This window comes from Quercus robur, chromosome 10, assembly GCF_932294415.1.
Source record: "Quercus robur chromosome 10, dhQueRobu3.1, whole genome shotgun sequence".
NCBI lineage: Eukaryota > Viridiplantae > Streptophyta > Magnoliopsida > Fagales > Fagaceae > Quercus > Quercus robur.
Genome location: NC_065543.1, coordinates 45,071,426 through 45,215,604, shown reverse-complemented (window position 1 = coordinate 45,215,604; position 144,179 = coordinate 45,071,426). Strand labels below are relative to the sequence as shown.

At 35.6% G+C, this 144,179-nt stretch overlaps 10 protein-coding genes across 17 annotated transcripts in view; 3 read left to right on the top strand and 7 right to left on the bottom strand.

Annotated features, from left to right (window-relative positions):
• Positions 1–15,464: 15,464 nt before the first annotated feature.
• On the bottom strand, positions 15,465–19,234 carry LOC126702062 (uncharacterized). 2 transcript variants are annotated; one of them, XR_007647644.1, is made up of 5 exons: positions 18,746–19,234; positions 17,881–17,961; positions 16,772–17,126; positions 16,015–16,154; positions 15,465–15,915 (listed from the first exon to the last, which is right to left on the bottom strand). XR_007647644.1 is itself a non-coding variant. In XM_050400673.1 (4 exons), the coding sequence occupies exons 1-4, from the start codon at positions 19,058–19,060 to the stop codon at positions 15,666–15,668; spliced, it is 786 nt and encodes a 261-aa protein (XP_050256630.1). In that variant the 5' UTR covers positions 19,061–19,227; the 3' UTR covers positions 15,465–15,665. The 2 variants fall into 2 exon arrangements, 1 of the variants encoding a protein (XP_050256630.1); XM_050400673.1 differs by lacking the exon at positions 16,772–17,126 and having other exon boundaries at positions 18,746–19,227.
• A 15,864-nt stretch (positions 19,235–35,098) lies between these two features.
• On the top strand, positions 35,099–41,679 carry LOC126701449 (probable alpha,alpha-trehalose-phosphate synthase [UDP-forming] 9). Of its 5 annotated transcripts, XM_050399561.1 has the most exons (6): positions 35,099–35,333; positions 35,527–35,599; positions 38,037–38,098; positions 38,216–40,200; positions 40,398–40,671; positions 40,754–41,679. In XM_050399561.1, exons 4-6 carry the CDS (start codon positions 38,222–38,224, stop codon positions 41,075–41,077), a joined length of 2,577 nt encoding a protein of 858 aa, XP_050255518.1. In that variant the 5' UTR covers positions 35,099–35,333; positions 35,527–35,599; positions 38,037–38,098; positions 38,216–38,221; the 3' UTR covers positions 41,078–41,679. The 5 variants fall into 5 exon arrangements, with proteins under 5 accessions (XP_050255518.1, XP_050255516.1, XP_050255514.1 ...); XM_050399559.1 differs by lacking the exon at positions 38,037–38,098; XM_050399557.1 differs by lacking the exon at positions 38,037–38,098 and having other exon boundaries at positions 35,100–35,333; positions 38,099–40,200.
• A 409-nt stretch (positions 41,680–42,088) lies between these two features.
• LOC126704228 (probable CCR4-associated factor 1 homolog 11) lies at positions 42,089–43,856 on the bottom strand. Its single transcript, XM_050403245.1, has 2 exons — positions 43,650–43,856; positions 42,089–42,925 (listed from the first exon to the last, which is right to left on the bottom strand). Exons 1-2 carry the CDS (start codon positions 43,854–43,856, stop codon positions 42,089–42,091), a joined length of 1,044 nt encoding a protein of 347 aa, XP_050259202.1.
• A 6,071-nt stretch (positions 43,857–49,927) lies between these two features.
• On the top strand, positions 49,928–53,468 carry LOC126701632 (E2F transcription factor-like E2FE). 2 transcript variants are annotated; one of them, XM_050399913.1, is made up of 12 exons: positions 49,928–50,325; positions 50,416–50,483; positions 50,576–50,628; positions 50,746–50,823; positions 50,922–50,975; positions 51,091–51,193; positions 51,403–51,470; positions 51,554–51,626; positions 51,719–51,780; positions 51,942–52,338; positions 52,462–52,519; positions 53,048–53,468. In XM_050399913.1, the coding sequence occupies exons 1-11, from the start codon at positions 50,102–50,104 to the stop codon at positions 52,470–52,472; spliced, it is 1,191 nt and encodes a 396-aa protein (XP_050255870.1). In that variant the 5' UTR covers positions 49,928–50,101; the 3' UTR covers positions 52,473–52,519; positions 53,048–53,468. The 2 variants fall into 2 exon arrangements, with proteins under 2 accessions (XP_050255870.1, XP_050255869.1); XM_050399912.1 differs by lacking the exon at positions 52,462–52,519 and having other exon boundaries at positions 49,933–50,325.
• LOC126701629 (alpha-N-acetylglucosaminidase-like) lies at positions 53,143–119,183 on the bottom strand. 2 transcript variants are annotated; one of them, XM_050399910.1, is made up of 19 exons: positions 118,699–119,183; positions 117,875–117,951; positions 117,350–117,561; positions 117,079–117,200; positions 116,673–116,758; positions 116,152–116,246; positions 115,716–115,797; positions 114,296–114,402; positions 114,147–114,177; positions 113,513–113,630; positions 113,245–113,292; positions 112,701–112,810; positions 111,944–112,046; positions 110,639–110,737; positions 109,922–110,032; positions 109,309–109,541; positions 108,925–109,162; positions 108,798–108,837; positions 53,143–53,240 (listed from the first exon to the last, which is right to left on the bottom strand). In XM_050399910.1, exons 1-19 carry the CDS (start codon positions 118,924–118,926, stop codon positions 53,143–53,145), a joined length of 2,238 nt encoding a protein of 745 aa, XP_050255867.1. In that variant the 5' UTR covers positions 118,927–119,183. The 2 variants fall into 2 exon arrangements, with proteins under 2 accessions (XP_050255867.1, XP_050255866.1); XM_050399909.1 differs by lacking the exon at positions 53,143–53,240 and adding an exon at positions 108,077–108,476 and having other exon boundaries at positions 108,771–108,837.
• LOC126701633 (uncharacterized) lies at positions 53,956–59,909 on the bottom strand. Its single transcript, XM_050399916.1, has 15 exons — positions 59,429–59,909; positions 58,960–59,057; positions 58,750–58,850; positions 58,559–58,637; positions 58,321–58,381; positions 58,035–58,081; positions 57,833–57,925; positions 57,606–57,696; positions 57,308–57,356; positions 55,636–55,752; positions 55,406–55,553; positions 54,976–55,068; positions 54,828–54,896; positions 54,309–54,351; positions 53,956–54,223 (listed from the first exon to the last, which is right to left on the bottom strand). Exons 1-15 carry the CDS (start codon positions 59,484–59,486, stop codon positions 54,123–54,125), a joined length of 1,248 nt encoding a protein of 415 aa, XP_050255873.1. The 5' UTR covers positions 59,487–59,909; the 3' UTR covers positions 53,956–54,122.
• LOC126701631 (aminoaldehyde dehydrogenase 2, peroxisomal) lies at positions 76,349–84,121 on the bottom strand. Its single transcript, XM_050399911.1, has 15 exons — positions 83,929–84,121; positions 82,982–83,124; positions 81,922–82,002; positions 81,697–81,845; positions 80,307–80,399; positions 80,100–80,223; positions 79,902–79,967; positions 79,738–79,804; positions 79,201–79,277; positions 78,709–78,822; positions 77,793–77,870; positions 77,556–77,707; positions 77,282–77,342; positions 77,067–77,173; positions 76,349–76,675 (listed from the first exon to the last, which is right to left on the bottom strand). The coding sequence occupies exons 1-15, from the start codon at positions 84,035–84,037 to the stop codon at positions 76,585–76,587; spliced, it is 1,512 nt and encodes a 503-aa protein (XP_050255868.1). The 5' UTR covers positions 84,038–84,121; the 3' UTR covers positions 76,349–76,584.
• Positions 103,298–103,934, bottom strand: LOC126701634 (uncharacterized). Its single transcript, XM_050399917.1, has one exon. It carries the CDS (start codon positions 103,746–103,748, stop codon positions 103,479–103,481), a length of 270 nt encoding a protein of 89 aa, XP_050255874.1. The 5' UTR covers positions 103,749–103,934; the 3' UTR covers positions 103,298–103,478.
• An 11,111-nt stretch (positions 119,184–130,294) lies between the features above and the next one.
• LOC126703040 (protein JINGUBANG) lies at positions 130,295–132,102 on the top strand. The gene has a single exon (XM_050401941.1). The coding sequence runs from the start codon at positions 130,450–130,452 to the stop codon at positions 131,689–131,691; it is 1,242 nt and encodes a 413-aa protein (XP_050257898.1). The 5' UTR covers positions 130,295–130,449; the 3' UTR covers positions 131,692–132,102.
• Positions 132,103–140,040: 7,938 nt separating this feature from the next.
• LOC126702804 (uncharacterized) overlaps positions 140,041–144,179 on the bottom strand; it is a 7,855-nt gene continuing 3,716 nt past the window's right edge. The window contains exon 7 of the mRNA XM_050401663.1: positions 140,041–140,333. Coding sequence (XP_050257620.1) covers positions 140,221–140,333 — 113 coding nt within the window. The 3' untranslated portion in view covers positions 140,041–140,220. The remainder of the gene's footprint in view (positions 140,334–144,179) is intronic.

Genomic DNA, 144,179 nt, shown 5'->3' with positions numbered 1-144,179 from the left:
AGTTCGCTACTGTCCTTATCCATGCATGAAGGAGAAACCCTGAAAGCATACTCGGATAGGTATTGGGAGGTGTATAACGATTTAGATGACAACCATGATAATGTTGCTATCAACACGTTCAAAAGCGGCCTCCCCACCGGGCATGGCTTAAGGAAATCCCTCACCGGAAAACCAGTTACTGACGTCCAACAGCTAATGGATAGGATCGACAAGTACAAAAGAGTGGAGGAGGATCAGCTACAAGGGAAGGGAAAGGAGAAGGTTATCCCCCTTAAAGCAAATGATTTCAGGACGGAACGTCACAATCCTGGTCAGCCGAGGAGAGATTTTCCGCGACAGGCTGGGCAGAGCAACCCGCAAACAGTGAATGCCGTATTCAGAGAGCCGGTACAACAAGTACTGGAGAAAGTAAGGGATGAACCCTATTTCAGATGGCCGGGAAAGATGGCTGGAGACCCTGCCAAACGTAATCAGAACTTGTATTGCCACTATCATCAGGACCACGGGCATACTACTGAGGACTGCAGGAATCTGTGGAATCACCTAGATCAATTGGTCCGAGAAGGAAAGCTATGTCACCTGCTGCACCCATCGAGCGGCCATCCCGGCCAAGCAACACAAGAACCTCGAAGGGACGTGTCTTTAAAACCCCCCACCGGGACGATACATGTCATCCTCGCTGCACCGGGAAGAACTGGGCCACCCATCCCCAGGGTATTAGCCGTGGATCGCCTTCCCTCCGAGGGCAGGCAAAGGGAGCCCAAAAAATTAAAAAAGGTAAGCTCTTTGATACTGGGATTCTCGGATGAGGATAAGAGAGGAACAATTCAACCTCACGATGATGCCTTGGTGGTCACCTTGCGGATTGGGGGTTTCGATGTGAAGAGGGTGTTAGTAGACTCTGGAAGTGCGGTGGAGATAATGTACCCCGACCTATACAAGGGGCTGAACTTGAAGCCGGAAGATTTGACAGCTTATGACTCCCCCCTTCTCAGCTTCGAAGGGAAGATTGTTACGCCAAAGGGGCAAATCTAACTGCCCGTTCAGACTGGGGCGGAAGTGGTGGAGGTGAATTTTATCGTGGTCGACGCTTATTCACCCTACACCGCGATAGTTGCAAGGCCATGGATCCACAGCCTAGAGGCCGTGACCTCCACACTTCACCAAAAAGTAAAATACCCATCCAGAGGACGAGTGGAAGAGATCCGAGGAGATCAGGCCGTGGCCAGGAAGTGTGTGGTGGCCGCCATTTTACATCGGCCCTTGGTCGAGTCCTCGGTCCCAAAGAGCTTATAGCAACCAGCCTCCTCGGCAAAGCAAGACGAGGGGCTGGCCAAGGAGATAAGGTGTGAAGGTTTAGATAAAGTTGCTGTCAACAATGACCCGGAGAAGTTCTTTCAGGTCGGCTCTGAATTGCCCTCTCAAGAAAAGGAGGACCTGGTCAGATTTCTCAGAGAAAATGTCGACGTATTCGCTTGGGACGCCTACGATGCACCGGGAGTTGATCCTAGCCTCATCTGCCACCACCTGAACGTCAACCCCTCTTCCACTCCGAGGAAGCAGCCACCCCGACGCCCTTCAAAGGAACACGCTAACGCCGTAAGAGATGAGGTGGCCAAGTTGAAAAGAGCAGGGGCTATCAAAGAGGTCTTTTATCCCGAATGGTTGGCGAACACAGTGGTGGTAAGGAAGAAGACGGGGAAGTGGAGGGTCTGCGTGGACTTCACGGACCTGAACAAGGCGTGTCCCAAGGACCCATTCCCTCTACCCAAAATCGATCGATTGGTGGACGCAACCGTGGGGCACCCCCGAATGAGCTTCCTGGACGCCTTCCAGAGCTATCATCAGATACCCCTTGCGCTAGAGGACCAAGAGAAAACGGCTTTCATGACGCCCATCGGAAATTATCATTATAAGGTGATGCCATTCGGGCTAAAGAACGCAGGCTCAACCTACCAAAGGATGATGACTTGGATGTTCGAGCCACAACTGGGCAAGATCATTGAGGTGTATATAGGCGATATGGTTGTGAAGAGTAAAAGGGTGTCCGAGCACGTGAAAGACCTTGGAACAGTCTTCGCTATCTTAAGTGAGCACCGGTTGCGGCTGAATGCCTCCAAATGTTCATTCGGGGTCGGGTCTGGGAAATTCCTAGGGTACATGGTCACCCATAGGGGAATAGAAGTAAGTCCCGACCAAATCAAAGCCATTAACAGTCTACAGACTCCTCGAAACCCGAAGGAGGTGCAGAAGCTCACTGGCATGATTGCGGCATTAAACCGGTTCATATCGCGATCGGCGGATCGATGTCGGCCTTTTTACCTCCTGATAAACAAGTGGAAAGAGTTTAAATGGTCGGAAGATTGCGTTCAGGCTTTCCAACAGCTTAAGGACTACCTGTCCCGACCACCCATCATGTCCAGTCCGGAGGCAGACGAGGTGCTGTTTGCCTACATCGCCGTAGCTCCCCACGCCGTAAGCCTGGTACTGATACGGGATGATAATGGGGTGCAGCGACCGGTGTACTATGTGAGCAAATCACTACATGAGGCCGAGGTGTGATACCTACCCTTAGAAAAGGCAATTCTGGCGATAGTGCATGCAACCCGGAAGCTTCCTCATTACTTTCAGGCGCATACGGTCATCGTTCTGACTCAGCTTCCCCTTCGAGCCGTGCTTCGAAACGCTGACTACATAGGAAGGATCGCCATGTGGAGTGCTCTTTTGGGGGCTTTTGATATTAAATATATGCCCAGACCCTCCGTCAAAGGACAGGTCCTCGCAGACTTGGTAGCGGAGTTTGCTGAGCCTTCTATAGAAACGATGACCGAGAAGAAAGACCTGGGTGGAAAACTGGTTGGCGCAGTTTCAGCCGGGGAGACCATGCATTGGAAGGTCTACGTGGATGGTGCGGCCAACCAGAGAGGATCAGGAGTTGGGATAGTTTTAATATCGCCGGACGGCGCTGTCATTGAAAAATCATTAAAACTCGGATTCTCGGCTACGAACAATGAAGCCGAATACGAAGCCTTACTTCAAGGGATGGCAATGGTTCAAAGGTTGGGTGGAAGAGTAATAGAAGCATTCTCGGACTCCAGATTAGTGGTCGAACAAGTGATGGGAGAGATAGAAGCTCGAGATACTAGGATGCAAGAGTATCTGGGACAAGTCAAACGGCTACAGACGAGTTTTGAATCCTTCAGCCTGACGCACATTTCCAGGAGCATAAACACTCATACAAACTCGTTGGCCACTCTTGCCACGTCCTCGGCACGTAATTTGCCACGAATGATCCTAGTCGAAGATCTAGTCAAGGCCAGTCCCATCAGTGGAAACCCGACCCAAGTCCATCAGATTAGACAGAGCCCTAGTTGGATGGACCCCATAAGGAATTTCCTCCAAGACGAGATCCTACCGGAAGAAAAACTAGAAGCCGAGAAGATACGTAGAAATGCTCCTCATTTTTGGCTATCAGAGGACCGCAAACTCTATCGGCGCTCCTACTCTGGACCGTACTTGCTCTGCGTACATCCAGAAGAGTCCGAGTCTCTTCTTGAGGAGTTGCATGAGGGAGTATGTGGAAGTCACACCGGAGGAAGATCACTGGCGCACAGGGCACTCACCCAAGGATACTGGTGGCGGAACATGCAGAGACAGGCCCAGGAATACGCTAAGAAGTGCGATCAGTGCCAAAGGTTTGCCCCGAATATCCACCAACCCGGAGGGGTTCTCAACCCACTCTCCAGTCCATGGCCATTCGCGCAATGGGGTCTTGATATTGTCGGGCCTTTCCCCAAGGCTGTGGGGAACAAGCGATACATAATAGTCGGAACCGATTACTTCACTAAATGGGTGGAGGCTGAACCTTTGGCCAACATCAGGGTCGTGGACGCCCAGAAATTCATCTGGAAGAACATTATCACCTGCTTCGGAACTCCGAGAACACTCATTTCCGACAATGGTCTTCAGTTTGACAGCAAGAATTTTAGGGAGTATTGCCGTGAATTTGGGATCATTAATCGATATTCCACCCCCGCATACCCCCAAGGAAATGGGCAAGTCGAGGCCGTAAACAAGGTCATAGTGAACGGATTGAAGAAAAGACTAGATGAGTCAAAGGGGAGATGGGTAGAAGAACTACCGCACGTCTTGTGGACCTATCGGACAACGCCGCGGCGTTCAACCGGTGAAACCTCTTTCTCAATGACTTATTGGGCTGAGGCCGTGCTTCCGATCGAGAACAATTTCCCCACGTTGAGGTCTAGCTCGTTTACCCCAAGCGATAACGATGAGTTGCTAGGAAGAAGTCTGGACCTAGCCGAGGAAAGAAGGGAAAAGGCCACGATTCACATGGCCTATTATCACCAGAAGCTAAGACAAGGGTATGATGCTAACGTCAAATTGCGGCCTCTGGGTCTAGGTGATCTCGTGATGAGGAAGATTCTTGGCAGCGTAAAGAACCCCTCTTGGGGCAAGTTGGGGCCCAATTGGGAGGGACCATACCGTGTCACATCCGTGGCCGGAATAGGCGCCTACTACCTAGAAGATTTGGATGAAAAAGCTGTACCTCGACCATGGAATGTAAATAACCTCAGGAGGTATTATTATTAATTAGAATGGCTTAGCATACGTTTTCTTTTATGACTATTCGCCGCTTGCCAGTCTACATTACAACTATTTATAAGTTTTAAACAGAACCTAAGTCCTGCATGGCTCCTCGGACCACAGACTTAGGGGAAATTAATACTTAAGCCAACTATTTATAAGTTTTAAACAAAACCTAAGTCTTGCATGGCTCCTCGGACCACAGACTTTTGGGGAAATTATTACTCATGATAGTTCATAGTTTTAAACAGAACCTAAGTCCTGCATGGCTCCTCGGACCGCAGACTTTGGGGAAATTATTACTCATGACAATTCATAGTTTTAAGCAGAACCTAAGTCCTGCATGGCTCTTCGGACCACAGACTTTTGGGAAATTATTACTTGTGATAGATTGGGAGATTATTACTTAAAGAAAATCATTTTAATGCATGCGCGCAGTTTAGCACCATCGCAATCGTCAAATACGCAGCGCCAAAAACCCATTTTTGTTTTGGCCGATGACCTGTGTCTACATTGTTACAAATGTTTAAAATAAAGAAGAGCGCTATGACACACATCCGTAGTAAGCAAAACGAATATTTTATATTAATATTCCGAGTACATTAGAAAGAGAGGTCCTTACAAAAAAGGGAAAAGTAGGATAACTCTCATTTAAAAAAATAAAATAAAATAAATAAAATAAAATAAAAAATAAAAACTATTCACAGAGATTGAAAGCCTAAAAGGCTAAGCTTGAGCAGGAGAATCTTTTTTCTGCTCGGGCTGAGGAGGAGGAACCTCGATGGTAGAGTCTGCGGCGGGATCCTCCGCCATATCAGGCACAAGGACGGCATCAGGCACCGCCAGGTCCTGCTCCGAAGCCACTTGGGCATCTTCAGGACTCGCACGGATCTCCCTAGGATAAAAGATGCTCTCGGACAGTCTTAGTGCCGAATCCGCAGGAACTCCTGCAGCGTCGAGAGCATGAGCCCATGAAATGCCGCAGTACTCCCTGCATACCTCGGGAATCTCCTCAGACAGCCTGGCCTCCGTCTCTTCAGCCCCGAGCTGGCGAGCAGCATTCTTCTCGGCCTCTGTAGCCTCTCGGATCAGCTGGGCCTCCTCCTTTACCCGCCTCAGCTCATCCTCTACTTTTTGCAGGGCAATCTTGAGATCCTGCGCTGCCTGCCTCTCGGTGATGAGGTTAAGCTGCGTCGTGTACAGCTCTTTGCACTGGTCCTCCGCCTGGGTCTCAGCACTCTTTAAACCAGCCTCTGCACTTTTGCGCCGGTTCTCCGACACCTTGAACTCGTCCGTGAGTTTAAGGTGCTCGTGCTTGAGGGACCCCAAGGCTTTCTCCATCTCCGCCCGAGCCTGGGTCTCAGCCTCAACCCGACTACGGCTATCGCGGCAAAACTCATCAGCCACGAACAGCTGCTGAGTAATCTGCGAACGAAATAAAAGTGTTTAAAGAAATCTAACAGGGATAAGTAAATTAATAAAACAGTAAAATGATTAATTACCAACGCGAGATCCCTTTTTAGGGATAGGAAGAGCTCGTGCTGAGAGAACCGCCTATAGGCCTCCATGTCCCGAGGAAGGTGTAGGGGTTGCTCTAAGGCATCAGCCACGTACCCTGCCCGGCCTCGGTTATACTCTCGAACCGAAGCATTGGAAAGGATGGCCACCCCATCCAGTTCCAACTTGGGGTTCCATGCACGAGGGGCAGCGCGCACTTCAGCAACGTTCTCCTCATCCCGGCTCTCCGAGGAGTTACCCCTTCTGCTCCTTGGCGCCCGTGTGGTCTTTTGCTGCTTGGGCGGCTGGGCAGTCACCTCACCTTCCTCAGGAGTGTCAACCGGCCTCTTCTTCTTCAGGTCCGGATTAACCTTAAGACCAGGATCCGAAAAGCCCTGAGGGACCACAGGGGAAAGGGTTTTGACCTGTGGTGGAGTTGGTCCCTTTGATGACTGACTCTTCGATGACTGACCTTTCCCTCGGGAGGACATCAGCTCCTTTAGAGTCTTTCCCTTTCCTGCCATGGGCTCTACCTCTTTGTCAGAAGTATCGTCCGAGCAGATAACGATTGAGGGAATACCAACTGCGGAATGTTGGTCCTGCTCTGCTTCGGGATTAGAAAGCTCCACCAAGGGATTTTGCTGAATTTCCTCCTCGAAGTAAAACTTGTCTATCTCTTCCTCAAGGGAAAGACGAGATGATTCAGCCTCTTCTTCAACCAAAACAGCAGGGCCAGACTCGTTTACCGGAGGTAGCTGCTCTGCTAAGTAGGGATTTCTGACACCAGGCAACACAACTGGTGGCAGATCGTGTGAAGCTAGGAACCCGTCCTAGGACACGTCAATCCTAGCCAGCCTCGGACTGCCAGCCCTTATAGCGTGACCGATTGCCTGGAAAGCGCTGCTCAGAGGTTGATAGCCCAAAACCAGATGAGCCGCACGCAACTGTCCGTCCTCGGTAGCGTAAATCTCCGACCTGAGAAGATAGTTCAGCGCTGGCACATTCACAAGGCTTATCCGAGGAGCGACGTGAACTTTGTCTGCAAACAACCAAGAAAAGTGGGGTTAGTCCATGAAATTTTCCAATTACACACAAAACAAAAAAAAATAATAACCCCTTAATACTAAATCCTTTCCCAAAAAGGACCGATCCTAAAAACGCCGCACCTGGGTTCCCTGCCCGAGTTGGACAATGAATACCGTCGAACCACTCCCCAGAGGCAATGAGGAAGTCATTCTTCACAGTCTTATTGGATACTGGGAGACAAGAGATCAACCTAACGTCCTTGTTCCGGGATTTAAGATAATACCCATCATCCCCGAGGCGGTGACATTCGTACAGATAAGCCACATCGTGCCAGGTGAGGCCTAGATTCATCCGCTCGTCTAAGACGTCTACACAGCCTAGTATCTTGAACATATTCGGGGCACACTGATACGGCGTCAACCTATGGTTGAACAGGTATTCCCTTGTAATCCTACGCATGGGAAGTGTCATCCCTCCCTCTATGAAAGCAATCATGGGGATAACGACTTCTCCCTCAGCTCTATCTGTCAATATCCCTTCAAGAGGACAGTGCCGCAGCCCAACCCCCAGGGGAATGTGGTATTTCGCCCTAAAAGCTTCCATAGCGGCTGGAGTTTTTACTAATTTTTCGAATCTACCCATCTGAACTGAACTGGGGAAATGAAAGTAAAGACTGAAAAGAAAAGTAGAGTCCGAGGAGGGAATTGAAACGGAGAGAAAAGCGAAATGTATTGGTACCTTCACAAAACGCTCAAGGGGACGCCTGGAAATCTCTCTTGGACGAAACGCTTCACAAAAACGGCTACGGCGGCGTAACGGACGCAAGTGTTCGTATATCTCTGGGATTCGATGGAGTTCTCTGGAGTCTTTTGAGGTTTGTGAAATGCAGATGAAGGAAGGAACTGAACCCCTCTGACGTCTTATATAGCCGGGAGGAGAGAGAAAAGATCATCCCTGCCTAAAAATACGGGAAAAAAACGATGGCCGTTCGATCCACGCCAAGCCGTTGGATGAAGGGAACATAACGCCTCCAGAAGTTAATGGCCACGCCTCGTAAATTGTAGCGCGTCAAAAGTAACGGTCCGCACGCGCGCCCCACGATCTCCTTATTTCCATCCACTCACAAACATCAAAACCCCGCTTTTCCCCTCGGAGGGAGGTAAAAACCGGAGTTTTGAGGGGCTATTGTGGGGCCCGGCCCAAAAATGATGGGCTATTCCAAACTCAGGCCCGTCCGAGGAGCGTCCTGTCCAAAGAGAAGCCTCATATGAAGCGTTACTCAATCCCAATAGCGCCAAGAAAACCTGTCCGAGGAGTAATTCCTCCTCGGACATCACGAAGCCCAGACGAGGAACTTTCCCCAGCCATTTCAGCTCATCTTCCCAACATATAAAATGAATTAAATCCAAAATATCTCTTGGAAGGCTACCACCACATTAATTGCGCCCCAACCACCCTCTTGACTGCATTAATGAGGAAAAGACTCCTGAACAGTACCGCCTTGGCCTCTGCAACTCACAAAGGGACTGATGAGGGCGTCTGATGGGACAGGTGCTCAAGTGGATGCTTGGATGATTAACAGGTGTAAGGTTGAGATGAAAAGAAGAGAAATATATAATGTAGTGGAGTCCCTCAAAGAAGGGGACGCGAGAACTGTATCAGGAACAAAGAGAAATAAAATCATACTTGAGAAATATCCATTCTTGTGTTTTTATTTTCTTTCTGCAAACAATACTGTCCATGCATTAGACCGAACAAGTTCACTGAGGTTAAGTTCTTTGACCCATCCTCTACAAATATTTATTGTGGGTTGCGCTTTGGGCCAAGGCCTAATCAACATAAGTTGGGCCAGGAAAATCGTGCAACTACAAAAACTTTATTAGATTTTTTTTTTTAATCAAACTACGGAATTTACTATATAATTTTTATATACACCCCCATTTTTATGAAAATTAATAAATTATTACATAAAAAAATTTAAATCTTAACCTTTTTAAAATTTTGATTCTTTTATTTGATTTTTCTAATCCATATTTTTTTTTAAATAGTATTTTAACATTAAAAAAAATTCATAAATAGGAAAGTTTTTTCCTATATATATTCCTAGACATGTGAAAACTATATATAAAAGGAAGTAGTGCCTCAATTATTGGCCAAATCATTTCACTCTATGTCCATCAGACACCCCAAAAACCCCATAATCGATAGTGTACATAGCAGATTAAATTTGAGACTTTCCAATCTATGTCACACCTCATATCAATTAGTCCACCACATAAATACCTCCAATGATCACTTTATGTAAAAGAAACGATGTACAAGGATAATATTTGAGCTATTAGCATATATAATTTTTTTTCTTTTTCTTTTTCAAGTCTTTTACAACAAGCCATCGCCGTATAGAAATCTTTTATAACCCAAGGTTTAATGGTATTATGAAAGATTATATTAAGTCAAAAGCTTGACCTGGAACTTGGAAATTAAAGGCAAATTGGGTTAATATATCCTAATATAGTTTGAGTAATACCAATGGCGGCTCCAGGATTTTTTTCTTGGGGGGTCAATAAAAAGATGTAATTTGGATAAGAGATGAATCTTATACTTTATGAAGATTTTTTATTACAAATCTGTTATGTACTAGCAAAAGAATAAAAGATAAACTATAAGTTCATTTGACATAATTTTTTTTTTAATACAATGAACATATTAATAATTTTCATTAAGTGAACTCTAATTATCACTACTTAAAATACTTTTATCTATGTGGGTTCCAGTTAACTCAACTACTAAAGTATCTAATGGTTGAATAAGAAATTTGGGGTTCAATTCCTGGCTACACCAAAAACCAGTTGGTGTCTTAGTTTGATGATAAAGAACTATCATTAAGAGTGAACGCCATAAGTTGAATCTATCTATAAGAAATAAATAAATAAAAATTATCTATTAGTTTAGGACAATTATATGTTTACATTGTACTATCAATGTAAGATTTATATTGTAAACTAAACAAATGTTTACTTAAGATCTAAATAGGCTTTTTTTGAGGATTAACATGAACAAATTTTTACTTTTATTGTTGGGCTTTTTTTGTGTGTTTAAAAAGATCAAGATATTGCTAAAAAGATCATATTTAACCTTATTTCAACAGAACTTAAAAAGTTCCGCGTGTTCAAATTTTCATTTTAGGAAGACAAATCAAAAATAAAATATAAAAAAATATTATATATTCTAAAAATACATTCCAGCTCAGGGGGTTCATTTGAACCCCCTGAACTCTACCTAACGCCGCCCATGAGTAATACTATAGCCAGCCAACTTCTTATTGGTTTTCATCTAAACCCACTATTAACATCACTTTTTTTATTTACCAATAACTACTTACCACGTCAGTAATTTGTAAAAAAAAATTTATTAAAATTTTATATTATTCAAGTATTTTTAAAAACAACAATGATTTCAAGTTAAATTTATTTTTTATACTAAATAAATTTCAAGATTTATAAGTCAAAACCTACAAGATCTGACCCACCCCCACAGTTGTGTACATCAAAGGTTAAACCTTTGTGTCTACTGTTTATCCCCAAAAAAGGTTAAAACTCTGTACAACTAAATTTTGAATTATTTAGTGGATTATAAATATTTAAGATAGTAATTAGTATTTAGAGTGTAAATTGTGGAGTGATTTATCTTTTTCTTTTTCCTTTTTCTTTTTCTTTTTGTATGGTACTTTACTTCGAAGAAATCAAGTACTGCATTAAAAAAAAAATTCACATTTATGTGGTGGACTAAATGTATGGTACTTTACTTTGAAGAAATCAAGTACTAGGTAAAAAAAATTTCACTTTTTTTCTTCTTTTGTAAATTTTATATTATTAAGTAGATTATAAATATTTAAGATAGTAATTAGTATTTAGAATGTGGATTGTGGAGTGATTTATCTTTTTCTTTTCTTTTCTTTTTTCGTTTTTTTTGTATGGTACTTTACTTTCAAGAAATCAAGTATTGGGTAAATTTTTTATTCACTTTTTTTTTCTTTTGTAAATTTTATATTATTAAGTGGATTATAAATATCTAAGATAGTAATTAGTATTTAGAGTGTGGTCTGTGGAGTGATTTTTCTTTAATCTTTTCTTTTTCTTTTTCTTTTTATATGGTACTTTACTTTCAAGAAATAAAGTACTGGGAAATTTTTTTTTTCTTTTGTAAATTTTATATTATTTAGTGAATTATAAATATTTAAGATAGTTATTAGTATTTAGAGAGTGGACTGTGGAATGATTTATCTTTACCTTTTTTTATCTTTTTCTTTTTATATGGTATTTTACTTTCAAGAAATCAAATACTAAGTAAATTTTTTTTTCACTTTTTTTTCTTTTGTAAATTTTATATTATTAAATAGAGTGTGGGCCGTGGAGTGATTTACCTTTATCTTTTTGTTTTCTTTTTCTTTTTGTATGGTACTTTATTTTCAAGAAAGCAATATTGGGTATAAAAAAAATCACTTTTTTTTCTTTTAAAAATTTTATATTATTAAGTGAATTATAAATATTTAAGATAGTAATTAGTTTTTAGAGTGTGGACCCTGGAGTGATTTATCTTTTTTCTTTCTTTTTCTTTTTGTATGGTACTTTACTATAAAGAAATAAAGTACCGGTAAACTTCTTTTTCACTTTTTTTTTCTTTTATAAATTTTATATCATTAAGTGGATTATAAATATTTAATATAGTAATTAGTATTTGGAGTGTGGACCGTAGAGTGTTTTATCTTTTTCTTTTTCTTTTTGTATGGTACTTTACTTTCAAGAAATCAAGTACAGGGCAAATTATTTTTTTTTCACTTTTTTTTTTCTTTTGTAAATTTTATATTATTAAGTGGGTCATAAATAATTAAGATAGTAATTAGTATTTAGAGTGTAGACTGTGGAGTGATTTTTTATTTTTCTTTTTCTTTTTGTGCGGTACTTTACTTTCAAGAAATAAAGTACTAGGTAAAAAAAAAAATTCTTTTGTAAATTTTATATTATTAAGTGGATAATAAATATTTAAAATAGTTATTAGTATTTAGAGTTTGGACTGTAGAGTGCTTTATCTTTATCTTTTATTTTTCTTTTTCTTTTTGTATGGTACTTTACATTCAAGAAATCAAGTACTGGATTTTTTTTTTTTTTCACTTTTTTTTCTTTAGTAAATTTTATATTATTAAGTGAATTATAAATATTTAAGATATTAATTAGTATTTAGAATGTGAATAGTGAAATGATTTATCTTTATCTTTTCTTTTTATTTTTCTTTTTGTATGGTACTTTCCTTTTAATAAATCAAGTACTGGGTAAAAAAAAAAATTACTTTTTTTTCTTTTGTAAATTTATATTATTAAGTGAATTATAAATATTTAAGATAACAATTATTATTTAGAGTGTGGACCTGTGGAGTGATTTATCTTTATCTTTTTTTTTTCTTTTTATATTGTACTTTACTTTTAAGAATTCAAGTACTGGGTAAATCCTATCAAAAAAAAGTACTGAGTAATTTTTTTTTTTCACAATAAAGGGGTATTAGCATCAAGTCATAACAAATATGTTGCTGTCAAGAAGCTAGACAATATGTGAGGGAAGTTGATAAAGAATTTAAAACCAAAGTGATTGTGATTGGCCAAAAAACTGGTCAATCTCAAAAATAACAAAAAAGGGTAAGAAATAACAAAAACTGGCTTTGAAAAAAAAAAATTAAGGTGTTGAAAAAAAAAAAACTCTTTAGTGTTTGAACGAAAGTAGCAACACCAATACCACAAAGGCAAGGACATCATTTTCTATATCCTCCTCGAGTGTTCTGAGCAGGGACTGGAGAGAGAGGCTGGCCATGAAGGATAGGCCGTGGAGCACAAAGAATAATGCTTTGGCTGAGGACCTCACTGGGGGAGAAGGTGAGGGTTGGGAAAGGAAACAAGAAAGGAGAGAAGAAAAAAAATGAAAGAGAGACAAGAGGAAGTTGAGGAAGAATGGTGAGTACCGGTGCATTTCTAAAGTGACAATGTGATCTATTTATAGAAGAGAATGAGCAAGTAAAATAAATGAAAATTTTGGGCTGAACCTCACAAATGTTTTTTATAAGTTATTGTTATGACCAAATTTTTATTGGTTTTTATGGCCAACCACTAGCATTTTTCTAAATAAGTTAAATGATTAACATATATTAAGCATGAGTAATGCTATGAACACAAAAATTTTAACAATATTTTTACACAATGTTGATGTGACAAATTTTTATTGTTTCTCATTTGAGCTCATTACTTATATCATTTTTTTTTACTTACTAATAATCACTCACAATATCAACTATTTGTTAAAAAAAATAATAATAAAATAAAATTGTTTATAACTCTAGCATTTTCGATTAAACATTGATGCCAATTGCCTCAACAAATCTATCGAATTCATCAAAGCCTTGAGTAGCGAGGATGAATCTTTAGCCTTCTAAACATTTGCTCACTTTTGCAATATCCTTTACAGATACTTTTAGCGATGTTATTTTGTCACATTTTAACGATTGTAAAATTCTGTAACTTATAATATAACTAAACATGCGAGACATATTAATGATTTAATGATGTAGATAGAAGATCTTCCTCCACATGTTTATGATGTTAAACCTAACTAAACATACATTACTTTTTTCCTTACCAATATTTTTATACACTATTAGTATGACAACTTTTTTTTTTAATTACAAATATACTTTAATCCACTTTCAACAAAATTTCAAATAAACTGTTCACAATCGAAATCTTCCGCTCATTGAGGTTTCTTCTTCACAGTATTTTCAGTGTGGTAGCTTTGTTTTGTACAAAGACTGTCTATATATTTCGGGTATTATTTCATTGAAACCTACTGCATCTACTTCATCCCTTTCACGTTTTTGCAAAGCATCTTGAACTCTTGAATTACTTTCTTTTCAATCTCAGCTCTTCTCAATCTGCACAACTTGCAAAGTCTTCTTCGTTATAATTCCTTGGCTGTAACACAACTGCTCTCATCTTACCTACAAAAAATTTATGTACTCTGCCAATCTGTCAAGCCGAAGTTAATGTTTTCCGCCTGATATTTATGAATACAACCTTTTGACTTTTGTTCCTTCACTTTGAGTACAAATAGTAATTATAGTTTCTATTGCTACTGCCATGTAATTGAATGCCACTATGGCAGCAGCAACATATTGACGATGGAGAGTGTGGCAGTAGAGATAAGGTAAAAACGAGAAAACAAAAGCACAACTCAACAGAACTATTCTTCTTCTTCTCTATTGTTGTCATTATTATTATTTAGAATACCACTATGGCATTATAAATACACAGAACAAGCCTCAGGTTTGCTCTCTCTTTTTTTTTCTTTTTCTTTTTTTAGAGTATCATTTTAACTACATGAACATCAATTGTCTACTATTATCAATAAATTGACATTTTAGTTAGAAATTAGCATATTAAATGAGATATGAACTTCTTCTCAAAAAAAAAAAAAACTTATAATTTTAAATGTTTTTAAGAAATGATATAAATTTTGACTAATGAATATACAAAGCTGCTCTCACAACTGCTCTCATTTTACCTAAAAAAAATTTATGCACTCAACTAAATTTTGACTAATAAATTATATAAACATGAAATAGTACATCTCAGTATCAACCGATATCAAAATATTTCGTCTTACTAATCAAACTGAAACAGCCTTCAGTATAGTGTTGACTCCATTTACATTATCTCTGATGATTCTCAAAATCGTCAGTAGGTCTATCATCCAAACTCGCAGTCTTCCATGAAGGGTGAGGATTAGTGAACATGCAAAAAATATAGACACCTTCAAAGAACACCGGAGTGGTGCCGGCCTAAAACCCTCCAAAAGTAAAGTCAAAAACTGATAATGAACTTTTTGAAGAGGAATTTCTAAAAAGTATCTGTTGCGTACCTTGGGATTGGAGTGTCTTAGTGTTTATATAGGAGCTTTTGGATAATCACATTAGCTGAATTGTAGGGATATGGGGTTATCCCATAGCTAACATGTAGGAGTTAGGGACTATCCCATAGATGATCTACAAAGAGTGAGGAGTTATCCTCAACTGGTTTGTAGGAGATAAAGCTTGTCCTGTTACCGGCAGCCGTGTGTACGTGTGTGGGAGAGTCTTAAGTAATGTAGGCATTGAAACATGAGTTCAGTGTGCCTGGTCGTACTCATCAGCTTTTGGTCACGACTTGTAATTAATAAAGGTGTTCCCACAAATAGGGAAATAATCAAGCTTTATAAGAATGGCTTACAAGTTATAATCCAAGTATATACTGCTTTGAATTTACAAAAATTTCATGATCTTTCAAGAAAAACAATAACTTGATACACAGTGAAGAGTACAAATTAATGAATAGAAATTCTGAAAACTGAAGGATTCATGACAAATTGCAGAACATGAATCTTTGCTCGACGCATTTGTTCAACTACATAAGGTTGGCAGAAGTGTGCTGTTCATTTATCATGTTTATAATGGAACTATTATTAAAGGGGAATCTGCTCAGAATTAAGATCTTTTGGGTACATGGACATGATACACAAACAGTGAGGGAGAAAAAAATACATGGCTAAAAATACAATAACTCCAAGGTCAGCCTCTTCACCAACAGCCGGCCGACGAGGATTTGCCCAGTATATTAGGCTTGCGCACCATAAACAATACAGGCTTGCTATGATCAGTATAAGTTTCATTGATTGATATGATTTATTTCTAGTGGATTTTACGGACTTCACTCTGCATGCCAGAAAGAATCAGCAATATGATTATGCCAAGAACCATTCCCGTAACTTCAATAATTTTTTAAATCCATACAAAAGACAACAATAAAATCACCTGTTGATGTAAATAAAGCCACCAATTAAGCAAATGCATAAGAAGCCAACTACAACAACAGCATCTGGGTTGACAGGTGCTCGGGTCTCCCACCAACCAGTGCTCAATATCCAAGTATACATTTTTGAATGTCCATTTTCCTGAACATTTACAACATAATATATGGTCCATCAATTTGAACTACAACGATTTTGAACTACGAATAAAATTGTGCCATCCAAATAACAAAAAAGAAAACAAACATGGTTCTTCCTTTTCAAAATAATTAAAGGAAGAAGAAATTCTTTTAGGAAAAAAACCATGAATTTGCCTTTCTGTGGCTGTAATTGTTAGTGCGGTGCTTGTCATGCTTGGATAGCCCTAACTGCTTTACTAGCCATCATATCACCAATGAGGGTAATTAAAATGTAGAAGTTTCTCTTTTGATATGAGACTTCTATAAAGATTTTGCTTGTGTTATACAGGTCATTATGAAATTGCATGGATTGGGACCTTTAAGAATGAAACGAAATTTGTTGATCTACCATTTTGTTGAGTTTTAAGGCTCAAGGAAACAAACCATCTGCTAAATTTTGTATTAAATATTTAGTATGCATCATCCCCCTCGAAATAACTTCAGCAAATCCAACTCAAGCAAGCACAACATACTAGCCGATCACCCCAACAAATCGAATTCAGTTTGCATAATTATATTTCACCATGACTCTATGTTGAGGAATTTTTTTCTAAATCATAAATCATCAGACTTTCCACTTACCTCAGCCTACGTAGCCCTGCATGTCCCCTTTCCCTAGCAGCAGCTCAACTTGAACCTAAGCAGAATGAACTCAACCAATTTATTGAATTTCCAACCATATCATTCCCTGCTAATGCTGATTCTGACTTCTCAGGGGTGCAACTAATAACAATCTTATCCAATTCCATCATGCCATTCCTCCAATGAACATCCTTACACTTGTTTCCCAAATATGATGGTGAATTGCTTTCCTATTCGTGCCATCAAGCATGGCTGATCCTCATGGCCACATATGACAACCCAAAAGGTAAAAACATCTCTCTACCCTGCTTTAACATTGTAGAACTGCTACTTCAATCTCTATATCTACAAGAAACTGAGACAAGAAAAGCAAAGCTTACTATTATCTAGCCACCATTAAACTACAATCACAATTTTACTATCCAATTTACCATATTTACTGTCCACGTGAGAAGTCTTAAAAGTATCTCACCATATTTTTTATATGATGCTCACTCCATCATCCCTAGATATGGCCCCTTCATATCAGAATTAAAATGATACCAATAGCATATACCATTAAATTTAATTTGCATATGCTAATTAAATAAGTTATGTCATCATGCATTTTTTAAAAGGCAAATTACTTTCTCTATTATGCAAATGATCTCGTCCAAACTGAAGTTCCATCTAAAAATAAAATAACCTTGAATATGCCAACAAACTAACTGTAACTTAGAACACTGCCATGTTACTTATCAAAAAAACACTGTCATATTATCTCTTCAGGAACCATACCATTTTTTCACTACATATTGATATACCGCATGGACTGCCCTTACCTTCTCTCTAAAAAACCATAAATAGCCTATTTGGGAATAAAGGTTGAATGATCAATATTTAACATGAAAACAAGTGATTATCCAATACTTTCTTTTTCTTGATTTGAATTTTTCTTAATTAACTTCTTCTAACTTGCACCCATCATACAAAACTTGATAGTTGACCCAAAACAAGTCATCATATTCGCTTTCACTAAAGTAAGAAAAATGGAAAGAAAAAAAAAAAAAAAAAAAAAAAAAAAAAACAATAATTACAGACAGCAACATAGCATATTAGCTCCTACATACCTCAAACAAGTGATCAAGGAAAAAGTGTGTTAAAGAACCAGCAGCGATCAACAATAAGCATTGCTTCCTAGTAAGTGGTACCTGCAGTATAAAACCAAACAAGACTATATTACTACATTTAGCAGCAGCATGACTTACAAAACTAATTACTCGACACTTTTATTACCTAGAACTAGGAGGCAAATTACTTGGTGCAGTGCAACTATTTCAAATTAATGCAGCTAAGTGCATGTATGAAACCCACATTATATATGAAAAAAATGCAATTGCTTAACAACAATTTACTGAGAAGCATGCAAAATTGAATTAGACCAATACAATAATCTGATTTCTTATATTATCATAAGCAATAGTCCATATAAAACACGTTAGCTTCAAAAAACTAACTCTTATTTGTTTGCCTGCATTGTACTATCATCCACATTGATAGTCTAGCTTTGCAATCCCCACGTGATTCTCTAAAAAATCAATCAACTTGAACCATTAAAACCCAAATTTCACAACTTAGAATTAGAAACCACCATAACACATCCCCTTTATTCAATTCAAAGTCCAACTCAGATTTTCCACACACCCATTCAACCAAATGATATAGACATATAGTTATGTAATCATTGATAACTTATCATATGAATAGCAAAACGACCCAAATCATAACATTTTCACCAAAACCAATAATTTGGCCACTGATTTATAAACAAAAAATGAAAGAACTTTACTCACCCTTGTACTGTTATGGCTTTCAATAAGTGAACAAAGAAAAAACCCAGAATTCAAAACTCAATTTCCTTCCTTTTCCCACACTTTCCCAGCAACCAAACAAGGAAAAAAAAAAACTTTGAAGCTCAGAAACTCAGTAACTCACCCCGGAGACAGAATCAAGAACACCCTTTTGGATCAAAACCCCGGAGACCCAAGAGTAGAGAAAGCAGAGAGGGAGGCCAAGAATGAGGATATAGTAAAAGGGGTGGTGGATAGCATCGGCTAGCGCTGAGGCAAAGGTGTGCCCGAAGCCAATGGTGGAGCTGAGCCACTCGGAGAAGGAACCGATGTCAGGGCCAAAGAAAGCGTTGACTGTGTAGGTGAGAGTGTGGTGCGGGCTGAAGCGGCCATTGGTGAGAGATGACATGGCCAGGCCCGAACCCATGGCGTACATCATGTGCGGACCTGGGCCTGGCATGGCTCGGCTCGTCAGCCACTGCCGAATCTGAACTGTGTTGAAAGTTTGGAACTTCAGAGAGAAAGAGAGAGAGAGTTCTAGCTGGAAACTCAGGCTAGTTTAAAGTCAGCTTTTTTTTTTTGTTTGGTTTTTTGAGAAACAGTCTTTTCAGCTCAAAGAGGCTTGAAGAAGTTCCAAAGTTGGTATATTTTATTTTGGGTTTGGGCCTGATTAGATTGCTTAACCAATGGAAAAGGAGTTGTCCATCTCCTGATCTGCTTACTTGGGTTTGGACCTTAGGATTATTTTTGTCTCTCGATCATTTTTTTTCTTTTTTAAATTCAGCAAAGTAAGAAAGTGCTTTTTAACGGATAAGATAGAATTTTAGAATATGGGGTCATTCTATTCTTTTATCATTAGATCAAGTCACGATTAAAGTTTTTACTGATTAAGCTAATTATAACTTAAGATGGAAGAGTTATATCATACACCACAATAACATCCCTACATGGATAAATGACCTGCATGTATAAATTTTTTTTTTTTTTTTAAGAGAGTGAGAGTTTCAACCTATGGCGTCTACTCCTAATAATAGTTTTTTATTATCAGTCTAAGACATCAATCAGTTTTTAATATATCAAGTCACGATTAAAGATTAAATATATTAAGTCACGATTAAAGATTTTACTGATTAAGCTAATTATAACTTAAGATGGAAGAGTTATATCATACACCACAATAACATCCCTACATGGATAAATGACCTGCATGTATAAATTTTTTTTTTTTAAGAGAGTGAGAGTTTTAACCTATGGCGTCTGCTCTTAATAATAGCTTTTTATCATCAGATAAAAAAAAATAAATCAAAATAAATCATTTTTGCAAAAAAAAAAAAAAAAAAAAAAATTAACAAATTTTATTCTACATTAATTATAACATGACAACTTAACAATTATGGACTTTTTTAATCATTAAACTTATTAATAAATATGACACGTATGACTCACTGGAGTTCCTAATTTTGTATTGTTCTATTCTTTAGGTGTAAACCATTAAGTTCTTCAATTAAATTCAACTGCATAATTGCATTGCCTAATAAAACACAGGCAATATTATCTTTTTCAAACAATTAAATTCAATAAAGTTATATCTTTTAATTTAATCAGGGTCTTGTTAATGGGTTATGCAAATAAGTGCTCTTAGAGAATTTTTTTTTTTTTTTTACACACACGGGGAGAGGGGAGAAGGTGCTCTTAGAGTAATTATTAATAAACCATAATTGCAAATTTTTGACATCACCTTTTATGGAAAATATAAAACATTATCAACAAATTAATTTGTTTATCATTTTCTCATAAAATATTTCTAAAAATAGTTCATAAACCAATACCCTTAAAGCATTCTTTAACATTCCTCATTTAATTAAAGTAATCCTAAGTAGTCCTAACTAAATTTTACTATATCCAACAATCATCAATAGTTTTAGAATAATTATAGCACCATATAAAATGTCACAATTTTTACACAACTATCATACATGTTAGATTGTAACTGACTGTCTATCATTTTCACATGAACCCACCACTTTTTCTCTACCAATCACAATCTGTTACGTAAACAACTGTGATACAAATTATAGCATTTTATGTGTCCTTAAAATTTTTGATAGTTTTATGTCAACTTGGACTTTGGCACACCGGCCCAACTCAAAGCTAGTCGAAGTTTCATACACCCTACTTTGGGGGTATGTTTCCTCCTACTACAATTAGTGAAACTCACTCAAGTTGTGAATGGAAAGAAACATATATCCAAAAATAGGATATACTTTCTCAAATATGGCCCCGGGCCAATGACCCCTAATTCCCTAGTCCCTACCTACCCAAGCAACCCACTGTTGTAGGATTAGTATTAGCAAGTAATGACTAAAGTCATTATTACGTCACCAAAGTGAGAATAGTATGCATAAGCAAGCAACGTCAATGGGTTTTTAGGATAAGAGCGGTGGAACATTCCATCAATTTATGGGACCCACTTTACTCACCCAAACTTTTTTCTTAGCTATAGTATTAATAAACAGTGTAATATTTGTCTTCTCCTTTTTGGTGGATAAGGACCGAAGACCCACGCTCCCTCTCCACACGCAAGCAGGAGCCCCCTACGACACCCTGGCGTGAAACACGGACACCGGATAACGCGGGTCCCATGTAGTTTGCATGTAATAAGATAGAAAGAAATAAAACTAGAGGAATAATAAATATTCCTTTGTATTGTGCTTGTGCCATCCCAATCTCTCTACGTGGTTCCCACCTAACCAATGCTTTTTAATACAGTGTGTTCCGTGACCTGGACTTCCTTGTCCACAGGACTCATTTCGTGGATGTTTTACATTACTTTGTTTATTATTTAAGTCAAGCTAAAACCAAAAATAAATCTAGGCTCTATCTTGTTCAAAATTTAAAAAAATAAATAAATCTTGACTCTATCGTTAAACGGATTGAGTTGTGGGAATATTTAGCTTAATTAATAAAATTATTTATTGTAAAATAAAAGATCTGATTTTCAATCTTGATATGTCATAAACCAATTGATATTTTACTCAGATAATAAATAATAATAATTATGAAGTGACGAACCTCATAAATCGAATGCTTATTGTATCTATCAAGATAATGTTTTGAGCTCAAATTTAACTGTAGGGAAGTGGCACATAAAATTCAAGTAAGCAGGGGCGGAGCTAGGAATTTTTGTTTAGGGGGCCTAGTTGCAACACTAATATATTTATCAAGACAACCTTATACACACACATAAATACATATGCTTTTTTTATTATATAAACACACTTTTTTATTTGATAAGTTATATATATACACACACCCAACAAAAAAAGAGCTTAATATTTTCAATCAAAATTATGTTTGATGGCTATCTTTCATAAAATTAATAAAAAACATTTTCACAATTTTCATAGTGAAATTCTTAAAAAGTTTCATTTTCTATAAAATTATCAAATTTTATACTAATGTAAGTAAAATTATTCAAGTGAACTAATGTAATTTTCAAAAACAAGAATGATCCAAAATTTGGAGGAACAAACTAGGCTCAAAAACATATTTGAAACTATTTTGCTTTGACCCATTATGTGACAACTAAAGAGACATTTCATGTGTAGTTTTAGTAACAATAATTTTTTAATGAGTTAATAACTTGTTAATCGTCACATAACAGGTTGAAAAATATAAATTCAAACATGTTTGGTGCCAACTTTTTTAAATATTTAACAGATATAAAAGTATATTTTACAATAAAATATAGAATTGTGAAAAATAAAGTTGTCTCCATAACTATTAGACCAATTTTTTTTTAAAGCATCATTGGACTAATACAAATACTTAGGGGGGGCCAGCTCTTATTTTTGTAGACTAAATTTGGAAAGCATTAAAATAATTATATATATATATATATACAAAAATTTCACAATTTTGGGGGGGCCATGGCCCCCCCCACCCTTCAACATGGCTCCGCCGATGCAAGTAAGCATTAGGCCTTATAACAGGTTCATAACTTATCGTTTCAAAATATGGGGCCCCAGTGACAGAATTAGGATTCGCAGTTTTTTTTGGGGGGGGGGGGAAGCTTACTATAAGTTCATTGAATTTCATATCGTCTATCAACATCTTAAACACATATTTGTGGACAAAAATATATAATCATATTGCAATGAACTAATACTTATTTCATCAATAGTGATTCTTCAAAATGTTGTTCGGTGATTTTCAGAAAATAGTATATCAATAATGACTTTGAATTTATTTGTATTTTCTTTCAAAAAATTAAACATTATAGTTGATTTTTCCATTATCTAGAAATCATATAAATTATAAGGATTTATTCTACATCTACTTAACATTCAAACAATTTCTTGACTTGTAAAGTCATGAGATTTAATCCAATATAAAAATCAATGTTTATTTGGTTTTTGTATAGAACTAATTTTCAGAACAATGGATTTATAAGATAGGGAAATAATAAAGTATCTCAAAATTAAGTAAATAAATAGTAGATGAGTACTATTTACATGTTATTTTGACATACCTTACAATTCTTCTTCTTCTTTTTTTTTTTTTTTTTTTTTGGATGAGTTCAACTTTTATCATTAGTTACTTCTTTTGAACCAAAATTTGGCACATATATTACTCCATCTAGCACTATAGCAAACACATGCCACGACCCCCTCTAGCCATTTGGCATTCACAAGTTCACCATTTACACAACACAACACAATTATTTTATTTTATTTTTCTCAATGAAAACGATAGCCACAAGTTCACACACTAATACACTGTCAGTTACTAGCATTTATCATATAAAAATTGGTAGAAGATCTGCCTCACAGACTCACACAACATATCTTCGAAGAGCATAGAGAGGATTGTGGAGAGATTTAAGAGAAGAGAGAGGTCAAATTAGAGAAGGAAGAGTCTAATTTGCTATATTGCCTTAAGGGTATTCTTTTTTCTTTTTTTTCTTTTTAAGATTTGTGATTTGTTTGATTGGTTCTTTTGGTTTGTCTGAATTTTGTTTTTTTGTTTTTTTTGGTTATTTTGGGACAACTAAGCAAAAGGGTAGGTCAAATATTTTTTTCTATTTGGGTTAATTTGTAAATTTTTTTTGTAGAGGGGGGGCCAAGTATATAAATTTTGGGATCATATTATAAATTTTTTATTTATATGCATACTGTGGGGCCAGAAAATTCATGGCCCAGGCCCGCTCTATATCAGGGCCCAGGGCCTGATCTGAGGAAACCTACTGTCAAGGATGAGTTTAATGCAGGGATGAGATAAGTGAAAAGACTGTCAATACTGTAGTAGAGAACTCTGTGCCTGACAGACCCCTATTCTTGACCATACTTTTCAACCTTTACGTCTACTCCACTTGAGGTATGGGCTGATAGGACAAGTCCTCTTCCCAGAAGGTAAAGCTTACACGTGGACCCTAAAAGGAGGGAGGAATACGGGTATAAAAGGAAACGAAAGCCAAGAGAAGGAAGGGGGAGAAGAATGGGAAGAACTTGATGCTCCTCGGACTAAGTCCGAGGAGTCCAACCCTTCAGGCTACATCGTTGTAGGACTTGGATGTTCAAGCCGAACCACCTTCTACATGAGCCCCCCTAAAATCAGGACCGAATCGTTGCCCAGCGATCAAAGGCAAGCCTTTTAAACCCATTCTCTACAAATCATATTGTGAGAGATTTTTTATGTACGAGCCCAACGCCATTCTTGGGCCGTTAAATAATCGTGTCCTTACACATACAAAAGTAAACTTTTTTACAAAGTTAGGGGGGGGGGGGCATGGCCTCCCTCAGTCTAAACATAGTTCCATCCCTGTGGGGCCCCACTACGGAGGCACATACCTCAGAGCATGAATTAAATGTAAAACAAAAGGTTGTAATAAACACCCTCAAGATCTCGAGAAATTATAAGGTCCTCATGGTGTATAAGTGACGTGGTTCACCAGAAGACTATATAATTTCTCAAAGATCTTGAATTTTTGAATTTGACCTAACAGGACCCGTCACCCGTGGTCCGAGCATAAGTAAACCACTAGTCATCCGAGATGAAGGCCTATTGATTACACTACCCGTGCCAATCCGTGTTCCGAGCTACCAAAGGAACGGTCCTAAGATTTCAAGCTATAGGGGGTCAGAGTATAAGAAAAAAAAATCAGATAGACATCCATATAGTATTAACAAATTATAAATACATAAAATCATTATTTTTTAATACGATAAAAAGCAATCATTTACCAATAAAAAAAAACAAAATAATGTTTTCAAAAAAAAATAATAGGCTAGCCAGGATTTTTATTTTTTATTTTAAGTTAAAGCATTCACACTGGTGGTGCTAAAAAATTTAGCTTTTAGCACCTCAAAAAGCTAATTTATTTATTTTACCACCTCACTTTACAATACACCCAACATCATATGTTATATTTTTTTACCACTTCATTTTAAATAATATAAACAACTCATTAAAATAATAAAGGAAGAGAGAGAATTTAAGTTTTTTTAATTGAAGGTAGAGAGATAATCTTAATAAAATATTGTATTTTATTTTTAACAACTTGCTACAAACAACTGGAATTTATACCAATTTCTTGTAGTTACAAAAAATTTAGCTTTAGTTTCTCCAATGACATGCGGTTTTTTGGTGATAAAATAGTTTTTTTGCTAACATACAATCAACATTGTGAATGTTTTTATTGTTTTTATTAAGTTTTTGGGTTGGATAGTTGCTAGTTGGAAGGGGATCTAAGGTTTTGGAATGGAGGCAAATACAAAACTAATGTATATAATTTGTAAAAATAAAAAATAAAACTAGACCCGGGGTGGCCCGAGCCCCCACCTAGGTCCGTCCCTGTACCAAAGACATCCTGTCGAGGCATGCACAAAATATCCGAGGATGTCCTCTAGATCTTCCTGATGAATCCACAGCAACCAACCTGACACAATTGCATTTAATGCAACAGATAACTTATAAGAAAAAAAAAAAAAGGGCCCCAAAAGTCTTTGTTCATCATAACCTCAATAAAATTGTATGAATAAAGTTCTAGACACAAATTTATAAAGTAGAGAGTTATCTAGTTCTTATTCAAATTTCCCATTGTGGAATGTATTAAGCCCGTAATATAAATTAATTATGATCATAAGTAAGTAGTTAAGCCCGAACTAATTTCTTGCTTCCACAATAACAATTAGTTATTATTTAACTACCAATCATGAGTCTTGATTTGAATATATATGTGTGCGTGTGTGTATATATATATATATAACACTATACACGTGAAATATGTAATTTGAATAAGTAATCAAGTTTAGTGATGCTCTTGTTTATATTAAAATTAAATGAACTAATTATAAACTTCCAAGCGTTAATACATTTGATATATGCTGTGAATCTAAATGGAAAGTTGCGTCCTTTCACATGCCCTACTAACTCATAATTTATAACGTGTTAAAAGTAAAATTCCCATTATAATAGCTATATGAGTTATTAATAAATTAATCTCAAGCAAGTATCTTTTTTAAAATAAATATCAAGATCTTCTGGAATGATAGGATAACTCCAACATAGAAGTCTTATAATCCTACCCATTCATTTCACGATGGATTATATTTTGAGTAATGCTACAGACACAAATTATCTTACAATATTTTTATAGATTGTTGATGCTGCAAATTCTTATTGGTTCTCATATAGACCCACTCCTAACATCACATTTTTACTTACCAAAACCACCATCACATTAGCAATTTGTAAAAAAAAAAAAAAATCATAAAATAGTTTGTGACTATTTTCCTTATATTTTACCATGTCATCAACATAGACATATTAAAAAAAAATTGACTACCACTATTTTGGTAGCTATTTGAAACTTTGATAATTTAATAAAATCCAACCTTCTTGTTTTGAAATTGATGGATAATATTTTATGAACTTCATAGTGGAGTTAGCTTAATAAATCTAGAGGATCCTCATCCATTTTTTCTAATTATTTTCATTATGTTTAAATAAATCTATCAATAAGTCTAAGGCCAAAAAAAATTTCACTTTTTTTCACAATTGCAAAGTGTTTTGTTGTGATTTGCCTAAATAAAATTGTGTTAATAGTGAATACAAGTGTAGCGAGTGTTATTCTAATCATAACAAACCATATCAATAATTATAGAAAAAATTAAAAATAATGTATCCGTGTCATGGACTTGAATTGGATCTAGTGTCTAGTGCTCAACCCTTACCCTATCTCATTATTCAAAGATATTAGAAATTTGTGAGTGCTATTTAATATCTTCATTTTTGTCCATGATATTTCTAAATTTTAAGAATATCCTAATTACTTAGTATTATCTAACAAAATCCCACATTTCAAGGAGAATGTCATAAAAATACTAAGATATATACTATGTTTTTAGGATGATAGCAATACAATTGCTATGAACCGTTGAACCACTTTAGTCTTTATGGCATCTACAATTTTTATTATTTATTTTTTTGGTGAAGGCATCATTTACAATTCCACGTTTCAACTTTCAATGAAAGTCATAACAAAAGACATAACAATCTATAATGTCCACTATAGATTATGATTAATTTTCTCCACTATTGATTTATGATTATTTTTTAGTTTACAAACAAAAAGATCTTTTTTTTTTAATTATAAATAAGATAAAATTTCAATTTATAATGTCCACCATATGATAATTGTAGTATTTATTATTAGGCGAAAACATCAGTTGATTTTTTTTTTTTTTTTTGTATAAATGAGATCTAAATTTCAAATACTTTGCTCAACCAGAAAATATTTTAACAATTGAGATAACTTAAACCCACAATAAAAGATAAAAATAAATGGAGAAATTAACTAAGGCCCTAAAGATATTAGTTTAGGAAATATTGTTCTAAGCTTTTGATTGAAAAAAATATATTTAATTTTTTTACATCTTTTTATATTTATCATGAAAGTAGTGTCAAAATTTTTCTAACATGATTTATTAACAAGAGTCTTATTACCGGATGTCCTTAAGGCATTTGGTAGTGGACAACTTTATGAAATTTTTGCTATCACTTTTATGAAAAATCTACAAATGTGTCAAAAAAATCAATTATTTTTTTTTTTTAGTAAAAAATTTCTAAAAATATTTTATAAATTAATATCTCTAAGACATTCGTTAACTTTTCCCAATTAACAATTATTGTAGGTATAAATTATGGGTCTGATTAATATATGTCTTACATTTATAACCATCCATTCTAAAAATGTTTTCATTTTTCCATAAAAAAAATTATTAAAATAGTTTATTAACGTATACCTTAAGAATATATATTATATTAGTAAAACCCATAAATTAGGGCTAATGTGAAGCTGATATTAATTTTCTCGACACTTGCCGTATACTCTAAAGGCGTATCTCAGTAGAATCCATAAGATAGGAGTATTATTGAAGCTGATATTATTTTTTCTCGACACGTACGTTGGCGTGCCATGTACCACGGGATGAGTGGCCTCGTAAAATTCCTAGTCAGAAACGAAAAATCAATAACACAACACAAGTCTCTCTTCAAAGCATGCTATTCTTTATTGTTGACAATGGATTTTTATGGATTAGTCGATGATGTGAATGTTTGAAAGACGCCGACACTGTACCAATAAACATCACGAGATTGGTTTTTATTAAATAAAAAAGGGAATTTAAATTTATCATGACAAGGGTCTTTCCTTTATCTTGGTGGAAAATGTTGTTCAAAAACCATTATTGTGTGTGAAAGTTTGACTTATTTCATCCATTTAATTGCGGCCATGATAATAAGTTTTTGAAAGCTTTCAACTATCCAAAAAAGAAAAAAAAAAAGTATTGAAACCTTTTTGTTATTTAGTTCTCTCATAAAAACATTAATAAATTGCATAATTCCAAATAATTTTATAAAATAATTTTTTTTTAACAGAGATATCTAAAATTTAAATTACTCATTCCCCTACAATCAAATTATAAAAATATAAAAAGATAATTAAAATAGACCTAATGTTTTACTATTTAACTTTTCAAGATTTAGAATAAAATAGTTAAATAATATACTTTCATAAAAAGTTAAATATTATATCAATGATTTGATTAATAGATGCTCTTCAAACATTTGTTAATGGATAATTTAAAAAAAAAAATTGATATTACTTTTTATAAAAAATATAAAAAACAGTCAAAATGTCAATTTTTTTTTTCCTTTTCCAATAACTTAAAAAAAAAAAAAATTACTAAACAAATATTTTTAAAACATTAATTAACAAAATCTATAAATACGAATATCATAGAATGAGATTGAGTAAATGGAATGACATTGATACTTATTAATTTCTTCGCTACATGTCATGGATTTGACACATGTCATGGATTTGACATGTCTTTCCTTTCTTCTTGAAATAAGAATACATATAATGAAGGAAGAAGTACTAATGGTAGTTTTTTTTAACTTGTACTTAAAGAATTAGTGTATATATATATATATATATAATAAGTAGGTTTATTATCACAATAATTTTCACAACTTTTACTATAATTTACCTACATGAAGATTTGTAAATGGTAGAAATAAAATAGTGGGTATATGTGAGTTCATGATTCTACCACTCAAGAGTTGTTGCATGGTAAAATTGTGGTAAAATTGTAAAACTAATTGTGGTACTAGACTTACTCATAAAATATTAGTTAAAATATCTGAATGACATGCTGACGTGGTGTGCAATATCCAACAAAAATGAAACAAGTGCGTTATGAGTTGTCAAAGTTAAAGGGGAATTGGTCTCAAGTGTGAAAAACTGAAAAGGCCGTACGAGATTGTGGAAGCAAAAGGAAAAGGAAAAGTAAAAGGGATAATGTTGGAATTAAAATTTAAGGATGAGGAAAATGGAAGGAGCTATGAGGGTAAAGGAAGGAAAAGGCATTTAAAGATCCTTGTCTCCTTGATTTTATCCACATCGAATTGCACAATTCCATTAGGGACCTCCTTTTCATCATTATTACATTTTTGCCATGGTCTTCCTATCAATTTTTTTTTTCCCTACCTAAGACTTTTTTTTAGGTGGATTTTGAGGGTGAAAGATATTTTTAATTTAAAATTTGTATAATTAATTTAATTGTGTTCCGTTTTATGTCATATATTTTGAAAAGTATGTGAGTTTTAGTTGATTCTATTGGTAAAATTTTTTATTGTTAAATGAGTTTAATCCATCGCTTACATTAAAATCAATCAGTGTCTTGATTGAATGATAAGAAACATTTATCAAAAGTGGATCCCATAAATTGAATCTTTCTTAAAAAAATAGTTTGATAAATATTATTATTACAAGTAATAAAATGTAGGTACAGTTTTTAAGGCATTGTGTCTTAAGTTTCCAAATTAAATTCATTAACGTTGTCCTATTAGGCAATAAATGAAGGAAAATGTTAACCAATGCCCTTAGTCATTGGTTTAGGAACTATATTTAGAAATATTTTATTGAAAGAATAATAAAACAATAAATATTGTTGACATTTTTTTATATTTTTCATAAAAATAGTGTCAAAACTTTCCTATTATGTTTTATTAACAATTACCTTAAAAGCATCCCTGAACATGACCCATTAATTTAAATTTAATTATCATTGAGAAAAGATAAAATTATTACATTGACCAATGGCACTACATGATTGACCTTAATTAAGGTGTCCAACTATCTAAATTTTGCCTATTGCCAAATTTGTATAGGTTATAATAGTAAGTTACCAATTACAAGGAACGGCATATTTTTCTAGATATTTCAAAATTATCTTACTTTTTTTTTCATAAATATTAATAGTTTTTAATGTCTCAAATTGGAAGAGAATTTCGCAAAGAAAAAAAAAAAACCTTATTAATAATTTTAATTCCATAATATTAACTTGCATGAGTTTTTTTTTTTTTTTTAGTAAACAGTAATACTTTTTTTTTTTTTTTTTAGAAACTAGTAAACGTAATACTTGTTAGAACACACACGAAAATAGTAATATTAGTATTTTAAATCGGGTATATAATACATCACATAACCAAAGTACAATTATAAAAGGGCCTAATTTTTGTAGTTGTAGACTGGAGTTATAAACAGCAAACACTAGATACATACAACCAATGTGAGATAAACATCTTTACTTTTTTTTTTTAAATAAACAGTAATACTTATTAGAATGCACACGAAAATAGTAATATTAGTATTTTAAATCGGGTTTATAATACATTATATAACTAGAGTACAACTACAAAAAGTCCTAACCTTTGTAGTTGTAGATCGGGGTTATAAATAGCGGACACTAGACACACACAATCAATGTGGGATAAACATCCCTATTTTTTTTTGTTTTTTGAGTAAACAATTACAAATCATTGGGTAGGTTTTATGAATTAAAATTAAAATTAAATTATTAATAAGGTTTATAGTATTAACTTGCATAAGTCGGATTACAAATCATGAGGTAGGTTTTATGCATTATAAAATTACTTTCACATGTATACTCTACATTTTGACCCTTGCATTGCTAATGTATGTATGTAACGTAAAAGGATTTTTTTTTTTTTTTTTTAAAGAAGAAACGTAAAAGAACTCTAAGTAGTACTATTATTTATCTATTAAGATGGAGAAAGAATAAGAGAATGGCCAAAAAACAATGAATTAATAACTTCTACGTCTCATTATGTCACTGGCAAACAGTTAAAAGTTTCAAATTATAACAATTTAATAAGGTAAGAGATGTCAACACTATTGTTTATACTTATCCAAAACGAATAAAAGAAAGAGACAAACCTTTTTTTTTTTAATTATTTATTTTTACTTTTTTTTTTAATCTTACCATCTTAATCATGGGTTGCAAACTTACACAGGTTTGCTTGGTCGGCACAAAAAGATTAGATTAAAAATAAATGCTACATTTATAATATTTTCATATTAAATTTTAAGTGACAAAATGTTACATGTTTTTAATTCGAATTAACTATTAAAATAATATTTTATCCATTAGTAACAGTAAATAACAATTAATCATCAATTTATTTTGGTAAAAATAATATGAACGTAACATTTTTTTGTTAAATTATAATCACAATTTTGGTTGATAAGGTAAAAAGGAAGTAAGTAAATGCGTAAGGATTATCCAAAATGGATGACAGATTATGAAATAACGTGGTCGAGCAGCCGCGTGCACTTTTTCTATCCTACCAAAATAAATGTGGTTTCCACTAACTTTTTATTATCTCTCTCTCTCCTTGCATTATAGGCGTTTTAGTCAAACTACTAATTTGTTGCATTTCACCAAGCTGGTCATGATTGGGTTACAGCTCATATTGACCCTTTATTGCCCTTATTATTCTCTACGTAACCCACACTCTCTTATATTTTGCCGTATCCATATGGGTTCTCAATAGCCAAAAACTCAATTATTAAGTGTACGTTCATAGGATTATTATCCAAATTTATTATCAATTCATTCTAAGATGGGTCCAATCAACAAGTGTCCTAAAAACATATATTAAAGAATAATAAATACTTGACTAGAGTATGAGCTATAACACACATATAAATTATTATTTTATTTTTTAGTATGGAACGGGTAAAATCGACAGAATTGAGAGAATTTATCTTATGTATTGGGCGTATTTAGACCTCTCACAACCTGTGGGTTCCATAGCATATGAGCACGTTATAGCAAATAGAGCTAATTGTGTGCCGAGAGGAAAGCTTTTAATCACCAAATAGATATTAATTTTTGTGTTCATAAGGTGCCGTTGGTTGGACTATAATACAAGTAAAGATAGCAAATCAAGTAGCCCACTTATTTATACGTTATCAATTATCGGTTACTATACTTGGTACATTTTATTACACGAGAGCGAGGCTTATTATTCTAGTGGGGGTCTGATACATGTTTTATTGTAAAGGCTAACATCAATTATTGCCTTCTATGGATTAGGGTTTCGTGAATAAAAATCATATGTTCCATTTTTAATGTTTCAATTATATTCGACCAACTAAAGCATGTCATGTGTTTTATTTTTATTTTTCCATTTTAAACTTAGATCACTATAAAAAGGGGGAAAATGAATGTGTAACGTACTGTGAATAGTGGAGTATAAAATGGAATAATGAGTTGGTTATTGCTCTCATTCTAATCCACTGCAGTTGCAGCTAAAAATGTTGAGAGTAAAGGGTAGAAGGCTATTACCCATGTTGCAGAAGTTTTTGTTCAACCATACAATGACACATATATAATTATAATTAGTGTGATTTGTATAGTTTTTATTTTATTTTTAATTGACAGTTGAGAAGGGAGAGTTTTAGTCCTAATTCCTAAATGTTTCAATTAAAAACACTATGAAATATCAATTGAGTTACAATTTACAACGCTCTTTGGAGTTTTGTATAGTTGTTTTGATATTAAAAATTTACACTCACGTTTTTATTTATATTTAACAAGCAAAATTCGAAGCAACAAAAAAAAAAAAAAATGGTAGTAACTAAAGGAACTCAGCCTTTTAATATCAATCTACTACCAGAAAATCAAAGCTAATTCAATTTACTCGTATCAATTGATATTTTACAAACTCATGAATTTTATTAGTCTCAAAAGTCTTTCCCTCCAAGGAAAAGCTATTGATTATTATTTTATTATACTCATATTTGTTTTGATAGTTTAAAGAATTGAAAAATTGAGAAATTCGAAAAACATAAAAAAACAGGGGAGATTCACAATGATAGTTGTGGGCACACAATTTATGTTTATGTTTATCCGTAGGCAGACATGCAGAGTACACCGGGGATTTTCAACTTTCATTCATTACCTATTTTTTTAAGAAACCAAGAGACAGTCAATAAATATTATTTCTACCTACAAAGTAATAATAGCACATAAAAGATTGGTAGGGCAAGAACAGGATTGAAGGATAATATTCTTTATGGTAATAATGAAGTCTTTCTTTGTTGCCTAAAGAATTAGGTTTTAGGTACAAAACAATCTATTGGAGGATTGAGGTTAACCTAATTTTTTTAGTCATGGGTTGACTATTAATCATATTGAATTACATATTTAACCCCTTCTTCTTAGCCAATGACATGTTGCCAAATTTTCCATTCAAGTATTCTTCATTTGTCTTTCTCAAAAAAAAAAGTATTCTTCATTTGTGTGTGTGTGTTTTTTAAATAACCTATGATATTTTTTTGGGGTGTTAGAAAACTAACCTATGAATGATCTTCTTTACTCCTACTCTTTATCTTTATTTCCTATTTAACCGATTTCTTAAATTAGAAATGGGACATCACACCCTTTGCATTGCAAGGATGACATGTGTCCTGATTTCCAAATGAAGCCATCAAAAGTAACACTTAAATAAAAGATAAACTGCTTTTAAAAAAAAATTGCATTTAGAAAGACATAGTATTGAAGAAAAAATTATCACCTCTTGTTATAATTTCCAAATGTTATAGTTTTTTTTTTTTTTTTTTTTTTTTTTTTTTTTTTTTAATTTCATTAAAATGTTAAAGGTGATAGCACATCTTTCACAATTTGTTAGAGTGAGTTATAATTGATTAAATATCATTTTTAAACAGGTCCTACTAATAGCACTTTTATTTTTATCATAGGAAAACATTGAAATTACTACAATTTTTAGCACAAAACACTTACAAATTGATTGATAATGAATGTGAATGGTGCTAATTCAACATGATAAATAATTTTTTTTGTAAATGACGACATTGGGATCACAAGTTCACAACATATCAATTCAGCAACTTAAAAAAAAAAGTATCACCTCAAAGTTGTCAAATTTTGCTTTCTTAACAAGACTTATTGATTTATATGAGGTCATAAAGGATAAAGCAGTATAAATAACACATTTTTATTATTTTAAACGTGGTATCCAAGATTTTTTTAGTCAAACTATTTATCTCCCTAACTATGAGATACCCCTTTTGTTGTTTTTGGAGGAAAGTTTATAAAATATCTTGAAAATCCTATGAACTAATAATTGAAGGATGAAACATATAAAATTTTTGGATTTACAATATGTCTTTTACATTAGAAAAATGTCTAATGCATATCATTTAATGCACATAGTATACACACATTTCAGAAAAAAAGTTCCAACTTGGACTTTTTTTTTGAAAACCGTGTGTATCATATGCATAAATATGTGTGTAAAAAATACTAGCCTACAAATTATTGAGCCCATCACCCAAGTTTTCCCAAAATATGATATAAAAAAAACACATGTATCAAAAGTTAGGAAACGAATAAGGGTACACACCTAATAAAGTTGAAAGTGAGGGGTATTTGTGGGTGACCAAATCCACAAGACTATAACGTAAGACCAACCATGGTTGCAATCCAACTGTAACACTCGCACTCGCTCTCTCTCTCTCTCATTCATATATATCTTTCTTTTTTTGACTTTCTACGATTTTATCTAATCTAAGAGCTTCCTTTGTTGAACGAACAATTTATCAAATTAACAAATGTACAAACAAACACCATTCCAAACGGAACCTACAAAATATATAAATAGTATTATTTTTTTCACACTTTTTATTTTTTTTTTCAAGTCAGTTTCGAACCCATAAAAGCTCCTCACAAATCTCACCAGTTTCGAACCTAACATCATACACTAAACGTTCTTTCTCTCTTCTTTTCTTTTTTTTCTCTGATGGAGTATTTCGTTTCTGTACTTTTTTTTTTCTGTTGGTAAGTTTGTTCACATTGGTTTCTTTGCTTTTTGGCTCTTGGAAATGTAAAAGATGAGAACTTGGGTTTTCTTCTGTCTGTGAGATTGCAGAGTTTTCTTTTTTTATCTTTTCTTGGGTTTCTTGCCAACCAAACATAACTTGCATTGCTTATCTGGATTTTTTCTTTTGTTGGGTATGGTTTTTCTTTGCAGAAAAATAGATCTTTACTGTTACACACCGCTTAACTAGAAGCTCTATTGTTGGATCAGCTTGGTTTCTATTCTGGTAATCTCTCTCTCTCTCTCTCTCCACGTGGGATTGTTGCCTTGTTGGCATTTCAATTTTTTGCTGAAACTTCTCATGGTTCTATGGTTTCATAATGCCAATTCTGCTAGCTTTTGTTTGGTTACATGATTCTCTCTCTTTCTTTTTGTTCTTTTGGTTCCATGGATGTTATTTCTGTATGTTTATGTATGTATGTATGTATGTATGGATGGATGGATGGATATGTCTTTAAAGAAAGGTCAAGGGGCATGAGAGTTATTCTTTAGCACAGTGGATAAGGATGAAGGGTCAAGAAAAATGGAGTCTTGAAGAAAAATAATATCGGGATAATTTTATCAATGAAATATTTTTCTGCTCAAATATACAAATTGCATGTGAATATTTTGGAATACTAAATCTGGTTAGAGCAATGGTTTTTGAGTTTTATTATACTATTTCTAGTAAAAAATTTCCATTACTGTTGAAGATAAGGATGAACCAATGTATGGCCAAGAAGCTATTATTTATTACATTAATTGAAGATTATTCCGCTTTGTCCATTATTAGTAACCAGATAAGCTGATTTAGTGATGAATCAATAATAATTTCAAGGAGCTAAAGACAAATGGTGACCTCCTAAAATCTGTTAAAATAAACCTATCCATAGGAAAAATGTCTTATATATATGAATGTAAGTAAGAACTTCATCATTATCCAAATCTAATTTATTAACCACTTATGTCAAATCTGATTTGTTAAATTGAGCATATCCCTATTCCATTATTAGAAGATCAGATAAGGTGATTTAATAACGGTCTTGGTGGAAGCAAAGGGATGTGTATCTATTAAGTAGTATATTGATACAATATACTTTAATTTTTTATTTTATATTAAAAAAATCAATTCAAGAATATTCTTTTCCATTCTACAAGCTTCATAAATTTTGTTTCATAGAATATTCCTTTCCATTCCGCTGGCTTCATAAAACTTGTCCTGAACTTCTAGTAATTGTATTCATACGTTTTAACAAGTAGGTCAGAATTATTATAAAGGACTTTTTGGTAAGTATATACAATGACTATATTCATATTTTTTTTTTGTTGATAAGTATATACAATGACTATATTCATTTTTTTTTTTTTTTGTTGATAAGTATATACAATGACTATATTCATATAAACCAATGAAACATAGTCCTTCCCTTGTTACCTGTATAATTGTATATACATGTTTTTGTCTGTTTCTCTATCTACATTTTCTTCCCTTTGTTGTTAGTTAAACCTTGCATGATATAAATTGAGTTCACATGAATAGTCACCTCTTGGATGGGTCTCTGCAAAGAAGTCACCTCTAGATGGTCTTTGAGCATTCAGATATTTGAAATTATGTCAGAACATTTAGCTCTTTGTTGTTTTCTGCTAATTGTGGATACATGAATGCAGCTCTTTTCTCTATAGGATATGATGGAAATTAAGATATGACTTGAAAATTTTAATCATTGTAAATTTCAATATTATTTAAGCTGTGGCTGTAGTATCCCTCTTGACATTTTTTTATCTGCTTATTCATGTTCATTCTGTAACTACACATTTTGTCTTTTATTTTTCCTGTCTTTACTCCTATTTTAACATGTGCACCTCATGTATGCAATGGTTATCTTAAGAAACAAGGTAGGCTGTATAACTGTGTCATTTCAGCATATGAAAGCATAAGATCATATAGCTCTTTTTGACAACCTTGATCTGCAATTAAGCATCGAAGGATATTTCATGTATAATTGAAAATGGTGTTAGATTTGTATGGAATAGAAATTGTTTATAAAAAATAATTTGATATCTGAGGGTATTGTAGGCAAGATCAATTGTGCCTTTCTATGGTGTCTATACTTTAGAAAGAATTCAAGGCTCTGCCTTTGGGTTTCTTTTATTTATCCTGATTGTCTTTTCTCTTTTCTGCTTAGTTTGATGCAGGTTTGTTTGCTTGTAAATAGCAGCTAGGCATGTCTTTCTTCTATCCTCACTATGGTTTGGGACCTTTTTTTTTCAATTGCTTCATAGTTTGAAGCAGGCATAAGCTCCCTGTCTAAGAGGCACCTGCATTTTTAATAACTACATATATAGCTGATAAAATACATTCTAAGTGCACTTACATTTGATGTTCCTAGTTGGGGATGTGCCAGACTTAGAGCTCTAATCATTTGCGGTAGGGAACATATTTGAAAATTGTTATTCATCCTATAGTAGAATCATGTGAAATTTTCTTCTTTAGTGAGTTTGACTGTTTGAATGACTTTTGCTGGTGGAGAAACATTCACAGAAAGCAGTATATAGCATTTCTAATAGGAAAAAAAATCCTGATACATAGATTTCAACCAGTAGTTGATAAGAAATGAAAGATTTATTGCTCCATTGTAATTATTGAATGGTGGATTTTTACGGAAGCTTATTTTATTGCATAGTTCCATGCTGGGCATTGTCCTTTATAGGGTGGTTATAACGGTCTTTTGCTGCCTTCCTGCAGGTATTTGGTTTTCTTTAATTTGGATTAATCCATTGCGATATTTTTGGCGGGAAGGGCATCTTCCCTTCATTGTTCTGCATTTGAAAATTTAAATAACAGATATATGAACACCTACAGGCAATCATGGTGTCAAGGTCTTCTCGCATAAGTTTGCTGGAATTGTCATCTGCGGATATGTTGAGTTTCCCTCAAACTCCTAGACCACTTCCACGGGTGTTGACTGCTCCTGGAATGATTCCAGATGTAGATAGTAGTGGAGATTTAGATGTTCTTTCCCCTAAAACCCGTCAAAAAATAATAATAGTGGCAAATTTTCTCCCTCTTCATGCTCAAAAGGATCCAGAATCTGGCAGATGGTGCTTTAGTTTTGATGAGGATGCACTTTATTTACAGCTTAAGGATGGTTTCTCATCTAACAGTGATGTTGTATATGTGGGATCTTTGAAGGTTGATGTAGATGCAAGTGAGCAAGAAGAAGTTTCCCAGAAACTGCTGGAGGATTTTAATTGTGTGCCCACATTCCTTCCTCCTGACCTTCAAAAGAAATTCTATCATGGATTCTGTAAACAATATTTGTGGACCCTTTTTCACTACATGCTGCCTATTTGCCCAGACCATGGCAATGGCTTTGACCGGATGCTTTGGCAGGCATATGTTTCTGCTAATAAAATATTTGCAGACAAGGTTCTGGAGGTGATCAATCCGGAATATGATTTTGTATGGGTTCATGACTATCACCTCATGGTTCTCCCTACATTTTTGAGAAAGGCTTTCAATCGAGTCAAGCTTGGCTTCTTCCTCCATAGCCCATTTCCCTCATCAGAAATCTACAGGACTCTGCCAGTCAGGGAAGAAATCATGAAAGCATTGCTTAATGCTGATTTGATTGGTTTTCATACATACGATTATGCTCGCCACTTTCTATCTTGTTGCAGTAGACTGATGGGCTTGGTGTTTGAATCTAAGCGGGGCCACATTGGAATTGAATATTTTGGACGCACTGTCTATATCAAAATTTTGGCTGTGGGGATTCATATGGGTCAACTTGAATCTGCATTGAATCACCCATCTTCTTCCATGAAGGCCAAAGAGATCCAGAAACAATTCAAGGGGAAAAAAATAATTCTTGGTGCCGATGACATGGACATATTCAAAGGCATCAGTCTAAAATTATTAGCCATGGAACAGCTTTTGCAGCAGCATGAAGAGTTACGGGGCAAACTTGTCCTGGTGCAAATTATAAATCCTGCAAGGAGCACAGGGAAAGATGTCCAAGAAGCAAAAAGGGAGACATATATGACTACCAGAAGGATAAATGAGGATTTTGGTTTTCCAGGCTATGAACCGGTTATTCTAATTGACCGTAAGGTCCCTACCTATGAGAAGACTGCCTATTATGCTTTGGCAGAATGTTGCATTGTAAATGCTGTGAGGGATGGTATGAATCTAGTCCCATACAAGTATACTGTTTGTAGGCAAGGGACTCCAAAAATGGATGAAGCTCTGGGAACTGCCTCTGCTTCTTGTCGTGCTAGTATGCTTGTTGTTTCAGAGTTCATAGGATGCTCACCATCGCTAAGTGGGGCAATTAAGGTGAACCCATGGGATACTGGTGCTGTAGCCAATGCACTGTATTCGGCAATCATGATGCCTGATTTAGAGAAGCAGTTGCGGCACGAGAAACACTTTCGCTATATTAGCACTCATGATGTGGCTTATTGGTCCCGTGCTTTTGTGCAAGATTTGGATCGAGCATGCAAAGATCACTACAGAAAACGTTGTTGGGGCCTTGGATTTGGTCTGGGTTTTAGAGTTTTATCCCTCTCCCCAAGTTTCCGGAAGCTTTCTATTGATCACATTGTCTCTGCATATAGGAGGACGAATAGAAGAGCAATATTTTTGGATTATGATGGTACAGTAGTGCCCCAAGCTTCAATTGTTAAAACCCCATCCCCTGAAGTTATTTCTGTTCTGAACAACCTGTGTGATGACCCTAAGAACACAGTGTTCATAGTTAGTGGTAGAGGGAAAGACTCACTTAATGAATGGTTTGCTCAATGTGCGAATCTTGGTCTTGCGGCTGAGCATGGATACTTCATAAGGTATGTTATATTTTCATAATTATGGGTGCTAATTTGTAGTTTTCGTTTCTAATACATTTTCCTACATGAAATAGGAGTTCCATTTAATAAAGGGGATTTTCAAGTGCATTGAATGTGCTGTCCCTTTATCAAAATGATGTTTTTCAGATAATTAGCAACAAGTATTAATTTCATATTTACTATGATTCAAATTCTAGGTGGAGTAGGACATCAAATTGGGAAACAAATCCCATAGGCACAGATTTTGATTGGAAAAGGATTGCAGAACCTGTAATGAGATCGTACACGGAGACAACTGATGGCTCCAATATAGAGGCCAAGGAGAGTGCCTTGGTGTGGCACCATCAAGATGCTGATCCTGACTTTGGGACTTGCCAGGCCAAGGAGCTTTTGGACCATCTTGAAAATGTACTAGCAAATGAGCCTGTAGTTGTTAAGAGGGGCCAACATATTGTTGAAGTAAAGCCACAGGTATGCATGTTTTCTCTCTCTCTTCTGTGTCCCTGTTCCTGGTTGGTTTTTGGAGTGTCTAACATTGGCATCCACATTGCAGGGAGTTACTAAAGGGCTAGTTGCAGAGAAAGTTCTCTCTGCCATGATTAGTAGTGGGAAACAACCTGATTTTGTGATGTGCATTGGGGATGATAGATCTGATGAGGACATGTTTGAAAGCATATCAAGCATAGCTAATGAATCATGTCTCCCTGCAGCACCAGAGATCTTTGCATGTACGGTTGGCCAAAAACCAAGCAAAGCTAGGTACTATCTTGATGATACTGTGGATGTTGTGAAATTGCTTCAGGGCTTGGCCACTGCATCAGTTATCAAGCCAAGGTGTGGTTCCGAAATTCAAGTTTCTTTCCAAGACACCGCTTGAAATACATGCACTGTTGTAGGGTTGAGAAGAAAAGGTGTGGATAGGGCTGTGTTGGAATAGGATGCTTTCTTGGATCGTCTTTTCCTTTTCGTGATAGAGTGAACATACTTCAGCAATCAGATTGCTCTTTGGTTTTGATGTTAACTCATTTGTTGCAAGAGGGGGCTGGATGATGCACAGCTTTGGCTCCTTTAGGGAGGAAAATGAGCATCATGGATTATGGTGGTCTCAAATCGTTGCTGACTGACATAGTAATTTTTTGTTCATTTGAAAGTTGGGGCCGTCTGTGAATCTGCTGGCACCTAGTAGAACCATTTATCAAAGGGAATTCCTTTTTTAGCCCAAAGGTTCAGGTGTTAGCTATAGGTATAGTTACTAATACCAAAGCATTTGAACTGGTTTTGATCATACATGAAAGTCATTCTCTATGGAAGTGTTTTTAGGTCCATGCTTCTGCCTTGCGATACAATTGAGGATAGTGTCTTTTTTTCTTTTTCTTTTTTTGGTTTCTTTTAAAAATTGAAACAAGTTCTAGATGAACACCTTGTATATAGAATTTCATACGCTGCAGAATGTGGAATCATTTCATTTTTTCTTGTAAATATCCGTATATTGATTCTCTCCTCTTTTCACTTTACTTAATACATACTATGTGCAGTGACCATTTGGTTCACAATCAAAACATTGTTTAGGTGTAGGGAAAGTGGATGCGACTTCCTATAGCTACTCCAATGTCTTAAAGAGGTGTAACAATTTGCAAATTGTTCCCATTTGATTACCGTCTGCTGAGTAATTCTTTCGTACCCAGGCAAGAATAATTCATAGCGATGTTATTTTGATAGTCATGTGTTATAATAGATATTGACCCAGGTTTGCACCCATATTAAAATCAAGAACCAGAAAAACAAAATAAAATTAAACAAATTGAAACGAAAAAAGATTTAACCCTGTATTGACATTATAAACCAAAAACACAGAAAAGAATAATCAAAAAAACTTTTTGAATGAAAATCAATTACATATTGCAGATGTTTGTCTGCACAAATTCAGATTAATCACATGAAAGCCATGACTAAACGGATTAATCATCTTCAAGCCGGCACTATTCAATTGACGCGGAGTAATCATCTTCAATCCAGCACTATTCAGATTTAACCTACGAAAGCCATGGCTAAACGGATTAATTATCTTCAAGCCGGCATTATTCGATTGATGAAAGCCATTATTCAACTCCAAGCCGTGAAGAACACACTGCATCCTTGTCAACAGATGCCCATTATGTCTGACTCCGAGTCCACCATTGTTCTGTTCTTTAAAGTACACGTCCAAGAACTTCTTGAAAGTCTGCAGAGTTAACAAGGTATCCGAACCAGCCTGGTGACTCCTCCCAGCCAAACGTTGCACACCCAATGCGTTAGCCACTTTCTCTAAACCCCCATAAAGGCCATCACAAAACTTCATCATATGCTTCAAGTCGAAAAGCCTTTTCCCAAATATGCTCTGCACCATGATCATAAACCCCGTCAGATCATACGGTAGTGGTCGCCGAATCAAGATTTTCATCAAGTGGGCAATGTCATAGGCACCATGAAAGGTGACCCAAGTGAAAGCAGAGTGATTGCCCAACAGCCCAGATTTCAACATCAACGCAGCAAAGTCGGCAGAGTCGATACCCTCCTTCAAGTTCTTATCAAAATCGATTCCTTGGCGCTCAAGCAACTCGATCGATTCAGGGTTCTGGAGATCATTGTAGACGTCGAAATCTTTGAAGTTGAACTCCCACACGTACTGACTCTTGGTACCGAAATCAGGAAGACAACCTTTGTCGTCGCAAAGAGCAAGACCCAACTGGATAATGTTGGTGGAGTTCACGTTGTCTCTGAGTTATGAAGCACGGACGCGGCACCTGAGGTGCCGCACCGGCGTCGGACGCGGCCGGACGCGGCGACGCGCGAGGGACGCCGTTGCCCGCGCGTCCGGCCGCGTCCGACCGAGTCATGCCACGTGGCAGTCTCGATTTTCGCGCCGACTCGCGCCGATGCGGCTCCGATTCGGGCCGATTCGGGCTGAATCGGGCCGACTCGGAGCCGTATCGGCAGATATCGGCCCGTATCGGCAGATATCGGCCGTATCGGCCGATATTTAAAAAAAAAAAAAAAAAAAAACACACACACACACAGAACGCACCGTTTCTCACCTCTCTGCCTCACTCTCATTAGTTCTCTCATCACTACCTCTCTCTCATTCCGTTTCACTCTCTCTTGCTCTGATCTCTTGCAAGTTGTATTCTAATTTCCGAACATCATAAATGTTTTAGTTTCAATCTTGTGGGTTGTGTTTAATTTATGAACATCATATTTTAGTTATTATCTACTATTGTCTATTGCTCTTAAATTTGGTATATATTTGTATAATGTAAAAAAGTATGCTTAGCAATATATTAAAAATATAAATAAAAATATTTTTAATAATTTTTTAATCGCCGAGTCCCGCCGCACCCGCACCCACATTTTTCAAAAATTGCCGAGTCCCGCACCCGCACCCGCACCCGCACCCGAGTCCCGAAACGCACCCGTGCTACATAGCTGATAACCTGGTAGTTCCAGTTCGGAGGGAGTTTTCCGAGGTCGTGCCCGTCGACGTTAGCAGGTCGGTACACAACACCAGGAAACTCTGTGTCGATTGACACCATGCGGTGGCTCCTCAATGCTACCTTGAGGAGTTCGAACTCCTTCACAAGATTTTCTTTCCATACTTTCCTCACTACTACACTATCCATCTTTGTATTTTCTTGCTATCTAAATCTTAACACACTGATCTAAAGATTATTTACTCGTTGCTTATTTATAGAAAAATTATACAAGGTCGGTGCACAAACCTTCTCCCACTCGGAAAAGGAAATTATAGAAGTACAGGAAACAATGACTCATAAAACTTTCCTCACTCATATTAGCCTTTGCTAGTGTGCGGGCACTTGTTTTTCTTTTCTTTTCTTCTTCTTCTTCTTTTTTTTATTTTTTTATTTTTTTTTTAAGATTAATAGTTTTAAAGTTACTACATTTTTCGATCACAAAAAATCTTTGAGTAAACGCTCTTAAAACGGTAATTGCTCAAAAACAAAAAAAAAAACAAAACAAAAGAATTTAGGTAAATGGCAAACTATACTCCTAAAGTTTGGGGGTATTTGGATTTTACACCTTGAAGTTTTAGAATTTAGATTTTACTCCCTGAAATTTGAGGTATTTGAATTTTACATCCTGATATTTCAGAATTTGGATTTTGCCCCCTAAAGTTTGGAGGTGTTTGGATTTTACCCACCTAAATTCTGAAACTTTACTATTTTAGGGTATAAAGTCCAAACACTTTTAAATTTTAGGGAGTAAAATTCAAATACCCTTAAAATTTAGGGGATAAAATCCAAATTTTAAAATATTAAGGTTTAAAATCCAAATTCTGAAATTTCAGGGTGTAAAATCCAAACATCTTAAACTTTTGTTGGGTCCCAAATAATATTATCAACAATATTAGCAATCCAGAATAACAATCACACATAAGAATACAAAATTTATGTGGAAAACCCTTTCTTCTTTAAGGAAAAAAAAATCATGGGACAAATTCCGAATAATTTCACTATTATCAAATCAATTACAATAATTCTTGTGTATGTCTCACAGTTAAAGAAAAATCTCTCTTATTTTTTTTTGCTCTCACACACACACTAATTATCTCTTTCAAATGTGGCAACAGTTTGCTCTCTCCTTTTTATTTTCTTTTCCACGCACAGCTCTCTCTCTTGGCTATGTTCTTTTTCTCTAAGCAGCTCCCTCTTGGGGATTCTCTCAATTCTCTTGTGTGACAATCCTTGTTGCTGCTCTCTCTCTCTCTCTCTCTCTTTTTTTTCTTGTGCGACTTCTTCTTTCTTTGCTCTTGCACACACTCTCTTTGTGTCTTCCCGAAGGCGGCAACACCTTACTCTCTCCTTCCTCTTGTGTTCCTCCCAAACGAAAATCCATTTTCTCTCTCTTGGTTTCACACTCTATTTTCCCTCTCCCCATAGGGAGGACCCTTAGGCCAAAGCCAAAACCATCAAATTCTTTGTAGCATTGTCTATTTATAAGATTCTTTTGCTATTCCCTATTGGACTAGGAATATATTACCTCTTTAATAAGGAATAGACTTCCTTCCACACCAACGAATAGTCTTTCCTTCTACAACAAGGAAACCCAAATTAATTTTTCATTCTTCAACTAAGAAACCTAATTGACTTTCTAAGTTACAATTGGAATTTGAGGCAATTTCCTAACAACTTTAGGGGGTGTAATTTGCAATTTAACCAAATAAATTTTAGTAAAAGTCTATGGAGCTATACGGCACGCCAATAAAAGTGAAAAAAAAAAAATTAATTGGAGATCAGATCTAGGCAAAACCTGGAAATTTAAGAGTGAAAAAGTTACCAATATTTATCATATTTGGTGGGACAGTTGGATAAAAATTTTCATCCTCAACACAGTGAGCAAGTGTAATATCACACTAACATTTGTAAATTTAAGGTCCATAAATAGTGTGCTTAATAACAAAAATGAAGAAACAGAACAAATTAAAAGACAACGTACCCAGATCTGTAGATTCATTGATAAGAACTCCGATAAAATTTTCAATGCCATTATGTTGTATTCTCGTGACCATTCCTTCTAGATTTGATAGGATGACTTGTACACTTGAACCATGCCATAACCATCTGCAAAATAAAACATCATATTAAAATCCCAATCGAGAATTTACCTGTTGAAATAAAGTATGATTTAATCTTTATAACGTATATATTTAATCTCAATCGAGAATTTAGCTATTGAAATAAAGTATGATTTAATCTTTAAAACTTATATATTTAATCTTTATCACTTATATGAATAAGTTTTGAAAATCCGAAAAGTGTGTTTATTGTTTTTATTTCTTTTTCACGGGGAGAAGAAGTTTTGGAGAATGAAGTTTGCGAGTTACTTAAGTTGCAAAATTGACAGTAGTGGCGTTTCTAAATAACCAATAAAGTAGTGGCTAATAGTGGGAGAGCGGTCTTAGTTTGTAAGCAATGTTTTAGAGATGTATTTTTATGGGGTTATCCTTCAATTTTGCGTTTGCCTAAACTTACGGTGTAGAAGTATTTTTGAATCACAAAAATAAAGATCTCAAACCAAGGAAGCCCTTTAAAAAGTAGTATTGTAGTACACTATAACCACCTACAAAAAAAAAATTCAGATTAAAATCTCAATCGACAAATTACCTATTGAAATAAAGTATGATTTAATCTTATATGAATAAGTTTTGAAAAGCTGAAGAGTGTGTTTACTGTTTTTATTTCTTTCTAACAGGGAGAGAAGAAGTTTTAGAGAATGAGGTTTGCTTGTTACTTAAGTTGCAAAATTTATAATAGCGGGCTTTTTGAATAACCGTTAGGTAGCGGCTAATAGTAGGAGAGTGGTCCTAGGTTGTAAGCAATGTTTTAGAGATGTATTTTTACAGGGTTGTCCTTCAATTTTGTGTTTGCTTAAACTTAGGGTGTAGGGGTATTTTTGAATCACGAAAATAAGGATCCTAAACAAAGAAAGCCCCTTAAATAGTAGTATTGTAGTATGCCATAACCACTTGCAAAAACAATATCAGATTAAAATTCCAATCGACAATTTATCTGTTGAAATAAAGTACGATTTAATCTTATATGAATAAGTTTTGAAAAGCTGAAGAGTGTGTTTACTGTTTTTATTTCTTTCTCACAAGGGAGAAGAAGTTTTGGAGAATGAAGTTTGCCAGTGACTTAAGTTGCAAAATTGATAGTAATGGGCTTTTTGAATAACCGATAAAGTAGTGGCTAATAGTGGGAGAGTGGTCCTAGTTTGTAAGCAATGTGTTTAGAGATGTGCTTTTACGGGGTTGTCCTTCAATTTTGTGTTTGCTTAAACTTAGGATATAGGGTTATAATCTATTATTTTATATATGATATATAAAATAATAGAAAATAACGTCTAACCACATTAAGCACAAATTCATATAAGATAAAAAATAATAATAATAAAAATAGAGTACAAATACATAACTGTAAGATTGTAGGTAGAAGAAGAGAAAATAGAGGAAAAAATGTATGATAAGTATTTATTATGAAGTATACACACACACACTTCACATTGAAGAAGTTGATATGAACAAAAAATCTAATGTCAATTTAATTTGTGGAGGTGTGAAACTGAAATCTAAATCCAAAAAATAAGTGGCATGTGAAGAGGAAATCTAAAGAAAAAAAAAGTGACGGTGTGTGAAGAAGAAATCCAGAGAAAAATAAAAAGTGAATGTAATGTATGTTTTATTAAAATATTAAAAGTAGTTGATAAATTTGGCGCAACCAAAACACTAAAAGTAATTGATAAGAACCAAAAATAAAAATAAAAACAATAATATGTAAAACTTAATAAATTATAGGGGAAAAAGATAAGAACAAAATATTATATCTATTTTTTCTTAAGTCTAAAAAATAGATTAGATGAAAAATCTAGATTGCAATTGTAGTTGCACGATTTTCCTGGTCCAAATCCTACTGATCAGGCCTTGGTCCAAGGCGCAGCACACAATAAATCTTTGTAGAAGATGGGTCAAAGAACTTAGCCTCAGTGAACTTGGTCGGTCTGATGCATGGACAATGTTATTGCAGAAACAAAAACACAAGAATGGATATCCAACAGAAGATTCTATTTCCTGGGTACAGATAATACATTTTTCGTCCCTCTCTTTGAGGGACTCCACTACATTATATAGGTCTCTCATTCTTATCTGAGCCTTACACTTGTTGATCATCTAAGCCCCCACTTGAACACCTGTCCTATCAGACACCCTTATCACTCCCTTGTGAGTTGCAGTGGCCAAGGTAGCACTGTTCAGGAGTCTTTTCCTCTTTAATGCGGCCAAGAGAGTGGTTGTGACACATTTAATGTGGTGGTGGCAACTTTCCATAAGATATTTTGGGTTTTATTCTTTTTTATATGCTTGGAGGATGAACTGCAATGGTTGGGGCGAGCTCTTGATCCGGACTTCGTAATGTCCGAGGAGGAGTTACTCCTCGGACAGGTTTCTTTTACCGCAATTGGGTTTAAATAATGTTTGGGCTATGACTTCTCCTCGGACAGGATTCTTCTCGGACGGGCCCGTAGTTTAATTAGCCCATTATTTTGGGCTGGGCCCCACAGCAATCAAATTAAAATTTGTAGCAACTTAGAAATTATAGATAAATTAATAATAAAATGATTAGATGAAGTATTTGGATTGTAATCAAATTAAGATTTTTATTAACTTAGAAATTATAGGATAATAATACAAGAATAAGATTAAAATATATATTTATATATATATATATGTATATAAAATCTATTGGAATATTTAAATTGAATAAACTTGAAAGTTAGAAGACTTAATTGATTTTTTTAAGATCTTCCAGAACCACAAGTGGCAGATTGCAATTATTATAAGAGAATCTAGCTTTAAGAACAATAGAAAATTTAGATGCATAATGAGGTTAAATAAAAAACATGACTAATGACATTAGAAATAAACCAATTAGATGGTTCCTCCTCTTTAACTAGGGCATCAAAACAAACTTTTGCAGAATACTTAATTAATTACTTATGTGGAGCTCACAAGAATGCTCCATGAGAACAAGATGGCCTCATTGTAAGAAGGGAATGGCTTGTGGCCGACACATTAGGATACGGGCACGTGTCCAAGAGTAGACACGTGTCCACATCGCAACGTGTCCAGTGACACTGGCCGCTGGACACATTAGGATACGAGCACATGTCCAAGAGTGGACATGTGTCCACATCGCAACGTGTCTAGTGGCATTGGCCGCTGGACACAAGCTCCCCCCTTGTAAGAAAGTACTAATTTTTCATAGAATTTTTCCTTTTTCGCTATATGATAACAGTCATATAAGTGCTTATAAATAGAAAAAATAGTGAAATTTACACAATTTTGCCCCAAAACTACCCACGTCAGTGAGTGTATAAATGTGTAAATATAAACATTTTCTATATTAACCGTGTATATATACATGGTTATTGTAGTTGTATATAACATTAGTTTATTATTATTATTATGATTTTTGGTCTCACCACTGCTCTTATTAGAGACTCTCCTTTCCCCAACGTCTGTAACAACCCAGAAGAAGAAGAAAACCACTCAAACCACCAACCCAACACCATCCAACCACTACAACCAATTTTATAGCAATCCACTAGAAGAAGAAGAAGAAAAGTACCACCAAATTTTTTTCTTAAAAATAATTATAACATGCTGCTAATACCGCAGTTTGAATCATTTCTCCTTTAGACCCCCAAACACTTTATATATGAGAATGTACTAATTCAGTTATAAGGCCATTGGCAAGAATGTATAATAAATAAATTGATATTGGAGTTTTTAAAAAGCGATTTTGTAAAATTTTAAACCAATTGATGCAAATGGTAATGGGGTTGTTTTGTAGTGTAACTAGAACAACGATTTTCAATATTTAAACAACATTACAAGTATTTCTACACACTTTTTCACTTACACATATTTTCAAAAAATACAAACAACATTAGCAATAGTATTACCAAACGATTAAGGGCTTTAACAAAGCCCCACTACTTAAGAAATTCAAAAAAACCCATTAGGGGGCAAATCCGGTATTTCACATAAGCAGATTCGTAGGCGCCTGTCTCCGAATTCAAATTCCCGCTTATTCCAACATTCGAAAAAACGAAAAAAAAAAAAAAAAGAGAGAAAGAAAGGAAACAATGATACGGAAGCTAGCGAAAATAAAAACCCTATTGGATCCAAAACCAAACCAAAACGCTCGCAAATTTTTTCAAAATTAGAACCCCGCCATTCGTCAAACCCTTCTCTTCCCCCCCTTTTCTTAACGGTCCTTCCTCTCTCTCTCTTAAAAGCCTGAACTTGCTTCTCTCTCTCTCTCACATACACACAAACGCTTAGATCCAAATGGCATCGTCTTTGCCTTCATCTACGTCAGTGTCACCGCCGGATTCTCCGCCGTTGCAACAGCTACACAGATCTGAACAACCACCACCACCACCACCGCCACAACAACCACAACCGCCACCCATGGCGGTGCCCTTGCCTTCTTCTTCTACTGATCCCGACACCTCTTCTCGCCACCACACGTACAGCCGAAAGCAAAAGTCCCTCGGCCTCTTGTGCTCCAAGTAACTCTCTCTCTCTCTCTCTCTCTCTCTATTTTCTTCTGTCTTTAAAGAGTTTGTTTCTTTGATTTCTCATTCTTCTTCCTCTTGCAGTTTCTTGAGCTTGTACGATCGCAACGACGTCCGCTTGATCGGCCTCGACGATGCCGCCTCTCGATTAGGTTCACAAAATCTTTAACAAAGGTTTCTTACGTACATACGTGTGTGTATATGATTTGGAGTCTGGATCTGATGGATTTTTGGGGTTTTGCAGGGGTTGAGAGGCGAAGAATATACGATATTGTGAACGTGTTGGAGAGTGTGGGGGTGAGAGATTCATTCAATTTTTTCACCTTCTAATTCAAAAAAAAAATCATCTTTATTTTGTAGTTATTGAATTTTGCCATACTAAAGCTTTTGTGTTTCTATGGTTCAATTTTTTAGGTTCTTGCAAGAAGGGCCAAGAATCAATATACCTGGAAAGGGTTTGGTGCAATCCCGATTGCCTTAAAGGAACTCAAGGTTTTTTATTTTATTTAAAATTGTTTTGATCTAAGATATAGTTGGAAGCTTAAATATTTGGAAAAGAATTCTGATTTGTGTGTTTGGTACTGTTTCAGGAAGAGGGTATGAGAGAAAATACCAGTGGCTTTGATGGCAATGACTTTGCCAAAGTATGTGAATTTATAGGGTTTTAAGTGCTTTTCCTTCTCTATAATTATTTGGGTTTTGAAAATTGTTTTGGGCAATTTTAATTTTAATTTTAATTGTTGTTTGTATTTTGGGTAGGTTTCAGATGACGAGGATGATGATGAAAGACTTTCCAATCCCAGTACTGGAAGTCAGAATGACAAGTCAAACCCTAATAGTTCTGTCAAATGCTTGCTAAAAGGTATTTCTTTTTGGAACCCTCTTGTTTGTAGTTTGCTTATGTTCTGTTTACTTAAGATTGCAATGTTTGTAAGTGTTTTTGAGTCAGAGATTATCCTAGCATAAGTTTTGGTGTAAACAAATTTTCGTTAATTAACACAAAATTTTAATGATTTTTAATGATTATCCTAGAAATTTGACTGCAACTCTGCTTTTAATGATTTTTCACAGATAATCGGAGGGAAAAGTCTCTGGCACTTCTTACACAAAATTTTGTCAAGCTCTTTGTCTGCTCTAATGTGAGGATCCTTCTATTTTTTATGTTTCTGTCATTTATTTGCCTTGTAATAAATTATGACTTTGTTTCCAAATGATTCTATAGGCGAAATTGATCTCCCTTGATGAAGCTGCAAAGTTATTGCTAGGGGATGCCCACAATTCTTCAATAATGAGAAGTAATAAATTCTGTCTTTTGCTTCCTGAATTCTTCCCACTGACTGAAATGGAGCTGAAACTCTTTAACTAACATGGTGTTTGATCTTTGCAGCAAAAGTAAGGCGTCTATATGATATTGCAAATGTGTTATCTTCAATGAAACTGATTGAGAAGGTAAAACATCATTGTAAATCTTTGCTGAGCAAGATGTGAAAGTGAAACCTGTTTACATTTGAGCTTTTCAGTTATGTACAATTTAACTGAAGTAGTAAATTGAATTTGGCACTATCACCATCATTTGCTTATCGGTCAAATGTTTCTTGAATGATATGCAGACCCATACAACAGACACCAGGAAACCTGCATTCAGGTGGTTAGGGTGCAGAGGGAAAGCTGAGAATGAGCAAGCTCCGGTTGATTCTAGGAAAAGAATGTTTGGAAGTGATATCACAAACATTGGTTTTAAGAGGAGCAAAGTAGAGTCGTTATTTGATACGAATTTAAACCAGGATCTGAAAGTACAAAAACAAGGGAAATTTGACAGTTTGGTACATGATCTTGATAGAGGCAATTCAGAACATGACTCAAAACAGACTTCAAAGAGCTACCAATTTGGTCCTTTCGCTCCTGCCAGTGTATCCAAAGTTGGTGCCCCCGAGAATAACAGTGTAAAGCGAGTTCATGACTGGGAAAGTCTTGCTTCTACCCATCGTCCTCAATATCAAAACCAAGGTATTATTTCTGCTCTTTTACAGTTCAGTGAAATGCGTCTTCTAGGCCCCGAGTCATTGCAATTTGAAAATTATTCTTTCGAGTAGAGATCCCACTAGTTTAAGTATGTTGTCTATGATCTAGATTCACATTAGCAAACCGAGTGAAAAGGAGGTCAAGAAGTCATCTTTCATCCATGAAGGTGACTTACATACTCCCACTAAATTTGTTCTGCATCTTTTTGATCTCCATTTTTGTGCTTAGAGGTCCTGATTAATTTGGAATACATCTTTTTTTTAAAACATGCTAAACTATTGTGGTAATTCACCAAAGAGTTTTAAGAGGCTCCTGTTACATCTTTATATGGGAAAGCATTTTGAAACTTTTAGGAGTAAACTTTAACATACCATTTAATACTTCAAAGCACTATTTATTATAAGTCGCAAAATTTTGAAAATGCTCAAGGGTTTTTCAGTTAAAACTCTGTATTTCAAAAGCTCTGAGGTTATAGGATTTATGGCTGAAATTCTACTTAAAGTTACACTAAATGTGCACTTGGGTTGATGATAAGAGCAATTGTTATGGAATGGATACCATAGTTTCTAAGAGTATTACCCCTGCTAGTTTGAATTGGATTTTCTGAGGTGTTCTTTGCCAATTCAATTGTCTAATATGTATTTATTTCTACTTATTGTGCATATACTGATGGATAGTTGTAATAATGTTGTAGCTTTGAAAGACCTCTTCTCCCATTACGTGGAAGCATGGAAATCATGGTACTCAGAAGTTGCTGGAAAGAAGCCAATACAGATTTCTTGATACTTCCTACCAATGAGCTCCCAATGAACAAGTACAGCAACAAAATACCATTTTTTTTTTCTTTGTACTGATTAGTGATTTGACAAAGAGTGGCTCCGTGTTGTATGCATGTTCTTTATGCAACAACTTAGAATGGCCACCCACGGGATCTTCATTTCTTCCTTGTCTTTACAGTCTCACACATTTTTTTTCCCCGGTTCCTGTATGCATTGATTCCAAATGCATTTTCTTCGTTTCTTAATCTCATGTATTTCAATAGATGATTAATGTTGTCCTGTATGCATTAGATACAGTTCTCCTATTTAGAAACTTTCTTTCTGGAGTTCTTTTTAGCTGTTATGATTCCTATAAAATCCATAGTCTTATAACAAGCAATTAGATCATCCTGAGGGAGGGTTAGTTTCTCTAGAACAAAATTTGTGTACTTTGCACCACCTTGAACATTTCGCTTTGAATAGCATACCCACCCTCCAATAATGAGCCGAATCACATTTTGACATTTCTTTTAAACCATTGAACAATTGAGCCTAAGCCCAATAGGCCTTACAAATGATACATATGATGTTCCTTGCCACTGTTCTCACCAATGATCCTGTTAAAACAGGATTATCAATTTTGCAAGCTTAACCTATTTTAGGAAGATGACTCTTGCTGTCTTGCTTGACTGTGTCTGAGGACTCTACAATTTTGGCCGTTGGTAGAACAACTATAAAATGAAAACCCCTCATTTCTGTTAAAGATCATCTTTTATCTCCATTCTGATTATTCATTCTTTATGCATTATTGGACTGATATGCTCCAATATTAACAGCACTAAAATAAAAAAGCAGCCAATCTAAAATTCTTATTCTTATTGAAGCAATGTCAATATACATAAGGGCAAAAAGCAACTTAATGTATTTGACTTATATCATTAATGAGTAAAGAATAAGACCAATTTGTGACAGAATGAGTCTGGTGATAGGTATGAAACTGGTCTTGTTTTATCACAGAATTATCTCGTCTTGAACACTGACATTGAGAGTCTTGTTTGGTAGGACAATGCTGCTAGTCACCACTACTTCATCTTCAACAGTTACAGCTTCACCTGCATTGCAACAGTGATCAGTGCACTGTAAATTTAAGTTCCTTATTTAGGAATGGAGGGAGTGCATAAAAAATTATAAAAGTACCGAGTATTGTAACCCCAAGTTTTGCATTATAATCTCCACTAGCCTGAAATCACTTGATCAAAATTAGAATGTCAATTGCAACAATTTCCAAATCAAACAAAAGAAGCAAGAGACGGACTTTCTGCAGAATTGAGTTAAACAGTAAAAGCTTTGATAGATTTTTTTTTCTTAACCTCTTTTAAATGAAAAATATTAGAAAAAATAGCTGAAAAATCAAACTTCATGTGTAAGAAGAAAGATCTATAACTTCTTGGATATATTCATTTTGATAAGATAGAGCCAAATCACTTTATCGTGTACGTATAATTTTAAACTATGATGCTGAAAGTGTTTGTTACATGTGTGGCATGGGAGTTGGACATGAGTCCATCCATGCAACAGGCTGCCAAATGTTCCACTTGCATTATAGCAGTGATATTATTGGAGCTCAGAACTGGATGATAAAAAGGCACATTTTCTTAACCAACAAAAATATCATATTACTTTAAAATCAAAACAAAATAAAGTTTCTGAACTTGCCTGGACCCTGGACCATCTCCCAACAGAAGACTTCCACCCAACAATTGCATGAATAACGACGGCATTTTCCTGAAAACCAGTAAGTAAAAATGTCAAGCTTAAGGTAAACTTAAGCATGCATGTCATGCCCTTTGATTTGGTTATATACCTTAATTTCAACATCATCAAGGATGATACAACTGATGAGCCTTACGCCAGCTCCTATACGAGCATTTGCAGATATCGAGACATTGGGACCGATCTGTTTCACCGCAGCAGAAAGGTCTATAGTTATAAATATAAAATTATTTCCAATCCAACTAGATAGAAGCAAAAATTACTTCTCTACCTATTGATTTTAAGTATACCCACCTGCTATCTCCTCCCTCCCCACCCCCCCAACACACACAAAATGAAACATAAAAAAACTGCAAAAGATCACAGGAAAAATTGCCTATTCTACTAGTAATATAATTGTACAACAGTGACATGGGTATGTGATTTCCAAAACATCAGAAACCATCGTAATGAGGAGCTTGCATAGACCAGTAAAACTAGTCAGAGGCATTATTAAGTCAGACTAAGAAGGGAGAGATCACCTTAGCACTCGGATGTACTTTTGCTGATGGATGAACATAAACATCACCAGTAATGGAAGCACTCTTTGTACCATCCCCATGTGCCAAAAGATGGGGGGAGGTGAACCGGAATTGTGCAAGATATAAACCAGAACATTTCAAGGACATCCTGCAAGCATCAAATCTCATATAATGACCCTGATTGGAGGGGCTTAGATTATAACAATACAACACCTTGTTGTCAGGCTTACCCAGGAGTTTTGATCTGTTCCCAAAAGTCCAAAGTCTCATATGTATATAGCTGCTTCTTCCCTGCAAGGGGTGACAGAATATCTTGATCCAATCTTACAAAATCTGTGGAAAGGCTCCTGTTGAAAGCAACACTTATATCAGGACAGGAAATTGAGAGAAATCACTATTAAATCCAAACTCCAGAAACAGTGACAGTTTTACTAGTTAAGTTTAAACTGTATAATAACAGATGGTATTACAGAAATATATCTGGTAGATTCTGTAGTAAAAATCCCCATAGGTTGTCACAATCTGACCCCAATAACCCAACTTGGGTTTTCAAAGCACGCATCAAACACATCCCTAACTCCATGAATATATGTATATAACAACAGTCCCCACTAATGCAGGTTCTGTGTAACAAGGAGACATTTGTGAACCCAGAGCAAAGGCAGAAAATTAACACTAATGCAGAGGAAGAATATTACATGGACATACAGCAAGACTGCAAGAGTTACTGGGTAAAGTATATATTGATTTTTAATACCCAAAAAAAGAAGAAAAACAGTCAAGCAGCTATGGATCCTCAAGAGGCTAATCGGGGTTTATCGCATGTATTCTTCTTTGCCAGGTAATTCTATCCAAAGTTATACTCTCTATTACCTCCTTAATTAACATGTCATTTTTAACTACTACTGCTACTACTACACTATTATTATAATTTTAAGTCTTCCTCTCCCTTCATTCCCTTGACTTGGATCAAATTACTCTTACTCACCAATACATTAATTGCCCTCCTTTATATATAACCAAACCATTACAGGAAACTCTCTTTCATCTTTTCTTAAATAGGAGCAGCCTCTATGTTTAAATGGGTTTCTTCATTTTGAATCTTAGTTTTCTTTGTATTTCCATTTATCCATCTTTGCATTCTCATTTTAGCTAATACGCATTTGATAAACATGTTACTTTTTAATAACCCAACATCCAGTACCATATAGGGTGACTAGTGTTATAGCAGTCTTGTAAAACTTTTCCTTTAGCTTAATTGGTATTCCACAATGGCACAATACTCCTTATGTGCACTTCTCTTCATTCACGTTGCTTTTATGTTATAATTCACATAATTTTCAATGTCTCCATCATTATGAATTATTGATCCAAGATATCGAAATCATTCATTCTTTGGTATCTCTTGATTGTCAATTTTTAGAACTCCATTTTTATTTCTCCTTTTACTAAACTTACACTCCATGTACTTTGTTTTAGACCTACTTAACCTTAAGCATTTACATTCTAAATCACCCCTCCAAATTCAGAATTGAGAAAATGACATTTGTTTAAAGAAATAAAGACCTTAGGCCACTTGCCAGAGAGTTTTCCTTTTTGATTACACAGGGCCAATAATCACATTTTCCAGTTAACTAATTTGCACACTTTTTTACAATTTAACTGACCCAGGATATATTGAAATCCATAATGGAGCATTTATGCTGTGCTTTATTAGCATAAATTTGCAAATCAACCACAACTTTTAGGATAGATTTACCGCAGACATTATGCTGAGCTTAAATAGAGCAATAGGTTATTTATGTAGTATAGCACTGCTAAACTGTATATCTGCTATCACTGCTACATTAGTTGAGTATAAAAACACCAATGGAACATTCAGAGCTAGTAAAAAGGTCAAACCTTGTTGCTGACTGGAGGGCTTCAAAGCTGGATACACGTCTCAGATTAGCTGCAAATAACAAAATGAGAATTCAGATTTCAGCATGATAAATACTGATGCATAGTTTCATTAAACACCAGGCTAAATGTATTGCATTCCCCCCAAAAATAAAAAATAAAAAGAGAGTCAATGGCACAAATTCAAAATAAGTATCAAATTGGAGTTCTAGACCCTAATAGTTATACAGCATATCCTTGTGAGTTTGGAGAATCTGTAAACTAAATATGAATCATTTTCTTAGAGACCTATATCACTAACCTCTGTCTTTCCTCTGAGTGGAAACCTCCTGGATGGCGGTAAAAATATCTGGGGTAAATATGTAAACCCCACAATTTATTCGGTCACTTACCTGCATTACATCAAAATATAAGACCACCCAAAGAGAAAACAGGGAAGAAAAGAACTTCAAAAGTCAATTCACCAGATAAGGAAACAACAATGCTTAAGAATATGCTAAGAGTTGAATGTCTGCATGTTTTACATACAAAAGTTTCAGGTTTTTCTGTGTAATGCAACAGTTCATTGGTGACTGGATCAGCTACCAATTCTCCAAACTCATTTGCTGTCTCAGCAGAAACCTGCACATGGAAAGAAGATTGAAGCCCAAACACGGAAAAGACCACACAAATAATAACATCAAATAATGATGTTCTCACAGAATTTTGCTTCTGCATGTGTTAAACCTACTTTGATCACTAAGATTGTTCCCATCCCACCATATCTTCTGTGAGCCTCTGCAAACAGGTAAAGAAAGTGAAATTTTTTTTTGGCAAGCCTAGTATAAATCAACTACTAAGCACTTACCAAAAAAAAAAAAAAAAAAATCAACTACTAAGCACTTGAAGTTACTGCTTCACAAAAAATTGTACATGCAAGACATTAAGAAAGAACATAAGAACAGGCAAATTATAGATTTTCACTAGAAGCCCAACAAAAAATAAAGATCCCATCTTTTCAAGAAGGAAGCAATTACCAAGCATTTCTGGCAGTGGAAAACTACAGCAAACATCGCAATTGAGCAAGAAAATATGTGACTGCCACACAAAATTTCAGAATCAGTATAAGATTTTTAACACATTTCATTTCAAAGTAAACCAAGAAAAGTAGAGCAGAGAGAGAATTTAAAGAGATATTAAATAATAGAAATAATATTAAAGAGTAAAAGTTTGTAATTATGAATCAGAGACAAAGCAAAAGTCAAAGGCAGATACCGGGCTATCTTCCATGATCAGATCTCTGAAGTTATAAAGCCCACCAGCTGAACCATGTGGCTTGTCTTCCTTCAAGTATCTGAAACCCCCATCAACAACAAGAATAAACAGCTATTCAAAAATCAATATCCATATGATAATTTTGAGAAATAAGCTAATAAATTTATCAGGAAAGCTAGACAAAATGTTACCTAACAGGGACTTTTAGCTCATTAGAGATGGAGGATACGTATAATGCAAATTCACGTTCCTCATAAAAACCAACGAGATAGATCTGAGCTAAGTTGGGAATCTGTATGGAAAAGGAGTAATTATGTACTACTTAGCAAACTCAAAAGCAAGAAACTAACATATACATTACAGAATCACATTATAGTTCCATTCAAGAATCAAGAATATACCCTTTTACAAGCAGAAATTGGATGATGAACCATTGGCTGTCCAGCTAAAGGAAAAAGGGGCTTTGGAATATTCAGTGAAAGTGGTCGGAATCTAGTACCTGTAAAATCCAAAAAATTTGCATGTTAAGAAATCTATCTCATTTTAAACATCAAAGTCAAAATTCACATTAATAATCAAACTAGATTTGAAAAGTAACCAATTATGTTCAACAGATACGAGAACAATGTCAGAGTTTCTCATCAGAAACATTGTTTCCAAAAAATTACAAAGAATATACGAATTGGGTTTCATCATTCGAATCAAAATTCATTCTTTTCCATTGGAATCAAACCAGTTTTCAACGTTTTCAGTAAAACTTATCAAAAATAAGCAAAAGGTGTCATCAATTCATTACCAAGATCACAAAATTTCCAATTCTCAACCTGCATTAAGAATTCCAATTACACTACATACGAAACAAGCTCATACCTTTGGTGGGTCCACCAACCATGATCACAGCAACAACTCTCTCCTCTGAGCTTCCCATCGTTAAACAACTCAAACCCAGATCCCCAAAGACAGAAAACCGTCCACAACAACTCCTATATATTTTACAAAGTTCAAAGTCTTGTGAAGCAAAAACGGGTTCACACTTTCACACACGCAGCCCACCAAATGTAAGAATTTATGTAACTTGTGACTTGTCCATTTCTAAAGGGACCATATATATATCGATATCCAAAACACTAAAAACCAAACAAACTCAACAGTATTGACTGCCCCAAACCAATCAAAACGTTGTAAATTGTAATATAGCTGAGAGAGAGAGAGAGAGAGAGAGAGAGAGAAAGAGAGCAATATTAGTGAATGAAAATGTAATCTAGGGAAGGATATTCGAGAGGAAGAGGCAATTAGTGTCGGTATGATGAGTGTAAAGTAGAAAGGTACTAATAAAAGCCACTCGCTTCCTCTCAATAAAACAAAAAAGCCACTCGCTTGTGAATAAGTAGGTGCACGGAATATAAAACCAAAACTGGGAAACTTCCACCTCTTTTTCCTACATGGGTCTCTCTCGCTCACGTGCAATATTGTTTCACTCTCTCTTTCTTATCTTCTTTTTTTAGGCATGTAGATCTGATATATACAGCAAATTTTTCACGGTTGTGGGATCTTTGTGTCACGATAAACATACTATATATGCAGGATGCAGGATAACTAGTTAACTACATACTATTTTATTTCTTGAATATGTGAGTAATTTTTTTGGGTAATGAATATGTGAGTATTTAACTGCAAGCATAGTTATAAAATTTGGACCAGATGTTAAAAAAAAAACTAAACAAATACAAATACAAAATTTAAAAATTATAAAATAAGCATGATTCATTGGGTTACTAGTCTCAGTCTGATTGACTTGGCCAGTCTGGATTTAATAACCATGCTTACAAGTCTACAACAATATGATAAACGCAACAAATTTTATAAAATTCACACCATGTTGAGATGGTGTAGGTTGTAATAATTTATTGTGTAGTTTTAGGATCACAAATTATTTTACAACTTTTTTGTCATAATTCTGACATTTTTTCTTTACTAATCACACTCTGTCACGTCACAATTGTGGCAAGAAGTTGTGAAAAATTTTATGGTCCGAGATTTTTTCTTAATTATAAGTGCAACTCACTTTTACATGGTACCACCATTGACATTACTGATATTGTCTACCAATCACAAAGAACTTTTGTTGTGAAAATATTACAAAAAATTTTGTTGGATCTTTAGACTTATTGATTTGTGTGTGCCGAAAGGAATTCTTCCACATTTTTTGTTTGTTGTCCACAAGTTCACATTTAATCTCCTCTCTTTTCTATTATCTTTAACATTCGATCTCTTTTTGCTCCTTTTGTGAGGCTTTATACTGATCATCTTTGGTAGCAAACAATGTCTGAAGAACCAATGCTCTTAGCAAAACACAAATGATACTTGGTGGATCTGTCTTCCGACAAGACTATAATGGGATTATAAAATCAAAGCTCAGTTAGACGGGTCCATTGAACGATACAAGTCATGTCTTATGGAAATATGTTTTGCACATGATTATAGTCTCGACTTTGAGAAGTCCTTTGCTCTTGTAACCTCACTAAGTACTGTTAGCTAGCTCATTGGTGTTACTGTTGTTAAGAATGCGTTCCTTAACGAGGATCTTGCTTAGGAGGTTGACTTGAGCCTCCTCTCAGCTATACACATCCTCTATGGACTTGTCGTGCACTCCATGGACTCAACCATGCCCCTCAAGCTTGGTTTGCTAAGTTTAGTAGAACCATTGCCCACCTGGGATTCACCTCCAAATCATATAACTCTGTCTTATTCATCCATCACAATGAGATTAATATTTTTCTTCTTTTATTCTATGTGAATGACATAATTATTACTAATAATGTTAAGCATGGTATTCATTTGCTTCGGACCCTCCTTAATTAGTAGTTTGAAATGAAGGACCGAGACATCCTTGGAAATTTCCTTGGCCTTTTGGACTCACATAGTCCAAAAGGTTCTTTCCTCTCTAAAGCCAAGTACGGCTCTAATCTTATCTTGCAATTGCCTTAACTTATTAGTATTGCGAGCTTGCTAACATAAGCTTCTCTAGTTAAATTGGTTATTGCAAGACTTTGATGCACCTTAACATTCTACATTGTCTATCTATTGTGACAACTAAAGTGTCATTCAAATTGTCTACAATAATGCGTTTTACGAGCACACCAAATATATAGAGATCAATTGTAATTTTGTGGGTAATTGTTTACAACAAGACAAGCTTCATTTGTCATATTTCTCCCACTGAGTTGTTGGCTATTGTATTTACTAAGCCTTATCTTCGAGACTGTTTTCATACTCGTCACAAAACTCAAGCTGGTCTCTAGAATACCATCTTGAGTTTGAGGAAGCATGTTATATAATTGATTACTTTGTAGCTTAGTTAGTTGTATACTCAAAGATTTACACTCATTATCATTACTTGTGCAACAATCATATTTCCTCCTCCAAAAAAAAAACAATCATATTTCCGGTACACACTATTCACTCATAGATCGGTGTGCCTATAGATATAGTACAGTTAACACATATACACACAAAAGCAAAAATTTTTAATGCTCTTTTTGTCAACCAAATTTTCATTTGGAAAGAGAGAGAGAGAGATTTTAGGGAAAAAAAATAGTCAAGAATGTTATTATTATTATTAGGTAAATTACCATAAAGTTAAAAGTTGAGGAATATTCACTCAGAGTATTATCAAATTTTGGAAAAAATATAATTTTTATACTTAAAAATTAGTGTCTTCATGTGAAAAGAATTCCTATTAAATGAAAATAAGGGTTTTAGTGTTTGCTTTGCTCTGTAATTTTTCTATTGCTTGTGAAATAAAGTTTAAATTGTGTTTATTTATTTATTTATTTATTTATATTTTATTCATTGTTGGCTTCTTTTTACTTTCTTATTGACATCAAGTAAAATAGAAAGCGAATGGCTTAAATAAATCCCAAGATATGACTTAGTTGATTTTCACTTCCCAAGTTTCACATGATCTATGAAAATGGAGAAGATCTTATTCTGGGATTCATTCCAATAGTTATTCAACGTGTGTGAAATATGGGAACTACACATCTATGCGATTAGTAAGGCGTTTTAAACCTCTAAAAACCATAGACAACCACATTTGGAAGATTGGAAAAAAAAAATTGAATGGCTTAATTTCAAAGTCATTTGTACTAAAAAGAAACTAAAAGCTATATTTGTAAATTTGTAACAACATATAAAGAAATTTTTTAATTTTTATATTTTGCCAAGTTACAAAGAATATTCCCATAAAAAAAGTTACAAAGAATATTGATGACGTTGAAAATTGTCACCAATGGGTCACACCGTACTCGCGACTCGAAGCGAACCTGCACGGCAAAAACAATCGACGGATGTCCTTCAGAGAGCACCGGTGTGGTGCCGGCCAAAGGTTCTCCGACGGTCAAGTTAGAATTCTTCTGTTTTACTTAGAGCGTTAGAGAGGGTCAATTAAAGCGTACCTCGATCCCTGGGGGTGGCAGGCCTTTTATAGTGATAAAGGGTTGACTTTTCTTCTTGGTTTCCAAACCTTTTCAATGTGGGACTCTCATACAAATTCCCTTGAGCGTAGTGAGTCAAGATTTCCATTTTCGGATCATAGGGCTTTTCTAGGAGATGGAGATTTTGGATCATGGGCCCTTACTGTGCCTGTCAGCGATGGGCCTTCAAAGCGCGTGAGATAGTCCTTGCACAGGCCCAACAGTCCCAACCTGTCAGGCACGTTCGGGTAGGCCCGTCATGCCCGTCAAGCAGGGCCGTCAGGCCCGTTCAGGTGGGCCCATCAGTCCCATCAGGTGGGCCCGTCAGGTATGCCTTATTTCTTACCGTCTTCAGTTGCCCCCTTCACCCCAATGGTCCGTCAGCCTTTAGGATGAAGGATCAATGGGGTGACGATCCAAATGTGAGGGTATGACGGGTATTTTTATGACGGAAGGAGGCTCATGAGACGGGGAGTTTAAAGTTGTCATAACGGGTTGACGGGTCAACGCAAGATAGGATGACGGTTCAAATGAGGAGTCCGTCGACCACACCAACTACAGACAGGCTGTACGAAGGTAATTAATGCCGATGACACGTGTTACAAGCTGATTGGACCTTGTCTCGGATCGAAGCGACGCTTCGACTTCCGTGCATTTCTCTTATAAATAATGGAGTGATTCCTCTCATTTCTTCAGTTTCAGTAGAAATCAAGCTGTCAGAGCTCACCCGTCATCCTTGTCAGAACGCACCCGTCATAATCTGCTGATCCGTTCATTTACCTTAGTCGTCAACGCCGTCCTTCATCACTTCGTTGACAAAACTGGTAAGTGCTCTTCTCAAAACTTATACTTGTTTTAATTTTCCTTACAATCCACATCCGTTATAGACACATAGACCGTCAGAGTCTTAGGCTCTTGTCGTTTCATGTAGGAATAGGAAATGTCTAGTGCGTCGAGTAATCAGTCAGTTATTCGTGACGGGGTGGATTACGAGGAAGTATATCCGTCCGGTCAACGAGAACAAGGTAGTCCAGATGATAGTAGTCCGTCCACATCCTCCTCGTCCTCAACATATGAGGATCTGGAGGTGGTTGATCCAGACGAGGGACCTGATGTTGGTGAGGATCAAGTTGTCAGATCCGTCATTGGTGCTGATGGGCTTAGGAAGTTCGTCATGCTACCAGAGTGGACGGTGAATTTCTTCACGTCCGTTATCAAGGAAAAGCACTTTAAGACATTTAGGGATAATTATCAAATTCCAGAAAATGTTACGATCCGTCTACCCTACAAATCAGAGAGGTGTTACTATGACGGGGTAGAGGGAGTCGGGGTGTATGAGCAAATGTTGAAGGCCGGACTTAGATTCCCATTGAGTTCGCTTCACCGTTTGCTCCTCCGTCAGCTGGGGTTATCTGTGAACCAGATTTCCCCTAATGCTTGGAGAGTTTTTATAGCGATGGAGGTACTGTACGGTGCTATGTCCAACGGAGAAAGGAGGCTGACGGTTAGGGAGTTTTTTCACTACTACCGTCCGGACGAAATTGACAAATCTAGGGGAATTTATAGCTTCGTCCCCAGGAGTCCGTTGCTGAAAGTCATTTATGACACGCCGGACTCAAATAGGGATTGGAAGAGTCGGTTCTTCTTCCTAGAAGGCGACGGTTGGATGGGTCTTCCTGGGGAGACAGATTTCATGCCCGTCGACACTACTTGGGGCATATTGGATCCGTCTAGTATGGACTATCCTCCAAACTTTAACATTACTAAGTTTTTTTTTTTTTTTTTTTTTTTTTTTTTTGAATATAATCTAACCGTCCTCTTTATTCTTTTGCAGTTAGACGACGGCCCCAAATTGACCTTGAGGAGTTTGCTTTCATTGAGAAAATCCTCTCAAAGACCAAGCCGGAGGAAAGGACTTGGGCGAAGCTGGTAACACTAAATACCATTCACTGGTATTGCGACGGACCGGAACCTACAGCGGCTGCCGTCAAGTACGAAACACAGATAAGAAGACGTAAGTTCGTCACCCTTTACTTGAAAAAATTGTGCATCTTATTTTTTGTTAATTAACTCCCCCGTCCACGTTTCAGAGATGGACGATGCTAAGAGAAGAGCCTTGATTCGGTCAAAGGCTGCAAAGAAGACTGCTGACGACACTCCCCCTGCGACGGGCCCAAGCAATCCGTCTGCTAAGCGGAAGACCCAGCCCAAAGCGGACCGTCAGGCCAAGAAGGCCAAAGTGTCTTTAGATCCCGTCGTGGGACTCATGGCGGAGCCTCCGAAGACGGTCACTCCAACCAAGCACGGGGTTGGCAAGGGTTTGATGAAAGGCCCGTCGAAGGTTGACGAGAAGCCGCTCGTCCTTCTTCGAGAGGATTCTAAGCATGCCTTAGAACAGATTTCCTCCATCATCTCGGCGGAGGATTATGAAGACTTAGGCAACCACTCGACGGAGGCCATGGGGGAGACGGGCCTGTTTGCAATTACACAGGTAAGATAGTCTGTCTACTACTCAAATACAACTTAAATCATCTGTCGAAAGTTTGTTTTATAACAGTGTTGTTATTTTTCAGGCAATGGTCATGATGAAGGGGCTGATGGGACGGTGCCTCAGCCAAGAGACGGCCTTGGATCGTGTACGGGCCAAGGCGGAGAAGACGGAGGAAGAACTCCTCCAACTGCGAAACTGGAGACCCAAAATAGAGAAAAAGCTTGAGCTGTCGGAGAAGGCAAGGAAGAGCCTTGAACAGACGACGGAGGAGGCAAAGAAGGCTCTAGAGAGCAAGGACAAAGAGATAGCCGAGCTGAAAAATGAAGTCCGTCAGGCTAAGGACGTGGCGGTTCGTGAATACCGTGACTCCGACGCCCTAATCACTGAGTTGGGCGATTCTTTCCATCAGGGCTTCATGGATGCCCTCCGTCAAGTCAAGCAAGCTTATCCAGACGTGGACCCTTCCAAGTTCAAAGTTGAAGACCCGGTCCAGTCATCTGTCGTGCCTGTTGCCTCCGAGGATACAGACGACCTCTTTGATGTCGACGACGCCGTTGTTGACGGGGCGTCTGCACCAGCAAAAGTTGACCAAGCTGAGCCTGACACGGAGACGGTTCCACAGCCCGTCGATAATGCGGACAAGGCTCAGTAGAAGGATTTTTTTTTTTTTTCTTCCTTTTTTTTTTTTTTGGGAACAATTCTCATCCGTTGTTGATGATGTGTAAACATTGCCGTTTGATGGCCTATTTTGTTAAATGAATCCATGCACTCCATTTTATGTGTTTTGAATTTTATCGTTGCTTGACCTGTTTACATCCGTTCGTGTATAAGTATGTTTTTGGTCTTAAAAACTTATTCTTTGCAAAACCTGTGGAATGCTCCGTCCACCTTGTTGATACTACTTTGTTGTCTAAAATGATTAGTCCGTCTTGTTTGCTTCATCTTATTTCCGTCCACGTCGTGGACGATCCGTCCAACCTGTGATCTTTAAGTGGTCATTTTGTGGACTAAGTTATTCCCCATTTAGTATAGCCGTCCACCTTGTGGTGATCGTCCATGTAGGATGATCCGTCCATCTTGTGGACTTAAGGTTATCGTCCCTGTAGGATGATCCGTCCATCTAGTGGACTTAAGGTTATCATCCCTGTAGGATGATCCGTCCACCTTGTGGACTTAGGGTGATCGTCCCTGTAGGACGATTCGTCCATCTTGTGGACTTCGTATTGTATCCGTCCATCTTGTGGACTTAAGGTTATCATCCCTGTAGGATGATCCGTCCACCTTGTGGACTTAGGGTGATCGTCCCTGTAGGACGATCCGTCCATCTTGTGGACTTCGTATTGTATCCGTCCATCTTGTGGACTTGAGGTTATCATCCCTGTAGGATAATCCGTCCACCTTGTGGACTTAGGGTGATCGTCCCTATAGGACGATCCGTCCATCTTGTGGACATCGTATTGTATCCGTCCATCTTGTGGACTTGAGGTTATCATCCCTGTAGGATGATCCGTCCACCTTGTGGACTTATGGTGATCGTCCCTGTAGGACGATCCGTCCATCTTGTGGACTTCATATTGTATCCGTCCATCTTGTGGACTTTATTTTCGGTCCGTCCACCTTGTGGACTTAAGGTTATCCGTGTAGGATGATCCGTCCACCTTGTGGACTTAGGGTGATCGCCCCTGTAGGACGATCCGTCCATCTTGTGGACTTCGTTTTGTTTCCGTTAACTTTGTGGACGATTGCAATGACATACATTCAAGTAGAAGATCAAAATTGCATCTGATTATAGAAATGCGTAAAGGAAAAGTGCCTGCCCCCTTGGGCTTAAAAAAGGCACGACAATATTGTAGCAAAAATAGTTAAACAGTTAAAAGAAAAGTTAATAATGCCAAAAAGTCTTAAAAGAAGAACTGGTTGTCGTGTCACTATTACTGGTAGTATTTCCTCAAGTGCTCGGCATTCCACGGATGCGGTAGCTTTTCTCCGTCTATTGTCTCCAGGTCGTATGTTCCTTTCCTTTTCCACGACGTAACTCTGTAAGGTCCTTCCCAGTTGGGGCCGAGTTTTCCCTGTGTAGGGTCTCTAGTTGCACCCATGACCCTCCTGAGTACGAGGTCTCCTACTTGGAAGCTTCTCTGTCGGACCCGGGAGTTGAAATGTCTGGACATGCGATCCTGGTATCTAGCGATCCTCTGCTCTGCTGCCGACCTGACCTCATCTATAAGGTCCAGCTGTAGCCTCATGGATTCGTCATTCCTGCCCTCGTCGTGGTTGTGAACCCTGTAGCTTGTGAGCCCAACTTCTGCTGGTATGACTGCCTCGCTCCCGTATGTCAGTCGAAATGGTGTCTCTCCTGTCGGAGTCCTCGCCGTTGTCTTGTATGCCCACAGTATGCTCGGCAATTCTTCGGGCCATATGCCCTTTGCCCCCTCGAGCCGAGTCTTGATAATCTTTAACAGGGATCGGTTCGTGACTTCAACCTGGCCGTTAGCCTGAGGATGGGCGGGTGATGAGTAGTGGTTTTTTATTCCTAGCTATGTGCAGAAATCACGGAAGGGGCCGTTATCGAACTGCCTCCCGTTATCTGAGACAAGGACTCTAGGAATGCCAAACCTACATACTATGCTCCACCAGACAAAACTTCTAATGTTCTTTTCTGTAATGGTGGCCAAGGCTTCCGCTTCTATCCATTTCGTGAAGTAGTCAATACCCACTACCAAGAACTTTAGCTGCCTTATCGCCGTTGGGAAAGGTCCCATGATGTCCAGTCCCTACTGAGCGAACGGCCATGGAGCCGTTATAGGGGTTAGCTCTTCAGCTGGTTGTCCGATAAAATTGCTGAACCTCTGGCATTTGTCGCATCTTTTAACGTAGGACTCAGCATCCTTTTGCATGGTCGGCCAGTAATACCCAGCTCGTAACAGTTTGTGCACTAACGACCGCGATCCAGAATGGTTCCCGCATATTCCTTCGTGTACTTCCCTCATCACGTAGTCTGCCTCTTCAACCCCGAGACATCTTAGGTAAGGACGGGAGAAACCTCTCTTGTAAAGAATGTCTTTTATCAAGACGAACCTTGCCGCTCGGACTTTTAGCTTTCTCGCTGCCTCCTTCTCTTCAAGCAATGTCCCGTCCTTTAAGTATGAAGCTATCGGCGTAGTCCAGTTTCTTTCGGAGCGTATCTCCTGCATGTTGTCGGGTTCTATTAGCGGAAAGATTTGAACAAAGGGAAGTACATTACCCGGTGTCATCATATGTTCTGCTGAGGCGGCTTTGGCTAGCCGATCGGCGAGCTCATTGTCTCCCCTGGGGATCTGGACGAACATTGCTTTTAGCCCGCCGACTCTCGCCCTTACTTGATCAAGATATCTCTTCAACCTTTCCCCTTTGCATTCATAATCTCCGTTTACTTGATTGGTCACGACTTGAGAGTCGCAATGCACGACCACGCTTTCAGCTCCGGCGGCTTTGGCTAGGTCGAGTCCTGCTGCCACAGCTTCGTATTCTGCTTCGTTGGTAATGGGGAAGTCGAGACGGATCATACATTCAATCTTGTCTCCTTCAGCTGACAGCAATACTATGCCGGCTCCTCCAACTCGCTTATTGGATGATCCGTCGGTGTAGATGTTCCACTGGGGGGGATCTTCTGCCCCCTTGTCCTCGTCATGCGTAAACTCTGCTATGAAGTCGGCTACAGCTTGTCCTTTAATGGCCACACGTGGACGGTACTTGATGTCAAACTCACTCAATTCTATTGCCCACAGCGTCAGTCGACCCGCGGCTTCAGGATTACTCAGTGCCCTTCGCAAGGGCTTGTCTGTCATTACGTTCACGGTATGGGCTTGAAAGTAGGGCTTGAGCTTGCGAGCCGCCGTGACCAACGCAAAAGCGAGTTTCTCCATAGGTTGGTATCTTTTCTCGGCACCGCGGAGCGCCCGACTGGCGTAGTACACGGGCTTCTGTGCCCTGTCCTCCTCTCTGATTAAGGCCGCGCTGACGGCCACCGTGGAGACAGCCAAATAGAGGAAGAGTTCTTCACCTGGTTGTGAGGGGCTCAGTAGAGGTGGTGAAGATAGATAGGTTTTTAACTCCTCGAAGGCTCGCTGACACTCATCCGTCCACTCGAATGACTTTTTCAATGTTCGAAAGAAGGGTAAACACTTGTCCGTCGCTCTCGACACGAATCTATTCAATGCCGCTACCTTGCCGTTAAGGCTCTGTACTTCCTTCACGTTTCTCGGGGGGGCCATCTCCATTATGGCTCGGATTTTGTCCGGGTTAGCTTCAATCCCCCTTTGAGATACCATGAATCCTAGGAATTTGCCCGCCGTTACACCGAATGCGCACTTTCCCGGATTGAGTTTCATGTTGTAGGATCGAAGTGTGCCGAATGTTTCCTTGAGATCTTCCAAGTGGTCTTCCTCCTTCCGGCTCTTCACCAGCATGTCGTCGACATAGACTTGGACATTCCTCCCGATTTGCTGTGCGAACATCTTGTTCATTAGTCTCTGGTATGTTGCCCCTGCATTCTTCAGGCCGAATGGCATTACTTTGTAACAGAAGAGTCCTTGACTGGTTACAAACGAAGTCTTCTCCTGATCGTCCTCGTGCATGCGGATCTGGTTATAACCCGAGAAAGCATCCATGAAGCTTAGCAATTGGTGTTGAGCCGTCGAGTCTACTAGGATGTCGACCCTTGGAAGGGGATAGCTATCCTTGGGGCATGCTTTGTTAAGATCTGTGAAGTCCACGCACATCCGCCATTTGCCGCTCGTTTTCTTCACCATTACCACATTCGCCAGCCAATCGGGGTAGTAGACCTCCCTAATAAAGCTTGCCTCTTGGAGTTTGCGGACCTCTTCCGCGATTGCTTGGTCTCGTTCCGGGGCAAATACTCTCTTCTTTTGTCGGACGGGTGGAAACGAGGGCAACACATTCAACTTATGTACCATGACCAAGGGATCGATTCCTGGCATATCGTCATGGCTCCAGGCGAACACATCCTTATTGCTTCTCAAGAAAGCTACAAGCTCTTGACGGATTGCGGGTTTGGCAAGCGTTCCGATCCTGGTGGTTCGGTCTGGATTGGAACTGTCGAGAGTTATCTCCTCTAGCTTCTCTGTAAGTTCTGCCGTCGTTCGGTGTTCTTCTATGTTCAAGGCCTGGATCTGGTCTTCCACCTCCATCATAGCTACGTAGCATTCTCGTGCGGCAATTTGACTTCCGCGTAGCTCTCCTACCCCATACTCCGTTGGGAACTTGATCATCAGGTGGTAAGTTGATGTTGCCGCCTTCCACGAGTTGAGCGTGGGTCGTCCAATAATAGCATTGTAGGCTGACGAGCAATCGACCACTAAGAATGTTACGTCCTTGGTGATTTGTTGCGGGTAATCTCCTACTGTCACCGATAACGTGACTGCGCCCAAAGGGAATATCCTACTCCCTCCAAAACCAACGAGCGGGGCGTTTGTCGGTATTAGTTGTTCCCTGTCAATCCTCATTTGTTGGAACGCCGGATAATACAAGATGTCGGCCGAACTGCCGTTGTCGACCAGCACTCGGTGGATATTGTCGTCGCCTGCCCGCAAGGTGACGACGAGTGCATCGTCGTGTGGGTGGTGTAGGCGTCTTGCATCCTCTTCCGAGAACCCGATAATGGGGCCTTCCCTTCTTGCCATCTTTGGCACTGTACCCGCCAACTGGACATTCTGTACCATCCGAAGGTATGTTTTGCGAGCCTTTTTTGACGATCCGGCCGCACTTGTTCCTCCAATTATCATCCTTATGTCCCCCAATGGGGGCCTTGGTCGCTCGTTTTCTCGACGGGGATGTTGTTCTTGCGGGGGTTGATCCGTTCTCTCCTTACTGACGAACTTCTTCAATTTCCCTTGTCGGATAAGGGTTTCGATTTGTTGCTTCAAATCATAGCAGTCGGCCGTGTCATGACCATGGTCACGGTGGAAGCGGCAATATTTGTCTCTGGACCTTTTGTTGGGATCACTCTTCAGCTTTCCCGGAAACGTCAGGGATCCTTCGTCCTTAATCTGCATTAGGACTTGGTCTATCGGGGCGGTCAACGGAGTGAAACTTGTGAACCTTCCGCCCATTGGTTTTGGACGTCTCTCCTCCCTCCGATCTCCCATCCGTCCTCTCTTCCGCCCCTGGTCCTGTCGGGGGTCCTCCTGTCTGTCTCTTTTCTTGGGTCTGTCTTCTCGGGCTAACAGTGCGTCTTCAGCGTTCATATACTTGGTGGCCCTGTAAAGCACCTCTGACATGGTCTTTGGGTCGTTTTTGTATAGGGAGAACAAAAACTTACCCCCCTTCAGCCCGTTCGTGAACGCTGCCACCAATATCTTGTCATCGGCTTCGTCGATCGAGAGCGCTTCTTTATTGAAGCGTGATATGTAGGCCCGTAACGTCTCCTCCTCTCTCTGCTTGATATTCATTAAACAAGCTGTTGATTTCTTATACCGATGTCCTCCGATGAAGTGCGTAGTGAACTGAGCGCTTAGCTCCTTGAAGGTGCCGATGGAGTTTGGTGTTAGCCGGCTGAACCAAATCCTTGCTGCGCCCTTCAGGGTTGTAGGGAATGCCCTACACATAATCGCGTCTGCCACTCCCTGAAGGTGCATCAGGGTCTTGAAGGTCTCTAGGTGATCGAGAGGGTCCTTGATTCCGTCATAACTGTCCATACTCGGCATGCGGAACTTACTCGGCAGGGGGAAGGAATTGACGGACGCCGTAAATGGCGAGTCAGTCCGGTTGACAAGGTCGTCAAGATCGCTGGACACTCGCCCCTTGAGAGCGTTCATCAGTACTTCCATCTGTTCCTTCATCGCCTGTATCTCCGCGATGATGGGTTGTGGAGCTGTATCCGTCACTGAAGGGATGCTAGCGTCCCGTCGCACTTGTTTGCTCGGGGCGTTACTCTCCTGTGGTCCGTCATTATTTCTCCTTTCCTCACTGTTCCCTTCTTGATCTTCTCCTTCGCTATTCACCGCCGCACTCTTTTGGTTCAGCTGCTCTATCAGGTCGTGGTTTTGTTTGGTGAGGCGCTCCACGGCTGCGGCGAGTGTCTTGACCTGTCTCTCAAGGGCAGTCGTAGGGGCTTCTTCTTGGACGTCATTTATGGTTGCCATCGAGCGTGTGAGTACCATGTAACTCTTTTATCTAGGAAATGTTACCGTACCCGGTCGTTCCCACAGACGGCGCCAACTGATGACGTTGAAAATTGTCACCAATGGGTCACACCGTACTCGCGACTCGAAGCGAACCTGCACGGCAAAAACAATCGACGGATGTCCTTCAGAGAGCACCGGTGTGGTGCTGGCCAAAGGTTCTCCGACGGTCAAGTTAGAATTCTTCTGTTTTACTTAGAGCGTTTGAGAGGGTCAATTAAAGCGTACCTCGATCCCTGGGGGTGGCAGGCCTTTTATAGTGATAAAGGGTTGACTTTTCTTCTTGGTTTCCAAACCTTTTCAATGTGGGACTCTCATACAAATTCCCTTGATTTCCGTTTTCGGATCATAGGGCTTTTCTAGGAGATGGAGATTTTGGATCATGGGCCCTTACTGTGCCTGTCAGCGATGGGCCTTCAAAGCGCGTGAGATAGTCCTTGCACAGGCCCAACAGTCCCAACCTGTCAGGCACGTTCGGGTAGGCCCGTCATGCCCGTCAAGCAGGGCCGTCAGGCCCGTTCAGGTGGGCCCGTCAGTCCCATCAGGTGGGCCCGTCAGGTATGCCTTATTTCTTACCGTCTTCAAATATGTTTGATCCTTTTGCAGCTATATATTTGTTATAAACATATCAAGAATATTGTTGATTCTTTTGCCTTCGAAAGTTTCCTACATCTACATTTTACCCAATAATCAAAGTAAAATGGCTCAGTCATATGGAGGTTGGAATAGGACGAGGGTAGATGACAATGATTAAAAAATAACTGTTTAATTGATATGTTTAATTTAAAAAGTGTGTTTACTTTATGCCAAAAAAAAAAAGTGTTCACTTTTATAGTTTTATTGTGTAAGCAATTATGTAGTGAAAAATGATTACTGGTGGAATAAATTGAAGGAAGATACTTCATAATAAAGTATCTATTTTTCAAAACCTTTCCTATCCTATCCATGGAGTTTTCAATTGTGCAACAATATAGAATTTAGATAATCAGAAAATATCACACCACTCATAGTTTTTGGTGCATATATTGACTTCATTGATTAATAGAGTATTTTTCAGTCCCTATCAATAATTTATGAATAATAGGTTACATTCACTTGCTTGACATATATGGCTATATATATAAACAGCACAGAATGTTAGATATAAATTCATGTTATTTTCATTATCATTGTATGTGTATTAATGAAGATATATTAAGGAAGAAGAATGTAGTTGGAAATCAATGTCAAATAATTCAATGTTCACATGGCATAGAGGTGCTTAACAAGTTAAAAAAGAGTTTGACCATCAAGAATTCAAGCCAAGCCACTCGTATGACAGTGTTCAGACAAAAAAAAGGTATGCCAGTTGTTTGAGCAACTCTATGCTTATTTTTGTTTGTAATACACTTTTCCTTCGAATTTTGTAGGAATTCATCCAAAAAGTACAGAGTAGTTTTTAAACTTGCTTCAAATCTAAGAATTCAAAAAAAGGAAAGGTGGTTCAGGTTCAAAATTCGGGAACGATTGAGATTGTTCCCTCACCATATGATGTTATTCCCCTACCTTGTCAGTCAATTACTTTTGGAACAAGCCATGGCTGCATTTAGCTATGATAAGAGCTAATCTATCTTATTTCAGATACAACTCAACAACACTAATTCAAAAAGTTAAAAGGTGCAAAATGTTTACGACAAATCTCACAACATTCTTTGTTCAACTCATCAACACTAATTCAAAAAGTTAAAAGGTGAAAAATGTTTTCGAGAAATCTCACAACATTCTTTGTTCAAGATGACATTTTTACGAGTTGTTATAATTGGGCTAAAATCCATATTACACTTGTTAAGTCATTTACATTGTAATTTTCTCATTTCTATCATGCTAGTCATTTTGTTTATTATCGTCTATAAAACTACAACAATCATAATACTAGATTTGACGAAGTTTTATAGATGATTTAAGAAGAATGACATTTTTTTTTCCTGGAATGTTCCTCGAACACATTACATAACTCAAAAGATTATTCACCTGTAATTTTAGTCACATGACTTACTTAATAGTCATATGAAATGATTAAATAATATAATGAATCATTTAAGTAACTCAAAAGATTATTCACTTGTAATTTTAGTCACATAACTTACTTCATAGTCATATAAAATGATTAAATGATTTTTAATGCATCATGTGATTTATGCACATGATTGATTTTTTGAACTGTCACATAATAGACTGTAGGGGATTCATTCAACTCGGTTTGGAAGAAAACTTTTATCTATATACAAAATGCCCAATTATTTGACAAAAATGTGAAAAAATTTCATGGATTAAAATGACAAAAGTTATACTATAAGGACAAAAATGACGTTACACCCAAACTGAAAAGGGTGTAATTTGAATTTTTGCCCTAATATATGATTTCTTTGCCATATTCTCCAGATGCAAGTGGGGTTAGACAGAGATAGAGTAAGCTTTTCTGAGAGATCTTGGTGGGGATTTCGGTCACATGACGCCAGTTGGTGCTAGTGCACCCCAATTGAGTATAGTATTATTCTATCAAATGTGCCATGTGAGTCCTCTGCAAAAGTTATCGTTATCATACAGCCTCTCTAGAGCCCTCTGTATAATCACGTTGGCAAATTGGAATCCATTTCAGGCTCAATTGTCAATTCCATGTCCACCAATTCCAGTTGTAGGATTTATTATTTTGGGTAAACATTGCATGCTTAGGGTTTATTATTTTGTGTAAATATAGCATGCAACATCCTCTTGAACGAGAGTAAGTGTAAAATCTACCATTATATTACTCTCATGTGAGAGGGTCAAGGGCCAGCCCAAGCGTCTGAGGCTTAAAGGCGAAATTTTCAAATGGAACCTTTATGTTATCACTTAAATAATATTTAACTAGCATTTTATATAATAATTTTTTAAAAATCCATTCTTTTTACTCTTTAATATGAATTTTTTTATTTATTTAGAAAATGCTAAAGTTATAACAAATTTTACTACAAACTAGTACTTTAATAAATGTGATCAATGACACGAGGCTTACAAAAATACTAGAAATATTATAAAATTTACAATATGAGAATTACAAAGATATATCATCAATCACAAATATTCATTCAAAAATGCATTCAATAGTTTGTTGAAATCTACCTATCATATTCATTATCACATTAAATTATAAAAGTTATGGAGATCACCACGCATTCTTGGTGCAGTGATCACTCCACAAGTATAAGTTCTTATGGGGTGTGGGGGGCAATGGCCGAGATTTAAGTCTCAAGAAGAGAGTTTCGCACACATATACACTTAGATTATATTAGGTTAGAGTATAATTTTTATATTGCATAAAAATAATTAAATAAATAAAAGTTATGTAGTAAAATTTATAGTATTTTTAACATTTTTCTATTTGAATTACTTGTGATTAATAACACTCCTATTTGTAGGACTTATTTATTTAAACTAAAATGTTTTAATATCTCCCAAAAATATTTATATATAAAAAATAAAAAAATTGCCCCCAAATTTGGGGCCTTCTCTGGTAAGAGTGCCCTAGACAATAGCCTAATCCTAGGGCCGGCCCTGAGAGGGTGTTGCATGCAACATGTTACGGTTGAAATCCCATGTTAACATGCATATATACTAGAGCCCATTATGCAAGACTGCTGATTCATGCTCGCTGCAATGTGTCAGCTTCAAATTGGTTACAACTTTATCAGCCCAAAACAATTCTCATTCAGACCAAACTAAATAGTTTACTGCTCGTGATATTTTATAATATTTGTTCAGTCATTTGCATATCAAATTCAATACATGATACCCCTCTCATCTTATTTCCTTGTAATTTAGTACGTCAGTTATTTTCCATTTTGATTTTCATGGACACTCTCACAGCTTTGAAGGAGACTGGTACCACCCCCAAGGCTCATCAGAAATGTACTGAGTAACCTGCTTCACGTTCAGGTAGTTTTCAATTCCCCTGTGCAAAGGAAAATAAAGTGTCATCATGAGGTGTCCATTGATTAATCAGGATTAAGCAATGCTTAACAAACTGGTTCTAAGATCTTTCATACATCAAATTCAAGAAGCATGTGATTCGAGAGTTTTCCTCTCTGATTTCAATTTTAGTTCTTCTGGGATGACATACTTTGTTACAATTTGATGATATGGTCAACTGTGATTGGTGAACCATTGCTTTCACATGAACCCACTACTCACAATCAACAACATCAAAGTTGTCTCCATGGACTCTCTCTTTCCATTTACATAATTCCTAGCAATTTCTCCATTTTTTTTTATCAGGCTCTTGGGTTAAGAACATCTTATTAAACAATATTTTGCATTTCTAACTTGACAAGTCAAGGCCATACCATTCCCCTAATTCACGTCCAAAACCACTACGTTTGTTGCCTCCCCACGGAGCTTGAGTAAAGCAAGGCTGTGAGCAGTTGATCCAAACTATTCCTGCCTGAAGAGCCTGCAGAACAGCATCAAAGAAATAATAATCTCAATGAACTGATGGCTTCCATGAGTATTTGGGGTTTAAATGGTTTCTTAGTTCCTTCAAGAACAAATCAAGTCTCACCTTGCTTACGCGATCACATCTTTCTAGATCATTTGATATTACAGCAGCACCTAAGCCATATCTGTGAAAGATCAAAATAAGATGTCAAAAGACTCAAAACAAAAATATCCCAAATCAAAACAAGCTGGCCAAAACTATATAAAAAATAATACCCTCCCCCTCCCTCACCCCCCCCCCCCCCCCCCCAAAAAAAAGTATGCCCAAAGGAAAAGGCACCCAAGAAGAATTTCAGGTGATCTTTATAGTCATAAATGAAACAAAATAATCAACTCACCGGGTGTCATTTGCTAATTCAATGGCTTCATCTTCGGTACTAAATGTTTTAGCACACAGAACAGGTCCAAAAACTTCTTCTCTCCATATTTGCATAGAGGTAGTTACATCAGATATGATTGTTGGTTGGATGAAGAACCCTTTCTTTAGATGCTGCCATTAATATGTAAATTAACTCAAACATCCTGACAAAATTGGAGTTGTGAAGATGATGATAAGTACAAGCAAAGAATTATACCTCAGGACGAGCCCCACCACATAAAATGCTTGCACCTTCACTCTTGGCTGTATCAATGAACTTCAGTACCTTCTCATACTGAAAAGGATAAGCTAAATATTAGACTATACATCACACCTTAATTCCAGTGGAACAGATAAAAAGTTGTATCAGTAGACTACATCTACAAGACATATTCTGATATACATCACCAGAATTGAATCCAAAACCGTGCAACATTAGTAAGAAAGATTGTTCAAAAGTTTCAAAATTATCAAACAGAAGCCGTGATGCCATATACAGGTAAAAATGTCTTGCGATACTTCACACTTCAAAAAAAATATGGCAAAATAACAAAAGGCATACAAGGAGGAATTTTTTCCTCAAAATGTCCCACAAAAGATGTTTTCCTTGAATGTTGTTAGCCAAAAGCTCCCAAATTTTTTATTAAAAAAAAGAAAAAAAAAATTCCATAGAAAAGAATCCATTACTGGAACTACACACTAAACCGGTTTACTGGTTTTTTTTTTTTTTTAAATGAATAAAACTGGTTTACTGATTCAATGCCAGCCAAGTAGAATCAGGAACTGCCTTTTTGCTTTTATTCGAGGGAGGGGGGCACCTTTTCAGTTGAAAATCTTTCTAAGCATGTTTTCTGCTTAATTATAAGGTATAATCATATATTGAACAAAACCTAAAAGTTGAAAATTAAATAACTACTGAACTGGAATGATAAACTGGCTTACAGTCACTGACTTAGACACCCGCCCTGTTTATGAAAGATAGAACCTTCATTAAAAAGCATCCAAAAGCCAAAATTACCTTATATTCTTTTAACCAAAACCTTTCAGCAGAATGCATTCAGAGTCTAAATTTGTCAGCCACCAAACATGTTAACCCCCCCCAAAAATGCAGAAATTCAAAATGGCAACCTTACCTGGCCACCACTAACAACAGGACCAAGCCTGCAACCCTCTTCCAGGGGATCTGAAATCTTGATGTTTTTGGTCCATTTTACAAGCCTATCCAAAAATTCTGCAGCAATGCTTTCCTGAAAGATACCACATCATAACTTATGGGAGGGAAATATGACAGAAAGGCATTATAGAGTAAGCTTAAAAGAAGGTCTGAGAAGCATGCTTGGGGCAAGTGCCTTTCCCCCGAACACAAGCTCACACAACCACAGTGATAATTTAACATCCCAAAAGCACATACAAAATTAATAGGTGTCATATTCTATGGTTATTCAAACTCACAATAAATGTGTGCTAGATTCTGATACTGTACTCTTTTTCTTGCCCCCCATAGAAGAAATACAATAGAAAAGAGGAGCTAGAAAGTGAGTGTGTGTGTGTGTGTGAAATAGAGAGACCTTGGATGGAAAGTCTAATATGTGTATAAAAAGGTAATAACTGTCGATCATGCTTACATGCACAATGAGGCGGGATGTTGCACTGCAAATCTGACCATTTGTCCAAAAGCAACCAAAGGCAGTCCATTCAGCAGCTGTTTGAATCACAGACAAGGATTAGATAACTAACAATATAACAAAACCATCGGTAGTATGTGTTTTTCTAATTCAATAGGGTTAAATTCCAAACTTTCCTCTCCCTCTCTCTCTCTCTCTCTCTCTCTCTCTCTCTCTATATATATATATATATATATATATTCTCTTTTTATAAGTGTATTTTGCCTCCAAGGGGAGGGGGAAGGAGAGATTCAAATTAATGACCTCTGTTTCATAAGAGGTGGTCTCCAATTTTTAGTGCTACCCCCCTGGGATGAAAACTTCCCTCTATATTCAATATACTTGTAATAAAGATGATTTAAATATATAGGGCATGTTTTCCATTTAGCTTATTTGGCTTATGTACAACTTTTTAAAGATCTACTTTTTTTTAGTAAGGCTGTACTTTTACCTAACTTATTTTTAAGCCAAATAAACCAATAAAAATAAGGTTCTAACCCTTATCAAGGTCAACATCCTCAAAAATTACAATTGGACTTTTCCCACCAAGCTCCAGCGTAACAGGCTGCCAAGAGAAAATGCATAAGATGACATAAGAGATCACATCAAGTGCATAAATGTCACAGAAATAAAAGACCAATACCTATAAAATTTATATTTACCTTGACCACTTGAGCTGCAGTTGCCATAATCTTACTCCCAGTAATGGTACTTCCAGTAAATGCAATCTGTTGACAAACATATATTTTAGCCATCACAGCCAGGTAGCTGAAACAATATTTCACAGATACCAAATTTGTGGAATATGAGGATGATTCTACTTCATCCAATTTCCAATGGAAAAAATAACTAAATGGAACCTTGTCAACATGGGGATGAGATGCCAGAGGAGCACCAGCCTCATGGCCTAGTCCAGTCAGAATGTTAAGGACACCAGGAGGTAGACCGACCTCTCTGCAAACTTGAGCCAGCTCCAAACAAGTCCTGAAATTCAAAAAATAATGACATATAACATGACAAACCAAAATCAAAACTGAACAAGTTCATATAAGTTAATGAGGACATACACAGACGCCAATTCAGACGGCTTCAGTATTGCAGCACACCCCGCAGCCAATGCAGGAGCCACTTTCCATGTAGCCATCAACATAGGGTAGTTCCTTTAACATAAAAGACAAGCAATTTTATATTAATTGAGAGGACTAATCACCACAAAATCATCAGAACCACCACTCTATGAATTCTAAGAGGACTAAGGATCACCAACCCAATCTTTAGAACAATTAAGATTCGCCATTCCACTTAGCTTGGAAAAGAAAAACTAGGGCAAAATTAGAGCACACACTAGCAGAGCACAGATGCAAGTAACTCAAGCGAGAAAAGCAAGGATGATTTGAAAAAGGAATACATTCCTGAGAAGTACAGGTAGCACTAATTAAGGACAATATGAAAGATATCAGCTAAGCCTTTTTTTTTTTTGGAGGGGGGGGGTGGTTAATTATACTTCTTGGTGGGTCTTGAGCCCCAAGACCTTACCCCCCACCTTGCTCTTACAAGGAGCTAGAGCTCATTGTTGCTAAGATAGTGCATCTTCTACAATGAAAACCAATGATTGCATTAGTGGGTGAAGTGATTTAAGTTGACAGCAGTGGTGCACCATGGTGGGAAAGAATTGCATGAAAAATATAAATATTTCAGAAGAAGCTTTATTAAGTTGGAGTTAAGTTTACCACCAAAATACAAATTGAACAAGTATTCTGCAAAGTTGAAGCACTACTAGTATGTAGAGTTCCACAAACCAGTATCGGCAGAGATATACAAAACACCACATAGTTTACGATAGAAGTGAGTAAACAGCAGAATTTGAACCCATAGAGGAACTTATTAAAATGATTTGTCAATTACGTAATCTAAGGAGTTGAACTGCCAAAAGAATAACAGTCACATGCTAAGTCATAACACACACACACAAGCTTGTTGCTTTTTTTCTTTCTTAAAAATGTGTGACATCACTGATTGATTTTTAGTTGTATATGAAACTAGTGTACTGGCCCGTTAAGGCTAACAAATTGTGAAGCAATCAGGAAAAGACATCTTGTGAAGTTGCGTCACAAACTACATAAAAGGTCACATTAAGAACATGATGGAGCTGACAGTTCATAATGCATTTTTTTACACTTTCAAAATCATGCAAGAATGTTGAATAAATTTTTGAAAAGCAAGAAACCAAACATGTGAATAAATTGTTGAAAAGAAAGAAACCAAACATGCAAATACCAACACAAGCCTGTTGTAAATTGATATTGAAGAGACAAGGAGGAAAGAACAAAGAACAGGGATAATCATTTAGTTCATAAATATCCTCATCCATTCACCAAGCAAGAAAATCTAAATTTTTAAACAGTAAGCAAATAAAAAAGAAAAGCATAAACAATCAACTATGGAAATGAGAAATACCATGGAGTAATCAACCCAACAACCCCAATTGGCTCCTTAAGAACATGACTCTTAAAAGTCTCCATAGGAAGAGAAACAGGAGCCTTTTGCTTTGCATCCAGACCTTCAGCAAGGTCTGCATAGTACTCAAAGCACCCAGCAACATCATCCTGGATCACATTAAAAAGCATGTAAGGCAATTTGCTAGATAGTGAACTATAAAACTCCAGAGTATCACAAGCATACAATGTCCCATGCTGCTTCATCCAATGGTTTTCCACAATCAAGTGCTTCAAATTTTGCTATTTCAGATTTTTTCTCTGTTATCTGCATGAAAACAAGGGCAGGAAGAGCTCAAGGCATGTAAACAGCACCAATCAACTTCAAAGTACAAATTATGAAATGAACATATCAATAGCACTCTACCCGCGAGCACACGCGCCGGGGGAGGGGGGGGGAACTAGAACAAAGTTGAGTAAAGTACAGTTTTTTTTTTTTTTTTTTTTTTTTTTTTTTTTTTTTTAAAAAAGCATTAAGTCTCATATGCAACTCCTTTTTTGCTTTTGGGAAAATTATATTTTAGACCCTATAATTTAGAGGGTAAAACATTTTTTTTTTGGATAAGTAATTTAGAGGCAGGGTATAACAAATTAAACCTTGAAGTTTCAAGTAGTGATAAATTAAACTCAATAGTTTCAAAAGTAACAAATTAAACTCGAGGTTTCAAAAAGCAACAAACTAGACCTCAAATTATTTAAGTGGTTTGTGATTGGGGTTTAACTTGATACTTTTTAAGACCTCAGGGTTTAATCTGTTACTTTTAAAATTATTGGGTTTTAAATGAAGTTCTTCCTTTTTTCTTTTTCTTTTGATAAGTTTCTGCGATACCCAATATTTCAACATTATTTACCCAAAAGCATAGCCTGACAGTGACATCCAGTCACCCCATTCTCTGTGATCTTCAAATCATTAGGTAATGACAGAGTTGAAATAAAAAACCTCAGTATCATCTCCACGAACTATGAACTAGATGGTCCACACATGTCTTGAATACAGATTTAGCTAGTGGTGTGCATATTAGACATGATACTGAAGAGATTAATGATCAATAAGCACTACTTAAAAAAAAACTCAATAGAGATTTACATTGGCAACCAGGTTCCAATGCTTCTCAGTTCTCACAGAACTTCAAATTTAGACTATAAACAAACCAAGCAGAATGTTTTCATGTTCTTTAAATCCAATTTCACAAATTACTTTAAGCAATCCACAACAATAAGCATAACTGATAGCAAAAATTCAATACCTTAGCTGCAATAGCACGCAAGTACTTAGCACGAACTGCCCCAGAAGCATTGGCCCAATCTCTGCCTTTGTTCCTTGCAAGGGCTTTCCTTGCAGCATCCACTGCAAGCTCCACATCCTCTGCAGTAGCAGCTGGTATATCCCCTAAAACCACATTCCCACAAAAACCCAATTTTTTTCAGAGTTCAAAAACCCCCCAACATTTCAATTTTCAACGTTCACCCAATTTTTCTTTCAAATAGTCAGAAACCATAATGAAGATATGCATGTATAAAGATAAAATATAGCTTTTTTTTTATCCGTTTTGGGTGAGGATCAAAACCCAGAAACAGAATTGCATAACATGCACATCATCATCAATTTTGACCTGATAAAAATACACACATTCACACAATTTTTCTTTCAAATAGTCAGAAACCAGGATGAAAATGAAAATTAAGATATGCAAGTATAAAGCTTAAAACATAGCCTTTTCTTTATCAGATTTGAGTGAGAATCAGAACCCAGAAACAGGATGGCATAACATGCACATCATCATCAATTTTGATCTCATAAAAATACACACATTCACCCATTTTTTCTTTCTAATAGTCAGAAACCAGAATGAAAATGAAAATGAAGATATGCATGTAAAGATTAAAGATAGATTTTTTCTTTATCAGATTCGGGTGAGAATCAAAACCCAGAAACATAATTGCATAACATGCTCATCATCAGCAATTTTGATCTGATAAAAACACACACATTCAACCAATTTTTCTTTCAAATAGTCAGAAACCAGAATGAAAATGAAGATATGGTATAAAGATTAAAGATAGCTTTTTTCTTTATCAGATTCGGGTGAGAATCAAAACCCAGAAACAAAATTGCATAACATGCACATCATCATCAATTTTGATCTGAGAAAAACACACACAAACAGTAACAGATAGAAACAGAGAAAGAGACCGATGATTTGCTCGGTGGTGGGGTTGATAATGGGGATGCGTTTTTTCAGGACTGGTTCTCTCCATTCACCGTCTATGAATAGCTGCCGAGTTGGTATTGGGATCGCCATGGTTTTTGGGGTTTTGATAGCTTTGAGAGTTTTGACTGTTTTGAGTATCAGACTGTCAGGCAGGGCTTTCGTATTTGAGCAGGCCCCCTTTTCTTAGTAGAAGTGGGAAGTCAAACTGTGAGGTGAGAAGGATTTTTTAAAAAACTAACTATAAAACCCAAACAATATCATTAGTTAGCAAACTTTTCAAACTAATTTCGTTTATAACAATTCGAGTTCAGCGGACTCGATTTAGGAAAAACTATGTGGAGAAAACATGGAAATCGAGTTCAACAAACTCGGTTTCCATGTACAGAAATCGAGTTCATTGAACTCAGTTTCCATGTACAGAAACCGAGTTCAATGAACTCGATTTCCATGTATGGAAAACGAGTTCATTGAACTCGTTTTCATTGGACTCGGGAGATCGGAAGATGGAAGTCTGCCAGAGATGGTTTCCATGGTTTGGCTGTGTCTGCAGAAGATGGACCTCGTGCTCAGAGAGCTTGTTGTTGGGTTTGCTTGATCAGATAACGAAGTCTAGTGCCATCTAATGTTTGGCTGCGTCTGCAGAAGATGGATCGTCTTCTTATCAGAGATCGTCTTCTTGGCAAATCAAATGTTTGGCTGCGTCTGCAGAAGATGGATCGTCTTCTTATCAGAGATCGTCTTCTTGGCAAATCAATTTCTTGTGGGTACATGATCGTTTTTCATGGAAATCGAGTTCATTGAACTCGGTTTCTGTACATGGAAACCGAGTTCATTGAACTCGATTTCTGTACATGGAAACCGAGTTCGTTGAACTCGATTTCCATGTTTTCTCCACCTCTCACAAATCGAGTCCACTGAGCTCGAATTGTTATAAACGAAATTAGTTTGAAACGTTTGCTAACTAATGATATTGTTTGGGTTTTGTAGTTAGTTTTTTAAAAAATCCAGGTGAGAACTGAGAACTGAGAAGTGTGATATTATTTGATGAAAAATAGTTGGTTTTTATTGTTATTGTTTTAGGTACTTTTATAACCAGTGTCGGATTTTGACCATCCCTTCTTTCTTTTTGCCGACCAAAGTTAATAACTGGGACTTTTTTATTGTAATTTTTTTTTCTTTTTTTTTTTTAAATCACTATTTTAGTCCTTATATTTCTGCATCATAGTCAATTTGGTCCCTACATTTTGGTAGCAGTCAATTTGATCCCTATTATTTTCAACTTACATTTAATTTGGTCCCTACCGTTAACTTACTAACGGAAAATGCTTACGTGACAGACGGTTTACACAGTTGACATGCTTAATATTAAAATATTAAATAAAATGTTGATATGTCTAAATTTTAGTGGCTAATGTTGCCACATCAGTGCTTAAATGGCCAAAAAATAGTCACATCAACTTTTAAAAATATATTTTCTTTTTCACCGATTTTATTTTAATTTAAACTTTGAACTTTGAAGTCTCTCTCTGTCTCCAAATTCAATGGCTACAGCGGTAGCACCTCCACTCCATGCCTCTTCTTCTTCGTTCTCCACCAACTCCATCTCTCCTAATAAACACTTTTTAATGGCAAAAACACCATTTTAGTCCCTACGTTTTAGTGTCGTAGTTAATTTAGTCTCTACAATTTGGTAGCAATCAATTTGTTCCCTGTTATTTTCAACTTGCATTTAATTTGGTCTCTATCGTTAACTCACTAACGGAAAATACTTACATGGCAGGCGGTTTACACAGTTAACATGCTTAACATCAAAATATTAAATAAAATGCTGATGTGTCTAAATTTTAGTGGCTAATGTTGCTACATCAGTGCTTAAATGGCCAAAAAATACTCACATCAGTTTTTAAAAATATATTTTCTTTTTTACTGCTTTATTTTTTCTTTCCTTTTCTCTAGTTTTTCATTTTTATCTTTTTCTTTTGGAAATCCATAGTATCACAAGAACGCATCTGAATCCATTTTTCTTATTTTTCCTTCAGCTCGTCTCTAAACCTTCATTTCTCTCGCTCTCTCTCATCTTTTGTTATCTCTTATTCATGGCCAAAGAACCCAAATCCCATATTTAAACTAAACCCCAAACCTTACCCAGATCTACCAAACCACTCATCTTCATCTCCACCTCTCTTTTAATTTCCGGATCACACGGTTGAGTTGTGGCCATGAATCGTACTCCATGGTGGATGTGTTGGACGGTTGGGTTGTGGAGAATCTGGGTTTGGTGAATCCCATTGGAGTGAGCCTCCGAAACGACAAGGTTTTGGAGGGAGTGGAGGATTGTGGGGCATGGCTAAGTTCACAATAGAGGTTGCGGCGGCCAACACAGAAAGAAGATAGTGGTGGTCAGAGAAAGAAGATACTATTAAAGAGTGTTTATTAGGAGAGATGGAGTTGGTGGAGAATGAAGAAGAATAGGCAAAGAGTGGAGGTGCTGCCGCCGTAGCCATTGAATTTGGAGACAGAGAGAGACTTCAAAGTTCAAAGTTTAAATAAATAAAAAAAATCAGTAAAAAATAAAATATATTTTTAAAAGCTGATGTGGCTATTTTTTGGCCATTTAAGCACTGATGTGGCAACATTAGCCACTAAAATTTAGACACATCAGCATTTTATTTAATATTTTAATAGGCGTAAATGCACTTTTAGTCTCTAGGTTTTTCACGTTTTTCTATTTTGGTCCCTAAGTTTTTTTTTTTTTACCACTTTTAGTCCCAAAAACAATTAACGCCCCTCATTTTAGTCCTTACCATCAGCCAACTAACGGGAGATGCTGATGTGGCTGACGGAGAGAACTGTAAATCATTTTAAAATATTAAAAAGTACAGTCCGTTTTAGCACGTGGCCTTCCCGCGCAACTTACTCACACACGCCCACTGTTCATGTCTACTTTATCACTGTAAATCCCCAAATGATCTTTAATCCCTAGACTTTATCTCAGAGTTCCTCTGTTTATCACCGAAAATCCAAGCTTTTGTTCATCACCGAAAATCTAAAATCCCAGCTTTTGTTCATCATCGAAAATCCCCAAATATCGTCTTTGATCTTTAATCCCTAGACTCAGAGTTCCTCATCACCGAAAATCCCAGCTTGTTCATCACTGAAAATGCCCAAATCAGTTACTATCGTCTTTGATCTTTAATCCGTAGACTTTACCTCAGAGTTCCTCATCACCGAAAATCCTAGCTTGATCTTCTTAGACTTTTGCTTGGCTGTCACTTGAAGCCACAATCAAAACCCATCTCTACCACTTGAAGGTAGTATTTTTTTTTTCTCTCTCTCTGTATGTGAAAAGGTATTTGCTCTCTCTGTCTATGTCCATATTTATAAGTTGACAATATGCTTGTTGGTTGGTTCTGGTAGTAGGGCCATAATGTTTTTGTTTGCTTTTTGTATGCTTTTGTATTTTACTTTTGATTGTGGTCCATATGTTCCCTATGTTCTCTGTGTTCCCTATGTGCCCCTGTTGAAAAGAGTTAAGTAAGGCTAACAGTATTGTATGAGGGTTTTTTGTGTAGTTTGATAACTTTGCATGTCTATTTTATTACGACAAAACCATTGAAGTCGTGCTGTGTTGTGAAAAATTATTTGATTAGTGTTGTGTTGGTAATACTTTATTAAGTGTTGTGTTGTGTGCATGCAGAATGAAATATTTTATTAGGTGCTGTGTTGGTAAATGAGTGTTGTATTGTTCTTGCATTGTTTAATTGAAGTTGTTTTGGCATGCAGAATGGATGACCTATTCAGTATATCCGTGCATCATGGTGGCTATTTTACTGAGAACCCTAAAACATATGTGAGAGGTAAAGTAGATATAGTTGATAATTGTGACCCTGATAAGTGGTCCAAGGTTGAGATATAGGGTATATGTAGAGACTTTGGGTACACATCTGTTAGCAGGATATGGTATACAATGCCTGGTATGGACCAAGAAATGGCAAACTTCCATTGGTTGTTGATGATCATGATGCCATGTACATGACAGAATTAGTGAAGGGTCATGAAGAGATTCATGTGTATGTGGAGCACCCAATAGATGATCCTACACTAGTTGATAAAGGAGAGGATGTTAATGAGGGTGTGCAGCCATTGGCAGTGGAGCAAGGCCCTATGGGTTATTATAGTGATGGTAGTGATGATAATGACCATGATGGGAGTGATTTTTTCAGTTTTTATGATAGTGATGATCAAACTTTTAACAATGAGGATGAGCCAACTGAGGTGGATGCTAATGATTAAACTTTTAATGTTGATGTTGCTGCTTCCCAGGTGGGTTCAAGGAGAGTAGGTAAAGAACCTATTACTGAGCACCCACCTCAGGTCTTTATTATAAGTGATGGCAGTGATAGTGGAGGTGGGGGAAGTGGGCTAGATGATGAGGTAGAGTTGAACCATGGTATTAGGGACTTTGTTGAAGATAGTAGTAATAGTTGGGATGGCAAGGATGATGATGATGATGTTGAACCAGGCCAAATGGGTGCTGGTGTAATGAACTATAATTATGAGAGTGAGGAATTGCACAGTCTGGTGGAATCATCATCTGATGATGAGCTTGGGTATGACAGTGATGATGATGCTGAGGATGATAGAAGTACACATGTGGGAAATAGGAGGAGACAGAGACAGAAAAATGAGGAAGTGAAGAAGTTCCCTATGTTTAAGCCAGTGGCTAAGGCAGAGCATATTTCTTTTGAAAAAGATATGCTGTTTACAACACCCAAGCAATTCAAGGAAGCTATAACAGAATATGCAGTTCATGGTGGATGGGGGATCAAATTTATAAAAAATGACTTGCAAAGGGTAAGAGCTGTCTGTCAGGAAAATTGCAAGTTTGTTGCCCATCTAGCAAAGGTGCCAAGGGAGAGGAGCTACCAACTAAGGACATTGAATTTGGAACATACATGCTCTAGAAATTTTAAGAACCGGAGGTGTACTTCATCATACATTGGGAAAAAGTTGATGAAGAAGGTGAAAAGACAGCCCAACATGAAGCTGAGAGACATCCAAGAAGCTGTCCATGAGAAGTATACCATAAATATAAGTGTTGGAAAAGCAAGTAGGGCTAGGGATAAGGCTAGAGACTATGTGGATGGGGCTTATACGCAACAGTACAACCAGTTGTGGGAGTATTGTGATGAATTAAGGAGGTCTAGTCCTGCCAGTACAATACTTATGAAGGTACATACCTTCAATGAGGGTGATTTAGCAACTGAGTCTGATTTGGTGTGTGGAGTGCCTTATTTTGAGAGGCTATATATATGTTTGGAGGGATGTAAGAAGGAGTTTCTAGCTGGATGCAGGCTATTCATTGGTTTGGATGCCTGTCATTTGAAAAACAAGTTAGGGGGCCAATTGATTACTGCAGTATGCAGAGATCCTAATGAAGAGTATTTTCCACTAGCATATACAGTGGTAGAGGCTGAAACGAAGGACTCTTGGACCTGGTTTATCAATCTATTACTTGCAGACATAGGCCAGAATAAGAGATGGGTGTTTATGTCAGACCAGCAAAAGGTGTGTTGTTAATTCTCCATTGGTTGTTTTAATCTGTATTTAGTAATTGTACTTTGGTCCACTAACTTCACATACTTGCCTGTGATACTGTTTGTGACAGGGGTTGGTGCAAACATTTATTGACAACTGGCCACAATATGAACACAGGATTTGCTGCAGGCACCTCTAGAACAATTTCAGGAATGACCATCCTGGTGTTTTGATCAGAGATATGTTTTGGAGGGCAGCCAAGGCAACTTACAAACAAGAGTTTGATAGGGTGATGGATGAGTTGAAGGAGATTGATGCTGATGCACACAGGTGGTTGGATTCTCACTCAACAACAAAATGGGCCAAACACATGTTTAGTGAGGATGGCTTGACTAACACCATACTCAACAATATGTGTGAGAGCTTTAACAGCAGGACTCTTAAATTTAGATCTAAGTCCATAATTAGCATGGTATGAGTATTTATGATCACTTACAGTTAATTATAGTGACTGTTTGGTATTGTTTATGGCAGTTGTTGCAATTAATATCTATCTAATGTTTCATTGTACTTATATGTGATTGTAGCTTGAGTGCATCAGGCTATATCTAATGACTAGGTTCCAAGAGAACAGAGAGAAGGGTGTGAGGCTAGAGTCACATATTTGTGCCAAGGTGATGAAGAGGTTGCACAAGGAAAAGCTGGCAGCCAATAGGTGGTTAGCTTGCTGGGCAGGGTAGACACAGTTTGAAGAGAAAAATAATTTGCAGAGTTTCACTGTTGACTTGGCCACAACATACTGTAGTTGTAGGAAGTGGAACATAACTGGCATACCATATGCTCATGCAATCTCCTGCATATTTTTCAATAGACAAGATGATGAGCAGTATGTTCACCCCTGTTACCATGTATCTACATACAGAGCATGCTACGAGCCAATCATAGCACCAATAAATGGGCAGAATATGTGGAGACCAAGTGATGTGACCCCAGTTCAACCGCCTATCAAAAGAAGACCACCTGGCAGGCCTAAGAAGAAGATGGCAAGGGAACCTTATGAGCCAACAAGTGGTAAGAGAGCTAGCATCTCTAAGCAGTGTAACACTTGTGGTAAGTTAGGGCACAATAAGAGAACTTGCAAGGGTGAGATTGGAGGGAACTCTTTACTGCCAGGCACCACAAAAAAAAAAAAAAAAAAATCAAGACATATAATAAGGTAATTAAGTGACATTAGGGTGAAATAGTTGCTATTCAATACTCACTACTAACCTTATTTGTGAATTTCTTGTTTGTAGACCAGCAAAACCACAAGTGCTCCATCACAGGCCAAGACAGCCTCATCCACACCATTTGCACCACCCCAAGCTACCATGCATAGCCCATACCAGTTTAGACCAGCCACTCAGTTTACACCATATCCCAGTACACAGCAACATAACTCCACCCCAAATGCATCACACCAATCAAGTGCACATCACAGCTCCAATAGCAGCAACCCAACCTCAAGGCAAAAAAAGAAAAGGGTGATCACATCAGAGACTCTGAAGGCTTCTAAGAATGCATCCAGATACATGGAAGCAATCAAACATGCTGGAAGTCAATCATCTGTGCAAGGTCCAAGGAAATGAAGAGAGCAAGAAGTAGATTTTTCCTTTTGTTGATGAGGGTTACTTGTTTTGTGTAGTTATGTCTACTGTTTTGAGAAGTTTATGGTGATCTGCCTCACTATGGAACAATGCCATATTTTGGCTTAATTATGTAATTATGTAATTATGGAACAATGCCATATTTTGGCTTAACTATGTAATTATGGAACAATGCCATATTTTGTCTTAACCATGTAATTATGTAATTATGGAACAATGCCATATTTTGGCTTAACTATGTAATTATGGAACAATGCCATATTTTGTCTTAACTATGTAATTATGTAATTATGGAACAATGTCATATTTTGTGCAATTTTGGTGATGATAGTGTTGAACTATGTAATTATGGTGACTGTGGTTGTTAGCAATCAATGATAACAATAGTAGCTGTATGTCTATTCAATTTGTGTTTTTAGTTTAATATTGAATCTTGTGTCCTTTACTTTTGGTACTCACATCAATGAGAGGTAGTTAATGTATTTGCATTGAGAACAGTACAACTAGTTGGTTAATACATTTACAGGTGGATACATTTTCTGCAAAACAGAATTTTCTAGAAAACAGGTACATTTACAGGTACAAAACAGCAATATTACACACTAGTGTATTCATTTTCTGCAAAACAGCAAGTGTATACATTTTCTGCAACTGGTGTATTCATTTTCTGCAACAGCAATAGTATGGTAAATACATTTTTTGCAACTGGTGTATGCATTCAAATCAAAATTTACATTTATATCTTGAACAAAAACTGTATTCATTTCATAGGGAAGTGGGTTACATTGCTAACAACTGGCATGAGCACAAAATTACCATGAGGGAATATATGGCTAAAACTGCCAGCCCAACATAAACTAAAACTGCCATAATAATTCCCATAACAATCACTACCCTACATACATCTAAACTGCCAGCCCTGTTAACAAATATTGATAACAGCACACAACATCAACAGCAGCAGCACATAGCATCAGTAGCACTCAACAGCACACAGCATCAGCAGCACAAAATTGCAGCAGCAACACACAGCAGCAGCAGCAGCAGCACATAGCAGCAACAGCACACAGTAACAAACACAAAACTACATACATTACCTAACACTACATACATTACCTACATTACCTAACCAAACACAAAATTACACACATCACCACTAACAATACCACAGCCACAACTAAAAACTTCTCCCTCTTCTTGCAGCTTGCAACCTCAGCCTCAAGTGTGATGATCCTCTGCCTTTGCTGTGGGATAAGCACCTTACCATGAGCACATATCTCATCATCACGCCATTGGAAGAACCTACACTTACGCCCCACCTGAAATACAAATAATGCTCAGAAAATTAAAACTTTTTTATTTTTAATTTGTATTAAAAATAACTAACAATTTTTAGAACCATCACATTTTGAAACAACAATTTTAACTAAAAATAAGTAACAATTTACCCAGTAGTTTGGACAGCCGTAGAATCTTCTGCCAGGGTTATCTGATGTCCATGACACAACTATAACATATTTTTTTATTACAATAGCACCTCATTGGTGCTCTCCTCCTCATGCTAGAACATGTTGAACAGCTTGCTTCCATTCTGGAACCTGTTGAACAACCACCTAGCTTGGACAAACAAAATACTTCTGAGAACTCAGTAACCATTGTAAATGGACAATGGAGAAAGATATCAAAGTCATCTCAGTCAATAAATCACACATAGCTCACAAAGTCATTTCATCAAACACTTAATTTGCATTTTCAATTAATCCAACATTGAACTCTAAAAACATAAAAAATCCAACAATTCCTTAACACAAACAAACCAACCCAATTCTCTAAATCTCACATATAACTCCCAAAAAAAAAAAAAAAAAAGATTCAACAACATTGCAATTCCCAAGTCCCAGCTTTACCAATAAATAGAGGCCCAGATAGACAGATCCAAACTAAACCCGCACAACCCAAATATAAACATAAAAACAAAAAAAACAAAACAAAATGGAGACAGCCACAAACAATAACTCATAGAAATACAGAAATCCACAGACAAACCCATAAAACCCCAATAAGCACAACTTGGATTAGTAACGATGAATAAAAATTAAACAACTTGCATATATATATATATATATATATATATCTCGTGCGTTGATAGTTAAACGGCTGAAATAGAGGAACCCAGCTTCTTTGGTGGGTTAGCCATCTGGCTTCGAGGCTGTGTGGCTGGAGAGGTGAGGAAGTTCTGGTACTGTCTAGGGATTAAAGATCAAAGATGATAAAGTAGCTGATTTGGTCATTTTCGGTGATGAACAAGCTGGGATTTTCGGTGATGAGGAACTCTGAGGTAAAGGTAAAGTCTAGGGATTAAAGATCAAAGACGACATTTGGGGATTTTCGGTGATAAACAAGCTAGGAGGAACTCTAAGGTAAAGTCTAGGGATTTAGGGGATTTGGGGATTTTACCGTGATAAAGTAGCGGGAAGTCCACGTGCTAAAAACGGACTGTACTTTTTAATATTTTAAAATGATTTACGGTTCTCTCCGTCAGCCACATCAGCATCTCCCGTTAGTTGGCTGACGGTAAGGACTAAAATGAGGGGCGTTAATTGTTTTTGGGACTAAAAGTGGTAAAAAAAAAACTTAGGGACCAAAATAGAAAAACGTGAAAAACCTAGGGACTAAAAGTTCATTTATGCCATTTTAGTATTAAGCATGTCAACTGTGTAAACCGTCTACCACGTAAGTATTTTCCGTTAGTGAGTTAACGGTAGGGACCAAATTAAATGCAAGTTGAAAATAACAGGGACCAAATTGATTGCTACCAAAATATAGGGACCAAATTGACTGTGACACAAAAATGTAAGAATTAAAATGGTGTTTTCGGTTTTTTTTTTGGAGAAACAAACACACACAAGAGAGAGGGAAATGGGTTCTAACACAAAGGCACATCACAACTCTACTCAAAAGCCATGGTAACTTTTAAGGGAGAATGAGGCAACTTTTGAATTTTGATTGTTTATCAAAACTTAGGATAAACATTGCAATAAATGTAATAATATATAGTTTATACAAAAATGGAAAGGCATATGACTTACAATTAAGAAAAAAAAAATTTAGAAATATTTTTATAATAAATTATAAGTAGTAAGTTGTTATTAGTTTTAATTTGAACCTATTACTTAAATTACTTTTTTACCCGTCAATAACCGCTAGGAACAACTTACCATTTAAGATTTATTGTGAAAGTATTATAAAAATATTGTGAACATAGCATTTTTCATACCACATTTTTTTTTTGAATAAAATTTCATACCGCATTTTATACTTAATTTCTTGAACTACAAGAATGCACAATCGACCCTTTAAACTAAAAACTATTTAACACTTTACCTCCTCCCATCACTTTCTTAGTTAAGTCTAATGGAATGTAGCATTAAAAAACTAAGTTACTTTTTATCGTTTAATACTAAATTTCGTTAGACTTTACCCCAAAATAGATGACAGGAGGTTGTGTTACAAAGTTATAATTAATGAGGTCAATCATGCATTTCGATAGTTCATAGGGGGAAAGTGTAAAATATGATATAGTTTAGGATGAAAAATGTGATTTTCCCGTAATTTGATTGTGTTGTAGGTGCACTGGTTATTATTATTACTAGCTTGTAACTCCATGCATAAGCATGGATACAATTAAAGATATACATTAAAATGTATAATATAATTCTTACATATATAATTTAATATTATTGATAGTCATTCTTATATTTTATTAACTCTTTAAAAAGTCTTGTAAAAATATTATTAGGTAGAAAATGTAAATTGTCCATTTTTAAAAAACTTTTTTATGTTAATTAATTCTAGACTCATTGATTTTTGTTCGTAATAACTCACTTGGATGGATATTTATGATGTGGTCCTACATTTGAATTCAAAATTAAGAAATAAAACTATCTCTAAAAATAAATAATATAGGACACATGGTGCAAAATTAGAATTCAATTTTAGAATCTAATTGAATTTTCTCTAAACTTTACCTATTAATATATATATATATATATATAGAGAGAGAGAGAGAGAGAGAGAGAGAGAGAGAGAGATTATTTTTCAAGCCTATCTTTGTTTAGGATATGTCAAGTTGTTAATTATAGATTTTCTTTTACTAAATGTCAAGTTGTCAATTATAGATTTTCTTTTACCAAATGTCAAGTTGTCAATTATAGTTTCTTTTACTAAATCTCTTATCTACATCTTGAACTATAAATAACAATCATCATAGATGTCATAAGTTTCAACTCCTATAGTATTTAGTAAAACTCAAAAGAACAAAAGAAAAAAAAAATCCTATGTATTTATTAAAAAGACAATAAACATTTAAAATTTCTATCAATATATAAATGAGTAGATTAAATTTTGTCACTTCATTAATATTTAAACAAATATTAATTATTATTTTTTATATTTATTTAAATTATCAAAACATAATATTTTTTTTTGGTAGAGAAAATAACAAAATAATGTTCAATACACTAATTTGGAAATAGATGAATAAGATTTCCGGTTAATTCGAGTGACTGGACTCTAGAAAGATAAATAATTAATAGAAATATTATAAATGTGAATTTAAAAATATCAAAGACTTATTACTTATTAGTGCACATTGTAAAATTATTTCACTATATATATTGTAAGGCTACAATTTGGTTTCTAAGCCCAAAAGGTAAAAGTATCTAGGCTTAAAGAGCCTAATACAATGAATTTGTAGAGAGTGGGTTAGAAAACTAGGCCCTAATGAGTTGGGTAACAATTATAATGGATCCAGATGACAAGAAAGTAAAGATAGACTGGTTTTATCTAAAGAAAATCGTCCTCAGCATAATACAAGGAGTTTAGTTCTTGTATATATCTCTTTTGAATTTGGTTACAAGTCTAGTTCTTGTTCCTACAGTGTTTTTCTCTTAATTTCAGATATTTTTCCCTCAAGGTCTTCTTTCTATTTTATACTATCTTCTTTCTTTCATCTTCACTATCCACGTATAGATTAGATCACTGGTGTTGATCCTTGTCCCATCAGTACATTCCTGAAATCTTTGGGAGTAGCTGTAAGGTTGAAAATTACTGTTCAGATATTACTTCCTCATTAATGCGGTCAGAGAGTTAGCTACAGAGTATTCAATGTGATAGTAGCAGTTTTCTCTTAGATATTTCATGGCTTCCCTCTGTTCTGTGCTTTCATGATATGTATCCTTAAGACTCTCCCAGAATGTTGCCCTAGATGTCCAACCACACCTTCGGACCTCTGCTTTACTAAACTGATGAGGCATTACTCCTCGAACCACCTTCTTGGACTCTTATGACCAAACCCCACCTCTTCATTCACTAACGTAGACTCCCATGACAGCGTTTACCCGTCCTCGGATTACTGGCTATCCTCGAACTGGGCCTCCGGCCCAACATATAGATAGATGTATACTACTGGACCTATTACACCTGCATATAAATAAATAAATAAATATATATATATATATATATGTATGTATATATGTATGTATGTGCATATATTGTTTGTCAATATTCTTGTTTACAAAATCATAAGAATAAATTATTATTTGGGCATATATTCCAACATTAGTTTATACTCTTCTTGCTAATGTTGGAATATATAGGCTAAGGGTACGTCTTACTACATTCAATTTTCATGTTTTAATAAAATTTGAAATTTTAGCATAATCCACCAAAGGTTTTCACCTATCTTATGGTAAGTTGGTAACACCAATACTTATGAATACAAATTTTCTATGCTATTTTTGTGTTCCATTTTATATTCCACTAATCACAGTTTGTCATATATTTTGTTTATTTATTTATTTTCATTTTAAACTTTAATTGTTCTATAAGAAAAGTAAAATAAATACATGACAAGTTGTGATTGGTGGAACACAAAAAATAGTACATAAAATTTGTATTTGTACAAGACTTTACTCCTTAAAGGCATGAAAACGTGCAATTATCTCCCATTTGTAATAGACTTTGTAAATTTCACTCTATAACTTGATTGATATTTAATATTATATTTTTATGATCATGAAAACTTACAAGTGGATTATTATTAATTTTTTTTTGGATCAACTTGCAAGTGGATTATTAATTCTAATAGACAATAATAATAAAAATAATTAGGCAATGAAAGATCAAGTTTCTTCATTATGCTTTTTCTAAAATTAAAAAAAAAAAGAAAAAAAAAAAGGAGTTTCTTCATAATGCTCATGAAATGTAAAAATAGTACATAAAATTTGTATTTGTACAAGACTTTACTCCTTAAAGGCATGAAAACGTGCAATTATCTCCCATTTGTAATAGACTTTGTAAATTTCACTCTATAACTTGATTGATATTTAATATTATATTTTTATGATCATGAAAACTTACAAGTGGATTATTATTAATTTTTTTTGGATCAACTTGCAAGTGGATTATTAATTCTAATAGACAATAATAATAAAAATAATTAGGCAATGAAAGATCAAGTTTCTTCATTATGCTTTTTCTAAAATTAAAAAAAAAAAGAAAAAAAAAGGAGTTTCTTCATTATGCTCATGAAATGTAAGAAATACGTGGGTTATAAGAATTAAGAAATAACACCAAAAGAGGGTTGTTCAACTTAACACAACACGTGGGCAAAGAATAAAGAATGACCCATCAATTAATAACTCATTTTTTTTTTCTTAAGGCCAACAACTTTATTATACATACATGACTTTTTTTTTTTTTTTTTTTTTTTATTTTGTGGCTTGACTTTTTGTTTCATTGATCTTGGTTCAAGATCAAGATTCCAAACTCAGAGATTATTTAACACAAAAGTAGTATCATAAATCAGGATATGTTTATATTTTTATGATATAAACAAGTGGGGGATTAGTCAGCATTACCTCCACTAATCAATATAATTAAACATCTTTTTCCACACTCTACCTAGCACAAATGTGTTTTAAGTGTTTGTTCATGTTTTTCTTTTACTTCTCAAAAAAAAAAAAAAAAAAAAAATTAAGCACCTTTCTATTTTTGGTAAGTTCCTATACTAAGTGCCAACATCACCATATAGTCCATATCTTCATTATGAAGTAATGGCTAGAGCATGTCAATTGATAAGATAACGTACGATCCGGATCTGATCTTCAAAATCAGTCTAGACTCAAAGAGTCCAAACTCTTGAGGGGACCATCAGCCCCATGTAGAGATTTGATTTAATATTTATTGGGAAATGTGTGTTTGTTAAAGTTTTTTCGCTTAAAAAAATAAAAAAATGTAAAAGTATTCTTGCAGTTTATTTTAATATATTTTTTATCTTTGAGAAACTAGCTTTACAGGTTATAAAGCTAAAAAAAAATAATATAAATTTGCAAAAAGACAAAAAACTACCGAATAAAAGTTGTTATGGTGCCTGTTAACCTAACCTTCTTCTTTTTTAAGTATTTGCGCTGTATTGTGCATAGTATAGACTATAGACTTATAAAATAGGTGATTGGTACTATAGATGTGAATGGTAAAGCATGGAAGTAACATTTTTTTATATATTACAAGTTTTTTAACGTACATTATCAGCAATTTTTCATCATAGATTTTTTTAGTAGAAGAATAATACCATCTTTGATCCAATTCTATAATCCAAACTACGACGCCTTCTTTACTGATCCAAATTTTAACAGTCTTATATGTGAATAGTAAAAAATATAGTTAGTATCAAGCCACAATATAATTTAGGCCCCCAGTACCAATGGCCCAAACCATGATGGGCTCACGGACTTAATATGTGATTAGTTTTACAGTTTGGAAAACCGAAGAGGAAGGTGTCATTGTCAATGTGTCATAGTTCACCTACTTCATCTCAGGCATCCTGAGAGAAATTGGATGACATATCTGACCTCGATTTCAAAGGAGTGTGAAATCTCAAAATTTCCCTATGTAAGCTCTAGAAAATATAAATACTCAAGTGTGTTCCCTAAAGATGTGCAAAATATGTCTTACCTTGCCTTTATAGTTTATTCTTTTTTTTGGAGAAGCACACAATATGCTAAAATTGAGCATTAGTAGAGATGGTGGCTTTAAGCCATGTCCCAAAATATTTAACAACCTCGCCAAGTGAATTCAATTTATAAAATGAAATTATATACTATATAATTAAAGGACAAAGTTTAGCTAAAAAATTGGTTATAGTCTAAGACTACAATTTTATTAAATATATTTTTATTGAATGTGAATCTTGACAAATCCACCATTGGATCACATCTTCTTCATATATTCTCCATTCTTGCAAATTTTTTAGAAAATTAAAGATCAATAACTATGTCATCAATAAATTGTTTAAATTGCAAGTTTTTATGGTTTAAAATTATGCATAAAATATGAGCTTATAAATCATATAGTAAATAATATTCAATTGAAACAAAATTTAACATGTGTATTAAGAGTGTAAAGAACATGCAATTCAACGGCTAGATTTTCAAAATATGTAATAATGTTAATTTTATTGAGTAAGGTTGCAACTTTAGACTACAATCAATTTTGTAGCTAAATTTTGTCCATAATAAAATCATCATTGCTATTTTATTGATGAATAATAAGAAAAATCATCATTGCTATTTTATTGAGCTAATTTTATCATAAGTGAAAGTTTATATTCCAAGTTTCAAAAGTGTTAAAATACTATTTTGATTAGATTTTTATTACTAAAATTTTTATTAAAAAAAAAAAGAATAGTTATTATTCATTTTAAATTATTTTATTATTTACAAAAAAAAAAAAAAAAAAACTTTGGTTTTACACGTTAGGCAACCGGTAATTTTTTATTGACTATTTTATTATTTAATTTTGATGAAGTATTTTTTTTAACATTCCTACTTCTACTAACTATATAAAATGTTTGAAAGGCTCTTTCTACAGTACATTGGTTTAGTCAAATTTTTCCCTTTTAAAAGTGAGCCAAAACGGTGCGTTTTGTTGTGAAAAAGCAAAAGTCATTGTTTCATGCAGGCGTTTTAGTGAGAGACCAAAACAGAGATGTCTACTGTGCTTGGTTTGGTCAATTTGGTGAGCAAAAGCTCACTGTTTCATGCGTGCTAGCCGCCATTCTGATACTAGTTTGCTTTGAGATTTCAGTTTTTATTTTTTAAAGTATGATTTGGTCTAGGAGTTGTTATACCGAAACAACAAATTCGCATGATATTTTCATAATTGTTAAGGTGTCAGTTACTTATAAGTTAAAATAAAGTGTACTAAAATAATAAACTATTAGACCAAGACCAACCACAATTCTTGTGAAATGTTACGACATTTTGATGTTGTCACAATATTTTACAATTGTTAAAGTGTCAGTTTTGTATATAGATCAAAATAAAATAATAAAATATCATATAAGAGTGTACCACAACTTAAAATTAAGTTATTGTGGAAATGTCACATTTTGTTATTGTCATAAGATTTTTACAATTGATGAGGCATAAATTTCTTAGAGCATTCACATCAATTTATGTAAAATGACATAAGAGCCAAAATTCGCCCAACCAACCCCAAAACTCACCCACATCAACCTATCTATTATGTAAAATGCATTTTAACTATAGTACTTGTGCAAATATACACAAGCACTATTGTTGTGCATTTAGTTTTTATTATCTTTTTGCATTTCTCGAGGTTGAAGGAAGAGAATAAATGGTGGTTTCGTTGTTGTCACCGTATTTTCACAATTGTTGAGGTATTAGTAGCTTATAGATCAAAATAAAATAAAATAATAAAATATCATTCCCAAGCACACCACAATTTAAAATAAAAGTATTGTGAAAATGTGACATTTTGTTTTTGTCACAATATTTTCATAATTGCTGAAGTATAAATTCTTTATAGGTCAAAATAAAATAAAATAAAATAAAAAATTATTAGACCAGGACCCACCACAACTGAACATAAATTTATTGTGAAAATATTGTGACATTTTATTGTTGTCACAATATTTTCACAACTACTAAAGTGCAAGTTTCTTATAGTTCAAAATAAAATAATAAACTATCAAACTGAGATTGAGCACAATTAAAAAAAAAAGTTATTGTAAAAATATTGTGATGTTTTATTACATCCCTAAACATTTTTTATTTATTCAATTTTGGTGAGCTTGTTTCGCACACAGTTTTTTTTTTTTTTTTTTTTTTTTTTTTTTTTTTTTTTTGAGAGAAAAAAAAACCACACAGTTTTCTTACGTTGGTCTTTTGTTTTTGTTTTTTTTTATGCACTGACATAGTTTTACTGCTATTAAAAAAAAAAAAAAAAACCACTTTTTCCATTTATGTTTGAGTTAGTTCTCAATTTTTCTCCTAAACTTTAAAACTGAGCAATTTCTCCTTTTATATTTTGGAAACAAGTGAACACCCCCTATTGTGTAATATCTAATCTACTCCCACTAAATTTTAATATCCCAAAACTTTCCTTTATCTTTTTTGAGTTTTACGTCGTAGTCATGCTTGGAAATTTGGAATGATAAGGTGTTCTATTTAGTACTTAGAGAACACTGATTTGGTAGGTTTTAATCTTCTAAACTTATAATATTGTATAATTTGATGACACATATGCCTTTTGTTATCTTATTCTTGTTTTCTTTTCTTCTTTTAAATTTATTTTATTGCTTAAAAGGGTGTTTATTAAAAACTACATAGGCTAAATACCATAGCTAGATGCATAAAATATAAGATAATAAATAAGTGTAGATAAAAATCTTTATATTAGATGGTTGTAGGTATTTGATGAAGAGTTTTAATTGCATTTGATATATTTTATTGTGAAAATTCAAATATTGTGCAGGTATTTGATAAAGAGCTTCAATTGCATATGATATAATTTATTGTGAAAATCCAAATATTGTGACAAAATATTAGCAAAATTCAATTGCTTATTATTGGAAGATAATATTTATTACTGTGCAGCAACTGAAACTCTAACATCAATTATTGTGATTTAAGGCTAGCGGAAGTGTATTCAGACGAACAATAAAAATAAAACATTCACAAGAACCAACAAATATTTAACATAGTTTGGCCAACTCCATGCCTACTTCCACAATCAACGTCAACAAAAATATCCACTATCAACAATATGGATTACAACAACATTAAATAACACTCACAACTCACACAAACAACTCTCACAAACCTCACTAACATAAAATACACCCAATAATTCTTATACTCACAAAACAAACAACTCTTAACGCATAATCATGGGTAATCTTTTAACTCCAAATAATCTACTAACTACTCTTTAAAAAAACCTACCATGTTCTTCTAGGATTTTTTTCACCTCTCCCAACGTGGGAGGAATCTTGGGCAAAAGCCACCAAACTGCTCTTCAAAGAAACCCACTCATATTCTTCTAAGAGCCTTTCACCTCTTCCCACTTGGGAGTTCCGCAAAAGCCATTAAACCCTTCACAGCAATGCTTCAACCATATTCTTTGTTAGATAAAGAATACTCGTTACTTTTTCAATATGGAATACTATTCTTTCTATGATATGGAAAATCATTGTCTTTTAACACCATGGAAAAACCTTATCTTCTATACCAAGAAAACCTAAACCAAAACTAATTATGAATTTGAGGCAATATTCAACTGTTATAATTTTCAGAAGTTTGCATATAATTAAAACTGTACCTTGCACGTGCCACTTGTTAAAGTTGATTTTATTTTATTTGTATATATTAAAGTTCCGGTGGGTGTGGGTGGCGAGAGTTGGAAATTACAATCCTCTGGGTCTGGGGTTCAGACCTGATAAGAAACAAGCAGCTTTCTTATCAAAACTAAACAATTACATTTTGCATACGCAGATCCTCTGGCGTTCAACCTGATAATAAAAATAAATAAACAATTTTCCTATCAAACCTAAAATTTGACCAATTTTACTTGAATGCGTCTTCCCTTTTATTTTATTTTTTTTGCTATACACATAAAAATAAACCGTCAAACGTCACTACATGCGTATCTACATATAACTTTCTTCCTAATAGAAAAATCTGTTTTCATCCACTGAAAAAAAAAAGCAAAGATTGATCAAATCAAGATCATTAAAAACCCAAAAAAAAAGAGGGAAAAAAAAAAAAAGAAGAAAGAAAAAGTTACCAGATTCATAATCAAATAAAGATGAAAAATATCCATAACAATCAAATTAACCACGTATGAAAATCTCAAAAGTGTATGTATATAGTACACATGAATAAACGAATCCAGAAAAGAGTCATGAACAACATGAAACTGAAACTGAGGAAAGGAAGAAAGAAAAGAAGAGACATCTCCAATCTCCAATCTAAACTATAGGACTAATAATTAGAGGACTGTTTATTCTTCTGGGTAGTCTTCTGATACTTGTCCTTGATCCAGTGAAAGCCCAAGGTAGTCCCTTCCTTCACCTTCTTCATGCCAGTTGAAGCCACAGCTTTGGTCTTTCCAAGCCCTTCACCAACCTTTTGCTTGTATTTTGCAGAAGTACCTCCATTTTTCTTTGTGTCTGCAGCGTTAGGAATAGGGTCTGGGTTGCTGTAGTCCCACTGATCAGCCCATGATGCACCGTAAGTGTTGTTTCCTTCCATTGTTTGCAGAAATTGGAATTCCTTTTTCACAAGGAAAAGATGTATGATTTATGATAAGAGGAGGGAGAGGCGTGAGAGTCTTGGGAATTGGTATTGGAAGATTAATGGAACTGTATTTTGTCAATGTAAACCTTTTATAGACTGGGTGGCTGAACTTTGAGGAAACTTATACGGCTGTAGAGATTGGACCATTCTGGAATTTGACATGTGAGGATCGGCGATATATAAGTCAACAATCTCAGCCTTCTTTTTTTTTTTTTTTCTTTCTGGACAAGAAAGTCCTTCTCTTTTTTTCTTTCTTTTTACACATTTTTTTGGGCTTAAAACGGGAGATTATATAATTATATTAAACAAAAAGGGGAGCTGATTTTTCTTTTCCTTGCTCTGTTTGTTTAGAAATTTTTTTTTTTCTAAAAATGAGTAATTTTCTAAAAAGTATTTTTCTGTAAAACTGTATCATTTATTTATTTATGTTTGGTAACCACTTTAATTGAGTTGAAAAATAATCTTCTAACTTTCCTTATTTAACTTGCTATGAGACCGATTTTTTTTCTAAAAAAAATTAATGGAAAACAATTTCTAAAAATAAACCATATTTTTTTTCTGTTACTGGAAAATACCAAAAACTATTTTTATAGAAAATTTTCTACTAAAACAAACAGAGAAGTCTGTATAGAGTCTGTCCACCAAAATTTTATACTTTTTGTCGTTGTTGCTTATTTTCCAACTTAATTTAATAGTACCAAGGTTGATTCTGAACAAAAAAAAATTATAGTATATGGGACTAAATTTTAGGCATGTTTGTGAACACGGGCAATTTAAGATTCGATAATATAGGTCAGAAAAAAATTATTTGTAAAACTTTAAATTTTACCATATAAATTTTATAAATCGATTATGATGAGTATAGTTCGTCTAACATTTATTATAAATATCCTTCAGCTTGTGCCATCCAAATAAAGTTGTCCAACCCCTTGGATGATAGGTGAATGAAGAAGGTGCCTCTCAAGGAGATCCCCGTCCATCAACCCATGCTCTTCAGTTTTGGGTACAAACCTTGAGAATCTCACCACAATTATTCTACGCCTTCCATCACACTTCATTTGTGAAAAAATGGAGGAAATCATGGAAAGACAGCTAGTTCAAACTCCTATATAAATACTAGATTATCTCCATTTAAGGTATTAGTAAAAAGCTCTATAATTATTGCGTTTCAACTTACTTCGGTTTCTATGAGTTCCCAACTTAAGTATTAAAAAAACTTGGGCTGGTACTGCTTCAATGCCCTCTAATAGATATAGTGTGATTTTGTCTTGCAAGTCTTCTAACACTCTTCGTCAAACAATTAGCCAACTAATTGTGGGTGCATCATCAAATATGTCATTAATTATAAAAAATTATTCACATTTAAATTCATTATCATACCGTTTTGTAACTCTATAAAATTAGTACTAACTTTTTAAACATTTTTTTGTCATTATTAATTCATTATTGTAGGAAACAAGGGTCGTATTGTAAAATCCATATAAGCGTGTACTCTTGGGAGCTTCTGAGGTAATATTATAATAGGGTAAGCAAGGATCTGGAACTATCCAGAAGACTCTTTTGACAAATCGGCCTCATACACCGTCACACGTGACCCACCTGCATTTGCTGGATATAGGAGATTGGTCCATCTTCCTAGAAGCTGTACATGGCTCCTGTCCCAGAAGTCCAGCTTCAACTTTCATATTTTTCTCACACGCGTTGTCAAAGTACAGCGGCTTTAACTGAAAAACATTAATAGTAAACAAAGAAAGGTATATGTCTATAGGGCTTCTAGATAGTATATCATGGAACTAATTCTCAATGTTGTATTATTATGGTCAACTAATCTACCAAGGTCCATAATTGTAGCTAATGACGCCCGCTCTTAGGTTAGGTCATAGGTTGTTCATGCATGGTTGGAATCCTCTTTGATTAACTTAATATCATTAAATAATGGTAAATTATATATATGTTAATCCTTCAAATTTAATGATTAAATAAGATATCTAGAGTTTAATTCCCACTTACACTGAAAACTAATTGGTGTTTTGATTTGATAATAAATAACTATCATCAAGAGCGGACACTATAGGTTGAAATTTTCTCTAAAAAAAAAAAAAAAGGGTCATTCTAACGAGTATCCTTAGAGTATTGGTTAACAATTCTTTTTAGGAAACTTTTGATATCACTTTTATGGAAAATTGAAAAAACTATCAATGGATTATTAACTAATGCTTTAAGGGCATCTGTTAGTATTTCCTAAAAAATAATATGAAAGTAAGTTTGGGTAAATTGCAAATTACACTTCTAAAGTTTGGAGGTGCTTGAATTTTACATTCTGAAGTTTTAGAATTTGAATTTTATCTTCCTAAAGTTTTGGGATGATTGGATTTTACACCCTGACGTTTTAAAATTTGGATTTTACTCTAAATTTTAGGGGTGTTTGGATTTATTTCTTAGAGTTTAAGGGTGTTTGAATTTTACATCTTAAAATTTTAGAATTTTGAGGTGTAAAATCTAAACATCCATAAATTTAGAGGGTAAAATTTAAATTTTAAAATGTCAGGGTATAAAATCTAAATTCTGAAACTTCATAGTAAAATCTAAACACATCCATCCAAATTTAGGGGTGTAATTTACAACCTACAAATTTTAAATTAAATTCTATACTTTCGGATTCTCAAAAAAAAAAAAAAAAAAAAAATTCTATACTTTTGGAAATGTTTTAATTTATTTATAATACCCAATCTTCATTATTCAACAAAGAAGAGTAACATTTTCCCTCAATTGCTCAGCAACAGCAAGAGGAAGAGAGTTCTTGTATAATATATTAATATCTAAAAAACCAAATTTAGCAAGGGCATGTGCAATACAATTAGCATTTTTTTTAGAGCATCCACTTTTGTGATGCTAAATAGCTGTATTGCTATTTTTAATACCATCAAATACCAAAATATGCCCTATAATGATGGAGCCAAATCTGTAATTTTTTGCTCCACAGCTACAGTGCACAACTATTTTTGGTTGTGCATTGTAGCTGAAAGGTAAAAAATTAATATTTTTTATTTGTGTTTACATTGCTTTTGATTATTTTATTCATTTTTATTCTTTCTTTTATGATGGGAATATGTATGAAATTCCCAGACCCGTGAGATGCAAAAATAGATAAAAAAATATACGCAAAAAAAAAAAAAAAAATCACATACAAGAAAGTATTTATGTGGTTCGGCAATTTGCTTCAAAAAATCTCGCACTAAAAACTGTAACAACATTATTTCGGGTCAGGTCATAGTCCAAATTAAAACACAACTACGCTCTACAAAACCTAACATTTTATTCTTATTTCTCTTCTTTTGCGTTCACATTACTATTGGTTGTGCCTTCACACTTCTTTTACTCATTTTTTTTCTTTTTTTATATAGCGTTCATGCTGCTATATATTGTTTGTACATTCACTATTGGTTGTGCCTTCACACTTCTTTTACTCATTTTTTTTCTTTTTTTATATAGCGTCACGCTGCTATATATTGTTTGTACATTCACACTACTATTGTTCTTTTATTCTTATATTTTTTCTTTTCTTATATATTGTTTTTTATTTGTGTTTATACTGCTGTTGTAATAGATATATTATTTTGTAGTGATGTTTATATTATTTTATTGTATTGAAAGCTAAAATAGATTCACTGATGTTGGATATTTTGTAAAGTGACAAGCTAAAATAGATAAAATACATTTTTGTAGTGCCAAATAACTAAAAAAAATAGCTCCATCAATTTGATGCTCTAACTCAGTTATAAATTAAACACACTGGACAAAACCTCTGCTAAGACCATTTCAATTACAGTAACATTATTTCTGAAAGGTTCGTCTGTGTGGTTATTATAACAGATATTTATTATAAATGAATATGATGTCAGTTTTGTTTAAGTAAAAAGAAAAGAAAAGAAAAGAAAAGAAAAGAAAAGAAAGAGCTAGTCAGCATGACATGGTTTCGTGTCTAAATTGATATCTTAGACATTGCAGGCAGCTACTTACAATAAAATTAATTTCCATTTTCCTCCCCTACCATCACTCATTATTAACTCAGCCCATAGCTTTAACATTACCTCTGTCTCATCTGCATTCCCTCGTCCTTAAATCTGTAGATTGAAAAAAAAAAAAAAAAAAGCATTGCCAAGTCAGTAATGAACTTAATTTTAATCTCCAATGTGGGAAATGGTGTTCGGATAATTGCACTATTATGATGCTCTGTGAGAGAGAGAGAGAGAGAGAGATTACTAGACTAGTAAAGCATGGAATGGAGAGAACAATATTACTGGATTAATAAAGCATGGAAAGAACAGGTAGATATACTACAAAAGGCATTGTTGCGCCTAAGCACCAGTTTACAGATTATTCATTTTCAACTAAGTACAGCGATCCATGTAATGGTGGCTTCATTGGGTAATTTTTAAGTGTCTGAACTTCGCAAATACTTGTTATAAAGCCACCGGGATATGTTCAAAGCATTTCCGGTGCTTTCCACTGGGAATGCCTTCCTACTCCTTTGCCAATCATTTGTAAGCTTTATCCATTCCCTTCTCCAATCCTTCAACTGAAAATCATGGCCCTTCTCTAAACTTTCTAATAAGAATTTGAAATATATGGCTGCTCGAGGGCCATAGTAGTCTCGTAAAAGCCCACTCCAGTACTTGTTTCCTAAAAAATATGGAAAAGATAACAATTAAATTAATGTATAGCTATAATCAAGCGAAAAATTTCATCTCTCTACAATGTACAATTGTAGGATGTAGAGAACAAACATGAAGGTTGCAAAGAGGTAGCTGTCAGATGAATCAAAGAAAGTGCAGCTGAGGTTACTGTTATAATCAATTATCAACTTAGAAAAAGACTAATGACCCTGATGGGACAATTGTTCGGAGCCAAATGGGAATCCCTAAAAGTCCAACTGTAGAGAGAATATAAACATCAAGGCAGAAAATGTTATCATACCATAATCATGAAGCAGACTAGCTTCTTCAAACCACATGGTTATTTGAGTTCTTGCATTCCATTCAAACTGTAATTTTGAATCACATCAATTAAAATGAACTGATTTTTGATGTTATTCGAAAAGAAATATGTAACAAGTCAAAAGGATCCACACCTGTTTCTTCTGTTCTTCATCTTGAGCAAGCTTTTGTGCACTTTCTAACCAAGGCCCCAAAAGAAAACCCTCATGGCAAGCTAAGAGTGTGTCCATATCTTCCACTAGGTCCAAAAACTTCTGGGTATGACAGGCCACTCCATGGATATCATTCAACTGATAGGCTTCTATAACCTTTAAGAATAGCTGGTTTGCATATTTTGCTACAGCTTGTCTAGTTAGGTCGACAAGGTCATACCTAAGCACAGAGGACACATGTAAGCGAATATGGAAAAAACATGATACAATAGGAAATACATAGAAAAGTGTGTGCCACTTGTAGTAGTTCAAGAATAACTAGAAAAGAAAGACATTACTACCTATTATATACTGAAAAATGCTAACCTGAAAGTGTTACTTTCTGATAGTTCATCTCCACTTGCGATAAAAAGTTCTAATGCATGTATTACTTCAGAAGTTGAATACCATAGATGGGGTTTATCAAATGAATCAGTTATTTGCTCTATGGCTGCTCTTCTTGATAGTGATTTTCTCTGGTGATTATACCTTTCATGCAGTACCGAAATAAAGGAAGGATCAACATCAGGGAATGCCACAATTACATCCCTGTTTTTGTCCTGTTCTCATATCATAAGGATTTAGTTTCAAACAAACATTAATGTGCTAGGCATATCTGTACAGGTAATAGCAACTCAAATATAATTAACCAATGTTGCGACAATAATACAGGTAGTTTTTTTATTTTTTTTATTTTTTTATATCAGTCTTAGTAAACCTCTATACAACCAGGCAGAAGCAATATGAGACTGTTAAATCAAAATTGGAAATGAAAAGAATTACAAGTACTATAACACATGAACTGTTTGGGTAAAAGGTCAAACTGATGCATATTTGTGAAAATTGAAGATAACAGAATCCTTTAACTGCAGGAATTATTGACACAAAGGCTATATTACTTTACAGTCAAACATACATGAAGCAAGTTAGGGGAACTTACATATGCACCATCTGTGCAGTTGTAGACAGTGTGATATAATATATTCCAGGCATCTTGTATTAAGGGAACTGATTGGCCATAGCGTCTTTTTGAATATAAATGAATCCATAACTGAAATAAGGATGATCAGGAGATATTAATTCCAAATCACAATTTTTCCTATAAATCCATATCCCCTCCAAACAAACACCAAAACTGAGATGGAAAGGCAAAAGGTAAGAAATTCAGATTTGATTAAAGTTTTTAAACCAAAAACATTGTTTTAAAGGGGCTTATGAATCAAGTTTACAGAAGATTTAAAATCAAATACTTAAATACACTGTAAGTGGGAGGTGAATTTACAAAATCTCAAGAACATCGAGAAACAATGAAAGATGTACGTGATATCATGGGTTCAAGTCTGAAAATGAAATTCTCAAAGTATTCCAAGAAAGAACGTCCACAATTTCTGGGTGATATTTAAACATAAAAGACATCAAATGCTGCTCAAGGCAATTCAGGCAGAAGGTACAAGTTCCAAGGAACACATCTTGCAATCCATGGTATGAAATCCATAACCTACTTAATGACACAAGGACAAAATTTGTCCCATTTGGGAGGCTTGGGTAACTAATTAACCATATCCTGCTTGTGAATTAACTTGAAAATTGTAAAATGAAACTATAAATGGATAAAATAAGCAACATTCTTTAAATTGAGATAAAACTTTAACATTACCTTGACATCAACTTTGTTGTGTTGAAATGCCATTTCAGACATGAGGTCATAAACCACAGGATTCTGTTCTATACCTTCCATTGACATTCCAACACCAACCTTTAGGTAAGTAAATGGGTAAAGTAAGATACATGATCTAAATAAAATAGTAAAGAACTTGTGCAAAAGGACTATCAGTGTTTGCATGTGCTTCTGTAATGTATGAAGAGAGAGAGAGAGAGAGAGAGAGAGAGAGAGAAGATCAGGGGGGGGGGGGGGGGGAGGGTTATGCTGCATTGCAATAATCATAGTTATGATTGTCGGAGTGCTTTGACCAAAAAGTGGCTCCAAATAAAACAATGCAATGGAGAGAGAGAGAGAGAGAGAGAAGGGGGGGGGGGTTATGCTGCATTGCAATAATCATAGTTATGATTGTCGGAGTGCTTTGACCAAGGAAAGTGGCTCCAAATAAAACAATGCAAGGTGTGAATATTATATCTCATAAATAAAGCATGCCTGTGTCAATATATATTAACATTCACTTTTCTATTTATCCTTATTGTTTCAAAGTAAAGAGACGATTCTAAAAATGATGAAATTTTTAGTATATAAAACTGCATGAAAAAATTTGGACTTTGCTTTATCAGTTAGACAACAATTAAGTCTGTCAGACTCAATAAAAATTTCTGAGGTCTCACCTTTCATCCTGAGAATTTTGGAAAATTTAATTTACCACTCTAATTTCAAGCCTTCAGTAATTAAACAATCAATATCTTGGTCCATTTGTCGATGTTGCATGACGTATAATTACTTCCAACCATCATAAAAGTATCTGATCTATGCAATTTAATGCATAAATATTTTCTTAAGAAAATTCAAAAGCATAAAAGCAGCTTTATCCATTAATAGTATGAAGGATATAAAAGATCAATATGTTGCAATTCTATCCTCAAAAGGGTGCCACTTTCTGTTTACTTGTCAGAACTCTGCAAGTTAAAGGGATGTGAATTGGCTTAGAGGGTTGCCTTAAATGTTTGTGTTGTGGTTTAGGGTTCCTGTTGGCCCTGTGCTGGGTTGTGTGTCTGTTCACCCTCAGTCTGTGAGTGTTGATTGCCTACTTGGCTTTTCTTTCACTAGTATAGCTGAAATATTACCAAAAAAAAAAAAAAAAAAAAAAACCTAACATGTCGCAGCAGATATCAAATGCAGCCACAACTACAATGACATAAGATAATTGACATGATGGGGCTGCAAGACGCTATGACATTAACAAGCAAATTGATAATATCTTGAAGGAACAAACAAAATCACAATGGACAAACTTGCCATTGTTGAGTTTTCACTTTTACGAGCATCAACTGGTCCAGATGCTACTGAATCTAAAATTCCATACATCTCACTGTTCCCTGCAAAATTGTGCAACATACACCTGTAGAGTAGTAAACCAACAAATTAACTAAGAAACCAAAAGAAAAATGGAACATAGAAAGGTGACAGAACGAAAAAAAAAAAAAACCCTCTTATAAGCACATGATGAACTTTCTAACAGCTTACTGTATAGACCCAACACAAGTTTCACATTTCGACAAGGATGTAGGGTGTTGGCCCAGGAAACCAACCATAAGGTAGATACCTAGTAGGACATTGCCATATGTGTGTGCATCCATGTCAATCCATACAACATCTTTGAAAATCTTGCTAAGCAGCTCAACTTTAGAGCTTTGCTTCATTGCTGGGCCAATTTCAATTGCCAATGTAACAATTTTCAGTATTACCATATACATTCTTAATGTATATGGGAAAAATGGAATCATTCTACACTTCAAGGACAAGCTCAGGAAAATGCCAGCTATGCATTTTGATTCTTATTCACCAAAAGGGAGAAAAGGAAAAAAAATGAAAAAGTACAAATTGGAATACTAATTATATAGAAGCTTTCAAAACACTACAGTCCATTTAAACATATTCTATGAGTGGTCATGACTTGCTGAGTGTCCACATTTAACAAGTATCCAACACAGTAATTCTCAATTAGATATTTGTCTGGATAGCTTTGATAACTAGGAATGGGGAAATGACTTACCATATGTAAGGAACACCATAAAACTGCTCTGAAGTAATCCATATGGGTTTCACTTCAGCAAACAGATCAAGGACGACCAGCCTCCCCAGAGGAACAGACTGTAAAAGTGCCTGAAAACAAGCATAGGTTACTGTCAACCAAAAGCAACATAAAAGTGAACTAGACCAGAATCATGATCAACCTTTATAGCATAATTTACTCTAAAATATATGGCAAGAGATCACGATTGATTTTTCTAACATTGCAGGTTTTTTGCCCTAAATTTATCTCTTTAATTTCCCTAAATTGTTTTCTTCTTTCCCCATCACTCAAAAACTTTAGAAACAAAAAGGCCACTTCAAAGTTGATAGTTCCAATCAAATGCTTCAATGTTAAGTTAACAAACGTCTTATCTTTATTGAGTTTGGTTTGAGCTGCAGATGATTTAACACCAATTCTTACATGAAATAAGTAATGTCTTAGATTGAAATGCTTTAAAATGAACATGCATAAATAACTAGAAAAGCATCACAAAAAGAGCATTTTATAGATATTACTATATTGCCTTTGTTTGCAGAGGTCTCCAAAATGGATCATATGAAAACAGCCACCCCTGCCAAAAAAAAGGTAGGGAGGAGAATGTTAGATCCAAAACCGAAGCTTAACAACATATAAGAAAGTCAAGGCCACAGTGGATCTGTATGCTAATATCAATTGAAAAACACACACACACAGAGATATATGTAAAATTGTGCGAAAACTGCATTGGATCATAAGGTCAAGGAAAATGGCTGCATCCTAGGAAAACCTAAAATTAAAAGTAATAGTTTCACCTGCATTAGCCAGACAGCATCATCATCACCAGTTTGCATTCCCCTGAAGATTGCAGCCCCTAATGAAGAGATATACTCTGGGTCATCTACAGGTGGGGTGTTCTCGTCAAAAGTGTCACTGGAGTAGGTTCAGAAATCATTACATGATATAACATAATCTTAAGGAAAAATATTTCCAATTTGAAGAAAGAACATAAAAATTTGAAGAGAGCAGTAGGAATATAGAAGCATGCACTGTTTAATGCATGCAATGGATAAAATTTTAATTTTGTACAGAACTTTTTCACTTCAAAAGAATGCACCTTTCAACATTTCCAACATCTTGATGAAACATTTTTGATTTAAGCCTCTTAAAATTACTTCTGAAAAGTAAGAGCAATCAGGTGCATTTAGTCATCCACAAAGTAATGATTGCTTTTAGATGAATTGTAACTCAGGCCTTTAGTTCCATATTATGGTTGATTTCAAGACCAAAAAAGAAGAGAACTTTGAAGATCACACTCATTTCTTGGGCACCCCCCTCTGACATTTGTGCTTGTATAGGTTCATGATATATACGTTAAATATTTATTTCATATTCCCTCAAATGAGCAAGGGTTGAAATGAAAGATTAGGAACTGAGAGAATATCTTACCAGTTGTATATGTGACCAGTCCTTCCATATTCTGACCAAAAAGGCAATTACAAGCACATCAAAAAATAAAAACACTAATCTTTATTAGGCATACATGTAAGATCCTACTGATTTCATATGCACAGGCATGGGTATATAGATAAGTGCACCTTTCAATTGTTCATTGATGAACGCTTTCCCAATTTCAACAAACAAGGGATCAGTTGCATCAAGAAGATATGTGCAACACACCTTAGGGTCACTCTTAACTGAGAACCTGAAGCAGGATCAAGAAAAGGAAGATGAGATCTTCATCTTTTACTGAAAAAGATAAAAGGTTCTCATATATAAATTATAAATTGAGATGGATTGGGCATCTGCAAGTTTGTTAATGAAACTAAAATAAAATAGTACAACAGTTAAATCCTAGCTCTTCAAGCTCTATGTTGGGCTTTGAGGCCTTCAGGACTTCCATGGTTCTCCAAGGTATCAATTTTAGAAACATTATAAAATTCTTTTCATCAAGCATGTCTAACCTAGAAAGGTTTTAGATCTTTAAGTTTTGTACATGATTACATTTTTCTTTATTCCAACTTCATTTCTTATTTGTTTTCATTTTTACTTGGAAAGGCTCTCTCCACTCTTCCAACAATGTATTTTCTTCACAAAGAAGGCAACCCAAGAGTCATTGCAACTGCTCTTTTAAGTTTTATTTTGTTTAGGAATTGGTCCATCTTCTATAAGATGTGGAATGCATAGGTGTGTGATGTATATGACAAATGACACTTGGAATATATATGCATGCAATTATATCTTTGGAAGTCCTGACCCAATTCAAATTTCTGGCATTTTCTGTTCATAAGGACAAAAAAAGTAAATCTACCAAGTTTTTTAGTTTTTTGGTATTTGTTTGAAATGTTTTCATAACAATCCTGAGGAAAATACTAGCCTTATCTGTACTATACTCAAAAAGACTAGTCATAATTGAGCTCCCAACAATTGCTTATATAGCCTATATTGGACTAGTTTCACAATTGATGTGCGACTAAATATACACCATCTTTAACATTCTCATCAGGCCTTGTCAAGACCTACGTTATGTTGTATTGCCTCCAAGCCACACAACATTAATAAGTTCAATCTAATACAACTTGTCTCAACATGAGGAATAACTAAATTTGTGCTATACCCCAAAAAGACTAGTTAGAATTGAAGCTCCAAGCAATTGCTTAATAATCCAGATTGACCTAGTACATTCTTGACGTGGAACATAGTACACGCCAGTGCAACACCTTCATGGTCCAAATTTACACAGCCAGGGATATTATAGATTATGCCTTCAAATAGATCCTTTTGATCATATTCCACTCCATTTGAAATACTAGTACTAACCCCGATTGGCAAGAGTCACTAGAAACACGTGATCATCCCCTATATTAGTAAGTTTAAGAAAGTAAGCAATTCTTGTATTGTGTTTGTGGCATTATGTAGCCATCAGCCAAAGGCATCAGGTGTTAGTTCACATGTTTTTTTTTTTTTTGATAGGTAAGTGTTGGTTTGCATGTTAAGTTGGCACATTGCAGTACTTACCAATTTCCCAAACGTGTTATCTTTGCTGATGGAAATATATATGCCAATGCTGCAGGAACATTTCCAGAAAAGGCAGGAAGAACTGTAAAGTAAACTTTGCATGCATTAGGAGCATTATCCACACAATGGGGAAAATGGAAGTAATCCATAAATCAAATTTTTTAAAAAAATAAAAAAATAATTTTGTTAACAATGAAGATTGACCTAAATCAAAATGAGAGGTTCAGCCTGAGATAACAACCACCTTTTATCAGATAAAATGACATGTTAAGTTCCAAATAAAATGAAATGTCAACGTAAAGATAAAAGAAATGCTTGATTTCCTTAAAAACTTTCACTGGTTCTACTACCATCATAAAATTTTCCATTGCAACCATACATAGAAATTCCAAAATCAGTAAGGAAATCAAGACAAATGTTATAGAGATGTTGATACCTGGAGTCATCCCAAGTTCATACATTCTGGCAAGAATTTTCTTCTGTAGAATCAGCTGTTGATCCAACCAACTTTGTGCTAGTGGTCCACCCCATCTGTTGATAAAAACATTATAAGTTAGAAGAAAAAGTATTAAAAAAAAAAAAAAAAAAAACTAAAACTAAAATAGTTACAACTAATAGCCATCGTTTTCATGGATTGTTGCACTAGTTTTCATCAGAAAAGAGATTTTGATAACAGCAGATACCAAACTGGCATGTCAAAGTGAAAGGCTTCAAATAATGAGGTGCATGGATATAATTAGCATTTCAACAGGATGAAAAGTATTAGCCTACAAAATCAAAAGGCCTCCAGCAAGAAATTTGTTACAATCAAGAATTTAACATAAAAATTTAGGGGGGAAAAGGCATGTCAAGTTGTTAAACACACACTAGAAGGTCATTAAGAAAAAGTTTCACAAGTCAGAAAAATAATATAGCCCTGCAAACATAAAACCAACTAGTCAAAATTTACAAACTTACCCATGCAAATTTCCCATACGTGACCATGCAAGAAACGCAGGGCCTCCGAAGAAATTGTCCAAATCCGTTTTGCTTACATTAAATTTCTGCTAGAGGATTAATAATACATCTTTAAAAGACAAAAATCAATAGGTGCTAAATTATTTTTTACTCTATCTATGACTCATGAGTAACTGGAACTAGCATTGTCATTTGAATATAGTGAACTGACTAAACAATTTACCTTTAAAAAAACATATAGCTTTTTAATGAAATCAAAATCGTAAAAATATTGTAGTATCCATGTTACTGTTAACCAATTTTTTCCAACAAGAAAACACAATGAAACAAAACTATACCGAGAGACTAAAAAATTGAATCTTTCAAACTCATGGAAAATTGCATAAAGCCAACCACAGGAAATTACCTGGAAAACCTTTTGCCAAATAGCCTCTTGCCCTGTAAATGCTAGCGGCAAATTAATGCCTTGCAAAGCCATCCAATCAATTTCCTTTTCCCATCTTTTCCAGTCCCACCAAGCAAAAGAATCTTCCAAAAGCAGATGAAAGAAAACAGTAATAACATCTATCAGAATACAATTGGAATTTGAGGCCATAAACACTGGAGATGCAGTTATAATAGTTTCACTTTCACAAATACTCTAGAAAGATAAATGCAATTAGAAAGGGGAATCTTACAGCTAGATGAAACAGCATTCTGGTAGTAGTTCCAAGGAATGGGTCTCTGAACCACGATTCCAGCATCTTGAACACGGGGGAGCAAGCCTGCTCTAGGTACTGAAAATAGCTGCGCTCCACCAGTTTTATCCCAAGATATATGTGAACCACACCAATACTTCAAATACCAGTGCAAACCAGCCGAAATCTCCACTCCAGTGACCCCCATAATTCTATTCAAGAAATGAAAGTCACATTCACATGTGTCAGCCACATTATTTCGGTTATCATCTAATCATGTTCAATGGGGGTAATACACCACACATTCGAATGTGCTTATATATTTGTGTGTTAGCGAGTACAATATGTCATCACAAATATTACACTCTACAAAAGCAAACATTCAGGAATTTCATTTCCAAGTAAACTAAAACATCACAAAAGATTTTGAACACAGGGCTCAAGTCAACACCAATAATGACACTAAACTATTCATCAGAGATAAATCCTTATGTAGCTAATGAAGAAATCTCATTCTCAACGTACAAGATTTCTGGATCCCCATGTCTACTGAAAGAAGGACTGTTCTTGATCATAAAGCAAGACTCACCACCACATTGCTCCTAAGAAAGTAAAAGAAATAAATGAGTGAGATCCTCTTTTTAAATAAAAATGAAATATATAATACGGACTTGACTTGGGTCTAGTGCCTCTAGTATGTTGGACACGTTGAGATGGCAACAAATGGCCAAAAGTGGACATGTGTCATCATCTCAACCGGTCCAGTGTATTGAACCCAATCTCTTCCCATAATTCCACCTAATATAACTCTTTGTGGTGTTTCAACACCTCATAATTTTCATTGGATTAATATTTGAAAATTCCGCCATTCGATTACATATTCTCTTTGCTCTTAACAACTACCAAATTCGATGTCAATCAAATATTATTTACTATCGGATATATAAACTCACATACTTTTGCATACAATTATAAGGTTACAAATACTTGAAATTCAAACATTTTATAATAAGATAGTTATTGATCACCGATCATCTAGCAAAATTATTTTGCAAGAATGGAGAATATTATACAAGACAATGTAATTTTTCAAAATACTTGTTTAACGAAAATTATAGAGCAGTCTAACAGTACAATTTTCACAATAACATTAATCAACAGTCACATTCTGCATTTTTTTTTTCTAGTTCCACTATCAACAATCAATTTCCAGCTGATTATGTACGTATTTTCATTTCAATTTTTCTAGGCAACTAAACGAAGGCAATAAAGTTGATAGTTTCAGATTGCTCATGTCCTAGATTAAGATAATAAAAATTAGAAATTGAAATTGCAGTAAAATGAAAGACCTTGGAGACGATTTCGAAATGGAAGCTAGAAGAGTGAGAAGGAAAGAGGCGGCGGAGAACGGCGCGAGCGGCGGCCACTTGGACGGCCGGAGGAGCTCGCTCGCGGTCCTGGATTTCGAGAATCCGCGAGATGTAGCCGACTCCGATCGTCGAGGAGTGAGCGAAGGAGGAACTGAAGAGCGCGAAGATGAGAGAGAAAGAAATAATGGCGGGAAAGTGAGACTCCATGATGGTTGTTAGTAAGATAGAGAAAAAGGAAGGTTATGGTTATGGAGGTTGTTTATAAATATAGAGAGAGAAATGTTGCATGGTGACGATCATTGAAGAGAGAGAGAGAGAGAGAGAGAATGTTTTGATGATGAAGGTTGAGACAAATTTTGAAGGCCGGCTGTGACTGTATCAGAAATGGTGGTTTGTTTTTGTCTGTTTGTACCTGTTTCTTCGCAATTCATTTCGGTGCTCTGTCTTCTTTGCTTTCATTCTTTACCTTAGAGCATCCACAGTGTATCTATATTTTTAGATACACAAAAAGTCACTTTATCTATTTTACATCCACACATACTATAACAGTGAATCTATTTTAACTTTCAACCAAAAAAAATAATATAAGCATCCCAATAAAATAATATAACCACTACAATAAAATAATATATCCCACTGTCAAAAAAAACCTCCACACCATTCACAACCACCTCTACCATTAGTCACACCCATAACCACCACCACCACCACCACCACCACCACCACCACCACCGGCCACAACCACCATTCTACTTTGGCAACCACAACACAACATAGAAAAAAAAAAAAAACAAAAACAAAACCACAACCACATTCACAAATTCCACAAACACCATTTCTATTCTCAATTCATTGAATCAATCACTTCTAAACAACAATTCCAGGCACCGAGCTCCCGGCCTGAGCTGTGGGACCCCGATTCTTGATCTTAACCGTGGTGGAGGAGCTCAGATTCTCCGTCTTGATCTTCGTGTTTCGAGCTGAGTCGAACCAGAGCCTCCACCCACGTTGGCGGCGTCGAGGCGAGCTGTGGTGAAGGTGCGAATGGAGGAGTCGTCTTCATCGGAGTTTCAGTGTTTGTGGCTTTGGGGGCTTCCTCGTCGGAATCGTCGTCAGAATCAATGTGGGCGATGGGGCTTGGGGTGGGTCGGCGAGCTAGGTCGATGGAACAGATCGGCGATGAGGGAGTTGGCCGGCGAGCTGAGGGATGAGGGAGATGAGGGAGCTAGCCGGCGAGATAGAGAGAAAAAAAAAATGGAGGAAGAAAGAAGAAAGAAGAGAAGCCGGAGAGAGAGAGAATAGGAAATGTATATTTAATTGGAGAGGAGAGAGAATTGTAATAAAAAAGTTTTTTTTTTTTTTACTTGTGAGCTACAGTGTACATCTAAAGATAAATGTGCACTTTAGCTGAGGAGCTAAATCTTTTTAGATTTAGCTCCTTTGCTGCATGGTGTTTTTTGTGATAAAGAGCTAAAAAAATATCATTATATCTATATAGCACCACTGCTGCGAATACTCTTAAAATGGCTACTAACCCATCCATATGCCTGAAGGCCGGCTGTGACCGTACCGTGAATATTATTAAAAGATATACATATTCTGGCCTAATGCGCTAACTTGCGTGCTTAAAGACTTTTATATTTTTTTGGTAATGGTTAATAATTTATCTTTGTTATAATTTAGAAATATATATATATATTTTTAATTTTTTAAACAAATAAAAATGATAAACTTTAGAGATGAGTTTTCCTTTTTAATTGTGAAGGGAAAAAAATTCTAAATTTTAAGAATTCTCTTTTTGAATTCAAAATGAAATTTGTTATTTGACATTTATGACCTTATTTATAAATGAAGTTATTCTTCATTAATGAATGTATTTTTGAACCACATAAAAATCTACTTGAAAGGGGGGAATTATCTTATATATAGTATAGATAGATAATTTATATATATATATATATAATTTAAATATTATTGATAGTTATCCTTATTTTTTTTAACTGTTTAAATAGTCTTGTAAGAATATTGTTAAGTAGAAAATATAAATTGTCCATTTTTTTTTTTAATGTTCATTAATTCTAAACTCTTTAGTTTTTGTACACAATAACTCACTTGAATGTATATTTATGATGTGGTTCCATATTTGACTCCAAAATTAATAAATAAAACTTTCTTTAAAAATAAATAATTTAGGACGCATGACGTAAAATTAGACTTCAATTATAGAATCTAATTAGATTCAATTAAAGCATCATTATTAACTTTTATTATATATTCTAGTTTGTAGGAGGGGTGAGGCTAATTACAGAATGGAAACTATGAGCCCAACCCGAGGAGGAAAAAAGGCCCATTTGCAGATCAATCCTGGTCTAACTCACGAATTAAAGCTTGAAGAGGAAAGATGAAGAGGCCGACCTCTCAAGGAGCAAGCATTCCTCGGGAATTACCAAGCAAGCTAATAGTACCAAAAGACAAGAAACCAAAGAAGGTGGAAGAAATGTGTGAGTAAAGAATAAAGAAAATATCTAGATAAAGTAGCCACCACCTCCGCATTTAATGCACTATACCAACTTAGATAGCGGCATTAATGAAGGAATGACCCTGGAACAGTGGCTTCACAACTTGCAGCACATTTTACCACCTCCAGCATTACCCTGATGGGACAAGCATCCAAAAGAAGGCTCCTAATTGTACAAGTGGAGGGCTATGATGCAATCTAAAGGACTATATAAGGAAATGAAACCCCTCCAAATTAGGGGGACGAGAGATTGAAAGAAAAAAGAAAAACTGTGTAAGGAAACCTTGTATCTAAAAAACTTGAAACTTTTTATGAATATTGGCTCCTCGGCCAGACCCGAGATAGTGTTATTTCCAGATTTAGTATTTCTTTTTACAATTCACTCAACCCTATCTCCACTAACCTAATAGTTGGTCCATAAGAGAGCATTAAAATTGACCTCGCCAGTCCATACTCTAATAAATTAATTGCACTAGACCTATAAAATCTAACTCCACTATTCCAAGTGGTCTTAGCCTTTTTGGGGCCCTTACACAGTTAATTATCTTTTTTTTTTCTTCAAGTTTTTTATATTAAAGCATCCAATTAATGATTAAAAAATACTTTCTAGAATTTTTTTTATAAATATTTTAACTAAAGTTGACCCAAAGACTTTAATTGAATAGACTTCGAATTTAGCAAACTGAAATGAACAAAAAAATTATTTTTATCTATATCTATACTACTACTATCTAAAAAGCTTCCTACTTTCAAGTTGTTTAAGCTGTTGACTCTAAATTTAGATATCTCTAAATATGTTTCTCAAAAAAAAAAAAGATATCTCAAAATATCTCCTTACTTAGTAGTTTTCAACTAAGGACAGATTCATAAAATAATCACAATTTAAAACCTCAACTAAATCCACATTCTTAGCCGTTTATAATCTCTTTATTTCTTTTTTCTTTTTTCTTTTTTTAAATTGTTGTTGTTGTTGTTGTTTTTTTTTTTTTTTTTTTTAATGGACGGCCCAAAAATTGTTAATTTGTTAGGTCAGCTTGAACCCTGCCTGGGCTTGGAATGAGTTCAGATGGATTTTCTATGGGCTTTGGAACCTTGGGCCTAGATTAAGGCATATCTCTTATATTGAGTTGTGGCCTTGTGGGTGTACTGTGTAGTGTGTACATATTGTTCCCCTCATGTCCCATGAAATCAATTGGGGGGGTTAATATTAAAAACTCATGCACATCTGTTTCAGCAGAGCAGGTAATAATCGTGTCATGACATTTTGTTGTCGTCCTATACTTTCCCACTAATTAATTATGATAGGGCAAATTATATTTTTGTCTTTGCAATCCGGGATAAGTTCGATTTTGGTCATTTAAATTTTGGTCGTCTTTAAATTTTGGTTAATTTCAATTTTGGTTATTGAAATATGGAGTTAGTTTGGTTTTGGCTCTTACATATATGGGGTTGATTTGATTTAGTCTCTTAGAAATGGGATGGCTTAGCATATCATTAGTCATGTAAATAGAAAATAGAATAAAGGATCCAAATTGTACCCTTTATTGAAATGTCAGGCACCAAATCCGAACTTTTAAAATTTAAGGGATCAAAATTAAACTTACACTAAATTTTAGGGACTAAAATCATGGTAATTTATCCTTTATTATAATCATTTGTAAATTATACATGTGGGGTAAAATTCATCAATCAACAGTGGGCCTTGGGACCCGTGCGGAACCCAGCCATAACAGGAAGTGAAGACATGGCCGGAAGACTTTCAGCCCAATCCTGTTGGGCCGGGCTTGTTTAAGGGGCGTCCGAGGAGGAGTGTCTCCTCGGACGCACCAAATGGGAGTCCAACGCATGCCCTGTACACGGTGAGAAATCATCCCAAGTAGAAGGAAAATGCTAGACGTTCAGGGGGCAACCACAACTGCCACATTAAATGCAAGGAAGCTACTTTTCCAGCCGCATTAATGTAGAAAGGACAGGAGAATATTGTAATCTTGGCCAGTGCAACTCACAGAAAAAGAAGGGGGATGTCCGATGGGACAGACACTCAAGTAGAGGCCCAGATGGTTAACAAGTGTAAGGCCATTATCAATCGAAGGATGCTATATAAGAGAAGAAAATCCCCATGACTAGGGGATCGAAAGATTGATAGAAAAAGGGCGGAAGAGAGAAAGAGAGAGAAGAATTCTGTAAACAGAGCATAAGAAGCACTCATACAGCCCCACGGATTGTTATCCCATGAAACTTAATGAAATATTCCCACGTTCAAATTGTTGCATGGCTTACTAATAATTACGTTTACTCTGTCAAGACCTAGTTCTGTGACCCACTCTCTACAAATTCATTGTTGAGGGTCTTTTGGGCCAGAATCGCTTGCTTGCTGGACCTGGGCTCCAAAAACGGCCCTTACAATACATATGTGAAAGCAGGTTACGTGCTTGTTTGACTTACAAGATAAAAATATAACTTTACTTAGAAACGAACATTTAAAAAGTTGTACATAAACTGACATCATTAAAAATAAGGTGAATTTTATGCTTATCCAAAACACAACTAAACAGTTAAAAAGTTTAAAATTCTTAAAGAATTAAGTACATCAGCTGAAGTAATGCTTGTGTGAATGTGTAATATGGGATTTATGTCATTATATCACTTATTAAAAAGATAAAAAATTCTGATAAAGGAAACTATAGTGAATGCAATCAAGAGTAGTGCCAGATAGAGTAATTGAAAAGAATATGAATATGACAGCCTCCATTATATTCTTTTGCCTACTAACATGAATATGATATTACTGTGTTTATACCTACCAGGCTACCCCTTTTATAGATGGAATTCACAGTGTGATGAGTGTAATAGAAAGGTCTAGTAATCTGGCCATACTGATCATCATGTGAAGGAGTTATAATTGATTACCAAATTTCGCAAACTGGAGCATTGTTTTTGTCCATTGGCATGTGAAACTCTTTGTTTCTGCAATTCAATAATGGACACTAAAATACAAGAGTCTAAGATGGTTTTTTTTAACACCAAGACACATCTAATAACAGTGAAAGATTTAAGAGTAAACATAAGCATCCATAAAATTATTAATGTCTTGTTGATTGATATTGCCTTTTTATGGGACCAACAGACAATGTACGGATAGGTTAATGCAAGTTGCACAGACGAGACATTTCTAATTTTCTGGTTGTGGATTTATTAGTGCTTGCAAGACCCCATTCTTTCATTATTTATGCAATAGTGAACTAGGGACAGTGCTTTATGAGATATTGTCCTCTTTCGACTTGCTTTCATTAATGAAATGGATTTCGATTTCCCTACAGAAAAATTGTCCCTTCAAGCCACGAATAGCTGATTGATAGTTGATACGTCATAAAGCAAGAGAGAGAGAGAGAGAGAGAGACAGGGAGAGAGAGTCTTTTTGAATGAACATGAATTCCTTGATAGCGAGGTATCTGAGACAATGTAAGAAGTTTATAGATGATAGCCTCAAGTTTTTAATTGGATTATTCTAACCTTCAAGACAATTTGGGCACATTTGAAACAATTTTAGGTGTCCATGGACCAATTTCTTTGCAGTGAAGATTCAAGTCCAAGATCAAATTGAAATTAATAAGTTGTGGATCTCTTCCAACTCTCTTGATTTGGTAACATTACAAGTCCTTCCTAAAAAAGACTAAAAGAGTACTCTATGCTACGAGGCAACACGCATATAGGAAGACAGATAGTTGTACATCGCTTATGGCACACAACCTATACACTCTATATATGTCACGCAGGCTAAAAAACGATTTTAAGAGTGTGTACAGTGTGTGATAAGTTGTGTGTTATAAGATTTATGGAAAACTTCATATTGCTCTCCTTTTGATTTGAGGCTTGAGGGTTTTTTATTTTATTTTTATTTTAAGTAAGCATATGTAATGTGTGTTAGATGTTTATTGAAAGTTAGTTAAATATAACTGTAGTTGGAAAAAAAATCTACTAACATACAGACTCATATGATATGTTATACTAGCATAGGATGTCGTACTCTCGTACGTACTCGTCTAATTTAAGACCTTTCTCTTATGGAATCATAATGTTCCCTTGAGGGTACCACTTGATTACCAACCAAAAAAAAAAAAAAAAAGAAACTAGGAAAGAGCGAATATAAAGATATCTGTGCAAATTTTGTACTAATTAATTGGCTTAATTTGAGCCTATGACAATTATGTTGGCTTTCATTTTAGATAATTTTGTTGGTAGGGACGAAAAGAAAAAAAAAAGCCTGCAATAAATAAAAGGAGCAATCAAGAGATGAAGTCGGTGAAGAGATATTAGGTGGGCATTGAGAGCTAGAGTGACAAAGACGGTGAACTGATCCCGGAGGTTGATGTTAAACTCTTTTCAAATATATATAAAAATATATATATATATATATATATATATATAGAGTTGGGTTCAAGTTATACCTAGTGTAACTCTAAGCGATATTACACCACTTAATAACTTATTATTATATGCGAAATTTGACAAATCTACCGTTGGATTATATTATATTTATATACTTTCCATATTTGCAAAATTTCACGATGATCAAAGATTAATAGTCATGTTATCAATCATTTTTTTAAATTCAAATTTTTGTAGTTTAAAATAATTAATAAAATATGAGTTTATGGATCACAAGGTAAATAATATCCGATTAGTATGAAAATTGGCATGCATGTTAAGTACATATAGAACATATAATTCAACGGTGAGATTCTTAAAGTATGAATTTAATAATAAATTATTGAGTGGTGTAACATTGTTTAGAGTTACACTAGGTGTAACTTAAACCTAACTCATATATATATATATATATATATAGAGAGAGAGAGAGAGAGAGAGAGAGAGGGAGAGAGAGAGGGGTAGGTTGATGCTTAAACAAATCAATTAATACATAATTATGCTAGAGACAATTAATATTTTACCAAAATTTTCACTAAGTTCACACACTTGAAATCTTGAATCCACCACAATATAAAGGAAAAATAATGTTTTATGGGACGCCATGTTTCAGGTGGCCTTTTGTTGTACATTGACCACTTTGTTGAATAAATAAAAACTCCCCTATCGATAAAAGGGGATGGGAAAAGGAGTATGGATCCTCCCCCATTTAAATTGGTTCTATTTCATGGTGCAGATTATATGTTACAACTCTAAAGGTTTATTAATTGTCATATTAATTGGTACGAATCATCTCTCTATTTCATTTCATTCTAAATTCTGGCCAATTCTGTTCCATTTCACCTGTTTTGGTTCATTCTACTAATTAAATTTCACCCAGTATGGAGATTTTGGATGGTATGTAAACGTTTTTTTTTTTTCTTTTCTAAACCCCATTTTTTTTATTACTTCTCTCACAAATGACTAAGTCTCTCTAAAATAAAAAAAAAAAAAAAAAAATTAAACTCTACTCATGCATGGTTGGTAGCCTGATTTGGAATCTTGGAATCTAGTCTCAATACAGTCTCAAAATCAACAAGCCAATGATTTATGACTCGCAAATCGTAATGTGTTTAGTATGAAAATGAAAACCAGAGATGGCATAAGGAATGAAATTACTTTAAGCTTCATGAAAAGCAGGGTGTGGACTCCACAACTAATTGGAAGGAAAATAAACTTATGAAAACTAATGCCAGCATGAAATAGGATCACGCATGTTACGAAATTCCAATGCTAGGAAGTCATGTTTAACAGTCTTTTTCTTGAACTTAACACAAATGTTTCTTTTTCAAATTTAAAAGAGAGAAATTGTGAAACCCTTTTCCTTAACATCTTCAAAAACATGGGAGAAATTGGATACAAGATAAGATTTAGCCGACCTTTGGAAACATACAAAATAAGGTATTCGATCATAGTCATAGGTACAGCCTACATGTCCCCAATACCAACTTGGCTTTCAAATCTGTTCATTTTTGGTCTACCATGTTTATTGAAAAGCATTCTGCATTCTAGGAAAATCATCATCCATATTGCATCAAGGGACAATAGTTTTCACAGATTCTTCCTATGACAACTCTACCTCTAGACCTAGTTCCATCTAAAAGCCATTGTTGAGGTCAGAATGCAAGTCACACTCAAAGAAGTATCTATAGGAGCTAGACCTACTTCATATTGTGGTAGCCAGAAAGGAATAATGAACATGTTGGACACCAATTGAGAGATTCCAAAGCAATTATCATTGTTCATTGGATCCAAATTAAGGTTCCAATCAGGGTCCTACTTTTGCCACCTGATAATAGTTGTACCTTCAAGAAAAACCAAATTTGCCTAAAAAGTCATTTTAGTAAATTGAAAGAGATCTTGAATAGGAAGGGGGAGAGACCTCTCCAACTATGTGTAAGCAAAAGCCTAACGCACATAGACCAGTATCACATAATTAAATCTATAAATCTAGCAATTATCATTGTTAATTGGGTGCAAAGGTTCCAATCAGGGTCCTGCTTTGGCCACCTGATTATTGTACCTTCGAGAAAAACCAAATAATGAAATGAAGCAACTTATCCAAAAAAATAAAATGGAAAGGGAGAGAGACCTGTACATCTGACTATGTGTAAGTAGAAACGGTTGACTCAATACATTTTGAAACCTAAGGCAATAGATTTAAGTGAGTGTTTTTTAATAATTAAAAATCAGTTAAATATTTTTTTTTTGTTTAACTTTATATATATATATATATATATTATTTTTTGAGATACAAAATTATTAATTAAATTTTTATGTTTAGGTTTTATTAACATATCTTTTACAATATATAATAACTAATCCAATTAATCTTCTTGAGAAATGATCAATCTAATTTGACACACTCATAATTTTGTTTTCATGAAACAATTTAGGGTTTCAATTGGGTTGGATTTCTATTGGTTTAATATTTTATGGACCTTCTTAAAGGTAAGAGAAAGAATGAAAAAAACCCATTCATATTTTTTTCCTAAAAGAAAAAAAATCAATTAACATTCTTCAATTTTCAAGACCTTTTGTGCACAAATTTGGGGCCTTTTGTTTATGTAATGGGGATCAATATCCTTTTCTTTTTTTTGGGGGGGGGGGGGGGTGTTTAGGTCTAGAGCCAGCCTTGCACATGCACATCAGTCGGCTTGGTCTATGAATCTCACATGCACATTAGTAGGCTTGGTCAATTTTCAAGTATTTTTTGCACCGAGTCAACAAGGTCAAAATCCCAAACCATTAAGCTTACTAAGGCAGTTAAGGGAGGTGAGAAGATAAAACTTACTAGGTATTTAGGTTTAATCTAAATAATGATATTTTGATTTTGATTTTTTCCTGTTAAACCTTCCCCGCTATAAACGATAACATTTCACATAGAACAATTAGTTTTTATGTCCACTTTCATGTTTTGAAATGTAAACATTTATACATTAATTGTGAATACTGATATAAAATAGTAAATGCAAACAAGTGTAAAAGGATCTTTTATCATTATTGTATTAGTTTGTATAGTAATGAAAGCAAATGAATTTTATAATGCAGCAAAGGCCAGTTATGGTGTAAGTCTTGAGACAGACACACTAAAAGACCCATTTAAGTCTAATCAAAATCCTTAATTTTGTTCTTGGTTTGATTAGTAAGGCTCATCCAAATCAAATCTTCCCAAAAAGGGTATTTTATGTGGATCATGAGTAAAATATATGAGTGCAAGAGATACTCAAAGATAAGCTGCATGGTTTGTGACGTTTGTCGTCCAATAGTAGTTGAAACAGGAAAGTTTAATTTTTTTTTTTTTTAAAACGTTTGATCATAGTATATATATTGATTACATACAAAATATCTCATGCCAGGTGCTTGCTTTTGATATCCAAGACTGGCCTTTTCTTGTACCTTCTTATCCGAAAATCAAAGCCGTCGGAATCAATCATATATAGCTCTAAATTTTTTTAATCAATTTCAGTGTTTGTTTAGCACAACCGTACAAGTTTGTTTAGCTCAGAACTTTTTGTTCTTGTTAGGCACTGGATTACCGGGTGACAAGCCTACTTGAGTAATTGTCATAATTTTTCAACCAATAAAATTAAGGATGTAATATATATATATATATATATATATAAATAGTTCGATGGTAAAAAAGTAAGATGTGAGATTTGAACCACATATACAAGGGTTCAAAAAGAATGCTATTGTTAATGAATTAATAATGATCTGTGCTATTGAAACAACTAAAAACAAGCTTGAATATTTATTTAAACCTTTCATAAAATAAAGATTTCTTTAGTGGATAGCATTATTTATATATATTTTTTTACTGAATATGTATTTATATAAATTTTATATGAATAGTTAATATACATTATTTGCACATACTCTCTTTTGTTGTTAATTTCACATCCAGCTGTCACATATTTTACTTTTATAATATAGTTGTGGACCAAGCTTGCTATGCTCGGAAATTTGGCTGATACTTTACTGTGGAAATATAGACAAAATGTTTACCGTGCCCTCCTTTTATTATTATTGTTATTATATGTGTGTTGGGGGTATAGTGAGTGTGACCCCTAGAATTTGAATTTGCATCAGATATTATTTTAGTGCCAAAAATTTGAAATTTTAAACCTAGTAAGTTAGTCATTCCATGGCAATATTATTATAATTTTTGCTTATGGATGAACTATCTTGATATATTTACAAATTTTTGAAGATTAAAAAAAGGAATTTTCAAATTTCAGAAACTAAAATAGAGCTTAACCCAAAATTTTAGAACCAGTAAATATTTTCACCCTTTTTTTTTGTTTTCCATTTTCCTTACCTATTCTCCTACTTATCCACACCTCCACCATTCCCTAGAATAATCAGGTTTTCTGTACATGTCCATGTTAGTTTGGAAGAATGCATATAAGGTTGATCCTCTCTAAGAAAAAATTGAAAAGAAAAACACAAAACAAAACAAAAAAACCAAAGGTTGATGCCCTCTGACTGTGCAGGACCAATTCCTACACTACACCTACCTATATTACTATTAGAATAGTTGAAAATTGAAAGTCGAAAGTTAAAACTGGGCCATTCACCATTCTTGCATCTCACTTTATGCCAAACACTAACCTATAATTCAACTGTATATCTTTTGCACCCCACTCCTCCTCCAAGATAAAGAACAAAAAAGAAAAAAAGTTCCTCCAATTCTGTCTCTCTACTATATATTTAACAATTCCTTCATTTCCTTTCTCTATGACATGGGAATCATGGCATGCCAACAATCTGAGTCTAACCACTCAAACAATGAGTCTCAATCTGAGTCCAACCACTATCAACTAGAGTTAAAGTCCCTTCTTTCTCAGCCAAGCCTACAATCAGTTCCTTCACTCACCTCACAATCCCAACAACACTGTTTTTCCAACACAAACCACTACTGCCTCACCACTCTCAAAGGCCAAACCTCTTACATATCCTCTCTCACCCTAGCTGGGAAATTCCTCTATGCAGGCTCTTCTGACAGAGAAATCAGGTCATGGAAACGCAAACCTTTTGACTCTGATCAATTAGACCAAGAAAGTTCAACAAACAACTTTGTAGTTGCTGGGAAAGGTGCCGTGAAGTCCCTAGTGGTACAAGCTGACAAACTCTATAGTGCTCATCAAGACCATAAAATCCGGGTATGGAAAATCAATAACCATGAACAACTTGATGATCACCAAAAGTACACGCACTTGGCTACACTCCCAACACTTGGTGACCGTGCTTTTAAGCTCCTGATGCCTAAGAACCAGGTTCAGATTCGAAGGCACAAGAGTTGCACTTGGGTACACCATGTTGATGCTGTGTCTTCACTTGCTTTGTCTCAGGATGAGTCACTTCTCTACTCCGTTTCATGGGATAGGACACTCAAGATTTGGCGAACATCGGACTTTAAGTGCTTAGAATCCGTGACAAACGCACATGACGATGCAATAAACGCACTGGCATTAGCCGATGATGGACATGTTTATACTGGCTCAGCTGACAAGAAAATCAAGGTGTGGAAGAAAAACCCAGGTGAGAAACATCGTTTAGTTGCCACACTTATCAAACACAACTCTGGGGTCAATGCATTGGCTCTAAGCAGTGATGGGTCTTTGTTGTACTCTGGTGCATGTGACAGATCCATAGTGGTATGGGAGAAGAGTAGTAGTGATGGTGGTGGTGGCAACATGGATGTTATGGGTGCGCTTAGAGGTCACACTAGCTCCATTTTGTGCTTGGCTGTTGTGTCTGATTTGGTTTGTAGTGGTTCAGCTGATAGAAGTGTCAGGATTTGGAGAGGTGTTGATAGAAACTACGGTTGTGTGGCAGTGTTGGAAGGGCATACAGGCCCAGTCAAGTGCTTGACTGCAGCAATTGACAATTGCAACACATCTGATACAGCAGCTTACCTTGTTTACAGCGGTGGTTTGGACTGTGACATTAAAGTTTGGCAGGTTTTAGTTCCTGTTCTTTAGTGGACAAATCCTTTCATTTTTTGGTAAACAAGAAAATAGAGCCCGTAGTTACTGTCCTCAATTCACTTAAACTCTACTCATGAATAACATGGAATTGTCCGCGCAATAGTGTGACTTGCTACTACTTGAAGAAGTAACTTTGGATTCTTGGTAAGTCATTCTTCCTACTACTAGGCCATCTCCGTGGTTGGTCTTTAGTGGACAAATCCTTTTTTTCTTCTAGCTGGGGTTATGTACATGGTGCAAAAAGATTGTGTGGTACTTATTCTTTTCTCTTCTACTTTTACCGTATCTTTTTGTTCCTCTATTTTATTTTCAGACTCTTTCCTTCCTTGGATGGCATGGATTGTATTGGTCTACTATACATGTAAGTTTAAAGCTAATGGCCCATGATGGAGCTAGTTAATTTTCTTTGTCAAAGTGCCTCTTTTTTTAATGTATAATAAATTATTAACTAATGGACACTTAATTAAGGGAAAAATTCGGGTAGCTGTTACATAAGTAGCAACATGTTGTTTCACTTTGTCTTTCTAGATCAATAGCACCTATAATTTGTTTATCAAATATATATATATATATATATATATATAATTAAGAAATCATTATGGAAGCTTTCTTTAACCAGAGGGAGACAGGGGGTGCACCTTGAAACCCTATTTGCCTACACACATAGACTTTCATATCTTAGCTCCGTGTATGGTGTTGACGAATATATGCCATTTGTTCTTTATTTTTCAAGGATTAGTTGGATGATGGGACTCAATGAGAGAGTGGGCAATGAGGTCTGCATTGGATCAGTGAAGTTCTCATTCAATATCTTCCATTTTCTAAAATTTGTCCACATTCTCAATATTTATTTTATCCTAAAGTTGGATTTCTTAGATCATCCCTACAATCATTGCCCTAAAATAAGCTATATAAACAAAATAATTGACAAAAGAATTAATTTTCAAAAGAAAGACTACTGTTTCCTTACAGGGACAGCTAAGCAAAAACAATTTCCCTCAAAATATAACGAAATAAAAGAAGTGTTACGTGTACAACATTTTCGCAACAAATTATACATGATAAGTTATTATTAGTTTTAATTTGAATTCACAACTTAAATTACTTTTTTGCTTACTTATAACAATTTACAACTTAGAATTTGTTGTGAAGGTGTTATAAAAATGTTGTGGATAAAGTATTTTTCATGAAATAAAGGATAAGTTTGCTATTATCTTAGGAGTTAAAGTTTTAACTATAGGGTACCCCTTGGAGTTTATCAAAAACCCCCCATTAAGCTGCATCGTGGAAGGGTCATTGGCCAATCACAACAGGGGCAATTTTATGGGTTTAGTGCGATGTGGTGCGACTTAGTCATGTTTTTTTGACATATAGCTGTGTTTTAAAAACGTGGCCAGAGGACCATTTTTTTGTAGTGTTGGTGATGGATAATAATGATGAGAGTGATGGTGTTGGCTTGAGGAACAATCGATCAAAGGTGACAATATCAACCAAGAATCGATGAGAATGGGAATGAATCGACAATGGGAGAGGGAAAAGATTGCCTTATATACACATATGCATGTCAAGCTATCAATGATCGAACGGTTTTGAAAACCCATGGTTGATAGTCGAACTATTGCCAGTCAGCTCGATCGGTGTGCTTTCAGCCGATTTTGTCAATGCCAATTAGCAAAATGAATACTCCTACTGAAAAGAGCTTTGCTGTTTAGAGCGCTTGGCAAACTATATATTGATGAAGTGTTCTGAAATCCTTACTCCTATTTGGTAAAAAAAAAAAAAAAAAAATGCTTTTAAGAGTGAAAAAATTGACAAAAGAGACATAATAAAAGTGAATTATATTTTCATTCATGATTCCATTTAGTTCGATTAATGGTTATTATTTCATTATCATCATCATCGTCATTATTATTATTATTACCTCTTTCTCTCTTTCTAGAAATATTTACAATTTATAATTTCTATTAAAAGTTTTTTTTTGAGAGAATTTCAACCTATGGTGTCCGCTCCCGATAATAGCTCTTTATTATCAGACCAAGACACCAATTAGTTTTTTATGTAGGCAGGGATTGAATTCCAAATCTCTTATACAACTATCAAAGATTTTACTAATTGAACTAACTGGAACCCACTATTAAACATTAGAATATTCTCATTTTCTCTTTAATAGCTGCATTTTTTCTATGTACAATTATACTTGTGCCAACTTTGAATAAATAAGCTTTTAGCTAGAAGTTAATCTAAACACAATCTATTTTTTCAACTTTAAGAGGGCCCCTAAAGCTCTTTAGCAAAATTTCTAAATGTGCGGTAATTTTGGGGTAGGAATCAAAGCTTTATTAGCCGTAGAATTTTTACAATAAAAAGTTTTAACAGAATTTGGCAAACAACAATGATAAAATATGGTAATAAAAAAGAGTTTAAAATGTGAGAAATGACAAAATATGACATAATATAAGTATTATTCCGTTTACATACTTAAACCCAACCCGTTCAACTAATGACCAATATTTATCTATTTAATAATAATAATGATATATTTTTTTTCATTATCATTATTTAGTCTCTCTCTTAAATTAGTGTCATTTTAAAATGAGCATTTATAAATTTGTTATTTCTATTAAAAACTAGAACAATGCACCAAAGAATCTAAACCGTAAATACAAGGTTTAAAGCTATTTAAAGCTCTAGTTTAAATTAAACAATTTTAAAGGGAATTTAAAGTATTTTTACAAAATTATCAAGGGTTCAACTAATGAATATCAAAGTGCATTGGCTAATGTTGAATTTGTTTATTTTATTATAATCAACTAGATATTTTGAGGCAGTTAAGCAACTTTAAATTAAAAGGGAATTTATTTATATATTAACTTTTACTCATTTTTTTTATACATGATAGAAATTTTACTTTAATCTAATCTAAGTATAAATGTGTGTGAAGTTCCTTCTTAGAAACTTAAATCACCGCCTTTGCCTCCCACACCCTACAAGCACTTAATACTTGTAGAGTGACCACCACACCAAGAATGCATGTGGTACTTTTACTAATTCTCAATATAACGGAACTTGTTGGATTTCTCCTTATCAAGTCTATGTGACATTCACTAACAAAAGCAAATTACCAAATCATATGATAATTTTGGTTAAAGAAATTTTAAGAGTCTTGATTCTTGACAGTTCTTTTTTAGATCGTGCTTAACATAGGCCCAAAAGAGACCTATGGTAAAGAATGATTCTTCTACATGTGCATGTATATAACTATGTATCTTTTCACTCAAGAAAAGCAAATGGCGATATTCTCTTAAAGTTTAGAATTAAGAGTATAAAATAATCAGAGGCTGATAGGTTTGGCTCATGATTAATTTGTCTGGGGGATCGTGCAAAGTGGGATGGCAATCTCATTGGTAGAAGGTTACTAAAAGTGGCTACATAGAATATTTGGTTAAACATTTTGTTGGGCTCGAGCCAAGTCAATTTCATATATTTCAAGTATAAGCCGATTTTAATGAGATTTTTCGAAATTTTTGAGAGAAAAATGAAAGAGTAATGCTATGTGAGTATAAAAAAATTTGACAAAATTTTTATTTTATTTTATTTGTTGAGTTGATAAGATTTCATTGGTTCTTATTTAGATACACTACTTAAATCACTTTTTTAGTTACTATTAATAATCTATCTCAACAAAAGTCCAAATTTTGTGTGTCTTTAGGCTGTCTTCTCTTAAAATTCAACTTATGAAGCCAAGCAACTACTTGGCTCAAACTAAACTCATTCACAGCCCTAAATATATAATAACATTGCTATGATCATACACACATGGATGCTTGGACCTACAATGGAGGAGAGGACCATCCTATAAGGTAGAATAACTTTCTTAAAGAGTGCATAAATTCTGGAGGTCTAAACACAAAAGAAATTATATTCTGTTAGCTATAGCTTAACCACGACAAGTGCATAGATGAAAAAAGAAAAATAAAGAATTAAGGATATGTTATATAACATACGTTTGAAGAGAGAGACGGACCATCCTTTTCTTCCCTCCCATCCCATTTATTCCCATCTAAACCTAAACCTAGGGTTAAGAATTTAATGGGCTTGACAATTTAATAGCCTGGATTACGAAAAATTATATCTTGTTTCAGGTGTATATATCATTTCTTTCATAGCAGGTAGATCTCACACATTTGTGAAATCCAGTTATGGGGGTGATAAACCGGGAAACCCATACCAATGTATATGTTGGGCCAGGGGCCCAGCCCAAGGAAGAACTCCTCCTTGGACAGGCCAGTCTAGGGAGAAAGTGGACGGTCAGCCATCTGAAAGTGATGCATCGGACCACTCCACGAAAGATGATAAGTATTAAGAAAGAAAATGACAAAGAGAGGCATGGAAATATCTAAGAGAAAGCTGCTGTCAATACATTAAGTGTTCTGCAACTAATTGAACCCTGCTTTCTAGCCTTTACAACCACTCCCAATGACTTTAGGGAGGGGCTGATAGGACAAGTATCAGCATCATAAATTTAAATCTACATGTGGACAGTGGAGATGGGAAGAAAATAGTATAAAATAGAGGACCGGACTGGTAACAAGGGGGGGATGGAGAACATATGAAGAATCAACCTCCTCCTCAGATAAAATCCGAGGGTGACTCTCCCTAGTAAACTGATGTTATCTTTCTTTCTTTATTTCTTAGACATATTGGTCGCTCGTCTGATTCGTTTAGGCCCGAGTTTCCAACTCATTCTCTACAAATTAATTGTATTGGACTCATTGGACCAAGACTCCATACATTTTAGATTTGGATCCCAAATTATGACCTTACACCAGCTATGAAAGAGACGGTGTGTAAACTCGAAACAGAATATACAATCTCGTGAATTACAAATAGGGTAGTTGGATACATCCTCCTTTTTAAAATTATCCCAAAAAACAAATACATCTTATACAAATGAAGTGACTTGTCTAAGGATGTAGTTGGCACTTGGCACATCAAAAGAAAAAAGGAAAACAGAGCAAATAAATCAGATAATTCAGCTACTCTTTGTCATTAAAAAAAAAAAAAAAGGTTATTTTATCATCACGCTCAGCCTAAAAAAAAGAGAGAGAAAAAGAAAAACTTTCATTTACAATTAAAGTTTTATAGGCCCATGAAAGAACAGTTAAATGCTCCCCTTTGAACAACAAACTTTAAAGTACAATATTGTATTGGAGGAAAAAAAAAGTTGATACAGCAAAATGGATTTCTAGAAGTGCCAAAAGATTAACTTACCTCATATGTTTCTTTCTCAATAATTTAGTATTAATTCTGTGCGATATGAACGTGTCAATCTGGCATTATAGAAGATCATTCTAAAAATCTTAACCTTATATGATGCTTTAAAAATAAAAAATAAAGTAGATTTAATTGTTGGACCCATTTAACTAATGACAAGTGGAGGCTGAGTTAGGTACCAGTCATTGTTATTATGCCACGCTATTCTAACCTAATATTTTTCTTTGTTTTCAAAAATCTACTTCTCTCAAAGATGACCATTAAAAGCATAACATAATGATTTTGATTATCTCCTAGATAAACCTACTTTCCCTAACTCTGAAACCTTTTGTACATGTGTCTAACCCTGTGAAATTGCAGTTATCCTGATCAATACTTCTAGCCTAAGTTTGATATAAATACATTTAGTTTAGGCAAGTCAATGCTACAAATAATCAGATTCTTGATGAATTTTAATAAACAAAGACTAAGCAAACTATTAAAATGTTCAAGTTACTAGTCATGATGTTCAAGTTGACTGATCTTTGTCCTGGAAGATGACTAAGGAGTGGATTTTGTTGGCTAAAGGAGGATCGTAAAAGTAATATATGCATCTTTTAACCATGATGTGGATCAGTGGATGTGAAATATGTGGGGCAAGAGAGAGAGTGAGAGATATTCTTAATAGTTACCACAGAGACTGACTTTAAAACTTACCAAGAAGCTATCAATCAGACCAGAATTTAGAAGATTTAAAGACAAATATTAGCAATTGATTATACATCTAACAAGACAGTTTAAACTAAAACAAAATGTTAAAGCACTACTATCAGGAGTTGCTTAGCTCATCACACCATGATTCATGACATTCAATAAGTTGAAATAGAGAACAGTTGCTTCTGATATATCTTGTATTTTTATACACTATAATATGACATTCAATAAGTGACAAAAATATTGCTAATTTAGCCACCAGGAATTTTTCAAAACAGAAAAGAAATAGTTCAAAACTTTGCTTACCACTTCTGCTAGCTAATACTTGAGGCTTTGAATACCTGATTATTGTATCTGTAATCTAGGTTTATTTACAACAACATAAAGATTCACAGTATTTTTGAACACCTGTATCAAGCAAAACAGCATAAAAGCTTTAAAATTCCTCTTTTCTTCATCATTGTAATTTTGATTCTTGATTTTTGCCCTTGAAGTACATTCCTGCACTTGGGTTGGCTATTTTGTTTCTTAATAAATTTTTTTGTTATCTATAAAAAAAAAAATTCCTTCTTTTCTTCTTTTTTATTTTTTAATATTTTTTTAATCTTTTTTAAATACAGTCCTTGTAAATTCCCTGATTAATCAAAAATATAATTAGTACGAAGTATGTACATGTTTTATTCGGTTCAAAATTCTAAAAAATGTTTTAAAACTTGGCATAAAAAACGGGTACTACTACTTTCACTTTTGACATGCATTGCTTTTGATATATCAGTTTAATAATTTCATTTTTTCACCCACTTCTCTACATTTCACCCACTTAAATTCACATTTTTTTATAAAAGAATTCAATGGTTACAACTTACAACAAGCAGGAAAGAAAGATTTGAACCTGATTCTCTTTATAAATTAGACCAAACTGTAAAGTTGTAATTTACAACTATATATTTTGTTGGCTTTAATTCAGTACCAAATTTGATTGTAATTATGTTCAATATTTTGTACCCTGTATTTAATGTGAGATTTAATTGTAAGTGTTGTGTATGAGAGAGAGAAGGTGAAGACTCAAGCAAATTGAAGACTGAAGAGTTTTCGCGGGTAGCTCGCGACTAAGCATCCCACGAAATGATGCATGTGCCCTGCACATGATTGGCATGCGAAGAGTCAGGACAGGATGGAGACAGTTATGTTTCGCGAGTAGCTCGCGGGTAAGGCCTTCCCGCGAGACACGCGCAAAACATTCTGTTTTGCCAGATTGCCCTATTTGATACACACTTTCTGTACCCACATTATATATACCCACATTACCCACAGATGTTGAGGAGTGTTTCAGAGAGAACCCTAACCACAAACCTTGAGAGTTAGAGATTGTTATATCCACATTTCTCTACACAATTGCTTGTGGATTTTCCTCAACTTCTACCTCTCCATTTCCATACCATTGAGAGGTTGATAGCTCAAACACTTACCACACCCTTTTAGAGTGTCAAGTGAGGTTTTGGTACTGCTAAGAAGTATTGGAAGAAGCTAGGCTTTGGCGGATGCAATCGGGCGTATTGTGGGATTCGAAAAGCTAGATAAGACATGGTTCCGAGAAGTCTTGTTAGAGTAGGAGTTTGGAAGGCTTAGGTATATCGGATAGATTAGGATTGGAGGGTCTCTTGTTAATGCATGTATCCCAACTGATTGTCTAGTGGATTGATTACTGCTTGGAGGGCGGCAGAGAGGTTTTTTGCTGAGTTCTTTGGTTTTTTCTTTGATAACACATCAGCGTGTTATCTTGTGTTTGCATTCTTCTTTCTTACTTTTTTACCTTTCATTTTACTGCTGTGTTATAATAAGTATGGGTTAGAGTAGCTTGTTTTTTTATCCGCTCGCATTTACTCTATTCCGTACTTAGTATTAAGTTAGAGTAAAATCAATTGGACCGTAACTTTAATTTAGGGGTCTAAATAGCTCTTGTGTTTTCACATATTTTCGAGCATTCACAAACAATGCTATAAAAAACTCCGCACTGCTAAATCTATATTTATATTATTGTTCTCATGTAATCCCAAAAAGAGCAGCTTTTTTTTTTTTTTTTGTTTAAATATTTTTTATCCTGTCCTATTATTTTACATCTTTCTTCAGAACTTTTTTTTTTTTTCCTTGTTGTACAGAGCAGGATCACTTGAGACATGATTCAGAACACTCACTTGTCATCAGAACATAAACAGAGTGCTCACTCCATAAAAGCCAATAAGGAACTCAATAATTTATTGTCATTGCGCAAGCAAGTTTATTGCCTTATTTAACTTGCTTTTCTCCAAAAACACCTCCCTCTGCAACTAAAAATAAAGAGTGCACACTAAACACAAAAGCATAACTGAAAAGCAATTAAAAACATAAACGAATAAAGAATTCACATTACGTTAAGCACAATAGGTCACTTTGGTGGATCAAAATGTAAGTTCGCTTCTGTTTAGTGTTACATATATTTATTTCCACTTGTAAGAAGTGGCAACTCAAAGTACAAGCCGTCAATAAAAATAACAGCAGAATGTGCATCTGAATTATTTACAGTGGTTCTTTTGCTGGTGTGCCTGGATCGCGAGGATACTTCCTTGGGGTGGAGTGATCTTTTAAACATATGATGGCAGTCCGCTGTCCATATGGGCTGTGTGACTCCACTGGGCACATATAAAAAGTAACAATCACTTCAATAAGGTAGTATATTTAACTGATCCATAATGCAAGGTCATTTACACATTTAAAGATTGTAGCAAAAAAATTTATACACTTAAAGAATTAAAGTTAAAATGAGAAATGACTGTGGGTCTACAGGTAGGTTTGCACAAAGCAATCATCCAATTAAGTTGACAAATGACAACTGAAGTCAATATGATAGCCAGAAACAAAGAGTAAATGATGATATTATGAGAAAGCCCAAAAATTGCAGTGTTCTGATTGTAATCCTGGGAAAATCAGCCAGGTTCACAAGCATGCTTTCTTAACCAACTCCACACACGTTCACAAGCATGCTCACACTTGATTCTACACTTTTCCAGAGGCATTTGGAAGACATGACCTTAACGTCAAGGCAATGTTATCAAATTTGTTTTGGACAGAATTGTGGTTTATTCATCATGACCATGCATATTTTTCCATGTGACCGTGCAAGCCCAAAATTAATAGCCATCTTCTTTTTTTTTGATAAGTAATAAAGATGTATATTCAAGAACACTACCTCAAGCAAAAAGACTTAAGGCAGCGATAAAAGAGTACAGAGAACGAAGATAAAAAAACAGAAAGAAAAGATACTAATTACAAAGGAGAGAGCTAAGAAACATAGGTAGAGAATCACTAGAGGTGAGTTCCCAAGTCCTACACCAGTCAAAAAGGGTGCCACTGAACGATGCCAAAAGCTGGTTGTCGGAACTTTCCATATCCTCAAACGTCCTCCAATTTCGTCCCCTCCAAAGACACCACATTAAGCACAGTAGAGCTAAATTCCAAATACTAGACGAGTGCTTTCCAAGCCAATTCCACCAACCAAAGAGAGTATCAGCCACTGATCTTGGCAAGACCCAAGCAATCCCAAATGATCTAAACACCAAACTCCACAACCGGTAAGCCTTACCACAATGCAATAGTAGATGATCCATAGTCTCCTCATTACAATGACACATAATGCACCAGTCAACAAAGACCATCCCTCTACCCCTCAAATTGTCACTTGTAAAAATCTTATCCCATATAGCCGTCCACACAAAAAAAGATACTCGCCGAGGGGTCTTAACCTTCCAAACACCTTTCCAAGGAAAGATAATGGGCAATGGATCTCTTAACTTATTATAAAACGATCGGATATTAAAATCTCCATTCTTCGTCATCTTCCATCGCATATGGTCTCCATCCTCAGTTGGAGGTAAATTGGAACCCAAAGTATGGAGAAATTCATCCACAACACCCATTTCCCAATCATTTGGTCTCCGATTGAAATGAACATCCCAGCTTTTCCAATCTCCTATCCCCAACTGTTCCAGAGGAGAGGCCACTGATGCCTCTTTATTGGAGGCAACCCCGTACACAACCGGAAAGGTTAATTGAAGTGGAGAATCACCACACCATTGATCTATCCAGAGCTTCACTCTATTCCCCACCCCTACCTCAAACCGAATATATTTACTAAAAACCTCCCAACCCATTCGGATGCTTCTCCACAAACCACATCCATGAACTCCTCTATCTAGCTTGGAGGTCCATCCCCCCATTCTTCCCCAAACTTTAGAGCTACAACCCTTCTCCAAAACCTTGTCTTCTCAACCCCAAACCGCCATAGCCATTTCCCTAGTAAGGCTTTATTAAAAGTAGTTAATTTCCTTACTCCTAACCTACCATTTTCCAGAGGTGCACACACCTTATCCTATCCCACCAAATGAGTCTTGGATTCCCCCCATAAGAAATCCCTTTGCAATCTCTCAATTTTATTGGTCACATGCGTAGGGATAGTAAAAAGAGCTAAAAAGTAAGTCGGTAGACTAGATAATGTGCTTCTAAGCAAAGTCAGTCTTCCACCTTTTGACAAATACATCTTTTTCCATCCAACCAACTTGCGCTCAATTTTCTCCAAGATAGGATTCCAAATAGTAGGGGATTTGTGGGACGCCCCTAGAGGCAAACCAAGATAGGTCATAGGCAAAGACCCAATCCGGCAACCCAAAATCTCTGCCAAGACATGGATATTAGGAACCTCCCCAATGGGAACCATCTCACTCTTCAAGACATTAACCTTTGATCCTATCACAGCCTGGAAACAAAGAAGGAGCATCCGAACATGTAGAATATGCTCCACATTTGCATCACAAAATAGAATCGTATCATCCGCAAACAAAATATGCGAGACACAAACTCCTCCACCCTGTCTACCATCAGCCCTGAAACCTCAAAGTAAACTAGCACCTTCAGCTCTTTTTATCATCTTACTGAAAACCTCCATCATAACTAGAAACAACATAGGAGATAGCGGGTCCCCTTGTCTCAATCCCCTCGAACTCCCAAAAAACTCAGCTAGAGACCTATTAACCAAGACTGAGAACTAGACTGTAGATATACATGTACGGATCCACTTACACCACCTCGCCCCAAATCCCATTCTCCTCAACAAATCTAGAAGAGCCTCCCAATTTACATGATCATAGGCTTTTTCAATGCCCAGCTTACAAATAACCCCTGGAATCTTGCTCTTCACCCTACCATCAACACACTCATTGGCAATAAGAACTGAATCAAGTATCTGTCTACCGCCCACAAAACTGTTCTAAGACTCAGATATCAATTGATCCAAAACCTCTTTCAAGCGGTTTGCCAGAGTCTTAGCTAAGATCTTGTATACACTCCCCACCAAGCTAATAGGTCTGAAATCTCAAATATTGGAGGCACCATTCTTCTTGGGGATTAGGGCTATAAAAGTTGCATTAAGAGATTTTTCAAACTTACTGTGTTGATAAAACTCTTCAAACATAGCTAAAACATCCCTTTCCACAACTCTCGAACAATGATGATAGAAGGCCATAGAAAAATCATCAGGACCTGGGGTTTTATCTCCTTCCAACTCTTTGACAGCTCGAAAAATCTCCTCCTTTTCAAACCTCCTTTCAAGCTAGTCCCTCTCCAGCCCTTCGATCTGATCAAACTCCAATCCTTCTACAAAAGGCCTCCACTCCTTTGTTTCCTTGTACAAGTTTTTATAAAACTGAACTACTTGGTCCGCCACCTCTGACTCGTCCTCATAAATACCCCATCCACCTCCAGCATACTAATATGATTATACCTTCTCCGAGAATTAGCCACCTTATGGAAGAACTTGGTATTGTTGTCCCCTTCCTTAATGCAAAGCATCCTCAATTTCTGTCTCCATGAAACTTCTTCCAAAGAAAGAAGGTTCTGTATTTGAGATCTCATCACAGCCCTCTCACCTATCTCCACTTCAGAAAGGCCATACTCCCCTTCCTTAGCATCCAATAATTTCAAGGCTTCCAACAATACTTTCTTTTGACGACCTACATTTCCAAACACACTTCGGTTCCACTGAATAATGTCTCCTTTCAAAGTCTTTAGCTTCTTGGCAAGCACAAAATTGGGATTACCTGAGAAGGAGTATTGATTCCACCAAGACTGAACCCTCTCTTTGAACCCATCTGTCATTAACCACATGTTCTCAAACCTAAAGGGACTCTTCCCCCTCAACATCCTCTTGGCCTCCACTAATATGGGGAAGTGGTCTGAAATAAGATGAGGTAAAACCCGCTAGATCACATCCGGATAGTGATCCTCCCAATCATGAGAAACCAGAGCCCTATCTATCCTAGACATCGAAGGCTGATCCGAGCCACTAGACCAAGTATAACTCCCTCCTTCCAATGGCAAATCTATCAAATTAAGCTCCTCAATGAACTCAGAAAAATTCTCCATAGCCGGAGTAAGGCACGATCCCCCCAACCGTTCACTTGGGAAGCGAATGATATTGAAATCCC

Excerpts from the sequence above, each read along its gene's own strand:
- LOC126702062 (XM_050400673.1), bottom strand. The coding sequence starts at position 19,060 with ATGCCAGGCCCAGGTCCGCACATGATGTACGCCATGGGTTCGGGCCTG. Across the intron at positions 17,962-18,745 it reads TTCTTGATTCTGTCTCCGGG|GTACCACTTACTAGGAAGCA; the intron begins GTGAGTTACTGA and ends TTTATACTGCAG. Across the intron at positions 15,916-16,014 it reads GGCTTTATTTACATCAACAG|AGTGAAGTCCGTAAAATCCA; the intron begins GTGATTTTATTG and ends TCTGGCATGCAG.
- LOC126701449 (XM_050399559.1), top strand. The coding sequence starts at position 38,222 with ATGGTGTCAAGGTCTTCTCGCATAAGTTTGCTGGAATTGTCATCTGCG. Across the intron at positions 40,201-40,397 it reads GAGCATGGATACTTCATAAG|GTGGAGTAGGACATCAAATT; the intron begins GTATGTTATATT and ends TTCAAATTCTAG. Across the intron at positions 40,672-40,753 it reads TTGTTGAAGTAAAGCCACAG|GGAGTTACTAAAGGGCTAGT; the intron begins GTATGCATGTTT and ends TCCACATTGCAG.
- LOC126704228 (XM_050403245.1), bottom strand. The coding sequence starts at position 43,856 with ATGGATAGTGTAGTAGTGAGGAAAGTATGGAAAGAAAATCTTGTGAAG. Across the intron at positions 42,926-43,649 it reads TTATCAGCTATGTAGCACGG|TTGGGTCTTGCTCTTTGCGA; the intron begins GTGCGTTTCGGG and ends AACATTATCCAG.
- LOC126701632 (XM_050399912.1), top strand. The coding sequence starts at position 50,102 with ATGGCATCGTCTTTGCCTTCATCTACGTCAGTGTCACCGCCGGATTCT. Across the intron at positions 50,629-50,745 it reads ACGTGTTGGAGAGTGTGGGG|GTTCTTGCAAGAAGGGCCAA; the intron begins GTGAGAGATTCA and ends TCAATTTTTTAG. Across the intron at positions 51,781-51,941 it reads CAATGAAACTGATTGAGAAG|ACCCATACAACAGACACCAG; the intron begins GTAAAACATCAT and ends AATGATATGCAG.
- LOC126701633 (XM_050399916.1), bottom strand. The coding sequence starts at position 59,486 with ATGGGAAGCTCAGAGGAGAGAGTTGTTGCTGTGATCATGGTTGGTGGA. Across the intron at positions 55,554-55,635 it reads GAACAGATCAAAACTCCTGG|GATGTCCTTGAAATGTTCTG; the intron begins GTAAGCCTGACA and ends TGATGCTTGCAG. Across the intron at positions 54,897-54,975 it reads TTGATGATGTTGAAATTAAG|GAAAATGCCGTCGTTATTCA; the intron begins GTATATAACCAA and ends ACTGGTTTTCAG.
- LOC126701631 (XM_050399911.1), bottom strand. The coding sequence starts at position 84,037 with ATGGCGATCCCAATACCAACTCGGCAGCTATTCATAGACGGTGAATGG. Across the intron at positions 80,224-80,306 it reads CCGTCTGAATTGGCGTCTGT|GACTTGTTTGGAGCTGGCTC; the intron begins GTATGTCCTCAT and ends TTTGAATTTCAG. Across the intron at positions 77,708-77,792 it reads GTGGTGGGGCTCGTCCTGAG|CATCTAAAGAAAGGGTTCTT; the intron begins GTATAATTCTTT and ends TATTAATGGCAG.
- LOC126701634 (XM_050399917.1), bottom strand. The coding sequence starts at position 103,748 with ATGGAAGGAAACAACACTTACGGTGCATCATGGGCTGATCAGTGGGAC.
- LOC126701629 (XM_050399909.1), bottom strand. The coding sequence starts at position 118,926 with ATGGAGTCTCACTTTCCCGCCATTATTTCTTTCTCTCTCATCTTCGCG. Across the intron at positions 117,201-117,349 it reads GAATGCTGTTTCATCTAGCT|ATTCTTTTGCTTGGTGGGAC; the intron begins GTAAGATTCCCC and ends TGCTTTTGGAAG. Across the intron at positions 115,798-116,151 it reads TGAACTTGGGATGACTCCAG|TTCTTCCTGCCTTTTCTGGA; the intron begins GTATCAACATCT and ends TTTACTTTACAG.
- LOC126703040 (XM_050401941.1), top strand. The coding sequence starts at position 130,450 with ATGGGAATCATGGCATGCCAACAATCTGAGTCTAACCACTCAAACAAT.